Source organism: Pezoporus occidentalis, unplaced genomic scaffold (assembly GCF_034315485.1).
Source record: "Pezoporus occidentalis ecotype Australia unplaced genomic scaffold, CSIRO_AGI_Poc_V1 ctg98, whole genome shotgun sequence".
Classification (NCBI taxonomy): Eukaryota; Metazoa; Chordata; class Aves; order Psittaciformes; family Psittacidae; genus Pezoporus; species Pezoporus occidentalis.
Window position 1 is genome coordinate 829,575 of NW_026916347.1, and position 142,356 is coordinate 971,930.

At 47.1% G+C, this 142,356-nt stretch overlaps 2 protein-coding genes and 5 long non-coding RNA genes across 15 annotated transcripts in view; 5 read left to right on the forward strand and 2 right to left on the reverse strand.

The window, feature by feature from the left end:
- Window positions 1-1,964, forward strand: part of LOC134157584 (uncharacterized) — a 28,100-nt gene extending 26,136 nt beyond the window's left edge. Inside the window, exon 6 of the long non-coding RNA XR_009962378.1 lies at window positions 1,416-1,964. This is a non-coding gene — a long non-coding RNA (uncharacterized LOC134157584). The remainder of the gene's footprint in view (window positions 1-1,415) is intronic.
- Window positions 1,965-4,711: 2,747 nt separating this feature from the next.
- Window positions 4,712-9,383, forward strand: LOC134157585 (uncharacterized). The gene is made up of 3 exons (XR_009962379.1): window positions 4,712-5,303; window positions 8,244-8,582; window positions 9,291-9,383. It is a non-coding gene; the product is annotated as an uncharacterized LOC134157585 (long non-coding RNA).
- A 21,240-nt stretch (window positions 9,384-30,623) lies between these two features.
- LOC134157586 (uncharacterized) lies at window positions 30,624-33,320 on the forward strand. Its single transcript, XR_009962380.1, has 2 exons — window positions 30,624-30,714; window positions 31,408-33,320. It is a non-coding gene; the product is annotated as an uncharacterized LOC134157586 (long non-coding RNA).
- Window positions 33,321-54,820: 21,500 nt separating this feature from the next.
- Window positions 54,821-109,759, reverse strand: LOC134157570 (uncharacterized). Of its 3 annotated transcripts, XR_009962372.1 has the most exons (10): window positions 91,441-91,930; window positions 88,277-88,629; window positions 88,006-88,105; window positions 72,011-72,118; window positions 70,421-70,532; window positions 65,477-65,560; window positions 61,646-62,769; window positions 61,117-61,529; window positions 57,796-58,110; window positions 54,821-56,662 (listed from the first exon to the last, which is right to left on the reverse strand). It is a non-coding gene; the product is annotated as an uncharacterized LOC134157570 (long non-coding RNA). The 3 variants fall into 3 exon arrangements; XR_009962374.1 differs by lacking the exons at window positions 88,277-88,629; window positions 91,441-91,930 and adding an exon at window positions 107,373-109,759 and having other exon boundaries at window positions 61,117-62,769; XR_009962373.1 differs by lacking the exons at window positions 88,006-88,105; window positions 88,277-88,629; window positions 91,441-91,930 and adding an exon at window positions 107,373-109,759 and having other exon boundaries at window positions 61,117-62,769.
- LOC134157600 (uncharacterized) lies at window positions 81,155-83,013 on the forward strand. The gene is made up of 2 exons (XR_009962386.1): window positions 81,155-81,716; window positions 82,431-83,013. It is a non-coding gene; the product is annotated as an uncharacterized LOC134157600 (long non-coding RNA).
- Window positions 109,760-127,095: 17,336 nt separating the features above from the next.
- Window positions 127,096-136,945, reverse strand: HIF1AN (hypoxia inducible factor 1 subunit alpha inhibitor). 7 transcript variants are annotated; one of them, XR_009962401.1, is made up of 9 exons: window positions 136,723-136,944; window positions 135,453-135,703; window positions 134,115-134,263; window positions 132,020-132,165; window positions 131,439-131,545; window positions 130,991-131,054; window positions 130,642-130,752; window positions 130,463-130,551; window positions 127,096-129,489 (listed from the first exon to the last, which is right to left on the reverse strand). XR_009962401.1 is itself a non-coding variant. In XM_062606849.1 (8 exons), the coding sequence occupies exons 1-8, from the start codon at window positions 136,894-136,896 to the stop codon at window positions 130,134-130,136; spliced, it is 1,056 nt and encodes a 351-aa protein (XP_062462833.1). In that variant the 5' UTR covers window positions 136,897-136,945; the 3' UTR covers window positions 127,096-130,133. The 7 variants fall into 7 exon arrangements, 4 of the variants coding, with proteins under 4 accessions (XP_062462833.1, XP_062462834.1, XP_062462835.1 ...); XR_009962400.1 differs by having other exon boundaries at window positions 130,463-130,752; window positions 136,723-136,945; XR_009962399.1 differs by having other exon boundaries at window positions 129,884-130,752; window positions 136,723-136,945.
- Window positions 136,946-138,878: 1,933 nt separating this feature from the next.
- Window positions 138,879-142,139, forward strand: NDUFB8 (NADH:ubiquinone oxidoreductase subunit B8). Its single transcript, XM_062606659.1, has 5 exons — window positions 138,879-139,031; window positions 139,198-139,324; window positions 139,873-139,972; window positions 141,080-141,235; window positions 141,915-142,139. Exons 1-5 carry the CDS (start codon window positions 138,887-138,889, stop codon window positions 142,005-142,007), a joined length of 621 nt encoding a protein of 206 aa, XP_062462643.1. The 5' UTR covers window positions 138,879-138,886; the 3' UTR covers window positions 142,008-142,139.
- The last annotated feature ends 217 nt before the right edge of the window (window positions 142,140-142,356 follow it).

The window sequence follows — 142,356 nt, forward strand, 5'->3', positions numbered from 1 at the left end:
TTTACAGAAACCCTTCTCCTAATAAAAAAGGAATGACCTCGTTACTACGGACACCAACAGTTCCCAGGGGAACACTGGGAGACTGCTGCCTGCACCTTTAATATTCACTTTACAAACAAATGGGAAACCTTGAAATAATTTCTGTGTTGTTCTTGGCAAGTTGTTACAATGTTGTGTCCTTATAAAAACCATTTCAGGATTTATGTAGTGTGAGTTTACTTTTCATCTGCTGCTTTTCCTTGCTATCAATTTCTCTCCCTCTGACTGCCTGAGTCCCCGTGGGAAAGATCAAGGTGCCCAACGAGTGAGGTGCTGGCCATGCCAGGAGGTTCAGCAGGAGGCACTGCTAGGCTTGGCTTTGACTGCTGAGAGAGGACTAATTTCTGAAGGAGATGCTCTAAAGCTGTGCCTAGACCTGGGTCACAGACAGCAAGCAGAGTGCCATCAGGAGACCGTGCCTGGGTGAAGGGTAGAGGGAGCTCTGAGCTGGCTGTGGCGCTGGGGAAGGGGTGCAGAAGGGACAGTGGGGCTGGTGGAGGCTGGCAGGATCCTGGCTGCTGCTGCCCTGCAGGCAGCCTGGTGTGAAGCTGTGTGAGGATGCAGGGTGGGCCAGTTCCGAGCTTTTCTCCTCTCAGTTTCTCCCAGTAGGAGTCACCACAGGCAACAATGCCAGGAAAGCTATTGTAGAGCAGATCTATGTCTCTTCCAAGCTCCTGTAAAAGAGTGAGGGAGACAGAGAATATGTTGCTGAAACCAAAAGAATACTTGCAAAGTGTAAGGCTGTTCAGTCAGCCAAATACCTCTGCAAATTACATGAGCAGTCTCTTTTCACAACCTAGGCTTTCTCCCCAAGTTACCACAGTCTCAGTGACCAGAAATCTTCCCAAATGTTTCCTTGGTGTTACATTTCCTGTGTGGTACCTGAGGGAGGTTTGACAGAATGGTTTCATTGACTCTTAGTGGGAGAAAATGCTCTGTACTGGAAATAAGCCCTTACAGCTGATGCCTCAAGCTATTCAGTAGCAGTCCACGAACTCTCACCCACACTTCAGCTAGTGTGCAGCCTGGGGGGTACCCCCTCCTCTGCTGGCATCTGCACACATTGATGTGCAGCATCAGGCACACCCCAACACACCCATGAAAATACAAATGTGCGTATACATATGTGCCCATCCACATACATATGCAAAAGAGCTTGCTTCTGTGCGTATCAGTATGCTCCTCCTGAGTCATCTCCACTTGCTCATATACGGCCATCCACCACTGGTGGAAATTTGCTGCTGATTCTGACAGTTGTGTAGAACTCAACTTTATGCCTTGGGTTCATCCTTTGTAGAGCCAGCCTTGAAACCAAACTGTGGGAAAGGTGGCTCTTATTTGAATATCTGTAATTCATACTTTACCTGCTCTTTTAGGTGTCTCCTTAGCCTCACTTCAACCCAGATTGATTTGGTCTGAGCCCAGGACTTCTGACTGTGGCTGAAAGGCAAAAGGCAAGCCCCTGCTGTTCCTCTAGGCTTCAAGCAGGATGAAGTGCAGAAGAAGAAATATAATGATGGCAAGTAGGCTGTGGGAATGACGCCGTTTATTGATACTCCAGGTATGAAAGAACCCACTAATGAGCAATTTATAAAAGACACTTTTGAGCCATTTTGAAGGAAATCACTGACTGCTGTGAGCAGGAAAGTGCAGACAGCTTCATGCAAGGATGAGCTGCTGCCTTTGCATTTGTTAGCTATGCAAGAAACACAAGCAGCTCTTTCCACATCCACACCCTCCTCTGTGGATGTCTGGCAGCAGGTATTTACCCTCTGCAGAATCCTGCCAGTCACCCACATCATGTGGGCAGAGCTAAGGTTGCACAGAGGTCTAAGCTAGCTGGCATCCCTGTCTTCTACAGCTGGGCAGCAATGAGGTATCTTTCTTTGTACGAGCGGAACATCTCTAGTAGGCATGTGGATCTCGCATTTTTTTTCCCCTGATCTTCTTCTTTTGTCCCAGAGATTAGGGTGGTAATGAATAAAATCCATTCTGAAGGTTTGTCATTGTCCATTTGTTGTTTAAATCCTTGACTAAATGGTTCCTTGGAAGTGTAGAGAGAATGCTCCTTAAAGCACTGCAACTAGATCCAGGCAGTCTCTGACCAACCGCTACTTCTTTGCAACCTGAATTTCATGTAGAGTGGAGCCGGAAATTTTATCTATCTCCTTTGTAAAGACCTTAGTAATCTACATACCAGACACTACAAGAAAAGCCAGATTTTAATACAGAATGATGGCCAGTATTCTCTTTCCTTGAACGATGTAAATACGTTGTCCTTGGTAAACGCAAATGTGTTAAACCTCAGAGCCAATGATACAAATCACTGCAATTCTGTTTTGCAAAGGTTCTAGAGACCTCTATGAAAACGTACTTCACTGGCGTTTTCTCTTGCCTTGTTCTGGCACACTTGCTTATTTTGATTCTCTGTTATGGCAAGTTGCATCCAAACACTATTGGATGATGTTAATGAAACAAGTTAATGACAAAAGAAGATACTTCAAAGAGCAAGCGCACATTTGTGCACATGCTCACACATTTGTAAATAATCCCATATGTACTGGTGATCATTTTGAGTCTTTGGGGAGGCACATTGTCACAGCTCAACCGGTTGGCTCACATTACTGCCAGCAAGTGAAAAGGAGGAGGATGGACTTGCAAAGACCATCCTCATTGACTTCACTGAATTCCCAGGTAGACTTTTACATGCACATCTAACCTTGAGCAAAGGTACAGGTAGGCAGTGAATTAAAAAATAGCCAGGTATGTGCCCAGAATTGCAAGTGCAAGTGGGCATACAAAGGTCCATGTGCTACAGCATAAGGGAAGATGGCTTGTAACTAGTGGTTCAAAGAGACAGTAGGAAATCTGGGGTCGCTGTGTGGCTCTGCCACAAATTTCCATGATGGCCTTGCCCCATTTACTTAATTTACCTGTTCTCTGCTCTCCAGCTAAGGCAAGGAGGCAATAGTACCTCCTTAATGGTCTTGTACCTTGAGACTGTGAAAAGGGAAGACTTAACCTTCCCTGTGTTTGTATACTCCTGAATGAGTCCATATTAGAACTGACCAGGTCTTCTGGTGGTCCCCAAAGGAATTGTATGAAATATCTGCACCAACAATAAAACTTTACAATGTCTGTTCATTTAGGGTTGAAGGATATATTTCATTTAACAACCTGGAATGTAAAGTTTGCCTATAGTTTCAAGTCCTAATTTCTTGCTTTTTTGTTTTTTTTAGGTCATTGAAGTAATATTAAAAAGGCACATCCCCTCCCTGTTTTACATCAAGAGAGCATCTAACCTAAAAATCAACTATCTCATTCAGATTTTCTTCTGGAGCACTTTTGGGTCTTTCTTCCTTCAGCTAAAAGGTTGCAGCACAGTGGCACACCTGGCAGAAGTGCTTTAGCCCAGTCAGCTTCAATTTTCCAGAGAAACCTTTTTGCTGGATAATTCCTCATGAGGCTGTAGGAGAAGACTGGTTTGTGTAGCTGTCTGCATTAACAGGGAAGATTGCCCTCCTTCTGTGCCTGACTGCTGACTTTGAGAGTGCGGGGCACTGAATGACCCAGCAGAGAGATATCACCTGTGAGCAAGGAAGTAAGAACAAGTCCTGTTAGTGAGATGCTCTTACTCTGTACACGTCCTCTGCCTTTCTAGGTGGGACAGTGTGGCCTCTTTAACCCCATCACTGGATCAGTGCTCCCAAATTAGTGTAATCATCCCACCCAAATTAAGCAAGTTGCTCCTGGCTCCACAATCCAGCCTTGGGCATCCCCTCTCAGCCTGACACTCGCATCCCTTTCTTCATGCCTCTCCCCTGAAGCCCCCTGCTTGTGGGCTCCTTGATATTTTCCAGTCCTTCCCTAATGAGCACTGCAGAATTACAGCTAATTAAGGATGTAAATGATGCTGGAGAGAGAGAGAGAGGGAGAGGATGGGAAGGGGCGGGGGGAGGGCAGCTACTTGCTGTGTGCAACTCTGCAGTAAAGTGTCTCCTACCTCAGCAGAAAAGTTATCACTGGAGACAATGTCAACTTTATGGAGGGGGGAGGGCTCTTCTCATGGCTCCATCCCCGCCTGCAATAGCTGCCACCTCTCTTTTATGTGTCAGCGCTGCAGATGCTGATGTCCTCCCTCCCAAATGCTGCTTTGTCAGCCGGGGCTGTTACTGAGCCCTGGTCTCCTCTCTCGTGCTTGCTGCGACTCTTGCCCATGTGCTACCTGTGGGGCAGAGGGCTCAGAAGACCCCAAAACTTGCAGTCACTCTGGGTGGGCAAGCTGTTGTGCCCCACTTGCTTGCAAAGGGATATTGCCCCTGTGGTGTGGGCCAGGTCCACCTCCAGTTCTAGGGGGTTGGAGAGGACTCCAGTGCTCCAGGGGATGGTGGGTTTTGGCCACTTCTCCTGGGCATCAGGGCACCTGCCTCTCTGGGCTGCTGCTTGCCAGATCTAGCTCTTGGCCACCATTCCCTGAGGGGGGGTTAGAGCTAAGCCCCTTATCTCTGCAGCAGTGGCTGGTGGACTGGCGTGATGTGCCTTGCAGGGCGACTTGTGCCATCAGCTGGAGCTGGCAGCTTGGGCCACGTGTCCCTGAGATACATGGCTGCTCACACAAGTGAGCTGGTCTGGTTTGCTTTAGGGAATGTTCCTGCAGGGGCACTGGAGGAAAGTGAGGTTCATCAGTGAGGGGGTGCAAACTCCTCATCCCACCACCAGCCCCAGCTGGCAGCTCCTGCCCATGCTGGGGAGGCAGGAGCCGACTGGCTGGCAGCCCCATGTTGGGGGAGATGGCTTTGCTGGCACTGAGCATCTGTTTGAACCTATTCCAGTCTTGCTGGGTCCTCCCAAGCACATTTCCAAGCACTCTGGGTCCCCGCTGGCATATTTCTCTGTACATTGCCCAGCTCAATAAATTGTGAAGGCACGTTTGCCCCAGCTCCACAGCTGGTCCGTCTGTCTGTCCGCCTGCCCGACTGAAGCTGGGGTGTGTGTCCCTGGTCAAGGGGAGACAGCATCGGGTGGCGGCAATGGTTGCAGTAGGTTTTGTTGTTGTTTCCCCAGATCGCTGTGCAATATATTCCGATTTTTTTTCTTGTCATTAAGCCAGTGCCTCAGAGATGATGATGTAGTCCCTATGTGGGCCGCAGAAAGCACTTCGAGCCGTGCTGGAGTCGTGCTGGGTGGCTCTGATAGCAGAGCTAATGGGAGCGAATGGGATGCAACGAACTGTTCTAATGACACCAGCCAGGGAAGAGACAACAGTAAGAATAAATAAATGTTAACTATTTTCCTCTTCCAGACATTTGCATCTATTGCCATTAAGTTCATTTAAATAAGAGAGAGAGCGAGAGAAAAGGGGAAACTTACTACTACTCTTAATAACAAGTGTCTAAAAATAAATTAGGATGCTGGGATGCACTTAAGGCATTTTAAAAATAAGTCTGATTTTTCCCCCCTTTCCTCTTTTTTTTTAAGTGTTGGAGGGTTTTAATTTGGGCCGAGTAATTTTGGTGCAAACGCTTGGGCGCCTTTCGTTGGGAAATTGGGAGGAATGCAAACAAGATTTCACTTCATTAAACAGGGGCAAACAGTAGAGAAATTGCACTTACTTATGGAAATGACTTTTAAACATGAACAGCATTTACTTGCATTGCCTTGTGCTGAAATTTTTTTCTTTAAAAAAGATTATACATGTGAATAATTCACTGCAGGCCAATTAGATGATGACTTCATTTTTAACCTCTCTTCCTTGCCATCTTGCTGGCTGTCCCTTTTCTTGCAATTTCCACCCTCTTCCTTCCCTTCAATAAATTAATAAAGATCAAATAATCCCTCTCCCTGCAGTGCCAAGAACTAGCTTCTTGGAGAGGGTGTAAGGGAAGAAATCAGAGGATCACCATCTCTGCTGAACTGCCCTGGGATGAAGCAGGAATAACTCTGTGGGATTTCTGCAAGCAGAGCTACACCCATGTGTTCAGAAAAAAAGGAATGGAAGAAATGAAAAATAGCAGGAGTGAAAAAAAAAAATCTCCATGCTCTTTGCATACATGCATGCAGGATCAGGTGGTAGAGAGAGGCTGAACAAGCAGGATTCACCTTCTGTAAGGCTCCATTGATGCTGGCAGGGCAACACTGCTGTGAGTTTGCACTACTGGGCTAAAAGTAGCACTCTGATGGGTGATTCCCATGACACTGCTGGGAATAGACCCTCAGAGCGATGCCCTGAAACCATCCAGCATCCCTGGGTCTGAATGCAGGCAGCAAAGATGTGGGACCATTGCTTGAACCAGAGGAGGCTGGCCTGGGATGTGAAAGGGTGATACTGACTTTTGCCAGGGACCTGTGGTAAGTGCACCTTACAGAAAGCAGATAGAGAGTTCTCCATGGGGCCTCACTGTTTTCTTCCACCTAACAGATGTTAGATATTGTTGTCATTAATGCATGTGTCAGGACTTTTCCCAGCACATCACGGGGTTTCATGCCAGCAGGATCTGCCAAAACTTTCAAGGTGCTGTGAGGAAATGAGCTTCAAAAAGTATGGGGTGTCTGTTCTGTTGTGGGGAAACTGAGGCACAGAGCAGGTAGAACACCCTATGCCCTGGCCAAGCAGAGGCAGCAGTGTGAGAGCTGGGACCCTGGGCAGAAATAGGGCTGTCCATAATGTCATTTGCTCTTCAGCTCTTATTTAAGAGTTTATTTCAATGAAAGAGACCATGTTGGTTGCTCCAGTCAGCAAATAAATGTTTGCTCTGAGCACTGAGTAAAGTATCAAGGATGCTAGAGAATAAGCAAGTCCCTTCCAGGAATGTGGTGGCAAGGCCTTGGCAGATGTCATGAATTCTTCCTGGGAAACTCCTCTCCACACAGCTGCTAGATGTTCCTTTCTTCACTCCTGCTGCCTCTGAAGCCTCCACCATGTTCCTCCAGCTCTTCTCTTGCACCGTCCCAGCCTACTCCCTCCAGACTGTTTCCCAGGATGTTTCATAGTCATCTTGTCAGTGTGTCCTTTCTCATCAGATCAGATTCCCAGCCTTTCTGTGCCTCAGTGTTTTTATGGCTCTTTGCTGGTTACAGTTTTAGTGGGGAGGAGGCAGCAGCAAGTGATGACCTGTGATTTCCAGGGAAGGGAAGAGCAAGGAAACTTCAAGCAGTGTGGCCTCCCACTGGGAGCAGTCCCTTTTAGAGCCCTTGTGTCAATTATGGCATTCAGGGGCACTTCCCCAATTTATTTGTTTACCTTGGGGAAGCCCAGCATGCCCCCTCCAGGGCTTAAGCTCAAGCAAATTCCCTCTCCCTGCAATGGGACAAAGATCTTTCAGCCTAGACTTGGGGACTTTGCATTGCTCATTTCTGAGTCAATCTACAGCATTAGGACCTCAGCTTCAGGAAACAGGTTGCCTGATGAAAAGGTTTTCACTTTCAGGCTCCTCTGGCTACTCTGTTGTACCTGGTGTCCTCCAGCTGGGGCTGGAGCTGAGAGACACATGGACAGCAGTGAGCCCACATTACAGCAGTCACTGTTGTACCATGCTTTAGCTCTGTGTCTGGTGCTGCTGGCAGCTGTAGCATCCAGGATGTTTTCTAGCCTCACAAGGCTTTTTTGGACAGCTATTCCAAACAAACTCCAACATAGACACTTTTATCCTGGAATATTCACACTTGGAATTGTTCAGAGACATCCTCTTGAAAAGTTCCTTGGAGAGATGAGCCCAGAAACACCAGCTATGAAACAGCATGTTGTGTGCTGAGCTCTCTCTGCAGGAGAGGCGCTTCCATCTGCTACACACCTCCTGAATTCTGGAATAGGACCCTACGGGCTGTTTGGTACCTCCATTGACCTCAGCAGGCTTAACACCAGGGGCAAGTTTAGCTCCATGCACTCATTAACCTGCTTCCTCAGTAGTGCCTTTGGGGCTGAAGGCTGTGTGAGGTGGGCACCCACAGCAGTGGTATTGCAGCACTTTACGATGGGCACCCTCTTGTTGATCTGCTTGTGAAGTGCCTGGCACCAGGGGACAGTGATGGGTCCTGACCATCCCCATGTCCAGGGGAGCCATGGGGTCATCTGCTGGCAAGGCAAGGCAAGGAAAAAGCAAGGCAAATTCTTTGTCCTTCGTGCAGTCCAAAAGCCTTGTGCTGAGGAAGACTTCAGAGGTTATTGATGTATCTGACTCTGAAATGAGCTTCATTCTTTTGTTCAGCTTCCTAATGACAGACACAGTCTCTGGGCAGTGAATCAACAACCTCAGGTAGAGGTGAGCAAGTGCCAGATGCTGTTATTGATGTTCCTGCTGACACCCTCCCTCCAGGCATTGCAGCCCTGGGGGCTGGAAAACACAGGGCCAGGTTCCCTGGACAGGGGCCAGAGAAGATGCTGGATTGAGGCCTCCCAGCAGGATTTCTACCTGCAACCACAGCTCTTGAGAAGATCCACCCTTGTTTTCCATATGGGCTCTACAAAGAAGTGGTGGCAGTGATGGAACACTGACGGCATTGGAGAGCTGCTGATTGTGCTGCCAACTACCATCAGGGCTTGAAAGGTAATGTCAGCACCATCCCCTGAGTGAGTTACATGTTTCTTTTCCAAGCCCAGCAGATATTAGCCCTGATGTGGGGTAAGCACATGCGTTTCACCCCATCATTGGTGGAAGCCATATTATCAAGAACTGAATGAAATATGGCATTTTCCACAATGAACTTCAAATGAGTTTCACTTTGGGCAAAGAAGGGACAGCTTCCTCTCACCAAAATTTCTATGAGAGTATATTTTTGATAACAGATAAAACAATCCTTACATTACAACAAAAATTTTTCTTCAGCTTTAGAAAGTTTGAACTATTGACAAGTAGGAAAAAGTTAATCTGAACGTTTTCAGGTTTATTATGTTTAAAAATCTAAATGCAGAGTATGTTTCCAGAAATCATCTACCATTAGAGAAGAAGTCTGCAGTTTTGTGGGACTATGTAATAAAGCAGAAATACTCAGGGCAAAGAGGAAAAAGTATCAGTGTTTCTGAAAGAGTTTTGGAAGGAAACATGGCAAATGTGAATTGGTAAGTGTAGAAATCCTCCTCTGCCTTTCACTTCTCAAATCTAGAGTGGGGAGACTTCAGATATTATCTTTCCTTTATAGAAGTGATGGAGCCATGTTGTACTGTGTCCTCACAATGTGTATCTCTTCACATTAGAGGAGCAAGCCGACTTTTAAAAGTGCATTGTGTCTTCTCTTTCTTCTATTCCTTCCAAAAGACAGATCAATTTCTTTATCTGCTTTGCACAAGTGTGAGGACACCAAGGCAAGAGCCACTCACAAATTGTTGTGAGTGGTCCAGCACAGGAAAATGTTCATCATCGTGTGTTCTACTACCATTAGTGCACTGTCTTTCACGTGCGTTCTGTGATCATCAAATTCTCTTGCCATCTTTGACAATCAAAAACTATGGATAAAGAGGCTGGTACAAACTGACTTCTGGTGCTGCAGGACTGAAGTCCTTGCAAAGGGTGGAACTCAGAATCATAGAATAGTTAGGGTTGGAAAGGACCTTAAAATCATCAAGTTCCAACCCCCCTGCCACTGGCAGGGACATCTCACACTAAACCATGTCACCCAAGGCTCTGTCCAACCTGGTCTTGAACACTGCCAGGGATGGAGCATTCACAACCTCCCTGGGCAACCCATTCCAGTGCCTCACCACCCTAACAGGAAAGAATTTCCTTCTTATATCCAATTTGAACTTCCCCTGTTTAAGTTTTAACCCGTTACCCCTTGTCCTGCCACTGCAGTCCCTAATGATGAGTCCCTCCCCAGCATCCTTATAGGCCCCTTCAGATACTGGAAGGCTGCTATGAGGTCTCCACGTAGCCTTCTCTTCTCCAGGCTGAACAGCCCCAACTTTCTCAGCTTATCTTCATACAGGAGGTGCTCCAGTCCCCTGATCATCCTCGTGGCCCTCCTCTGCACTTGTTCCAACAGTTCCATGTCCTTTTTATGTTGAGGACGCCAGAACTGCACACAATACTCCAGGTGAGGTCTCATGAGAGCAGAGCAGAGGGGCAGGATCACCTCCTTGGACCTGCTGGTCACGCTCCTTTTGATGCAGCCCAGGATACAGTTGGCTTTCTGGGCTGTGAGCTCACACTGCTGGCTCATGTTAAGTTTCTCACTGACCAACACCCTGAAGTCCTTCTCCACAGGGCTGCTCTGAATCTCTTCTCTGCCCAACCTGTAGCTGTGCCTGGGATTGCTGCGACCCAGGTGTAGGACCTTGCACTTGGCATGGTTAAACTTCATAACTTGTACAGCCCAGCACAGGCAATCCCGGAGGTTCCTCAGTTGTGTGGAAGACAACTTCCTTCTGCAAGTAATAGAGGAGCTGACAAGGAGAGGTGCCATCCTTGACCTCGTGCTCACCAACAGGGAAGGGCTCATTGGAAATGTGACATTCCAGGGCAGCTTTGGTTGCAGCGATCACAAGATGGTCGAGTTCAAGATCCTCAGGACAGTGAGAAGAGCGTGCAGCAAGCTCACTGCTCTGGACTTCAAGAGAGCAGACTCTGGCCTCTTCAGGAACCTTCTTAGTAAGTTTCCATGTGATATAGCCCTAGAGGGGAGGCCCAAGATTGTTGGTTGATATTCAAGGATCACCTGCTGCAAGCTCAGGAGTGTTGCATCCCAACTAGAAGGAAGTGCAGCAGGAGGGCCAGGAGACCTCCTTGGATGGATAAGGAGCTACTGAGGAAATGAAAAAAGAGGCTTATAAAAAGTGGAAGCAAGTACAGGCAGCCTGGGAAGAGTACAGGGATGTTGTCCGGTAAGCTAGGGACCAGGTCAGGAAAGATAAGGCCCAGTTAGAATTAAACTTGGCTAGGGATGTTAAGGATAACAGGAAGGGATTCTACACGTACATAGCAAATAAAAAACACTCTAGGGAGAATGTAGGCCCCCTCAGGAAGCTCTCAGGAGAGGAAGCTACACAGGATTTAGAGAAGGCTGAGGTTCAGAATGAGTTCTCTGCCTCGGTCTTCACTGGCAAAGGCTCTGACCGCATCATCCAAGGCTTGGAATGCAGATGCAGGGACTGTGAGAATGAAGACCCCAGGCCCACTGTAGGAGAGGATCTGGTTCAAGACCATCTTAAAAATCTGAACGTGCACAAGTCCATGGGTCCTGATGAAATCCATCCGCAGGTCCTGAAGGAGCTGGTGAATGAAGTTGCAAAGCCACTGGCCATCATATTTGAGAAATCATGGCAGTCGGGTGAAGTTCCTGATGACTGGAAAAAGGGAAATATAACCCCCATTTTCAAGAAGAGGAAAATGAATGACCCGGGGAATTACAGACCAGTCAGTCTCACCTCTGTGCCTGGAAAAATCTTGGAGCAGATTCTCCTGGAAGGCATGCTAAGGCACATGAAATCAACAAGGTGCTTGGTGACAGCCAGCATGGCTTCACTAAGGGGAAATCCTGCCTGACCAGTTTGGTGGCCTTCTACGATGGGGCTACAGAACTGACAGACAGGGGTAGAGCAGTTGATGTCATCTACCTGGACTTGTGCAAAGCATTTGACACTGTCCCCCATGACATCCTTGTCTCTAAATTGGAGAGACATCAATTTGATGGATGGACCACTCGGTGGATAAAGAACTGCCTGGATGGCTGCATGCAAAGACTTGTGGTCAGTGGCTCAATGTCTGGCTGGAGACCAGTAACGAGTGGTGCCCCTCAGGGATCGGTGTTGGGACCGCTCTTGTTTAACATCTTTGTCGCTGACATGGACAGTGGGATTGAGTGCGCCCTCAGCAAGTTTGCCAATGACACCAAGGTGTGTGGTTCGGTTGGTACGCTGGAGGGAAGGAATGCCATCCAGAGGGACCTTGACACGCTTGTGAGGTGGGCCTCACAAATATCTCTCAGTTGATGTCCATGTCTCCATGAAAGAGGTGAAGATCATCAAACTGATGTTGCTCCAATTTAGAGACAAGGATGTCATGAGGGACAGTGTCAAATGTTTAACTTGGGGTGCTACTGGCTGTAGATGCCTCAGGTTTCTGAGATGATACTGCAAACTGGCATAACTGTGGCTGTTTTTCCCTGATATTGGAGTCACATGCTACGATACAAGTAAATTGAGGGAAAGCCAAGGGGAAAAGACAGCAACTCCCCTGGGGCCCTGGTGGGAGGAATAAGGATGTTTGGGTTCCTGGGGTAGCCATGGAGAAAAAACCCCAAAGGCATTATCACCCATTCATTCTGCATTTTCCACTCTGTGGGTCCTACTCCACTCTTCCCTCACCCTCCCCCAGCTCTCCTAGTAATTCAGGAAGAAGAGGCCAAGGAGAGTAATATCATGCTGGAGATAGGACTGGAAGGGCAGTAATTTAGAATCAGAGGCTTATAGTATTATTGCCTGCAAAGCCATTCATGGGAAATGATTCCCCCCATCCCCATTCCCCCCCCCCCCCATCCCGCTCTCCTTGCTCTGCAATAACAATAACAGAAATGCCTTCAGGAGGCTTTTCTACTCAAAATGCAGGCAAAGGGGCGCTTTTCTCCACCAGCCCTCTTCTTTCCCTGTTCTGCACTCACTTGTCCCCCCTGCCTCCAAGCCTAACCGCTGCTCCCTCCCTTCTCCCTCCCCCCCAACACAGGATAAAAAAATAAAAATAATAATAGGGGTAATAAGAGAGGAGGTAATGGAACGTTCTCCAACTGGGCACATGTCAGAAGCCATTATATGTGGTGCAGATTTGCATAATTCAAGAAGCATCAAATTAAATTTGCATAATTCCTTTGATTACACTTGTTATTAAATGTAAGTGACATTGATTTACAAAATGGCCCAATATAAGGTTAATAGCAAATGTCACCTTCCAGCAGGGTGAATAGGGTGTGTGTGTGGTGGTGGTGGTGATGGAGGAGGGGGAGAGGGGGGCCTGGGGAGGAAGACGAGCAGACAATTGATTTCTGCTCCTCTCTCTTCCTTAAAGGGCTCAGGTCTCCTTTGCAGAGGAGCCCTCGGCTCTCCAAGGGCTGCATTTGGCTTTCATGTGGATGCAGTGTCATTAGGAGCGCCTGCCAAGTGGCGTCAGTGCCGTGACTCTGCTACCTCCTGCTCCATGCCAAGGCACAGCGTGGCTGCCGAGCCAGCTCCCAGGGGGAGCCAGGCAGGGTGGAAGGAGTAGGGAAAGCCAAAAAACTGCTCTTCCAGGCCCAGGCATGCTCGGTGGGCAGGAAAAGAGCTTGGGAGGCAAGAAAGCTCTCACTGAGGCAAGTTGTTTGAAACAGTGTGTGAGCTGGACCCACTGTCAGGATACCCCATAGATCTTCCAGGGAAGCACTGTGAAGGAGTGAGAGTGATGCTAGGAGCAGTGCCTGAAATGCCAGGCTCTGATGGCTGAGGTTACATGGTAAAAACACATCCGTGTTTATGGCAAGACCTATTAGGTACCTATAGAAGAGTTGAAAGATTCTGTGAAGGACATACAGAGCCAGTGGTGATACAAGCCCATCACCATTGTCGCTTTCCTCAGCCTGGTATGACAGGACCTGGTATCAAACACTGCCGGGTACCCTGGGGGCTGTGACAGGAGTAATAAGTCCATTTTGATGACATGGACCTCAGACCATACTGAGCACTCGCCTTGTGAGTAGATCCCGTGTCTGAATATCTTTTTGCCTCTCTTCACTTTGCATTTTTCTCCCAACAGGGAAAGTGCTTTCATGCAGGGAAACTGATTGGTAAATTATGGAGGCACCCCAAGACTGTAGTGATAAAATCACTAGTCAAAGTTATACATGTACCAGAGGTGGGTGAATAGCAGACTTTCTAGTTGGAGGCAGTTTCAAAGACGGTTATACATGTCCATAATCTGGTTTTGGTTCTGCTGAAACTGTTTTTGCAAATCAAGAGTCTGGCTGGAGACTGGGGGGAAACCCACAACATCCCTTTTGATTAAATGTCTTTTTCAAGGTGAAAAAGAATGCTTCGTTTGGTGACTGAGCTCTGTAGGCAGTGTTTATCAGCATCCAAATAGAATTAAAATTAAATGTCACTCTGAACCAATCAGAAGAAGGGTTTTCCAGAATGTCTCAAAAGAAAAGGCACACAGTTTTCTGGAATATTTTTTCTAGGATTTTTTTTTTTCTCACTTTGAGCAATACCAGCTGCTGTAAATGTTTCAGTCAGTTCAGATGTGAAGTTTCCTCAGAAAAAAGTGTCCCAAGGAGAAACATCTCTCAGTTGATGTCCATGTCTCCATGAAAGAGGTGAAGATCAGCAGCAGGTAGGGAAAACGCCCAATCCCAAACCCAGTAACACAAGTGGGCTTGGCCATCTGCAAGGGGAGCTGTGATGATAAGGCTAACATAGAGGCTTCAGAGCACCTACTGAATCTGCTGGTATTAGAGCTTTAGCAACCACAGAGAAGCACTGTTTTTGTACAGTAAAAAGGGTAACAATGGCAAGATGTTAGAACACATGGCTTGTAAAGGAATCCCACACTTATAATAGCAGGTGTTGAGGATTTTATTAATGTTCTGGGATATATACTGATGATAGGCATTATTTGCAGCAGGAAGTGTACAGTGATTGATTTGTAATTCCAGGTAGTGGCTTTTCAGCCATTTGCAGCTGATTGTCATATTCTGCTAATCAGCCCTCTGAAGTTCTAGAAGTCCATGCCCAAGATGAAATCAGTGCACCCATCTATCAGATCCCAATATAATAACATGAAACCAGGGCTACTAATCTAGATGATCATTTAGTGAATGAGAGGTGAAATCTATTTTAGAGGCCTTTGGGCAGTCTAAAAGGAACTTGCTGTATGAACACTTCTAATGCTCTACTCATTGCCCTACACCCACCAAAGAATGTTGCCTTGCTATGTCCCAGGCATCTAATGCTTACTTTGCAGCAAAATTTACTATGACCCCAGATTCTCAAAGGTGCCCAGCAATTTGTGGTGCCCAACTTCAGATAGTTGAAGATAATATCTTTTTGAGGTTAAGCACATTGTTAGTGGCTAATGGCTGAGGTCTGGGTCCCATTCCTGCTGTGAGAAAGAGTAAAGATGAAGTGTCTGTATTTGGTGGAGAGACATGGAAAAGTGGATGGAATATGCATGTCCTCTTCGCATACCCTGGATTCCCTGGGAGCACACAGGAGGTGTCTTTGTGCAATGCCAAGGAATTGCTCTTTACTTTGAATATTTGTGTCTTTTGAGCAGGTGTTGTGCTTCCCTCTGCAAAGCAGCATTCCCCTGCGGTCTGATGACAGGCCCCTTAATGCAGAAAATGCAGGTTGTATTCCCAGCCCTGTCAATCCAGTGCTCTCCACTGCATCCCTCCCACACCCGGGTGCATCTTGGATGGTTAGCCTGCAAACTCTTTGGAGCACAGCCGATCCCTCCATGTGCTCTCACAGAGCGCTCAACACAGTCGTTACCAAGTGCATGCCTCTTGCCTCCCTGCCGGGGCCAGCAGTGGTGTTTTGAGGAGGAGAGAAAATATACCCAGACCCCATCAGGCTACATTGACCCTTAATGCATTACCTGGAAACCAGCTGCTGGCAGACAGGTTTTGCACAGAAGGGTGTTCCCTTGCAACAGCTCTGGCTTGAACCTCAGGGTCAGTCACATTCCCTGGCCATCACGCCCCCTCCGACATGGTGCTGCTGAGCTGAATGTAGAGTGCGAGAGGTTTGTTTTAAACATGGATTAAGGGGCTGTGATATTTGCCACTAGTTTTGGAGGTGCAAAAGAGCAAAGGATCCCAGCCAGGGTATGGCTGGTGCTCAGTCACATCCTGAGGTATTTTTGTGCCAGCATGAGCCGTAACTCTCCCAGGTCAAAGTTGGCATGGGCAGAGGCAGTTAGCACTGGCAGCTGCTCCTGCTGCTTTGCTAGTGGAGAGGGTCATTTCGTTCCCCTTCCTCTTGCTACTTTGGCAGCTGCTGGGCTGGTCCAGGGCTCCACTTGCTGTTGGGAAGATGGGGAGCTGAGCTGGAGCCCCTGAAAGCTGGCAATGGGCAGTCAGGCAGAGGAGAGAGAGAGACTCTTATTAAGGGTAACCCTGGCTCTGGCTGACAATTGCTGACATCGTCATATTTAGCACCCGCACGCAGTGAGCCTGAGCGAAGCTCGCGCACTGGGTGAGCCAACTGCAAATTAATCGTCAGTTCATTACTGCTCTGTGCCTTTCATCCTGACAGCAGCCTTTCAAACGTGGATATAATTGGAAGGGTCCATGTGGCAGGAATTTGGTGAGGGCCGGGAGGCGGAGCTGAGGTCTCTGCCTCTTGCTCCCCCTTTTTTTTCCTCTCTCCCCCTTTCTCAGGCTGAGTTCTGGGAACAAACAGCAAGCTTAGGACAAGCTGATGAAGGAAATTAATCTCTCCTGCCCCTGTATCTCACTGCTGCCACCTACACATCTTGACATACATCGAGGTCTTCATACTGGGAGATCTGTTTGTATCCAGGAGGTTCCCTCGAGCTATAATTACCCTCAGCTTGCAAGCAAAGTGTGCAGAGTAGCAGGGTCGCCTGTGAGAACTTGAATATGTGCATCATTGTTATTGCTGGTGGTGGGTATTACTGTTATCACTGTGCTGCTGGGAGGCCTTGTTGCTGTGCTACACAGAGTGGAAAGTGAATCTGCATCTAGGAAGGGTTTTACAGGCAAGAGCCCAGGCTGAGGAGCAGAGTTTGCTCTATGTGTGTGGGACAGAAATGACTCCCAGCGCCCTTGGGAACTCACTCTCTGAAAAAAGAAACAAACCCTTGGATTTTATTCATCATGGCACGGGGCACTGTTCTGCACCTCGGTCTCTCAGTCAGTCAGGGTGGTGTCAATGCGGTCATTCTTGTCATGGGACCAGCCACACCCAGCACACTGTGAAGCAGAGTTAGTGTTTGCTCCTCCAGAGTGTATGGCAGGAGGGGGATCCTCTGACATGGCTGTGGGAAACGAAGTCCCACCCAGGGTGGACATCCAGGGCCCTAGAAATGTGGGGCAGGATTTATCTTTTGTCTTTTGATTGATATTAGAAAATGGTATTAAAAGAAATTGTTGATGCAATCCCAACATCCTGTTTGCCACTCTTTAAAATGAATGGAAGGTGTTTTTCAAAACTCTGGTTTTGTAATAAGCCACGCTCGTGGGCAAGTGATGGATGTGGCTAGAGGTGATCAGGGAAAAGGGCTCTTTTCAGAAACCCCTTTGGAGGGAAACAGCCCTGGAGCACTTCAAAGAAATTGTTTCCCTTCTTTTTTTCAACTTCTGCTATTAATGCGCAGGCACCTTCCTGGTAAACTTCTCTGATGCACCCATCCTCTCCCAGCTCCTGTGCCATGGTCTGGCTGGGAGATGTGGCAGCTGAGGGACCACACAGGGGACCTGGTCACAGGCTGGTGGGGAAGGCTGAGGGTCTGTGCTCATCTGGTGCCTGCTGAAAGGACCTGAGACAGGTTAAGCACTTCCAAGAACCTGTTTTGTGGCTTCCTGTGTTGTGTTAATTTGCTTCCCTCAATGGTCTAAAGGATGAGGCTGTGGTGCTTCCCCATAAGACAGAGGGAGTTATGCCATGGGGACTCTAGCCCCCCTTCACCATATCCCCCTCCCCGCTCCTCCCGTGCTAAAGTTATTGTCGTATTTGGTGGAGTCTCAGGTAGGCAGATGAATGGGAAATGTTCCTCTCCATTACTAGCTGCACTTGACTGGAGTCTCATTACATTACGATGGCGCTTTAGCAGGCGAATGGGCCTTGCGTCTGGGTTCCCAGCACCCCTCATACCTCCCTGATAACGTAAATTACCCTCCGCCTCATTGCCTCAAATGATCAAACATCAAATTGCTAGTAAAAAAAAAAAAAAAAAAGAGGAAAAAAGGGAAGAGGAAAAGAGAGAGAGAGGAGGGAAAGGAGAAAAGCTGAACAGAACCATGGGTTGAATCTAGATGGCTTGTCAGCAACAAGAGACGAGTCAATGGCTCTTAAACACTTGCTAAAGATGAATCCATTGAAGGCTTCCAGCATGGTAATTTTGCTGACATTAAAGTACACCTGCAAAACCCAAACAATGCTTTATAACTCCAAATTACACCAGTCAAGACCTGCTACTTCAGAGCACCACTTATTTCTTTTGGTCCAGGGAGGGGGGACCCATAAGTAACCTGTGTTTCTCCATCAACAGACTTCAGCAATGAGGAGAGCACACTGTATAGATTTGTGTTGATTTTGTGGATGAACAATGTGCCAAATTCTCTGCTCTCCCTTTATCCCCCCGTTCCTGCCCCCTGACAAATTTTCCAAGCCAGAAGGATGGCTCCAGGATGAACAAAACAAGAAGGAGAAAAAGAGAGGAAGAGGCATCGGGAGGGGAGGGAACAGAGCAGGTACACACAGGGCTAGTCGACTCTGTGCAGAAAAATATGGATCTCGGCAGGGTAACGAGGCGCAGTGGAAAGAGGAGGCTATACGTCTTTTCTCAGTATTTAAACGTGTGCTTAATATGGCGCTCAGTGGAATGGTTAATCTGCTAATGCTGGTAGTGTTTGCTGTAGTACTCAGAGAAATGTTTACTGCAGTATTTCATGGGGATTGTGTTCTGGATGGCACAAAAGGAGGAATCACTCTAGCGTACCAGGAAAATGTTCATTGCAAAATATACTGGAATATTAAGAGGTTTATTTAGTGGCATACTTAGTATAATATGAAAAGAGTTAAGTACAGAGTGTTTTATTAATATTTTTGGGGTGTGGATGAATTTCAGTGCTCAGGAAGGTTATGGAGAAGCAATTCCAGCAAAGGCTGGTTTTATTCACAGATTTATAGATCTTAAGACCATAAAAGACTCTTGGATCAGCTAATCTGACCTTCTGTATAACACAGGTATATACAGCGTGGACATACCTCCTGATTCAGCAAAGCACTTTAAGCACTTGCTTAAATTTAAGTATTTGAGTTGCCCCATGGAAGGCAGAGAAAATAACCCTATTGAATCAACGGGACTATTCAGACCCTTAATGGGAAGTGGGTATTTAGGCATTTGCTGAATTGGGACCACAAGAAGATAATGCAGCTAAATGAGTAATTCATAGCCACCCATTTATTCAACTGCTTTTGCCTTCTTTTCTGCTTGTGGATTGCTCTGGAGCCAATCGCCATTTCCTGCAATGTATTCATTGTTTGAAGTCATTCACTGAATAATTTCAGTGAAAACTCTTTCTTGATAGCTTGCTCATAAGCAGTTCATTGTGAATATGGGAATACAGGGACATGCATTTTAAGAATGTGTGAGTGCATGCACGCTTGTGTGTGTCTGCATTAAATATGTGACCACACATGCACATACACATACAAATGCGGGGTTAGGATTTTAAGCTACAATAAAAGACACAGTTCCCTGATGCTGGTGAGGTTATGCTGATTCTGACCAGCTCACTTACTGCCCTGCTTCCCAGTTTCAAGTTGCCTTTGTTTTGAGTGGACCTGGAATGTTTCTGACCCCTGACTGCATGCAGTGAAACTTGAGGTCCAGTTTCCAATGCAAATATTTACCCAGGGAATTTTTTAAATGTGCTCTTCCAATTTTTCTCTTCTGCCCATTCATTGCACACTGGTTTGCAACACATCCTGCGCTGTAAAATGATCTGTTGGGAATTTTGCAGAAAGTGAAATGGAAGAAGGTACAAAATTAGTTGGAGTGAACTCGGCAAATCATCATTGGTGTTGGTGTACCTGTGCTAGGCCCTCCATTCCCTCTATTTATTCAATTGGTCATGAATCAGTTCTGATTTATTTTGAAAGCATTGCTTAGGGATTTTTCAAATCAGCCAGGGCGTATCTTCTTCAAACAAGTGTGTTTGCAAACCGCTTGGAATGGAATCGGTCAATTAAGTGACGTGGCATTTTTTTTAAACAGGAACAAAACTGAAGAACAGGTACTATGAATGAGTCTGGAAGCTTCACTGGTGGAATTGTGTTTGTGCAGTGGCCAGCTCCAGTTCTCATGCAGGCCTCACTGCGCATTATGCGTTACAACATGGGAATAACTTGTTTCTGGTTCAGACTGCCAGAAATACGTTCTTTCTAAAAGTCACACTGCCTTTTAGGATTCACTTACATTTTCAGGAAATCAAAGGAATTACTGTGATATTTAGGGTAGAATATGAATGGTTACAAATTGAGAACTGAATGTGATGTTTCCTGCATTTCAATTTTCCTTCTTTACGTTCCCTTCAGCACCAGAGACGGATGTGATGGAAACTAGATGTGAGCTGGGCAGTGGCAGCAGTGGGGCAGTTCATCTACGTGCAGTTCATGTGTGTGAGATAAGCAACAGTTTGAGATGATGTGCAGAGAGCAGGGGCACCAGGGCCACTGTAGGACATGTGCGCTAGTGATGCTGCAGAACTGATCAGATGCTCCATGTTTTCCTCTTGGGCTCCCACCAGCCGTGGCATCTGAAATTGCTTCTGAATGTCCCTTTCATTCATTTTGTTTCATTTGTCCAACTGAAAATTAAGAGAGGTTTGGTTTTTCCTGGTGAACCTAAGGTAGGATTTTTTTCTAGCTGTTTCAGTGAAACAGAAGGCCACTGATATTTTTCCAGCCTGAATGAGATGTGTTGTTTACAGATTGCCACTGTCCTTTTTTAGAAAAGCAGTTATGCTGTACAAAGAGAAGACATTTAAGCATGAAAAATCAATTATAATGATTCTTTTTCCAAAACAGAAATATTTTGGCTTTTCAAAATTACTTTTTTCTTTTCTGTTTTTCCCTTGTGGGGAATGATTGGCCAAATTCAACAGGAGCTAGTGAACAGCCAGAGTCAGCTAAAAGCACGATTTATTCTGCAGATGAACTTTATTAAACTGAAGCAAAAAGAGAAACTGCAAGTCCTGATGCTGCTTTCCAAAAAGTCTGGTTGGTGTTGCCGTATCTGAGATATCTTAAAAAAGAGCATACATCCTTCTGCCAATATTTGCATAGCATTCAAAACAACAGGGAGCATTTGGAGCTATTTAATAATGAGGGGATAGGTTGCAAGCATGGGAGACATGATGTTTGACAGGGCTGTGTATGGGCCCTAGCAGAGGTTTATTTGCACTGTGGCTCAGTTGTAGTTCAGCCTGCCTCTGTCAATGTAGCTTTCTTTTCAATGGAGAGTTTACCACTTGTACATGCAAAGACTCATTCAGGTGTTAGCTTTGTTTGCCAGTGTAGACTGTCCATTAGCTGTCTTAATCCTGTCTGTCCTAACAGGCTGAATAATAATATAAAAAGTAAAAAAAACCAAAACAACAAAACCCATCTAAAATGCTGTTATAGAGGGAAGAAATGCCTCCCCCTTTTTTGTTTTCAAATAGAAATATCTTGCTGTACTCAGTTTTCTCTTTCTGAAAGTTAATGTATTTTTCAGTGAAAAAAATGGAACTGCTTGCAGACAATTGGCAAAGGGAATAAACCCACTGCCTTCTTTCAGTGTTTTCACAGAAAATGAAAACAATTTTTAGGAGCTGTTCTAGGCTGAACTTTCAGCAGGTATGAGGGTAAGTGGGACTTATTTACGCTTATCCTACTCACTGATTTCCCAACATTGTTTTGGATGAAATGCAAAATCAGATCCTGCAAGATGTGATCATTTAGGGTACTGTGGCATATTTTGAAACAGTAGGGCTGTTAGCCCCAGCATCTTGGCCAGATTCCAGCCTGGATAATTACATTCTGCTGGCCTATATTCCAGCCTGCACTTCAAATAGCAAAAAAAAAAAAAGGAGTTATCATTTCTCCTCTGAGAAGTCCTGCTGCGTGATGACTGATGCTTTTCCACCCCAGAAGAAGCTGCATTTTGGGAAGCATTGCCTCCATGCTCCTTGTCTTGCGCATTGGATAAAAACTGCTGTGAAGTTGCCCAGGCAAGCTCTTTTGTGGGAATAAAGCAGCAGAGCTGACCAGGACAGAGCTGTGGTTCTTTGTGCCAGCCCCTTCATTACTACACAGCCTTCTTTCTACAACACCCAGAGTCCTGTGTCAGGTCTAGATCCCTGGCAACCGACAGACCAAGGGCTTTGTCCTTCCAGCAGCCATGGGCTGGGGGTACTGAGAGGATGCACGATGAAAGGAGAAGGCAGGCTGGCAACAAATGGGGAGAGGGAGGACTCACTGGTGGGCTTGACCTGTGCCTGTAATTTGTAAAGAGCATTTTTACACCAGATCAATGCTTTCCTCAGCATTTTAATGCACCCCATTGGTGTCCTTAAACTCTAATGATGCAGTCTGTGAGAAGCTGCCATTTATTACCCACAGATGGGGTGATAATTATTGACAAGATTGTAACTAATAATTAAACCCATTTGCTCCTTTAAACAAGTTGGTGTGAATTATTTGCAGGGAGTTCTTTAGCAGGCCTGTGGTCACTGCTGCCGTGTGGTGAGGCTGCCCAGGAGCAGGCCCACTGCCAGGACTCATGGTGGGAGCCTTTCCTCTCCACATCAGTGTGGGACCAGTGCTTCTGGCTGTGTTGTAAGAGGTGTGTGAGCACCACAGTGCTCCCACCCAGTCCCCAGGGCTGTGTCTTCTGTCTCCTTCCAGAGCTAGGGCTGGGCCTGCTCAAGGATCTTGGGCCAGACGTGGAGCCATGGATGGAAAAATCTATCCATGAGAACTTTCCTGATGGTTTGTCCTTCTCTTTCTGAGCAACTTGAGCCTGCCTCTTCTGCAAGTGGAAGATCAATAGTTGCACATTCCCGTTGTTAGGTTCGTTGTTGCTCAGGTCGAAATTCCATTTCCCATCCCAAAGCAAAGATGATGGGGGGGAAAGCGGGAAGGATAATTTCTCGTTATTTTGTTTCTTTGGGAGCAGATACTTCATAAAAGAACTGCTTAACCCTTTGTATCATGGTGTGGTGCTCTCATGGTGAAACACCATCCGCTGCCCAGCACTGATGGTAGGTGAGGCAAAGGAGTGAGCCTCTAACACTGGGGAGTGGGATGTGAGCATGCAGGAGCACGAGCGCTGCTCTGCTCACCATTGCCATGGGGCACTGGGCAGAGGAAAATGTGAGTACTCCTTGTCTGGTGAAGCTGAGCATGGTAGAGGTGGGGAGCAGGACAGCCTGCACTGGCTGGTGTGGAGGCCAGCGGGGATGAGGCAGGGTGAGCAGAGAGCAGCTTCTGCAGCACCACACTGTTCGGAAGGCAGGATGGGGGAGCTGCCTTCCCCTGGTGTACATTTAGAGGGAGGGTGTAAATCTAATCTCAGTGCTAGGGTCCATTAGCATTAGAGGGGAGTACTGTATATGCATTCATTCCCTGCTCTCACCTCTGGATGACAGAGTACCCCCCTCTGTTGTCTGCTTTAACGCAGGAAAAAGGCTGCCCATTAATTCTCCAGCAGCAGTGGATAATACCATCGTAAGTCTTAGGTGCCTATGAATTTTGTGAGCATTTTACAGTAATAAATACCCCACACTTGCGCATATAATTAGTTGTGTATCCCTCAGTTGTTCTATCTGCACTATGATCTGTCTGTCCTTTTACGAAGGTGGGTCTGGTTCCTCCCCTTGCACTCCTGCTATAGTACTGGTGTGGCTTGGCCCAGTGGCAGGAGCTCAGGGCCTAGCAAAGAGATTTGTGTTAGGGGAAGGACAGATGTGATCATAGACTTATTGATTTATTGTACTTCAAGGGGAAACCTGAGCTGAGAAGCTGAATGCAAAGCAACCAGGTTGTCTCAAATAAGTCTCAGGATATCTGTACCATCACTGTACCATCAGTGCCATCACACCCCACTCTCCATGCATACCAGGTTGTACAGGCTATGAAAAGACAGTAAATCCATATATCCACAAAAATTTGTCTGCTTATTTGACTTAATCTTGAGTTTCTTGCACCTTCCTCTTCTTCAGTGAAAAAGACCATGGGAAGACTAATAGCCTCACGTCTACACACTGTAGAATTTTATCCCCCTTTTGTAAGAACTCCACTAAAGCCTCACATTAGCAGAACCTACTGTGCAAAGGTAAACAATCACCCTGCTGTCTTAAACCTACTGAAGCCTGGATTCAACAGGTGAAAGGCAAGCTTTAAGACTCCAAGTACTGGGTCAGAAAGACTGTGGCCACATGACACAAATGCTGATCTGATGTGAAGCTGATCTGCTAATGCAGATTCTTTCAGGGAGCACTGACAGGTTAACTTCTCCTGGCAGACTCAATGTGCATTTGGTATTATTTGTCTGTGGCTCTGACTTTATACCTTAAAATATCACCTGTCATCCTCCCGTAGCTTGCAGAAAGATGGAATAAAATTGAAGGTGGCACAAAAGCTGTGCAGCATGTGCTCTGGCTAACTCGGTAAGATGTGATGCTGCAAGGATGCCTGACCCAGGTCAGGTCAGTGCAGCTGGATGATCCCAAACCAGGCCATCTGTCAGCAGCATCCACGGCCAGCCTCAGCCCTATCAGGGGATGCTTACACTGTTAATTGTAACCATCCTCTTGAACTCAGAGGGACTATTTACGTGCTTAAAGCTAATAACAAGCATGTATCTCTGCAGGATCAAGGCTGCAGTGAAAACTAAGAGAAGACACAGAAGAGGTGTATGTCAAACAGGACTGTGGTCAAGAGCTCTCTGAGACTAAAACATAACATTTGAGAAAATGAGTCCATGTGTTTCAGAGGCACCTGAACATTGACGTGTGGTAGTAATTCTGTAGTGGATCCATTTAACCAGTCCTATTGCTGAAATATCCTTAACAAATATTTCCTTTAATAGTACTTAAAGAGGGAGTGCAGAGAGAGAAATTTTAAAGCACAGATGCATTATTGCTGAGTTCCCGTTTTGAGGGCTTTCAAAGTACCAAGGTAATTTTTCTCCAAATTTGGCTCAATATGTAACAAATCCAGTGAGATCAGGAAGCAACCCGAGTTCAACATTTTTAACTTGAGTTCTCTGTTAAAGTGCCCCAGCTCTGTAATAACTACCAAAACAAGCTCATGTTGTATTCAAATTCTTGGAAACTTTATAGTAAAATCACTGATCTGGAGAGCAAGGCTGGACCAGTGTGAACAAGGAAGAAGCTTTTCTGTGGGAGATGGGAAAAGCTTGTAGATCTGAAATCAGAAGAAAAGCCAGATTTCAACCTTAGCTGTAGTGGTTAACTACCTTAACCCTAGTAACTGTTAATGAGTGTTCAGCATGAGCCAAATGAAATTGGCATCTATACAGAAGCAACATGGTCAGGTTATGTCCAACCCAAAGCAGCCAAGAAAAGGTGGATGAAAGCCACACAGCATGGAAGCAGCGCTCTTTCTTCAAAGCATTTCTCAGCCACACAGCAACCTGCATGGTGGCTGTTGGACCAGAGGGACTTCAACCCTTTGGATCACCAGTGTTTTAGAGAGGTCTTCAGGCACAGTTGGGTGCCCGCTTTCATAGAAAGCAGCTCTTTGCAGCCCCTCTTGTCAGAGCTGCCTGTGCTTCCTGCACTCCAGGATCTGAGAGTGAACTCTGTCCCTCAGGTCACTCCAACAAACTGCTCATCAGGGTTTGTCAGCTAGAAGTTAACTGGACTGTCCATATCACACAGCCCTTTGCAGATCACCAACAAGGGCTCTCTAGGCCACCAGTGGCACATGGCCCTGTTTCAGAAACAACGTGCTATAATAATGTATCCCTAACCATGCTTTATACCAATAAGTAGGCTATAACCCTGTCAAGGTGTGCTGGTGACTCTATAAACCATGAGACCTGAATGGTCAATGGTCGAGTGGTTTAAAGCTGTCACCAGAATACTGAGATAGCCTTATAAGCCTTGTGCTGCATGGCTGAGGATACATTATTCACTATAATATATGGTAAGAAATACCTGCACAGGGTCTGAAATGAAGTGCCTTAGCCACTAGCCAGCATGGCTAGTGATTGGGGAAATCCGTCAGCATTTTCATGTGCTACAGGAGGCAAAAAGAGATGGACACCGGGGCACGGGAGCTCACCTTCTCTGTGTAAAGAAACTGCTTTGTGCAGGAGACAGAGGGTGAGCATGGCTGAGCCCCTCGCCTGTGCTTCCTGCAATAGGGCAGCACTTGGCACTGCTGACCTTCAGAGCTCTCCAGCTCCATGTTCCTTCCCCAGCCCATTCTTCTGTTTTGTGGAGGAACCGTGAAGTGCTTGGTCTGTCAGTTCAGAGCTGCTCAGGGAAGGCATGTGAGGACCATGTGTGAGGCTCAGGCGGGAGGTAGGGGTGTGTGGGCCATGGGATGGGATGTTGTGCAGAGGTCCATGGTCTAGAAAGGACATCCATCAATTCTGCATCTTCTTACCTCCAGCCATGGGCAGCCTTGGTGTGTATGTACATGGCTAGAGGGGTGAGGGAGGAGAAGGCAGGGGCAATAGGGTGAAGGAGTGCTCTGAATCAAACAGACAGAACATGGAGGGGGTAATGAGTGCTTTGATGAGGCACTGGAGGGGTTTATGGCAAAGCCTCTGTCCCTGACAACCTTGGCAAATAAAAGATTTCCCCATCTTGATAGCCTATGTTGCTCCAACCACAGGAGACAGTCCCTGACTGTATGCCCATGTGAGTACCCTTCAGTGGCAGGGAAGAAAAGAGGAAAGCCTGGGGAATTTCATTAGGAGATGGGAGGAGAGGAAGGAAAACCCTTTTCCTGAACCATAGACAGAGCTAAAATTGCCTGAAGGGCTTGGCTGGCTTGCTTTATTTACTGTATTACTGTATATGCATACATACATACATGCATATTTGTATGTGTATATATATATGTATTCTCACACACACACACACACACGGCTTTACTGGTCTTTATCAGGAGAGGACTCAGGGGCATCCCTTCCTACTGCAGAGGCTGGGAGACAACAGTGCTGCAGGGGAGGATGCGGGGAAGAGCCCTTCTCTGCCTGGGATCAGTAGCTGGGTGGCAGGAGCCAAGGCAGAGGAATCTAGGGGCTTCAAACATGGGGCTGGCTACCCCCTTGGCTCACTTGTTATGTTAAGAGCCCATCGACAGAGCAGGGGCTGTGGAGTGCAGGGAGAACAGAGGGATGGGCTCTGAATGCAGCCACCCAGCATCCTTCTGTTCTCCATATGGTACACTGTCTGGCCCCCTCCCTCCATACTGCCTCTCTCCTTACTGTTCTCACATCAAATGTTTTCCCTTTTTATTAAAACCCTTGGAGTGGTCAGCAGGGTGACAGGCACCAGGAATTTGTAAAGGATGGAGGAGGACAAGAAACAAGTTTGTGTTTGTCAAGTAGAAGCCATGTCCCTTCATTCTCCTCTCTGACCTCCCTCATGGGCTCCTGTCTGGGCTGGACCATGCCTGGTGGCAACCTGATTTGGCAGCTTGGGGTGTATGAGGCGGTGGGAAGTCTGCCACATCTCAGTCACCCCATTGCAAATGCACAGCCCTCTGTCACACACTTATCTGTGTGGGGTGAGGTGCTGCTTCCTACTGTACCACACCACAGACCAAAAAACTCATAAAATAAAGGTTTTCCCTGCAACACCCACCTGAACCACAGCATTTGCCCCGTAGTGGTGGTAGCTTGATGGGCTCTCAGACCAGGGAAGACCTCTCTGTCTCCCTCTGTCCAGTTCTCGCAAGGCCCCATATTTAACAGTTTCTTTTAAAACCTGCACCATATGAGATCTTCTCATCCCTTTCAAGACATTCTCTTCTGGGCTACCCGATTTCTTATTTAAAACTTGTTTTAAAGAGCTACTATGCCCCAGAAGATGCTTCCTGTGTAATGACCCACCCCGAAGTAGTACAAAACACATTAGAAAGTCTCTTCTTTAGTGATTTTTTATATTTGATGTCAGTGAAGACAAAACCAATGGTGTCAAGTAACGTAAGGAAGGGGAAGATTAAACAAAATCTATCCCCTGCAAAAACAAAGCAATCAATATAGCATTATCCCGCTGCAGTGGCTTTCAACTTGCTTTGTGGACCCCTGAAAAATCTCTCATGAGGGCTCAACATCCCCCCCCCACCCCGTGAAAATTCCCAAGCCCCAAACATCTTGGTGAAATTTCTTTTCCCACCCTCCTTACAATTAAACCATGTTCTCCCAGGAATCTGCAGACCACAGGTTCAAAAATACCATCCTACAGAATACCAATTCAAATGTAACTAAGACTAATTAAGTAGGGAACTTCCTATTGTTATTGCAATACTCTCAGACTCTTCTTACCTGGAGAATCCATTTTGCCTCCTCTGGGATGCTATTGCTCTGGTCCCATCTTTCAAGCCTATCTGCTGCAACGTAGAAACACCAAGTTCCTCTGTTCACCACACAGAAGAAACACAACACATTAAAGATGGCAGGAAAATTTATGGACATGTTTTGCTTTTGCAGAAAAAAAGGATTTTGTTTTTTAAGGGTACCTCCTCCTTCCCCAATAACAACATGAAGAAATTATTGATTAATGTCAAACCAAATTTGTTATTCTCATTTCCATTTTTGCTTCTGCTTTGTGTTCTCTCATTTTCTTTCTCAGACCTCAATTAAACATTTCTGCTGGAGAGGGGAGCATCACCTGTATTTAACTGGCTTAGCACAAGAAAAACACGAAAACAGGAATTAAGAGGGGTTGGTATCTAAGGTACAAAATATTTTATTTCTGTAGGCCATATGCTGACTATCTCTGTGTAACACATGAGATGCTGAAGAAATGAAGGTGAGAAGCTTCAACAGCTACAAAACTTCTCCAGAATTTCCTTTTCATGAAAATAAAAAAAGAAATACAGCAGCACCTACGCCTGAACCCAGGGCAGACAGCATTCAGAGATACTGCAAAAAATGTCGAAACAGAAAAGCTGTGTTTCTTTCAAGTTATTCTACAGATCTTTAAAGATGCTGCTCCATGAAATAACGTGTGGTTCATTCCCCAACGCATCAGCTTGGGAAATATATGCAATGAAAAATTCTTTATTTCCAGCTAATTGTACTTTCATTTCCTCCTCCTATTGTTGCAAGGCTGTGCAGGCTGGGGTTTGGAGCAGTACATTCCATACCCCATCACAGCAGTACCTAAGACAGCTAGGAGGCACAGCCACCTCCTTCACTTGTTATGTCCTTCTTGGCAAATATACTTGGGACCCATAAGTTTGGAGTGGACTGTGGACTGGCAATAGGTCCTCTTAACGTTTTATTCCTGGCTTCTGTCATTCGCATGCTGTACAGTTGCAGTCAAACAAATGAACTCCTCTGCATCTTAGCTACCCTTTCTGTAAAGTGAAGGTAATAATATTTATCCAGCTGGGATGCTGCAAGGAGTAATTAATGTGTACAAATCACTTTGAATTCCTCTAACAAAGTGCAAATTGTATTAGTCCCCACAGAAGCTGGTAATAGGTTTGTGTCTTCCTTCACTGAAGGTCTGACCTCATTTCCCTAGGGTAATCTTGAGGAAAAACTCTTCCTACTATTTGTATTACAACAGCACGTAAGGCCAGAATCCCCATTGTGCTCAGGGCTGTATGTTCATATGGTAACAGCCCACACTCTACAGACCTTATATTCAAACTGAGAAAAGATGGGAGAAAGGAAGCATTCACCCTATTTCAAAGGTAAACAACCAAGGCACAGAGAAGCAGCATCTTGCTGGTATCAAGCCTATGAAGCAATGTAATTCTTTTCAAAAGGCTGTCACCTCAGATTGACTTCCTGTCACAAGCTGAATTCTCACCTCTTTTGTCTGGACACCAACCTTTCCCATTTTGGTGAGTGACAGATCAGCCAGGTGGCAATGGATGGAGCTCACTTCTTATGGGGTACTTGGAGAGAGCAGTGTTAGGGCAAGTCAGGGTTTGCAGAGGAAGAAATGATGTGGCTTTGGGTAGAGTAGGTGACCACTGGTCCTGTTCTTCATCTCATGCTCTTTTGGAGACCTGGACACATTCTGTGCTGTGATTTCTGCTATGAGAGGAGAGAAAGCAAGAGAATCCAAGAAGAACTGGTTAAGTTGGCTTTGTAAACCTTCATGCATAAATATCTGGGGAAATGTGGAAGTATCTCCAACAGCTCTTCTAGTATTTGCCATGTTCTTTTTTTGGCTGATATAACTGTTAATTTTTTGTTACTGCATCTGTAGCTTGAATAGAGCAGTTGTTTCACCACTGGTATATTGGAATTCTTCATTTTTGGACTAATGAAATGGTCTAAAACTTGATTCCATTTTTTTCTCCCCTGATGTTAGAAATCAGTTTAAATTGTGCCTTTCCTGAAGAAAAAATAGAGTGGAAAAAAGGCATGTCACAAAATTCCCTACCAGTGCCAATGATAGTCTGGTGATCCTGTTCACATTCTGTATTTAGCTATAAAATATGGCTCCGTGGACAGCTGTATGTTTCACCAGCACTGCTGATATTTCATGGAGGAGATTGGAGTCAATGGTTAGCCTCCTGTCCAGCTGGTCCTCAGGTGCGTTGCTACTAAGCCACTTCTAATGCCAATACCCAGATGGGTCAACAGACTTTCTGGGTGAAGGTACCACCATTTCCAGTTCTCCTGCTCTCCCTAAAGACCTCAGGCACTTGTCATATTAAAGACCTCAGGCACTTGTCATATGGAAGTTCAAGCAGCAAGGGGAGCCTCTGATCCCTAGAGGCACCTCCCAGTGGTTTCAGCACCCAGGAGGCAAGCTAAGGAGGTGTGACCCACATCATCTCGCTACCAATGGGATGAGATGAAGGATGAAAGTTGGCATGATCAGACAGTTGGGGGCTAAAGCCTCTGGTGGTGTAAATCATTCCCATTCCATGGATTTTACAAGACTGTGTTAATACACACCAGTAGAAGACCTCAGCCTCTAACACCATTAAGCCATGGGCTCCTTTAGTGCTCAGGCAACCATATGTTGGAAAGGACCCACCAAGACAGAGGGCACCTTTCCTTGGGTGATCCTTCCAGAGCAGCCAGCAGAAGCTGAGCAGGACTTCCCTTCCTCCCCTTCCTTTTCCTGCCTGCTGCTAGCTGCCTGTGCTGCACACCTCTCAAAGCCAGGGTCCCTCCTCCACCGGTCGATGCTTGCCCGGAGAACTGGGAGCTGCTTATAGGCGGTATAGAGGATGGCTTTTGAACATAGCATGTGTAAGGATGGAAGGATGAGGGGAGGGGGTGGGGGAAGAGGAGAGGTACAGACACAGCACTCCTTGGCAGTGATTTATAGAGTGGGTCAGGCACAAATTGACTCGTATGCAAGAAATGTAAATGGAATCGAGACTTTTGATGGAGAAGCTCATTTTCAGACTTAAACGCTTTAGATTAAACACACTCACACACAAATGCTGGCGGGGAGGGTGTTTTATATAATTTACATTACAAATCAATTCATTATCCACAGAGGCAGGTTGTACTGATTTTCAAGGATCGGAGATTTGATGAAGAGGATTCATTTCAAGAAATAAACCTTTTAAATTAACCGCAAGATGAGGGAAATTTCTTTATTTAAAAAATGCGCCAGCCCCTTCTTTGTTTCTTTTATTATTATTAATATTATTTTCCATCCGGCTCTGGGTCATTAAGGAGGGTCCAGAAGTCACAGATTGCCTTTCTGAAGGAGGAGAGCTGAGAACTTCGAATGTCACACATTTTGTCTGGCTCCAAACCCTTCATTTATTGCAACACAATTTGTTACCTGTGGTTGGCTCTGCACACCATTGTGTGCTGTGCGCCAGGACTGATTTAGCAGGGAATGTCCTCTCCACCTTGAACTTGAAAGGGGGAAAATCTCTTGAGAGAGGCGATAGAAGAATCATGAAAGTCAGTCTTCCAGCTACTTAAGAAGAGAAATGACCTTTGAGGTCTGGGTAAAGTCCCCTCAAGCTTTGACAGGGATGGAGCTCAGGAAACCCTGGTTATAACAAAGGCAGATGGTTCTGTGAGGGCACATTTAAGATGCAGGGGTAAAGAAATGGAAAAAAAGAAATCCTGGAACCAACACGTGTCCTGATGTGCCATCCTGCCATAGAAGTGTGCAGATTGCAGTGGACAATCGCCAAGGCTGGAGGCAAAGGACGGGTCAAGATGATTAAAGGACTAGTGCCATGTTACCCTCGTCTTCCTTGGCAAGGCTGCAAAGGACCATCTTTGAGGATGGTAGTTTCTTTCTGAACCATTTGGGAATAGTTTGCTCCCCTCCAGTCCTTCCTGGCCACAGCTTCCTTGTAACTCCCTGCAAAAGCTCCTGCAACCTAATTGCAAATGTAGCCTCCCAGTTCCCCAGCATTCTGCCTGGCTGCAGCATGGAGAGAGGCAAAATAAGATTGCTGGAGCAAGCATCTGCTGTCTTCCATAAGAAAACTTTTCTTTTTTAGATAGGTTCATTTCAAACCCCAAATGGTTGAGCCTCTTTCCTATTTGAACAAGAGCCAGTCCTTCAGAAACACAACTGCTCACCTAACCATAGGTGACCACCTTAGTTGTGTAGGATGAACCTGCACCAGAGGCTTTTCACAGGTGATGTCTGGGAATGGACAGCTTTTGGGCCCTGGAGCCATCTGCATTCCTCGGTCCCAGTGAGGCTTCCTGATCCAAACCCTAGTGTGGGCCCTCCTTGAAGCCATCCTCTTTGCAGGAAGAACCTGGCTACTGGTGAGACTACAGCCAGTGCACCACTGTCCTCGGATGAGAAATGCAACGTTTGCCCTACTGGAGAGTCCCAGAACAGGGCAGGTGGGCAGCAGCAATTGCCTGAGCTAGAGGGGAGCCAAGACACCAGGGTTAACAGCCCTCATCTTGGGAAGAAAAAAAGACACAGGATCTTTAATGACCAAAATGGCTGAGACCTTTGTTTTATACCTCTTCTGAAAAGCAATCACACACATTTTAGCAGGGGAGCTTTTATTCTCATGCGGATGGGGTAGCCAGTGCAGTGTCCTCTCCCAAGCGCATCCAGACCTGGTCAGTCCAAGTGCACAGAAGAGCAACATGAAACATGTTTGACCTTCACAACTTTCCTTTACAGACCAGCAGGATAAAACCCTGAAGGAATTCTCCTGAGTGAGTTTGTCCAAAGCAACATTCACCACCTCATTCAATATTTGCCTGCAAAAAAAATGCCAATTATTGAAAGACAGTCCTGGCTGGGCATCAATAGGCAGCCAGGTGTGAGAAGTTGAAGAGAAATGCATCTCATTAATGTGGAATTGTTTTTAGGTTAATAATCTTGCGTTAATTTTCCTTTAAAATATTGTCTTTGACCGTTAAACGCTTGCACTGTTATAAAAAGAACGTAATAAATGATCTTGAAGCAAATTCTCCTGCCAAATGTCATAATTTATTTGCATAATTAGCTCTTAATTTTAATTCAATATGCAAATCCACGCTTCCTTTAAATTGCAGCAGCCTGTTTCCCGGCCTTGGCTGCCATGAATTTATTGTGAGGCGGCTGTTTGAAAAGGCAGCTTCACTGCCTTCTGGGGATGGCTGCCTGGGGGAGGGGGTGCCCACCGCCAACTCCAGGCACTTTTTGTTTGGGTTTTGTTTTGGTTCGCTTCTTATTAAGTTGGACCCCAACCTGCTTCAATCCCTGAGCATCCTCCTCTTCCCCTCAACATGTCCTGTTTCCCTTTCTCTTCCTTCTGCTTTCTCTCTCTCTTTTCTCTTCCTCTTTGGAGAAGACAATGTTGATTCTCCATGTTCCCTGCCCCTTGGTCCATCCCCCCCCTCACTCCCTCCTGAAAGGCTCTGGCTCAAGTCAACCTGGCAACTGCTCTGCTCTCCTCCCTGTTTTGGCTCCCTTTCCTCAGCCCTTGCTTGCTGTACAACAGCCCCTGTTCAATGCCTTTCTGAGGTGCCTGGAGGAAGATGAGCAGGAAAGGGTTGGCTTCCCCATGGGGTTTCATCTCCCAGTCCCTATCCATGGCCAGAGGCCCTGCAAATGGCCAGAATCCCCTCTCACTTCCCTGCCTGTGCCCCCATGGCACACCAGACTGTGCTCCATGCTAAGCCCACCCCAAGCCACTGGGCTCATGGCAGGGGAGCCTGCAGTGAGCAGAACCCCGGGCAAGTCCCTGCTGCTGGGAAGCAGATGAGGCTGTTGCCCTGCATAGTTATCAGCTACCTGCGGAGCTGGAGCGGGGGTACTTCCTTCCCTTGCTACCTCCCCATCACCAGTAGCCCTCCATGTTTGTGCCGCAGCTCTGCATCTGACAGGAGAGTGGTAGACCAGACAGCTCAACATCAGCCCACACCTGGGCTCGGGCGCAGCCCTTGCCCAGTGCCCTGGGCTGTGCAGCCAGCTGGCAACAGGCACTGCTCCTCTGCTATGAGGAAAACATCCAAATGAAACAGCTCACAGGCTTCTCTCCTTCCCCTCTTCCAATCCAAAATGGAAACAGGATTTCAGCAACCAGAGTTCCCCTAGGTAGAGAAGGTGGCTTGGAGAATATGGCGTGGGTGCCTTCAAGGGATGACTCCTTCTATCCTCTGTCCTCATCCCCAGCGGTGTAACTGCACTTGGGGTGATGAGGAGCCTGGGCATTGCTCCTGGAAGCTCACTCCGGTTGATGCAGGGCCATGGGAGCCAGATCTCTGGAGGTTTTTCATCACCTTGTCTCTTTGACAATGGCTGATCAGTGAGGGCTGTGAGTGCTGTGTTCTTCAATTCCCTCTAGCTTCACATCCCAGGATTTGTCCCTGGAGCACAGAGAGCAAGGAGGACACCCAGAGACTCCTGCCCTTGAAATTCACAGCACGGGGAGAGGAGTGGGAGAGATGGGTGATGGAGTAATGTGAGTCCAGGGTTTCACACACGGGTTAGGGAATGGAGCAAAAGGGACAAATTAGCCTAGACAATAGGAGATCTTTTTCACTGGGGGAGGACTTGGGGGAGAGGAAGATAATTAAATGATGCTCCATCAAAGCGGAGGCAGTTTGCAAGCTGCTCTCCCTTGTAACTCTATCGCCTTCACCTTCCAGGGAGGACCATGAGGGTCGACAGCCATCCCCTGTGCTGGTATCGGGTGCACTCCCTCCCCTGGGAGCACCGGGAAGCAATGGGGGTGCCTTGGCAGAGGGAGGGCCTGGGCTGGGGGCTGTAGGAAGGAGAGGGTGTTGGTATCTCATTACAGGCCTTAGATCTCTGGAGAGGAAAAGAAAAGAGAAAAAAACCAAAACCAAACCCCCAAACCCAACCACAGGCTTTTGTTAGAAATGCTGTCCGGGAAGGAAGGAAGAGGCAGGAACAGCTCAAATTCAGTCCTTCGATAATTAAAGCTTGCAAGAGAATAAAAGGGGAGGGCAAAAAAAAAAAAGGGCTTTCCCTCCTCCCACCTGCTCCCAAAACAGGGCTGCTGTGGCTTCCCTGGGAACAAAGGGATATGGTAAGAATGGGCTTTTGCTTGATCCCGCAGCGGCTGGGAGAGAGCAGCGGGACAAACGTGTGGCCCTATAGATGGGAGCCCCTCATCAAAGCCAGGGAAAAATAGCAGGGAAATGTGTCTTTCTGTTCTACTGCTCATCAGAGCAGGGCTCCGACTTCCCGATTCAAGAAAATTTGGCAACTGAAAGCAAAAATATTTCAATTCCAAAACTGGCCAGAAATACTTCAAACCCCTGCGCTTTCTGCTCAGCGAAATAAAGGAGAGGGAAATCCAGCCACTGGGCAACCCACAGACCCTTCCTGACATGGTCTGACTGATCAGAGCCTCTTAAAAAACCACAAGTAAACCCAGGACTATTTGGGACTTGAGACAGCAGGGGTCTGAGGGGCTCTGTGGGGCAGGCAAAGGGAGTGGAAAAGACTTAGCATTACCTTCAGCCAAGGCTACTCTCCTGCATCCACCTGCTGCATGTCTTAGGACCTCATGTATGTCTCTGGGTTTAGTGATGCTCATGAAAAGCAACCAACATGCACCTGTAACAGGACTCTCAGGCAAACATCCCCTTTCTCAGCTCTTAATATGTTCAAGGTTTTTTCCTTTTTCCCCCCCCTCCATCTACTGCCTCTATTACTTCTTACAGCTCCAGACCTCAAATGCTGTTTTCCCCCAAGTGTCCTCTGCTTTTCCAGCTGAGGATGATGCTGCTGAAGCTGGTGGTGAGCCTGTGGAAGCCTGGGCAGGAAAGTTTTACTTCCAGATTTCTCTACGGCAATGAGCAGTGACTGTCAGTCACTTTCCTGTGCCTCAGTTTCTTCACCTAATAACTGGGGATAATATGCTCTCTGGGTCTGGGATGTCTCATATGGGAACCTGATGGAAACTACCAGCTCCTTACTAACACAATGTGCACAGCATTCTTCTATGTTATGTTTACGAGATGTCAGGGCAGAATGGATGCTATTCTCTGCTGTATGCCACCACATCTCTGTGGCTTGATTCCATGTCCACTCCTGACCACAGACCTGTGATGACAGCTTTTGTACCTCAAACCCCAAAGGACCAGGGCCTTTGCACTGCGTGGCACATGTCACAGAGATAGGATACGCAGCCAAATACCAGTGGTGGGTTAGCCACCACGACCCAAGTGTGGGGCTGCAGATGGACTGTGCTCCTGGCTGCTGGAATGGAGCTCTGTTAAGATAAAGATAAATAAAGTCCCTGTAGGAACTCAAGAAACTGAAAATAAAAGTGATACAAGGAGACTATTTTAAAACAGCTGATGCTGTGGTTCCTGGAAGCTGGTTTTGCAAGGCCAGCATCAGTTTTGCACTGCTTCTGTGGGGTGACACCAGCCTGCTGTCGCACTGGATTAGAGATAGATAATAGCATGCTTTCTGCCCCTCCCACAGCCCTGCTGCATGATCTCGGCTCATCACTTAGGTGTCCAAGGGCTTTCTTTTGCCGGCTTGGCCCATCTAAATCAGAGCTGTTTGGGTGGAGATGATCTCTCACCTGCTTGGGATGGGCTGCAGTGGGTTCTGCGACTCATCGGGGACCTCGAGGCTCCCTGGGAGAGCAGCAAGAAGCAGGTTTCCAAAAGCTGATGAGGTTGTGTTGGTTGCACTGCCTGAATGAGCAGCCTTGTTATGCTCTCAAACTGTGTATCCACTCCTAGGGACCAAGGATATTGGCATCCTTTACAGATAAAGGAGAAAAAATGCCCCAGATTTCTCTCCCCACCCTGCCTGGTCCTCATAGGCCAGCTTGGTGCAGTTCAGTGGTTCCCTGGTGCTTGGTGCCCTCTGAGTCTTCACACTAAGAGGGCTGAGGACATGAAGCTAATCAAGCAATTGGATTGCCTTAACATGCCTTAGTGCTTTATAATACCTGCCATTCTCCATGGTTGAGTCTGTTTCTGATGCTTGCCATATTTGAGGGTTATATTGCTGTGCATTCCATGGTCCATGCTGCCCTTCTGCTAAATGCTGCCTTCTGTCTTGCTCAGTTAATGGTTAAAGTGGTCGCCACACCAAGCCAAGGCTGGCCCTTTGGCTACCTCCCTGGCTGGCCCAGCAGGAGGGGGCTGCTGAGACCCCCCAGCCACCCCAGCTCCCCAGGAGCGTTCCACACAACGCCTGTGGAAGTGTACAAAGTGTCAACCTCAGCGTAGTTTTTAACCTGGAGTGATAGCTTTACTGATTTGCCACTTTACTACTCTTGTTAATGAATTTTTAATCTTCTTAATGACATTAAACACGGAAAGTAATTAAGGAAAACAAGTTTGAAACTGCTGACTTAAACCCTTTATTCAGAACTATTTAATGTAGAATTAATTTGATTTTGCCCATTATTCAAATGAACACATTACCTTCCTGTGCATTGGCCTCTTTTCCTTTTTTTTTTTCTTTTTTTGTGTGTGTTTTCTTTTATTAAATATATCATATAATGCTTTGTCCTCTTTGATCGGAGGTAACTATGGGGTTTCTCTCTCCCAATGACAGAAATGGTCAGCCTTTGGCATCTCCCACGGGTCTTGTAAAGTCTCCCTGCATCAAGAGTTCAGCTGTGCTTGGGAACAGAGGTAGCATGCCTGAGATACCAGGTTGTTTCCACTTGCTCGATTAGGAGAGAAAGGAGCTTTGCTTCTCAGTGAGAGCTGCCGGACTGCATCCTTAGCACAGGACGTCACATCTACCATCTACGGCAGGGAGCAAAGCCATGCTGATTTACATCAGACTGTCAGGCCTCTGCAAAGCAGAGAGCAGAGGCTCATGTGAGCACTTAGGGAAAAGCAGATGCTCAGCTTTGTCTTACAGTGGAAGAAAGGGGTCCTTGAAACTTGTATTACCACTTCATTGACACCACAGGCTAGACCCATTCTTTCCACCCTTCTTAGGTATTATTGGCTCTCACCCACACATACGAAGACAACAGACATTCATTTGATACTGACCTCTCCAGCTGATCTTTTCTTTCTCCAACCTGTCTTTTATATAGCTATAAACCCTGCTACCACTTTGTGCCTGAGCAAACCAGCCTTGCAGCCCTGTTTCCATTGGAGTGAGGATTCAGTGTTATGAATCAGCTACACTCCTGCTGTGATTTTGCTGATTTACTGCATGGTGTCTGTGAAATCCTGCTCCCCAAATGCAGGGAAACAATCAGCAGTCAATGAGTTCTCATGTGTCAGTGGTCTCCAGGTCTCCTCCACCAGCAGCTTCTGTGCTTGAGAAGCTTTGCATGCACTCTGTATCGTTATCACAACTTCTTCTCCTTCATCTGAATTTGCTACCTGATCTTCTGTATTTGGAAGCAGCAGAATCCCTACAGGTCCCCTGGATTCATCCCCAGTCAGCTCAAAATTCAGCTCTGCCCCAGGCAAATGCAGTTTTGATATGACAGCAGGAGCAGACTAGATTCCACTACCAATCAGGGCTGAAAAGAGCAACTGGTCCTCATATCCAGAGGTGTCTCATCATCTTTGCTATCAAGAATCCCCTTTTGGCATTCGAATGCATTGTATAAAGAAGCCTTTTTCTCTGCAGCCACCTGCCTGGCAGAGTAGGTAATGTCAGTGGAGTCGCATAGGGTAGCCTGCTGCTAAAACAATGAGAGTTGTCCAAATAATTGTGTGCACACGAAGGATTGCTGGATGACGGAGCCAATTTGGGGCCATAAATCTGGCAGATGTGGTGACAGCCTCACCTACAAAGAAGTGCAGCAAAAGCACTGAATCCCTCTCTCAGACCTGAATTTGTACAGAGGAATGTCAAAGTTCTGCACAAAAAACTTCTTCTACCTTTCCCTGAGCAGAAGAGGAACTTACTGAGCATTGCAGGGGGGAAAAATACACATTAAAACTGCTTAGAGCTCCCAGGGGCTCCCTTCACCATAGACTTGTATGACACAGTGACTACAGGAGAGCAAGCCTTGCATCTATAGCTCAGTATCAGCTGTTGGAGCAATGGCCTTCTTTGTGGGTCAGCGGTGAGCAGCCAGCCCCATCCACTGTGAGGTTTGCTTCTCTTTTTAAAGACACAGATTCAGTGTCCACTGGAAGTAATGAGACCCTTTCCCTTGGTTCCAGTACATAACTGGATCATTCCTCAAGCTGGAATATTAAACGTGCCAGCAGATTGTCATTAAAACCCTCTTTACTTTATTATGTGGTTTTGCTTCAACAGCCAAAACTGAAGGAAAGAAAGAGAACAAATGACTTTCCTGCATGCTGGATGTAAGACACTCCATAGGCACTGAGCTGACTATGGCAGGACCTTTTCCCATCAGAAGAAGCAGTGCTGTCGAGTACCACATGGGATGAGACCAGTGTTTCAGACTGCAAAAGCTCCCACCATGGTACCTGACCTCCTCATAGTCAAGACCGCGTTTTAATGTGACAACAGATGTCATAATCCCCTTGGGCTTTTGCAGTCAGCAAACTGAGGCATTGGATAAATGAAATGACATGGAAAAAGTCAGCTGGAGAGCAGGAGTGAGCTCAGGTCCCCGGAGTAGCTGGTGACTGATCTCTCACCTTCAGCCTCTAGTGCTCTTTTACTGACATACCTGGGTGTCACAGAATGGACTCAGCATGCCTGAACTTGGATCCTGAAGCATCACAGCAGTCTCCAGTCTCAGCATGGGCTTGGGGAGCTTGCCAGAAATGAACACCCAATTCTCCTCACCCTATGCTTTTATGACTTTAAGCTTTGCATAAATGTGCAAATTATTTTCATGGCATATCTGGCACTCAGCTGCTAACCAGCACCTGCCATGCTAGATTATGTGCCAGGTCCTTGGGCAATGAGTCCCCTCTCTATGCCATCACCTTCGTGTTTGGGTCCCCTCTCTATGCCACCACCTTCACATCTGTTCTTTGCTTTGTTTCTTCCATGTCTCCCATATTTCACCCTTTCTCTCCCAACAGCAAGATGACACAAACCTGAGGACAGACCCAAAGCACATTATCACTGTAATGCAAATTACTCTCCTTTGCTTAGAAGAAAAGCAATGGAAAGAAAAGGCCACAGATATACCTTCTCCGACCCTTATTCACCCTTAGGCCACCCAGACTGGCTGCCCTTGGGCAAGCTGGGCCATTCCCACCACCAAAAGGGGTTCTCAGTATTAGATGATGGCAGGAGCTGTTGGGGAAGTCAGCACTAGTGGATAAGCCCAGCCATGGGGAGGGGAATTCATTGAGAGATGAAGAGGGGCAGTGAAGAAGGGATGGAAAGAAGGAATGATGGAGGAGAAAAAGGTGAGAGAAAAAAATGAATTCCAGGGTGGCTGCACACCCTTCCTGGCACCAGGGGCAGCAGGCTGCTTGCAGGGCTACGGCCCGCACTCCATTTCCAGTTTGGCTTGTTTGAGAACATAAACCTCCCTCCAGTCTGGGCGCCAATAAAAGAGGAAGCTCTGCAGAGTCTGCACTCCGCTGTGGCAAGCTGCCGACTTTCATTTCTTTTTACTACTGACTTTGTGTGTCTCTCGCCCCTTCCTCCCATTCTGGGGACTTTATGGACTGAGACGCAGTATCCTCCTTCCCCAGAGCAGGGGCTGGGTCTAGACCTGGAATTCCAGGAAATTTCCAGGGTTGTCTCCAGACAGCAGCAGGAGGCATTGCTGCCTGCTGCACCCAGACCTAAGTAAACAGGACCATGCCCCACCAATGCTGCCATCCTGTGAGGGTGATATCCCCATCCTGTGAGGGTGACATCCCCATCACAGACTGGAACTGGGCTTCTCCATCAGAGCCCTTCTTTCTCCTTCCAGAAGGTCATCTATAGATCCATGTTGCCTATCCCAGCTATAAGGAGGCACCAAGATGCCAGGGCATCTTATTCAGCTCTGTTCAGATGAAGCCTGATTCCCCTCCCAGGGTGTGCTGCTCCCCACAGCCAAGGACAGCTGTGCCCCACTGTTTGATGCCCAATGACCTTCACTCAAATCAGCTCCACACTCCAGCTGTGAGACAACTCGTAACTTGCCTGCCCACTGTATGCCAAACTAGCAGACAGAAATCCACCCATCCCTCAGAACAGAAGTTTTGGGTTTTCCAAAGAAAGGTGTCTGGTTTTCCAGCACTTTCCACCATTTGTTGTCTTTTCATTGAAGGTCCAGTCCCTCCCCACCCCCAAACAAGCACTTGTTTTCTCAGAGATGTCCATGGAAGAACTTAAACAGGGGAAGTTTAGATTGGATATATGGAGGAAGTTCTTTAGTGTAAGGGTGGTGAGGCACTGGAATGGGTTGCCCAGGGAGGTTGTGAATGCTCCATCCTTGTCCAGGCTAGACAGAGCCTTGGGTAACATGGTTTAGTGTGAGCTGTCCTTGCCCATGGCAGGGGTGGCTGGAACTAGATGATCTTAAGGTCCTTTTCAACCCTAACTATTCTATGATTCTATTTCCTAGACACATGCTCAAAGCTCGACTCTCCACTGGTGTCCCTTTCCCACCTCAAAGTCCGTGCTGTGCTTTACTTCATCCAGCCTGATACATGGAAGCAAACTCCAGAAAAACAGACCATGATATTGAGAACAGTGTGATTTGGGTTTACCTTGTATGCAACAACTGACCTACTGACACCACCCCACCTCCACCTGTTTTTACTGCTCTGACTGTACCAAATGCAGCTGAGCTCTCACAGGCAGCTCTAGAGCAGAACAGAAGCAACAAGTTGTTGTGGTTTGGGTTTTTTTTCTGATAAAAGTTGCAAATTCTGAACTTAGCATTAACTCATTTGCAAATCTTGGCCTCCAGCATCCCTGCAGGCTGCTCCCTCCTCTGCTCAGCAGATCAGACGTGCACATATGATTTTTGGCACACATGTGTCCTGTATAGCATGACTATCACACATTTCATTATGCCCCTGTGCACATTTAAGGCACACTCCAACACGTATACTTCCAAATCCCTCAGCTTTTGGGGTTACTTCAGTCTGGTTTTGCCACGCTTGCGGCTGCAGTTCAGGATACACCAGTGGTGATGCCCTGTAGCAGTTCTGTGTATGAACACACATGGCGTTGCATTTTGTCTATGAGATGCTGTATTCAGGACCCAATCTGCATGTCTCTTATGGCAGATCATGGACAAATTTTGTTTAAAATACAGATATTTTATTTTGTCCCATCCCTCACCGTATATCTTATGTGGAAGTATTTTATGAAACCATAAGCTGTACTCTGTAGTATGCACTTCAAATAGATTTGCTTTGTGAGTGGAGTGGTTCTTTCTTTCATTTTATTTTTGCATGGGTACCGGTAAATACATGAATGGCAGAAGAGGAGGAAAGATCACGTAGGGAAACCAAATATCTTGGTATTTGTGTTTGAGTTTCTTCTTCACGAGCCTTTTTTTGCCTCAAGGAGCCACTTATGGGGCTGAAATACTGCAAGATCTGGTCTTCCTGTAGCATTCCTATGATCCAGGGAGTGAAACACCCTGAGCAGAACAGATCTTACATTATTTCAGCTCCACAAAGTGCTCCCTGAGGCATCAGTGAGAAACGTAAGCACAGCTATAGAGGCACAGAAAATGCTTGCAACACAGATGCAAGTGCTGAACTCTTGAGTTCCTTCCTCAGAGGGAAGAGGCCAGATGCTGTGTCCACCCTGGCTGAGAGACGCTGCGAAGTTTGGAGTGGATGTCCTTGCAAAAGGTCTGCTTCCAGTCTGGGTGACAGAAAGCCAAGCCCCATCCAAACTGCAGGAACAGGGCTATGAGAGTGTTTGCAAGTTCATGGTCCACGACTGGAAGCACTCACACTCCCAGGGCGCACAGGACACAGCAGAGCCAAGCCTGCAGTCATTTGCATGCTGCTCTTCCAGTGACACCTCCAGGAGGGAGCTGCAGTTTGGAATGGAGCCATTGCACACGCAGCAGAAACCAGCTCACACACTGTGTGCCTCTCATGGGGTCGGTGCACACTTTAGCTGAAGGTGCCCATCTCTGATACCATATCCCAGCATCCCAAGCTGAATCAAGACCTCAGTAAAACAAATGGTAGTTCTGGACTTGCTGTGATGTTCCTTAGAGCAAGGTTGCTCATGGCTGGGTGATGGAGTTCACGCATTTTGCAAGCCAAGGATGAATTAATTTTTTCTTTGTTACAGTATGTCCAAACCACTCCCATGTACTCCAATACAAACCTTTCAAACACTTTATATAGAAATTATCAAAACAACACTAGCAGACACAGCTCCCAGAAATGTGTGTACTTTGGTCAGCAAAGCCTATTCTGGGGGAGAATGAGGGGTGCAGCCTCTCCCCTCCTTCCATCACCACCAGTGGTTGCAGTTTGCCAAATGATGTGACCGGAGCCACGCACTTACATCACAGTTACCTTCACTACATGGGTGGCTCTAGACATCAGTGTAGGCAAAACCCCCAATGTCCAACTCTGTTGGACATTGAAGGTGGCTGAGAACTTTGTTTTTTCTATGATAATACAAAACCTTTTTTATATAAATAAATATTTTCCAAGTAACACCCTCTGTCTTTTCATAAAGTTGGGGAAAATGTTCCATTGCCTCCTAGCACTGCTGATCTCTAGAAATGGCTAGAAAATAGAAATTCCAGCCTACAGGAAATTCTGTTATTTCTACATTTATTTTCATCATGAAGTGTAATGAAAAATGAAGTGGACAGGATGGACTAGAGCAGAATGTTAATTCTGAAACAAATTCAATGCAGACACATGAAAATTGTGTTAAACTTTGTGTTTTGATAACATTGAACACATAAAATGTCTTATAAATATAATGAGAAAGGCAAAAAATAAATAACCCATTGCATTTTGTGTCAGTTCAAATCTCCGCCAAAAATTCCAGTCAACATTTAACATTTCCAGAAAATGGTTCAATTTGGAGGATTCTGCATTTTCCATTGGAAAACTGGTACATCAATTCTCTTTTTTATCAGCGCTCTTGATTATAGTATGCTACTAAAGAGGGATGTTTTCCGCTGTAACCATTTTTTTCTAGCTGCAGGCATGTAATTTACACTTATATTTCAACTGACTAATACCGCATTAAGCATCCTCTCAGAACTGGACTTTCATTATCAGAGATTACATAACAACAAAAGAAAGCAGCTACAATAGCCAAAAAATCCTGGAGCCCATGGCAGGAGAGCCCATGATACCATGCCCTGTGGCAGCGCTGCACCATGCAGCAGAGCAGCCTGGTGGTCCCATCCCGCAGCCCCTCACAATGCTGCAGCACCCCATGGGGGAGCAGCCTGTGCCCCAGTAGCTACAAACGGGGCTAAACCCAGAGCAGAAACTACTCTTTCATGTGTTTGAATCAGCTAGAGTAGAACGGAAAAGGCATTAAGCTTTGGGCACTCTGGTCTTTCTCTTTTTCCCAAATTATTTTCTTTTTTCATGCTTTTTTCGCTCCTCCTTCAAACTCTCTTCTTTCTTTCCCATGGTTTTCTCCCTTTTTTCCTTTTCAAGTTTAATGGTAGGCACTGCCCTGTCTTCACAGCCGCATGTTTGCAGTTCATTGTGCTGGCTGCTTTTGCATCCCCCCCCAGGCCACCAGTCACCCCTGTATCACGAGTGGGCTCTTTGTTTCCAAAGCTGGGCTTTGGGAACACGAAGTTTCCCTTTCCAGTGGGTCTTGGGCTTCAGCAGTTCAGCAGGGATGTCATCCTAAACCCGCCCTTTGAGTGACACAGCGGGCAGCCCCAGACAGGAGCTCTCCTCTCCCAGCCACCCAATTCACACTGCATTTCATCAGAAATAAAAAGGACAAGTTAATCTGTTTGGGCTGAAAATGAATGAAACAATGGGTGTAAAAAAATGGTGAGAGAAATGATATTTCTCTCCTCCGGCAAAGGGGCACGATGGGGGTGGGAAGGAGGGTGGGGGTGGGTAGAGGGAAGGAAGGTTGCTTTATTTTATTGATTTAAAAAAACCCCACCACACACATATCCCACAGGCGCCAAAAAAGCACAGGGCAATGATTAATGTCCCCTCAGAAAAAGAAATTATATAGAATAAATTAAACTACTGTGGCAGCAAATTGAAAAATAAGGATGTAAATGAGGTTTGAATACTTAATATCTGAGAAGGGGAAGCGAGTCCTGGGCATGGAGAGAATGGTGAGAAATTGTCAGCGACCCAAGGGGAGACTGTCCCTTCTGCCAGGCTAGGAGCTACTCTGCTTCAGGCAGGAGGCCAGCAGCAAGGGCCAGCATTGGGAGTGGAGCAGGGTTGGCTCACACCTGGAGATGGAGCTGGCCACACTCAAGCCTGTGATTGCTCCTCCAGCAGAGCCATGCATGGGCATTCTTACTCCATGGGAAGACCAAAACTGGGCCCAGCTACTTCAGGTAGCCTCACAAACAGCATTTCACTGTGCGGGCCATTAGAGGGGAAGCCAGGGAGCTGCAGGGGTTTTCCCACATTTGTCACTTGGCATGCAGCCTTTTCCCCAAGGGAGTGTGGACTGTTCGGCATTAGTGTCACCTCCACATCATGCCAATGGGGCTGTATGCACCACTGTGTAATAAGGGCAGAGGTTTTTGCTACCCAAATGTATGTGTTTGGTCTGTAATGGATGCTCACATTAACAGCAGCCTGGTTAAAAGTTAGGGCATGCAGACCTCTTGCTGTAATAAGCTAGCCCAGCCCCATCAGGCAAGGTCAGTGTGTGCCAGGAGTAAAGGAAAGGAAAACCACACAAGACAGCAGTGAAGGGAAAGCCATGCCAAAGACATCCTATCTCCACATTGGACTTGTTTGTATGAAGAAAACAGTCCTTATTCCCAAGACTTTTCCAGCTCAGCTCAGCCAGGCTGCAAGGTGACCATGTTCAGATTTGGATGCAGGCTCCCATTAGCCACACAGAACTGCAACAGCTCTATTAAACCCGCTAGCTGTCAGCTTGTGTTTCATATGCTATGTGGTGTGGTGTGGTGTGGTGTGGATGACAGATTAGCAGGTCTACAGAAATCAAACTTTAGCTCCCACCTCTGGCGCCGATTTGTTGCCACTGTCAAGTCACTTCCTTCTTTCCTTGCCTCATCCCTAGAAGTGGGACAGTATGGTGTGGCAAGATCTGGCACTGGAAAGCACAGAGGAGATTTACCCTCATGGGACAGAGCTGTGGAGCTGGTGGTAAGTTCTGGGAGTGGGGAAGGAATCTATGGGAAACCTGCCCTTCTGCTGTGTGCTGCCATGTGCAGATGGCCCTTGGACATGTTTTCCATACTACAGGTGCAGGTGAAGCATCCTGACTGAGAATTACACATTTTGTCAACATCAAAGCAAAACACAAAGCACAGAAATCTTTCCTTGCAGCTCCAAGAGCTTGCTGAGCAGCAAGACTCCAAGGAGAAGGCTGCTGATACCAGAGACAGCAAAGATACATAGTGGGAGTCTGGAGATACCAGATACTGGGCTTCAGGCCACAGGCTGTATTTCTGTCTTCCTGTGACCATGAGAGAAGTGGTGGAGTCGGAGAGAAAAAAACCTGTTTATTCACCAAAATGGGAGGAATGAAAACTGCCACTCTGACTCCTGGGTGCAGAACAGTGGCTCAGCCTGGGAGCTGCTGGCGCCAGAGCCCTGCAGAGCCAGGGGCAGCTCCTTCTCCTGGAAGCTCGATGCTTTGGGGTTAGGCACAGACCTGGATGTGGGGAGTATCTGTCAAATGGCAGAGAGGCAGAATAAGGAGGGGGCAGAGGACCCGGGTGACATCCCATAGGGTGTCTGAATTCAGGCTGAGGGGACAGTAACGGAGCAGAGCACCTTCCCTTGCCATTTCAGCTTAACCTCAGGTACAGCCATTAACCTGACCTGATGGGAAATTAATATTCCCCAAATTGCCAGAAAGCTGCTCACTCTGGCTTATTTTCTTTCCATCTGGCTGTGGTGGAGGAGAGCCTGTCCTCAGCTTGCTGCTCAGCTGGCTCTTCCTTTTTTATCTCTTGTCTCTCCATCTCTCATTCAGCCCCCTCTATCTCTGCATCCCCTCTCTGCTTCCCTCTGCCAGTGCGGGTAAGTGTGTGTGTGTGCATGCGTGTGTGTCCCTCTCTCTTCCCTTCTGTCTTTTTTGTTCATATATATTTAGTATTTATTTACAAGCTTGATTTTTTTCCCTCTGAGTGAAGCCAGGCATGCACAGAAATCCTTAAGATGCTATAAAGCCGCTGAGGTATAAAATGGAAAGTGCTTAGCCTGCCTGTACAGAAATATCTCACTGCGCCGCACTGGAAGCCACCGAAGCTGGGCACTGTAAATCTCATAGAGTTTAGCTTGTTTGTTTACACCATGACGACGATCTAAAGAGAAAAAGAGAGAGAGCGAGAGGGAGAAGCTCTTGGTTCCCCTGCCAGACCACAGCACACATCCCCTTCCCAAAGCATTTATTGGGCCTCATGAGCAGGATGCTGGGATAGCAGCGCCTTCCCACCCCATCTGTGGGCAGCTCAGTGTTGGGGTGGGGAGAGGTGGCCTCTGATGCCGTCCCTTCCAGGACACAGGGCAAGGCAGCTTGTACATTTCCCAAGGCCATCCCAAGGGAGATGTTAATAGGATCTCCTACTGCTGGGACAGAGTGGACTTTCTTGCTTCTTACTTATTGGTCAGTCCATTTGACTGCTCAGCCTTGGCCTAAGTGGCCACCCTGAACAAACACCAAAGGTCTTCCTAAAGACTTAGAAATGGTCCTTGATAGAAGCAATGTCCAGAGAAAACCTGAACTTGGGTAAATCAGTTCAAATTTGTACTCATCTGTTACATTTCATGTCCTAGGGTCCCTCTTTGAAAGCTGTCATGTCCCTGTTCCCAAAGCACGGCTCCACCACCACCCTTCCTAACCAGCCCATCTCTACAACAGGGCCCATATAAGAACCCCATGTAGTGACTACTGGTGGGGCTCTGGTCTTGCTCCCACTGTCTCAAGGTAGATCCAGCTGTGGCTCTTGGGGACAGTGGCATCTCAGCACACACCAGGATGGGCCCTGCCATTTGGTGCTGCCCCACAAAATGACACACTCACACCTCTCCCACATGGCTGCCCTGGCAAGCAGACTGCTGGATATGAGTTGGATTTGTGTGGATTGCCCTTTTGGACAGCAAACAGTAGAGTCGTGGAAAACAAAGAGTAGGAAAACCTGTTTCACAGCTCCACGCTGGAATCATGGAGGATCAGCAGCCAAGTATCTGTGTGCCAAACACAGTGGTCTCCATTGGAGCAAAAGATGGAGCCAAAGTAACATAGGTGAGACAAGGACTGGGAAAGAAAGGAAAGGCAAAGCAGACAAAATCAGAACTTTTAAGTGCTATATATAGTATAGTGGCAGAAAGACAGTGTATAAAATGTGACAGCCTGCAGTGATGGCACTGTAAAAACAACTTGTTTTAAAAAAACACACCAGGATGCTATATTTGTTCTTACATCACATGTAGGGAATTCAGCCTGCGATGCTGATGTGAACTGTGGGAACAAGTCCAGAGAAGGGCCACGAGGATGATCAGGGGACTGGAGCACCTCCTGTATGAAGATAGGCTGAGGAAGTTGGGGCTGTTCAGCCTGGAGAAGAGAAGGCTGCGTGGAGACCTCATAGCAGCCTTCCAGTATCTGAAGGGGGCCTACAGGGATGCTGGGGAGGGACTCTTCATTAGAGACCGTAGTGACAGGACAAGGGGTAATGGGTTAAAACTTAAACAGGGGAAGTTGAGGTTGGATATAAGGAGGAAATTCTTTCCTGTTAGGGTGGTGAGGCACTGGAATAGTTTGCCCGGGGAGGTTGTGAATGCTCCATCCCTGGCAGTGTTCAAGACCAGGTTGGACGAAGCCTTGGATGTAGTGTAAGGTGTCCCTGCCCATGGCAGGGGTGCTGGAACTAGATGATCTTAAGGTACTTTCCAACCCTAACTATGCTATGATTCTATGATCTGACCCAAGTCACACATGGAGTTTGCTGTGGACATGGGAGTTGAGCTCAGGTCTCCCATGCCATAGACATCAGACCCTGTCTAACACGAAGGTATAAAAAGCCTCAGACACAGGAAAAGAAAACTAAAAATATTAGAGGTTGTCTCAAGTATCCATGGGCAGAGAACTAGGAAGGAAAGAATCCTACCCTCTCCATGAATGGCTACATACAGCTGAGGGTGCCAGGACTCCGAGGCTGCCTCCCAGCTTCCTGCCAGCTCCAGTGTCACAAGGCATATGCAGGGAAATTCTTGCTGTTCTGTCAGCCTGAATGGATGCGCACTGTCCAGATGCAGCAGTGGGAGAGAAAGTTGGAGTTCAGTGTCTACTTAGCACACTGGTGGGCTTCCACCTCTTTCCATGAGCATCCATTGGAAAGACAGCTCCATCCACCCTCTTCCCAAAAAACCCTGCAAGCATGAAATCTACAGATAAACAGTCACAGGTGGTTGTTGACTCAAGCTCTTCTGCATCCTATTATTCCTAAGAGCTGCTACGCTTCCAAGGCAAGGGGAGGAGAAACTGGAGGAAAGTGTGGAAGTCATTGCTTTGGGTGCCAGCCTGCCACTGCAGTCTGTAAAGAGGGTGCAAGAGTGCTCCCTGCAGGAAGATGACTAGTTCATGGTCTTATGTTGGGCCAGAGTTGCAAGAGGCAGAGAGAACAGGATCTTGGAAGTCCTTGCTTGCAAAGCAGATTTGCACTGAGGCTCGTTGGCAGGAAGAAAGGGAACGTTTCAATAGGACCTACACAAAGGCAATGACTTGTCTGTGCATCCCGATACAACCCTCCCCCCCTGTAGAAGCATGCATACTGGGAAGGACTTTCCATCAGTGCAAGAGAAGAAACTGGGTCCTGCCACAAAGATAAAGACTTCATGCACAGTAAGGTTGGATTAGCCTTGAAATGTCTTCTCCCTGATCTTTTGCTGAAATCCTTCTTTCTTGTTTGTTTTTCTCTTCCTTCCCAAATGGCTTCCTGGCCTCTTCTTTAAGGGGGCATGCCAGGGCCCGGAGTAGGGGTCTCCACAGCACTCAGAACAGGCCCCCAGACAGCTGCAGTGAAAGGGATGCTGCAATCCTAAATGCCCTGTGCGCTCTACATATTGTGGAAAAAGCTGTTGCATTCATCAATGTCAGACGCAGAGTTTGAATAAATTTGAATGCGCTCAAGCGTGTTCCCTGCAGTTTTCTATAATATCACTTTCCAGTTTGAATATTTCACATACTTTTTTTCAAATTTCTTTTTATCCACCAGTTTTTACTCCTTTTTATCCTCTCCGCCCTCCACCTTACCCCCCTCTCTGGGTTTTTATGCTTTCAACCCAAGCAAATGGACAAGGAAGCCATGCTGCAAGCTTCCTCTCAGCAGTGCCCTGGAAAAGGCAGTCATGTCTCACACTATACTCATGCCTTCTCAGCTGTTGGACAGTTTGAACATCTTCCCACCACATAACAATGTGGGACACTGTGGCTAGAAGAAAGGCATCAGTGCAGGATTGACTTGTAAGGGTCTCGCAAAAGATTCTTGCTTGCCTTGGCCCTCTGGCTGAGCTCTGTGGGGCTCTGGCTGTGGAAAGGGGATGATATGGTCGAACAGTGTCATGAGCCATAAACAGGATCCCACCCATCCATATGCCCTGAAGGTCAGAGCCAGTCACTGAGAAGCAGCAGGTCTGCAACTGATCTGCTGGTGTTGCATCGTGGTGTCCCAGTTACTCCAGGGCACATAAACTGAACTGAATTAATGCTTTCTTTCCTCTTCTTTGCTACCGCAGTAAACCTCTCAGTCCCTTTTGTTTCCCACACCTCAGTTTGTCATCCCTGTATTGGAAACTATACTCATGAGTGTGTTCATAGACCACCGAGTGATGTGAGCTAGGCAGACCTGATAAAGGGTTAATTACATTCTTGACCAGCCAAAGAGAACGGGTTACTATTTGCAAACCTGCTTTTGGGCTAAGTTTCCATGCCTTCTGTTCAACTAGGAGGGAACAAGGAAGAGAAATGTCTTGTACCAACCTGACCAGACCAGCACCTCCAAGATGGCCAGCCCTTGCCGAGGACAGTGTGTCCTGGGGCAGAGGGTGTGTGAGTGTTGGGGACCAGGAGGGGAGAAAGGGCTGACAGCACAAGAGAATGAATGAATTCTGCTGCTTGTATTGAGAATTCACTGCTCTCCTTTGTAGTGAAAACTCTATGATCTTGTGACTAACCACTTTCCCCTTTCACTGTTTTTGATTTATATCCCATTACTTCGCCTGTTTGTGCCTTGCAGACATGAATTTTTTCCCTGACATCTCCTATGCAGCAGCCACGTCAAAACCTTTGATAAAATAATAGTGGTAAGACATTTGCATGGCTGTTTTTATGTTTCCAGGGATATAGACATCAATTAAAACTCTTCATACAATCTGATCCGTCGTTATTAAAGGCATTAATACTGGCACGCCCCTCAGATTAGGGGCTGCTCACCGGGCGATGGAGGAAAGCAGGGAACATTGTCCGCATGCGTCCCCTTTCTGCTCAGCTCCAACAGGGATCTCGCTCGGAGGACAATAAGCATGGGCTACCGAGGGCACCAGTGGCTGTACTGAACTCTCTGGGGGTGGTACAGGGCAAATGTATCCTATGCACCAGAAAAGTACAGCACTGCCCTCCCAACACCTCTCCTACCACCACATGACCTTGAATAACAAACACAGGCTCTGTCACTGCCTCCTTCCCAGGCCAAAGATGTCTGAGTTGCTTCAATACATGCCCCAAAGGTGCCCAAAGAGGGCAGCTGAGATTGAAGCCATGGGGTGTTTGGTGCTGAGCATTCACTGAATGAAAGGCAACCTTCAACAATATACGTAAATTGGAGAAGGGGAGTTGAGGAACAGAGAGAATATATGATTTACCCATGGCAACTCGTGGCAGCTCCTCATCAAAGATGCCCGCATGTTATCAAAGACAAGAAGCATCTCTCTCAATTGGGAGGAAACTGAGACTGTTAAATATGCCAGCACTGGTACCTAATTAGAGAAAGAAATGGGCATAGCCTGTGAAATATGTCAGTGCCAACATCCAGGGTTTCACTTGGTAAGGCAAACCAGAAGGTCTGAATTACAGCTTCCTGCAATTGTGCCCGGGACCACATGTGTCCAGCTTTTCTCATCCAATACAGCCTACAACAATCCTGCTGGAGCTGGAAACAGTTGATGTCCCCCCCCCTAATCCTCCTCACAATGCCTCTTATGGGAGGAAGTCTGAATTTGCAAGGGACATTTTTGGAGGCAGCACCTTTCCCTTTTACCTCCAGCCTCACCAACACCCAGAACCCGTGTTCCCTCCTGCTGGCACTGTATGACACTGCCAAAGGCTCCCTTTGGTGGTGATGCCTTCCCCAGTGCTGTTACTCCATAACAGTAACACTGTCCACGCTAGGAAAACTTTCCTGCATGCAGTTTTCCATATCTTCATTCAGTATAGCAATGAGATGCAGGAAATCCCAGTTATTGCATGGTGGTTTATAGGCTACTACTTTCTCTGCTGTAAATATTTGAAATAATTGACATTATTTCAAATTGACATTATTTCAAACTTTTTTGTCCCTTTTTTTTTTTTTCATCTCTTCTTTTCCCTCCTTGCACAGCAGGAACTAAAAAACGCTCCTTCTGCTTGTCATCTTCCATGAGAAAAGACAGCCAGTATACCCAGGCAATGGGTACAGAACAGCCCCTGGTCTCCTCTCCAAATCACACTGGTCACCTTTCTCTCTGCCTTCTTGAGGGTAAGGCAAAATTGGTCAAGTGATGGTGGAAGAAATGTTGGGACCATATCTTGTGAGAAAACGTCCACCAGCAGTGACAACCCATCTATACAGGTGCAAATGCTTTGAGTTACATCAGGGCTTAGCAACAGTGTGGACCCTTGGAGGAGGTGGCTTTTCTTCCATCCTGTCCAGGCACAGGAGGGTACCAGCCCAGAGGGCACTTCCTTGATGCCTCACCAAGCAGGAAACCTGACTGGAGCATTGCCCCCTCCAGTTTTGCCCTAGGATGGGAAAGATGTCAGTGGGAGGAGAAACTCCCCTCTTTCATCTGAAGGAAACTTGGGAAACTGCCTACTTGCCAGGCACCTGGGCACATCCCAGCACATCCAACCCCTGTCCCACAAGTATGTGCTATGGGTATGCAGCTGAGACAGGCAGTGCCAAGGAAAATCACCCCCCAACATGAGAGCCGGGGGGTGGCAGGAGGAGCAAGATGTGTGTGCATCCCCCATTGTGGTGTCTCTTCTTAAGCACCGGCTTTCCGTTGCCCCAGGGGACCCAGGGGGAAGCGTGTGTCTCTCAGCACACAGCAGCCCTGACTGGGTAACCGTGCAGAACGTAAAGTGTTGTCTATTAGGTAGGAGACTGGTTAATACAAAGAGTTGTTGGTAATAACAATGTCCTTTCAGCAGTGACAGAGACAAAGTACCTGCATGTGGCGTGTACCACTGCGTGCAGCAAGTGATGGTCTCAGGGAAGCTTTGGAGATGATTTGAATTTCACATCCAGGGAGAGTCAGCCTATCATTAAAAACCCCTAATTTCAGTGTCAGGTGGAGTTCCAGGTAATCGATCATGGTGTCAGCTGGCACAGGCTCTCCTTGCCTTGCCTCCAAGTCAGCCTTGTTTTTTTCCTATTAAACTTGTTGCTGGGATCCAGAGGGAAGTGTGGGAGCACAAGAAAGGCAGACCACACAGCCCCCCTCATTACTGGCAAGGTGCAGACTGATGAGACCAGGAAGGTGGGGCTGAAGGCTAGTGTGGGACGGCTATGGTTAGGGGGTAAGGAAAGGGGACACTGGGAAAAGGATCTTTACTGCAGCAAGGTGCAGAAGGGACTTGCAGGGAGGGCGTCTCAAAACATCACTTCCTGGTAAGTGATGCTTCTTGAGGAAGGCATTGCAGGAGACCCTGCAATGTGTTACTGATGCTGCTAAGCCCCACGAAGCAGTTTTGCTGCTTCCCGCATCCTTTCTGCCCCTATGAGTCTTTCAAACCCCCTGTGCCCCTGCGGGTCTCATCCTGCAGTCACTACCCTTGGCCTCCTCATCTCAAATTTTTCCTCCCCCATCCCTACACAAGCATCTCCAACATCCCAAGCCTCTCTCAGCCCTCACCAGCCAGCTCTCCAGGGTCCATCTCTTTCTCTCTAGAGTCAGATTCCCTTTAATGGGTAGCATAAGGCTGCTCTCGATAGCTTCAGTTACCAGGGAAACATTTTTTGCAAGAGAATTTTTTGGTTACAAAACAACCTTCCTCTTCCCCCAAAGGTCAAATCTGCATGAAGAATTGCCACCAATAGAAACATACTCTGTTTTCCATCATATTTCACCCCAGTTTTAAAACTCATATCTGTAACCAAAGTTGACTGAAGAGGCTTCATACACAGGGAGAAAAATACTTCCAAAATAATGCCAATAAAAATGTGCTTTAGAAAACTGAGGGAATATGTTAGAAACAGAGCTTTTAATTCCTACACACATCTGCTGGAAATCCCATTGCAATCCTACTACACAGAAATGATATTGAAACACTTCTACAACATTTGCTCAATGCTTTGACTAGTTCTGCTTGGCCCTGTGACTATTTTGTAGCTAAGGTTTAGGAGCAGTAATAGAGACACCATTTACTGCTGCTTTTACCTACAAATCAGAAATATTAGCCCTAAGCAAGTCCGGAACTCCATGTCCCATGTGCCTGGTGAAAGACATCCACTGAGCCAAAAATGCTGAAAAAAGCCAGGACCAGGCCTATCATCCTACCTGAGAGGGAGGGCATGGACACACAAAATTAGATGCCCTGTTTTTTTGTAGGACTGAGGTGCATAGCCCCAACAGGATGGTTCAGCAGAAAGGGGCTGCAGTAAGGGTAAGAAATGAGGAATGTGGGATTTTGGGGCAGGATTTCCCTGGCGGACTTCCTGTGCTCAGGGCTTTCATGCTCAAGTGATTTCTAAAGCCACAGCAAAGCAGAGGGAGGTGGCTCTGAAGGTCAGTGTGGAGTGAGCCAGGTCTCAGCCAGAGATCACTGGGGCTGGCTGAATGGGTCATTCAGGGTTGAGGAGTGGGGTTTGCAGTGTGGATGGTCAGTGTGAGCATGAGTTGGAGGGAAAACATAAAATTGCCCTTGACTGTGGGTGCAGGTACAGCTGGAGAGCAAGCCTTGAGGAGGTAGTTGAAAGAGTGCAGGCAAGCAGCTAGATTGGCTGTCTCTGAGGTGCGAGGACACTGCTTGTCTCCACTGAGCCCACTTGGACTTGTCTGGGCATCCACATGACAGGGAAAGGTTAAACTGGTCTAACTGCAGCACTGCAGAATTGCAATCTTTGTTTCCAAGAGAGAAACTGGGCAGCGGGAAAGGTGTTGCTGTAATGCTTAACCATAAAACTGGGCAGGGAGCCCAGACACAGAAAGTTGAGGTTACCACCATTCACTGTTGGATCAAAGGTCACTGTGGATCAGGAACATCTAGCCACGACTGGAAATCTCTCATGCATAGTAAATCGGCCATCCCATTTATGTCAGTGCTGCAGAAGGACAGGGCACCCAGGGCCGGTGGTGACGTTGGAGTTTGCTAAGCTGTGGTTGCATGCTGTACAAGAACCTGGTGAAGAGCCTTGCCTTCCATCTTCCTGACTCGGATCTGCACTGGGCACAGGGCCAGGTGTGAGCAGCAAAGACCTTTATAGTGCTCTTCACGGCTGGGTACATGGACAGGGCACTCCTCCAAGCCACCCAGTCCTCCCAGAACCTGGGACCACTCTTGATCTTGACGGGCATGGGTTAGGAACAGGTCTCCTGCAGCTGACAGTTTTACCTAGATGGTGGCAGTTGCTGTAGTGACCATGTCAAAACACCTTTAATTTCTTGGCCTGGTTAGCCAGACTCTATTTATAACCCAGCTGACTGCAGACCTTCCGTGCTGAGTCTGGGCTCACTGAATCCCTAGTAAGTGGCCTGGACTTACCTGCCACCATGGTCTGTGAGCACAATGACTACTACTCATTTTTGCAGGACTCCAAGACAAAGAAGTGTGAGGCAGAGCATGGCTCGGTTCCTACCTGCAAGGTATATTAAGCACTTCACTTCGGAGCTTGCCAATGTGCACTTGGAGAAGTTCATTTCTCATCTGGCTGTGGGGTAAAAGGACCCCTGGCCAGGTGAGAGTGACAGTCCCAGGTCTGCTCCTCTCTTCTGGCCTGCCAGAACAATTGGTAGCTGCTGCAGCTCCACAGGGGGCTGGAGGCACTTGGATCCCACATGATGCCCAGAGGAGAGGAGAAACCAATTGCCTTTGTGTCAAGGACACTAAGCAAAGCATAAAGAAACTATGTGCAAATTGAATGGAAGGCATTAGGATATATCTTTGGACAGAGCACAGGTTTCATCAGCAGTTGCATGGACTAAGATTGATACATCTGACTTCTCCCTTTCCTCTCTCTCTGCTCCTCAGGTGGCTCTTCTGGCTGTCAGCTGAAGGGAAGGTACCATCCCCAGTCCCTCACAGAAGAGCTAGCAATTGCTGTGGCTTGTTGAGGTTCCCCAGACAGGTACATACTGGGGTGTAAAACCAATGGTGCATGGATACCTGAGATCACAGACAGATAAAAACTGTTTCAAGGACTGGGGAGTGGAAGGGGGACACCTGTGATCTGAGGCTGGTTTGCAGCTCAGATGGTGATTCTCTGTGTGACCTGGGGTGAAGCACCTCATCTCCGGGCTTTGGTTCCCTCTCCTCTTCTCCAGGGGTATGGCCCACCAATTTAGTTCATCTTTATGGTGCTGAGAATGGCTCTCCCTAGGGCCCTGCACTACATCCCGGTTCAGCCCATTTGCACTGATAGGAGCTGCTGCAGTGGAAACAGCAATGCTGGAATGTGTGATAATGCATAATGGAAGAAGGTGAGGCTGGAGCTGACAGGTTCACCTCCTCAGCTTACGGTAACAGTGACAAATCTCTCATCGTTTGTTCCTTCCTTGCCTGGCACTTTGGCTTCTCTTTAAATGGAGTTTATCATGGCACAATGGGCTTTTTTCCAAGTTAATGTCTGTCAGCTACAATTTGCTCAAATGACCTTCGTAGGCTCAGGGGAATTTTAAAAAATAAATAAAGAAAGGCCTGCTGCAGTGCTTAGGGAGGGCTTCACCTGACAGTCAATGATAGAGACACCTCAGAGTGTGGAGCACTGTGTCCTCCCAGGACCAAGCCAGGGGAAATGGGCTGATTAGGGAAAAGATTCTGGGGCCCCAGGGATGTGTGCTTGATAAAAGACAGGACAGGGCTGAGAGACAGACACAGGCTGTGCTGGCAGGGAAGGGGAGCACACAGCACTCAGTTCCCTGATCCTTTCTCTGAGTCCTACTGCAGGCACCGCACTGGAGTGTGGGTTCATGCAATAGCCCTCAAAGAAGCCACAAAGGATACAGTCCAGATGCTCTTGTCTTTGCTTCTCTCTCAAAACACACATCTCTGATAATGTTTTCTGAGAAGCTGCCCTGCTGTTGACTGAACCCACAAATCAGGGCCCCTTGGCTGGGTTGCTCAGGCTGAGGCTGGTCCTGGGGAACAGCAGACTTCATGTTCTGTCTTTGCAGACAGCTGGGTGCGGTCCTCTGCCTCAGCTTTGCCTTGTGGAAAGGCTAAGGTCATTTGTCCAGAATTTACCCCAGCCACAGCTGGCAAACTAGGTGGGAAGGTGCATGGACTTGAGTGTTCAGGAACAGTGATGTGGGAAAATACCTGTGGAAAAAATCAGGGCAGGAGAAAATTGGCTTGGAGGCTGTGACTGAGGAACGACAAAAGTCAACACATGAACAAAGCTAAGGACATGAGAGAACAGGGAAGGAAAGAGCATCCTTCTGGTCAGAGAAATACAGTCTAAAGCCACCCTCCTGGCTCTAGCTAGTTGTGGGCAGACTTTGCAGGATTATCCAACCTTCATGTGCCAGCAAGAATCACACCAAAATCTATATGTCCAAGACCCACAAGAAACCTCAAAGGATGAGAGCTCTGGGGCATCCCTTATTTCACAGGGATGCCCCAAGTGGAGCTGAGCTGAAGTTGCAGCAGGGGCCCAACTTTGAGGAAGTCAGAAATCAGTTTCTCTTCCCGACCCTGACACTGTCACAGTATGGAAACTTGGGAAAGTCATCACACATTTGTTTTCTCCCAGTGCATTTGTACAGTGCTCAGCGCAACAAGGGCCTTTGTTCTGAGTTGTGTTGGGAGGCAAGTGGTAATAATAATCATAACAATAACAGCAGCGATGCTATGGACTGAGCTGTTTGGGATCCTTCTTCTAAATGCTTCTAAACCCAGTGCCTGGGAAGAAAAAGAAAGTGGTCATTCAGAGTATCACAATGAAAGAACAAGTAGGGTCAAAAGAGATTTAAATTAATGAGACCTGCTTATTGGATCTTGTTCTTATTCTTCTGCACACCTGAGCCCTTTCCCAGCCTGCGCTGGCAGTGTTTACAGCTGCCCTCCTCACCCAGCCTTCATTTGTTTCAGTTCCTGGCCTTTCCCTGTTGCTGTGTAGGATGTAAAGCAGGCTACAGAAACCACAGCACCATCAAGGATTATTCAACATCCATCACCTGACATTTGGGCATGAACAAGGCATATGATGCATAAAGACCCTTCCAGCACAGTAAACAATACTCCATGAGGCCAGAGCTCAATGACAATCAAGACTTAGAATTAGCTCCATCTTCTGGCATGGCAGAAAGACCCCTGTCCTTGCCAGCTGTACCCCATTCAGCCTTCCCTGCAGACCTCTCCTGAGTCAGCAGAGCTTTGTTGATCTTGGATCAGCAAAGGATCTTGGCTCTAGCCCAGGTATGGGTGATCCAGCCCAGATCTGGGCCCCAGTGGTCACAAGGATTTGGGGGATTCTTTTTGCTTTAGGGCTATCAGAATACAGGACATTTTTTTTTTCTTCTTGATTTCCTAAAGCTTAAACTAGGCAAGAACACACATCACCGATTACTTTACACACACACACACACACACACACACACACACACACACACACACACAAATGTGTACAACCCTAGGAGGGAGGCAAATAGTGGTATTAGTAGAGCCAGGAACATGGCAGTGCAAATGCACATCAGCACCAGATGGACCTCCTGGTCCCAGATACGAGCCATAAAGTGGACCAAAATGAGGGAGTCATTGCAATAGTGTTTTGCTGAGCAGTGTCAGAGGAGAAGTCAAGGTGGGAGTCTGCTACATCACCAGCCCCATTGCAAGTCACAGCCCAGTGCAGTCTGAAACAGTGGCACTGCTCCTGCTGTGTGATGCCCTCTATGACCCAGGACCTGGGACTGGACATACTCAGAACAAAGAGACTGGGAGGCTCAGTAATTCTCTCCCTAACATGAATGTTGGTTTAATGTTTTTGCTATACAAAAAGATGTGGACAGGCTAAACGGGGTCCAGAGAAGGGAGGTAAAGATTATCAAAGGCCTGGGAAGCCTGCCTTATGAAAAAAGGCAGAGGGAACATGATTTGTTCAGCCTTGAGAAAACACGGCTCAGGGGAGACCTGATCACCATGTTCCAGTATTTAAAGGATGCTACAAAGAACATGGGAGTCATACGGAAAAGTCAAGAGGTGATGGGCACAAGTTACTTGTTGGGAAGATTCCAGCTGGACACAGGAGGAAACTTTTTCACACTGAGAACAATCACCCATTGGGATAATTTCCCCAGGGAGGTGGTGTTTTTCTCAATATTGGACACTTTTAAGATTCGACTGGACAGGGTGCTGGGACATCTAGTCTAGACTGTGCTTTTGCCAAGAAAGTTTGGACCAGATGATCCTTGAGGTCCCTTCCAACCTGGTATTCTATGATTCTATGAATGCCTGGGCCATACAGCTTGCACAGTAGCACAAGGTTTTTAGTTAATGCATTCCTGCTATCCCAGAAGTGCAGTTTTAGGGCCAAAATATGAATATACTTGCAATGACAGCACATCTTAGAATCACAGAATCACTTAGGTTGGAAAAGACCTTAAAGGTCATTGAGTTCAACCACAAACCTAAACTTCCAAACCATGTCCCTAATTACAAATATGCCAGCATATTTAATGTCTGCTGTTCTGTTTTCAACCTTAGGTGCATTTTTGGAGTTGAAATGAAAGGTTGATTTTTGCTTCAGACCTTCCATGGTTGTCAACATGACTATCAAGGGATTTGTAGATGAGTATTTAGTACTGAGCTTTGACATTATTGACTTTCCCAACATTAACAAAAAAAAAAAATCAAAACAAAAGAAAAAAGAAAGAAGAATAAAAAAAAAAAAAAAAGGGAAAGAAATCAAAAAAAGGAAATAAAAAGGAAGGGAAAGAAATATTGCTGTGATGAGTTGCTAAAGAGGTGAACTGAACATGAACACATACAGTGATGTCTTCCTGAGTCTGCAGACAGCCTGGACTGTAGCTGAGAAAGGCACAAGCTGCCTACACACATCTCAGTATGTCAGCTCTGAAACCTAATGCTGACACTTTAGAAAGAACTACTCAAATGGCTTTCCTAGCCACAAATTTTGCAGATGCCTGCAACTCTTTTAATTAGCCCCCAGTCCCAGGTCATTTTCTTCTCTCAAGAAGGCAAAACACTCAGCTGTCTTTCTTCAACAGCCAAACCAAGCCTGTATTTTTCATGTTACAGACATTTATGTTGCATTCAGAATGAGGCACCATCTCAAAGCATAGGAACAGCACAGAATAAAGACTTTACCATCAATTTCAATAAGTTTAGGAATCTTGGAATGATTCTATTGTTCATGATTCTCCTCAGTTCATCTCTCCTGGTATATAGATCATGCTGCAGTCCTCCTGGTGCGCCTTCTTATCCTTAGCAGCAGGGATCACACCAGTGCACAGCTCATTATAAACTCAGTATTGAAGCAGTTGGAGCAGGACTGAAGGCTGCTGTCTCACCAGAGGGAGGCACTGCGGACTGGAGACAGGAAGATGTTACTGGAGGTGTCCTGGTGAGTTCTGGAGTGGCTTTTAGGTTTGAAACACTAGAACTTATCGTGGGTTTGTGGGGTTTTTAACTATTAAGAACAGAGTTTAAAGCTGAAAGAATTGTGAAAGTTGCTGAGTGCCTTATTGTCATGTTCCCAAGTTCCCACTTTCCCTTGCATTCTGGTAACATAAATGAAATAAGATTAACCTGAGTCGGCAGATAGCCTGAAAAAATACCCTTCATGACTGTGCTTACTGCATTCAGCCTGATGAGGCACGTCCACCTCAACTCTCACCTTTCTTAAGTGCCCCATCCATCCCTGTGTCTCACTGGGTTCAGCAATCTCTACCTCTGTCCCATACAAATCCATCTGGAGGGCCATTCCCATTCACATCTGTCTGTACATCCATCCATCCATGCATCCATCCATCCATTCCTAGCTGTTTGTCTGCTTGTGAGAACTTACCCTCCAGAGCACTTAATTGGTACAGCAAGGATAAGCAGCAAAATTCTCTTGAGCCGTGTGGACTATCTCTGAGAGGATGCTCCTCTCCCACTGGGGGGACATTTATGTTGACCCACAGTCCTCCTCTTCCTCACCCCCCATTTGAATGGGACAGCCCTGCAATGATGAGAAAGGGGCCAGCAGGCAGTACCCCGCAGCAGGGCTATGAGTACGCAGCAAGGGAAACCTCTGTGCCAAGGTTTTTCTCCCTTTGTGCTTGCTCCTATCTGGGGAGCCTATCTGGCAGAGCAAAGTCCGCTGCCCTCCCTTCCATCACCCTCCCTTTCCCCACCAGCAGCCCCCAGCCTGACGGAGAGACCAGCCTGGATGGAGAGCCTTTCTCTCCAGCGTGCCGCACTATGACAGATGATTGACTCGAAACAATATCTAAGGCGATCAGGATAAAGTACCGACCATTTCAAGGCTCAGCAGAATTCAAATTCTAATTAGACTTCTCACCACATTCCAAATAAAAATTGTTCCCCTGATATCCTTTTTGCCTATCAGGTGTCTCTCCCTGATCGCTGGAACAAAACGCATAAAGAAAGTGATTAAAGCCATAACAAAGGCATAAAATTGAAATTATCGCTGGTATCACATCTGGGAGCAGAGTGTGTCACCACACTGCCCCCCTCTCCTCGGTGCGCTCCCTCCCCAAATAGACACACACACGTGTCCCCCCATGGTTCTTGCCTTGAACATAAGCGACAGGCTGGGGGAGAGGGGGTGGAGGGGATGGGAGGTCTTGTTCCAGGTTGGAAGTTACCCATTCCTGTGGTCTGGGATGGGATCTGAGCCCACATCCCCTGGTCCCAGCGCCTCCAGCCCACGGCTGGGCTGGAGTTGTTGTGGGTGTAAACTGCCCCATGGACATGGTGCTGCTTTACAACAGCTGAGGATCTGGCCCCTTGCATCTGCAAATGCAACACATGCAGATGCCTGAAGCATACACACCCAGGGAGAGGAAAACACATAAACACAGAGGCCTGCTTACTGCCAGGCGCTCTCTAATGAGCACACAGACAAGCCCTTCTCTAGGGCATACACCCCACCGCACACACACATGCATACATGCACATACACACAGAGTCGAGCCTCCGGTGTGCCACACACATCCCAGAAGCTTCCTCCTGCCCACTGACGCCTGTGGTGCAGCCAGATAAACCACCACACACACACATAAATGCACAGTCCACACAAAACGCGTAAGCCTGTTGTCTGTTCACTACATACACAGACACAGAGGGTTATAAGTCAGCATCCAAGAAAAGAGCCACCCATGTGTTCCACCAAACATGTATAAAACATACATATACACCATAAATCTGAGCACAGCAATACATGGAAACCAAATATTGCACACACTATTTCTACTCCATATGACCTGCAGTCCCAGCACTCACATAGACAGGCTGCATATAATCCTTACACATCTTCTTGCTATTTTATTTTTTATGTCATCCATTTGTAACATATCTATATATAAACACCAATTCACACAAGTATATACATGTACACACACCAAATATATATATATTTATCTCAATATTTCATATCCCCCCTGTAATGGTCTCATGGTCACCCACACATGGACCTTATACACACACACACATATGCACATGCACACACACACTTTCACACTCAGTGCAGTGGTCATTCTGCAAGCACAACCCTTCGTGATCCAGGCGTGAGCTCGTTCAGACAGGCTGAAAATATATACGCCCTGTTAGGCAGGGAGGTGACAGCCTGGTCCCTCTCCTTCCTTTTGCATGGATGCAATGCTGTAGGCTCACACAACCCCACTCCTGATTTACACCAGCATATGGGCACAGGCTGCCCCTCAGCCCGGCTGGCACCCAGGGCTGCTGGAGGGACACTTATGGCAGCGGCTGCCTGGCTGCGGCAGTGGACACCCAGTGCCAGGGCTGCCTTTTTCCATACTGGATCCTTGCCCTGCCTCGGCTCAGCTCAGGATGCCCTTACGAATGGCCCATTTCATTTTTCAGCTGCACGAGGGGCCACTCCAGAAGAGAGTTAAAAAGAGAGAGGGAGAAAAAGAAAGGGACTAAAGCGATATAAAATTAAAAGGTAAAAAGCAGGAACGCAAATGGGAGAGAGCTCTTTCAGCTTTCACATTATTAATGACTCTTCAAAAAATCGGCGAGTTTTCCAATCTTCTCCGAGAAGCGCTTGAAGGAGCTCACAGATGAAACTGACCTTCAAAATGTTCTTTGGTCTTTAGTTAAGAAATTCGCTCGCCATTATGGCATCATTAGGGAAACAAGGATAAAATTACTCCATGGTTAATGACCTATAGTATCTCCCCACCAAAATTTGTTTCAGATCTAATAAAACTGTGCTTAACACACTCGGATGAGTTATGAGGACTGTTCTGCAGGGTATTAAAATGTGGAAAATAGATTTTCCGAAGCTGGGGGGACTGGACTTTTCGAATCAGATAGCAGAATGGAATTTTCTGGGCAATAAATTCTTCCATGTCTCAATTTCATCTCGCTCTCGCTCTCTTTCTCCCTCTCTCTCTCTCTCATTCTCTCTCCCTGAAATGCTAAAGCAACATGGAAATCTTTAAAGTGCAGAAGCTTATATAAACTTTACCCCCCAACCCCAAAACAGGGCCCCCACCCTTTAATGCTTTTTTTTGTCTTCTATCTGAGAAGAAGGCATAATCCCTCTGTCAGGAGAGATTTGCCTTCATTCACAGAGCCAATTCAGCTGTGAGGCCTTTTTGTGCTGCAGCGTTGCAGTTTGGACTTTGCATGAGCCCAGCAGGCTGCCAACATCCCTGCACGGGTGCTGGCGTGCCAGCTGGGAATGGAAGCAGGAGAGAGACGACATGGGGCTGCCAGGGTGTGCATGGCAGATCCCTTCTCCCAACCCCACCAGTGCCAACCAGCGGCCTTGGTGGGAGCACGCAGAGGACCGCTGCTGGCCACTTTGTCCTTGGCTCTGCTGTGACAGGGCATCCACAGCTCATGTCTTGCTGAAAAGACACTCTGGTGCCTATAGAGCGGTACATATAGGGACACGCTTGCACATGCATGTTGTTCCCAAGCGTGAAGATGTGTGCACTCATACGGCGGCAGGCAAACGCATCTTTGCTGGAGCCACAAGCCCCATTGCCATCGCTGCCTGCAGGTGGGTCACTGGAGCCCACGGACGGGCAGCATGGGGCAGAGCAGGGGCCCATCTCATCTGTCGTTGCCTGAAGCAGGAGCCAGGGACTCCAATGGTGCTTTTAGGTTAGTGAGGGCTAGTTACTGCCGCTGAGAGAGGTGGCTTGCGAGGTAATGGCATTTTGCTCTCTTTAAACTTTAATCTTTCCTATTAATTCCCTGCAACTGGAGAATGTATGAGAGTTAATGTTCCATGAACGTGTTTCTCAGCCGACAGTCTCTTCGAGCTAATTACCTTCAGGTGCTAAATGGAGGGAAATTGCAATCCATTTGGATGTGAAAAAATTTCGCCTTTGCAATCCCCTGTGAAACATTCTTTTTCCTGAGTGTTGCAGAAAGAATGCACTTGGCTTCTTTTTTTTTTTAATGTTTTCCTCCCCTCCCCACCTCACCCTTTCTCCCCTCTTCCCCAAGCCCCCATCCTCACCAGGTACTTGTCTTCCCTCAAAGACTATGAGTTCTTCAGGAGACTCTGTGTCACACTCAGCGGATGGGAGAATCATCCTCAGCTCTGGTATGGGACAGCACACCAGCCAGGGAGAGAGAAAAAGTATGTATATCTAGGAAATCCAACCACATGGCACAAACATGGAGGGGATACAGCGAGGAAGACAGCAAGAGACTTCATTTGGAGGTCTGAAGTTAAAGTGTATTTACACGCTTAATAACACGCTTATTACAGCCATTTCCCAGTTGTTGAGTTTTGAATACAGAGATAATAGAATTTTACAAGCTACATAAAACCATTATGCTTTTGGATCCAGGACTGGGAAGGGAGTTCGGTAGGACCCATGGAGGTAAGAAAAGGGGAAGGCAAATGGATCCAAATGGGGGCACACAGACTGGGCCTGGAAGTCAGTGTCTTCATGTAGACTGACAGAGCCAGAAAGAATCAGTCAGGGTACATGTGACCTAGGGCATAACATGAACATCTCTCCTATGTGGAAGTCCCTGTCTCTCAAGCCCCACAGATGACCACTGGACAAGCTGGACATCAAAACTGGAAGTCCCTAGCAATAAAAGGTCCCCAGTTCCCATTCAGCCACCAAAGATTCAAGACATGTGGTGCCAGGCAGATTCACAAGGCATAAAAACCTCAGTGAGAACAGTTATACCAAATTCAGAGCGTTGTGAGCCATAACTACCACTAGTAGGTTTTGATCTACTTTGTCACTGGTGTTCATTATACACTTACTTCGGCATTATCTAAAAAGTTCAGTGCAACCTTGTCTCAGGATCAACCATGGCAATTATCGGGAGCAGAAGTCTCTTCCACAGTAATGTAAATATACTCCAACTGGGAGTGGTGTCGCTTGAGAAAATTCCTTGGAGCTTTGCTGAACCAACAGGATGTTCTTGCAAGATCATTCAAATGCCCCATTTTTATGGCTCTGCTCATAGTCCAGATGCCACTGAGAGATACAGCTAAACCTGCACTTTGTCAGTAGACTGAAATTTCAGTAGACTGAAATTGAAAACGTTTATCAATCTCTGTAGACTAAAAGACTTGCTGAATTCTCTTAGCATCATTTCAACCATTAGTGAGTGAAGGTGCAGATGGTTTGCTATTTGTCCCACTGGTTCTCTGCAGAGACACGTTCACTCTGACATGGGTGTGGGAAGCTTGTCTAGAGACTCCATCCAGATAAAGCAGTTCAGAGATGCTCTATCTTTGGACTCCCCTTGCTCAATCTGAATTGCCAGCATTTGACCAACTGCCCTAGATAGCATTTTTAAACTGTCTTTCCTAAAGCAATAAGGGCAATAGCAGGTCCAAAGCCTGTAAAGCATGACAACATTCCAGCATACAGGGAGAGCTGCTTTGGTCCTTGGTTCTGTTACAGATGACCAGGATGAGGCTAGAGGTAGCAAACTAGGAGGGGAACTTGTGTTACTGCAAAGATTTTCAACAGAATGTCCTGGCCACAATGTCCGTATCCACCCTGAATTGATTGTCTAAGCCCTTTTACTGCAGAATATGAACACCCCTTAGTCTCTGAAGGATTAACACCCCATGGTTTACAGTGAGCCTATCTGCTGTGTATGAAAGTGAGTGATTTACCCAGGGCCACTTGAAAGATGACAGCAGAACAAAGAGCTGTACCAGAGGTTTTCTGAGCTTCTAAAGCATCCCTCCTGCCTGTCAGGCCAGTCACACAACTGCCTATTTCTGTCACCTCCATGTTTAGCCACTTCTCCACACATGTATGACACACCTATCCATCTATCTGCCCCATGCATCTATGCTCTACCAAAGTCTGCTCATCTGCTTCCCACAGCCCTTTGAACATCCAGCTCTCTGCCTTTCCACATGGCTCCATCCACTCTGCACTTAATGAGCTTTGCAGAGGAAAGGCATTAGGTTTCTGTAAATTGTTGGGGCCTTTCATATAAGTAGGGGGCTCTCCTGTGAATGACTAATTCCTCAAAATCTCATTGTTTTTCTTTTGTATTGCTCTTTTTTTTTCTGTGAGGAAGAAGGTGAGTGGGGGTGGCAGTGTGATTTTAACAGGGAGACAGTAATTTCAACAGCACTATCACAAGAAAGCATGGTTTCTATCATATTTCTCATGGCTACACCTACTGTTTGCTAGTCAATATGGCTGAAAGGACTTTACTGACTACAACCAATAGCGTCTACGCGATGCTTCAGCCTCCGCCAGAATTAAGCCATTGGCTGAAGAAGAGGGTTTAAGCATAGTCCATGCTATTGCCTTCTGCATGCACTGAATCTTTTTTAGAACACTGTGCTTGGAGTGCAAATGAAAATGGCCTGCACAGGCTTCTTCCTTCCACCTTGGCTGTGTTTTCATACAAAACTTCACTTTCCCACTCCTGACTCCCTTGTTCCACATTTACTTTGTTCTTGTCCTTTTTCCTTCTTGGTCTCCAGCTGCACTTTTCTTTACTCATCTTTCCTTCATTGCTCTCCTCCTCAAATTTCCCTTCTCTCTCTCTCTCTCTATATATATATATATATATATATTTAAAAATCTGAAATAAGAAATATTGAAAGAATATTTAATTCCCAAAGTGGGGCTGATTAAAAGTCATTTTCCCTGACTCACTCTCAGTGCTGACTGTGTTGCAGCTTCAATTGGCTGCTTACTTTTCAACTTTTCTTATTTCTTTTACTTACCCTGCAAATAGTCTGAACTTGAGTGAATTTCAAAAAGCAGAGCAATAGGAACTCTTTATTTTCCTTCCTGCTGTCATTCCAATAGTTCTCTGAAGCTAGAAAAGCTCTTCAAATTATAAAGAAGGGGAGAGCAAAATTAAACTCTAGACTGCACATTTCACTTGGTGGTTAAAAGAGAAAAATGGGGAAAAGAAATAGGAAAATTGGCATTCTTTGGATGCAAAAGCTTGTGTGCATGTATGTACATGAGTACAAAAAGTGTGTACATGGATAAAAGAAAGATTGCAGCTAGGAATCGATGTACATTACCAGTGATGGTTTAAATACCATCTTTTAACTTCTTTAATCTGCTTAAAAACCTCTGTGGCTAAATCAGTATAACCCCCCTCAGACTGTGAGCACAGTTATACTGGTATATGTATACCTAATACCTGTGTAGCTTAATTTCATGCCTACAAGAGAATAAAGTTAAACTGGTAAAAAGCCTATTTATATCCATGTAAATGCTGGAGGGAAATGTACTGTGTTTACCCTGCTGCTACAGTTAAAATTTCTTGTACAGATGAAATCGAAACGGGAATCCTGCCCAGCCACTGTTTCTCTCCCATCCCTTCTGTATCCCTTCTGCCCCCATGCTTGTGTTAGCCTTTCCTCCTCTCTAGACATCTCCCACACTCACACCTGTGGAATGACCTCATCTTGGAGTCCACGTCCACATCCACATCTCTCACCAAGGGAAAGTCCCATCCCCCTGGAGAGCCCAGTGAAGATGAACAAGTCCTGAGCCTGACCTCCAGCTCTGCAGTGCCAAGCAAGGGCGAGGGAAGAATGGTGCACACCTGGGAGGAGGGATAGAGTTTGTTTTCCTCCCAGCTCAAAAATTCAGCTTTTCCTGCTTGCCTGCTTTAAAATCAGTAATAAGCCTGGATTTTGTGGGGGAGGAAGAAAAGGTATTACATTTTAGCAAAGAGAAGAATGGGTGTTTGTGAGATATTTACCGCGTGGGTCAGAAGAACCACAGGGGCTGAAACTGCAGGTGATTCCCCACTCTGGGGAATGTGTAATCCTCCATATAAAGCAGGACCCCTGGCTCATTCCCTTCCTCCACTTGTTCCTCCTGGCTATTCAACTTACAAGCTTTTGAAGGCAGAGACTATCTGTACAGGTCTAACACAAATTCTGGGAGGTTTTCATTTGACTCTTTACAGCTATCTGGGGGAAAAAAGGAAACTCTGCTTTAAGAACACACAACATAGGTCAGAGACGTAGCAGCTCGACTAAAGGAAAAAGAGATTAAAAGGCTTTGCCAAAGTCATTCCATTAGGGACTGACATAATTGAAGCATCCCCCCTGCCATATCCTCATGTGACAGTCATGGAGAGATAAAAAATAACCTGCTACAATGACAGAAGCAAACGAACCTCTTTCCATAGAGAAGACTCTACAGCCTTTAATGACTTACGTTGGATGTGAACGGCATCTAACTCTCTGACTGTCTCCTCACAAATATAAATCCATTCATGCCTCAGATCTGGGCTTGTGAGCTGCTGACTAAAACCGGACCAGAACCTTTCAGGCCAAAACAATCACTGCAGCAACTCCACTGACTTCAGAGCTGTTAAACTGCAGAAGGATTGGACCGGCTGCTTTTAATTGTAGTCACAAACCCAACTGCAGCCTGATGAGCAGAAAATAAGATGCTATCAGAACCATGCACTCCTCTACCTTGCAGAAGAGAAAACATGCAGGAGCCAAGAGCCTTAGCTGGACTGATCCCAAGGCCATACTGTTTGGAGGACTGGGAATCTGGAACAGCCCAGATGTCTGTGCTCTGTTTGCACCAGCATCAGGTCTAAAGAACTGTGACATCCAGGATCAGTTCAGCATCAGGTGATTTGCTCATTAATTTCATCTATAAATCATGTTCCTGCTTTTAAAATGGCAAGGACAATAAAACACAAAGTAAAAGGTATGAAAGACACACAGACACATACAGTGAGGGAAAATGTTTGCAAAGACAATGTTCTAAGTATAAAATAAATTTACAAAACTATACAGAGGGCATGTAACAGTCTTCTCATGAGAGTCATCAAAGTAAGAGATCACCTGTACTCCCATACAAACTTCAGGAGCTTAGGAACTTTAGTAGAGGCTGGCAAAATGTAGTAAAGGAGCACCTAAATCATCACCAAAATACAGTCACTTTGTGGAGGAATTCAGCATCTTACTCACCAGTAGCACTCAGCAGTTAAGGTTCCTCTTTAAATCCCCAGCACTTAAGCATGTGCTGAAATCCTAGCACATGCTTAAATCCTTCAATATTTATGAATGGTTGAGTCCCTGACTAATGAAACAAAAAAGATAATTCATGAATGTTTGGTCCTTCTTAGGAAGATTGGAGTTAAATGTGCAGATCTCCCACTAGTGTCTTTCAATGTTTAAATGCAAAAGAAACCAAGTGATAAGAATTGGTATACCTGTTGTCTCCATGTTAGGATTTGCAAAAGCTTTATAGGTATGAAAAATGAAGCTGAATCTGATGAACAAAATAACAAAATTCTCATTATAATTGACAGGAACACACACATAAATGCTTATCTATCTGTGTATCTGGAATACACAGTACCTGGTATATAAAAATTTTATTGCCAAATTGAATACTAAATAGTAAGTTAAGCTGACAGAAACATAAAGATCAGCGTTAGATGGCAACCAAAGGAAGGGAGAATTTCAGCAGGAAATTGCTCACTACCCCATTGTAGTTTTGGGGGAATTTGAGGGATACATGGGAATCACTGGGGCATTTTGACAGTGTGGCTATATAAATCCTGGGGGAATTTGGGTCCTGATGAAGGACGTGGCCCTTTTATTTTCAAGGCAACATCCAAGCTGATCTCAGTTGTGAGTACTGAGCCCTTGGACATTTCTTTTGCTAAGAACTCAGCAGAGGAGAAAATGGGTTTCTAGGTGGTTTGAGGAGAACAGGAGAGAGGTTGACAGGCTGTTCTAGGTGCTGTGCTGTGGTACTGCATTGTAGTGTAAGACTGGGACCAGAGGAAAGGAGCATAAGGCAGGAATCAACCACGAGGAGCAGAAAGGCTGCAGAAGGCCTCCTCCGTGAAGGTTCAGTGTGGCTTTGTTGGGAAGAGCATCTTTCTGCCTCGGGGCCAGGGCTGCCCAACAAGGGCTGTATCAGGCCATGTGGACATGGTGCAGTGGCTGCCCTCAGACGGCAGGGACTTAACCAAGACCCAGATGTCTGGGGACACAAGAGGGAAGAAGCTACATTAGAAGGCAGTTTGGAGAACATCTCCACAGCATTTGAACAGTTTGGCCGACACACAAGAGCCATCAGAGGACTACTGGCCTCACAGAGCATTCGAAGTGCCAGCTGACTGGGGGCTCACTTCCCCAGGCTTTTCACTCCCCTTTAGGTTTCTTGGAGTGTGTCTCTCTCCGGAGGCCCCCCTCCTACCCCAGCAGACACACAGCCCGGGGCAGCCCTCACAGTCCCTGCCAGTGGCGCTTCTCTTGCCAGCTGGCCAGGGCAGCCGATGGGCAGAGGCAGCTGACTTGCTCCTGAGATGCAACGGTCGACAGGCATCACCATCACAGACACCAAGGGATGCCCTACCTGGTGTCCCCCATGGCCAGGACGGGTGGGAAGCCACTGCCTTGTTGGTTGGAGCTACCCAGCAGCAGGAAGAAACTCTGCAGATGGCAGAGGGCAACAGATTGCAAGCAAACACAAGCTCCATTTGATAGTTCTAAGAGCCAGATTATTCTAAATCAGATTATGGATAAAGTACTGATTGCACTCACCTGAAAAGTTGGTCCTACTTGTGAAGATAATGAAGTGTTTTAGTCTGCCTCCAGATCCTGGTCAATCTGGTTCTTCCATGGACAGAAATGCTTCTTCATAAACTTTGCCTGAAAATGAAGCCATCAGCTGTGTTGCTCTGCATGGGTCCCACAAGTTTGGAGTGTAACATGATGGTTTCGCTCAGGAGCCTTGACTGGTACTGCCCATCCCCGCTGGGTTTCCTGTGGATCCCTGCCCTTAGGTGCCTGTAGTGCAGTGCTCCTGCATCTCCAAAGGGAAATACACACCTCTGTTTAAGAAGGAGCCTAGATACAAAACCTTTCCTGTCCCATGAGCCTGATGTCAGGTCTGTCCCAATCAAAATACTGAAATCAGCCAGGGAACTTGTATTGTCTCTTGATACAAGTTTTGGATCGTCTTAGATTGGGTGAAATCACTCATGGGAAAGAACAGTACCTTATTCAAAGGCATGGGGAGAGCTGCTGTAGGAGCCCCCACATGAGGGGTACAGAGATCTGCAACATGAGCAATGCAAGGCCCAGGCCTTCTATGCTTTCAACATAAGCTGCTAAAAATGGGCCCTTCTTTCAGCCCAGAGGCCAGGAATTGAAAAAGGAAAAATCCCATCTCCCTGTGCCTGTGCTGCCACCTCCCTCTTTCTCCTCTGCTTGTGACAGACAGCTCAGGCTGGGAAGACACGGTGCCGAGGTGAGAGAGTGTGTGTGTGTGTGTGTGTGTGTGTGTGTGTACGCGCACGCCTCTTGGTGCGATTCCTCCTTCCTTGCCAAAACATCTCCTGCTGTTTATTTATTTATTTCTCCCTGATAACGGAGGGGATCGCGTTTCCGGAAGAGTGCCAGCAGATGATACGAGCCCAGGACTGATACTGCCAGCAAACCCATGCCAGCCCTTTCTGCCGGAAAAATTTCATTTTTTCCAGAAGGAAGCCATGAGTGTGAAGCAGAATCCAAATCCGATTTCTCGGCATTTTTTGTTATCACTCAGCAGCCCACCAGGTGGGGCAATGGAGGGAGCTCACTCAGCTGCAACTCAGTGCCTTAATCCAATTTACAGCTTCTCTTGGAGAGATAATTACAGTCCTGAAACCAGTTAGCACTGTACAAAGAGGCTCTCGAATCAAAGCCCCGATCCTGTCTTTCAAATATTTACTCAGAGTGTCAGGGATGCTTTGGAGAGGGAGGGGGGCACTTGAGCTAAGCTATTGTGAATGCAGAAGTGTGTACAAAATGCCCCACCCTGCACACATGTGCCTCACTCGCACACTCACACAGGTTTCCTGAAGCCCCATAGAGATTGACAGTGTGGGACTGTCACCCCCTTGTTCTCCAGCTCTGGACAGTCAGGCAGTGAGAATGTGGTTAACTATTTCCCTGGTCATCACCACACCCCTCTCCCATTAAAGCCACTCCTGCAGCCACCCCAAGGTAGCCAAACCTGTTCAGATTCCCCCAGTGATCAGTGATAGCACTTGATTTAATACTAAGGTGCAACCTCTCTTTGCAAAGACACCATAGGTTATAACATCTCACACACCAAGTGTGCCACACCTGCAGTTGCTTGCTTGCTTGCATTTCACAGCAGCTGGGCCTGCTGCACACCCCCTTTTCCCTCCACTTGGCCCTCACACAACTGGCCAGACAGGTCTAAGCTTCAAAAGAGGAGGAGTCTGAGGCACTGTGTAGCAGGGCAAAAGTCATGCAGGAGCAGCTATGCTCTATGCAGACATCCAAACCCCATCCTTTTCAGCATCCCAGCTTTCCCGCATTGCAAGACCCATGCCTCTCCTGTCACCATCACAGCACTGCCTTGTGCACCTAGAAAGAAAACATTTGAGGAACTCACTAGTGGTAAAGTCTGTGTGGCAGACACCTTTGCGATTTCCTGTTGTATTTCCACAGTGATGTGTGGGAAAGGCGACAAGCAGCCAGGTGATACTTAGTGACTTACTTACTGGACTCAATATGAAAATTATCAAGGATGAAGCTTGAGGATTCTGTGGGTTTCCTTAAGCCACATTAAGTAACTTGTAAACTGTAAATTAACCTCGTATGACTTAAAGATCTTGATCTTCATCACTCTGATGTCATTTGGGAAGATCTTCTTTGCAGGTGATTTTCAGTCTGCCTGGCATATCCCAGAGATATCCTTAGGATTTAAGCATAAAAAAGGAAGAAAATAGACAAAATACAAATTTTTGGTGTAGGAATGGCAGCTGGTGTAGGAGCAATTGCAGATCAAAACATACAGAATGTAAGTAATCCACAGGGAAGTATGTAACTCCTCTCCCAAAGCCTGGCTAATAGCAGAGGCCAAGTTGTTACCACCAGCTAAACAGATGGAAGTCCTGTTCTGGGAACTCCTCCTCTAGATGTGGGTCTGAAAAGTCTCTGAGGAAAGAATCAGCCAGTATCACTGCAACTGCATCTGCCATAGAACACCAACTCAGACCGAGAGGGACTTTTCTTCCCTTCCACATGCTGAACTGAAGGAGTCAGGCTAGCTCCCTGGCAAAACATCTCCTTCCAACAGGAAGGCCAGGGCAGGTCTGCAGTGACAGAGCTTTCCCTGCGAAAAAATAACCTTTTGTTGCTCTTGTTCAAACATTCAGTCACAAGCAGAGAGTGTACTTGGTTGGGATCCAGGTTCAAGCCCTCACTCTTCTTTCCTCTGTGTCCTTGGCCAAGTCCCTCCACTCAGCATCAACAATTGACAGCAGGCACTGTCTCTCACTGGGTGTGCCTGTGCTGGCAGGTACAGTCAGAGCTGAGCTCTGAAGCATGGCAGTACACAGGAGAGGTCAGAGTTGGCTGGATGCAAAAGGCATGGCTTATTCGTTCATACATAGCCCTGGAGGAATGTGCCTAGACATAGAAAGCTGGCACTGAGTGAATTTTTCTCCTTTTGGACCTCTGGCTCAGCTCTTCTGCAGGGCAGACATGCCCCATATGAGTTTCTCTCTGAAAGGGCTAAATGATGGATGTTACTTTGACTGGAGCCTTACAGCTATTTCCTGGAGTCTGGGGTCGATCACATGGAAGTTTGTCTTCACTCTAGCAGGAAAGGGAGTGGCAGAAACCAGATTTCAAAAGTAGAGATACTCCATTTGGAAAGTCTTTGGTCTCTGAAGCATTTGTAGAAACACCTCTTTCTTGTAATTCAACCCCATTGTAAGCCTTAAAGTGCGTATCTGCTGTGTACTGGATACTCACACACAGGACAAATTTAAACTCCCCAGCTATCCTGGCAGGTCCTCACTCTGGCAGTAGTTGCAATGTGAGGGCCATAAATATATTCCATGAGAGCAGCTGCTTGTATTTCCTACCAGTGTATTAGCATCTAATCCTCTTAGCTTCTTCATTCCTTTTGCATAATATTATTGTCCAGTAATATGAAACATAGAAGGTTTATTTTGAACCATGCTGTCCCTCCTTTGATTCAGGTTGTCTGAATCAATGCTCTAGCTCTGGCACTTGGCTTTTCCATTGACTGCTCCTGTGGCATTTTTGACCCACCAGGAATGTGGCTAAAGGGCAGCTGGAGCTTTCCTTCCTAGTGAACCTAGGGCAAAGTGTGGTTCATCTGAATCACTGCCTACCACTCACGGGGATGCCACCCCTTGTGCATGTGACATTCACTTGGTTTTCATACCACATCTCCATCAGAACCTGTCATCCTCCAAGAGTATAACAGGGATATCTTTCACACTGCCTGTGTAAACACCTGTATTTTCACCTGCCTTTCTAATGTAGCCAATCTCTAATGTGGGATACAAGCACCCCATTAGCAGGTTACTGTATGGTTCCCTGGGAGGTCTATGAGAAATTAAGTATATTGGTTTCAGCAGTCAACAGCTGAAATCCATGGATTTCTTCCCATGCATCCATCTGGCACCTGGGGCATAACCTCTAACTGTGAGCAGTGGAGAGACCTAGACACACAAAATCACCATGCTGATTGTGCCAAGGTTAGAGAAGCACTTGCAGCAAATAAAAGCACTGGACCAATGCTGACCCAAAGGGGAAAGCAAGGCATTAGCACTCTGCTTCTCAGCAATTCACAGGCTCCAGAATGCATGGCCGTACCCACTTTCCCTATCACAACACAAACTGCACCACAAACTAGATTGCATTAGGAAAGCCCAGGAGACCTTCCAGTCCTACAGTATATCATGTCTTCAGAACAAATCTGACCAATGACACCTTCTCCTCTGGAAGACAGACTATGGGCTCTTCACCTCTGAGACATTTTCCAATAGATAGACAAAATCCATAGCCATTAAAGGAGTGCTGGTAAAGTCATTAGTATTAAATTGAATTACTATGCTTGGGCTTGAGGGTGTTTTATTGTTGAGTTTGATTTTTATATTGTTGGCTGTTTCACTGAAGAAGCTAGGATATAAGAGGGGCAGGAAACCTTTTAGGTGAAGGAGCGTGTATCCAGTGGCAGCAGATCAGGAGGCTGGCTTTAATGATGACATTTTACAAATAACTGCATCTTTTAAAGAGTTTCCTACACTAAGCCAAATCCTGGAGGCCTTGCTTACCTCAGAATGTCATGATTAGGCCTGAAGTCTTTTATCAATGTTGTATGCCTGGATCCAGGGAGGAGTTCCACCTTTGCTGGAACTGCACGACCCTTAAAAAGCACAGGAAATACAGAACTAGGGATTATTTAAAAAGAACAGATAAAAATGAAAACAGACACCTCTGGTCAACCTGATGACTTCAAAGGGCACTGAATGGCTCCAATCTGTAACATCTCAAAAGCTGTGGTTTATGCAGCCTCAAACCAGGTACCTACTGTTGGTTTGTTTGTTTTTTCTTTTTCTGAAACCTCACCTTGTGTTTCTGTTCTCGCTTTGTCTAGACTCACAAAGCAGCAGCATATATAGATGGGAGAAAAGCAAGATGCCTATGTGGAGTACAGTGCTGAGGATCCCCTGTGCCCAGCAACCAAATAAGAGTTGGGAGGAAAGGACATGACTCTCTCTCAAACCTCCTTTGGTTGGTGTAAACAGCAGCCTAAAGGCTGATGGGAATTTCCCCCCTTCTCTCATTGTGGTCTGAATTGGCAATATTTCATTGAGGATGATGGAGCTGAGTAAAACAGCACTGCAGCCAGAGCAGCTGCCAAGAGGCCATCAGGCAAGACTTTGTCAAGACACATGGAGCTGGGCTGGGACCCAGCAGGTCCCTGTGGGGTCCTGACCCCTTCCACCAGGTCCAAGGCTCTTCTCCTCTCTCTGGCAGCAACACAGCCCCCTCCCCCAAGGCGTGCTGCTGCCGCTGAGCTGTGCGGCTGGAGGGGATGGCACATTGAAGCAATTTGCCAGGCTGCATGACAATTACTAACACAGATGCTCCTGTGTCAATATGGGCTCTTCTCTCTGTTCTGGTTACAGCAATGGGTGTGCCTGGCGGGGACTTCTCTCAGCGCAGGCCAGTAGGATTATGGGGTTGGGAAGGGGCCATGTCTGCCTGGGCTTGCAGGGCAGGGGCAGCCTCAGAGGCTGTCCCTGCCCCCTGTACTCCTTCTAGCCTGTTTGTCAGGGTCTCCAGCTGCCTGTCACCACAACACATTTCCCTCTGTGTCCTCCCTACACAAATACTGTGGCTTTGTCTCTGCAGCATCCCTGCCTTACTGCCAGTTTGGTGGCTAGGGATAAGGGAAATGGGCAGTGTCCAACTCCTCCCGCCAAAGGCTCTGAATCTCTTACGTCCCCTCTTCCTTTCAGTTTCTTCTACTCTCACCCTGCCACAATTGTGTCGCTTTTAAAAGGGATATCAGTTATTGCACAAGTGCCAACACATTACATTCTCTACAGACACAAGAGAGGTGAGATGCAGCAGTTTTCACAAGGGTCAGGACAGGCATAAGGAATTACAGACAAATCCCTTTGCCCTCTGAGCAGTTCTAGGATCCATCTTCCCCTGTTGCTTTTTGACCAGCATCAAGGTCTAGATGGTTTTGCCTGCCAAAGCCTGAAATGTAGGGAAAATGTTCACATCCAGTAATTCAAATGTCAGCAGACCCCATCCAAATAGAGAAACGTCATCAAGTTGATATAAGGACCTCAGCTAGATGCTGTTAATGGTACACACTGCCATCGCCCTGCACATGATGGTGCTGTCCTTCTGAGTGTCTTGGGAGACTCCAAAATCCCAGGAGATACAGTACAGTGATTGATCAGGTCTGCACGAACATAAGAGTCTTCCCTCTGGCTGCAGCTTTAGCACAAGGTGGAAAGATGAGCAGTCTTGGGCTATTTGTTGCCGAGAGCTGCCTGACCTTGCCCCTGCAGAGATGGCCTAGAGGGGCTGTGTCCAGTCATGCCAAGCCTATGCCTCATGGCTGCGCACTCACCAGTGCCTGTCCCAAACTGAGACATGGCACTCACTGCTGAAGGCTTAGTTAGAAAGCACTCTGCCGTACTTCTGCCAGACAGTACATCTTGAGATGATTTGAGATACTACCGCTTTCAGCTGCTCTTCTTTGTTAGCTACTCCTCGTCCCCTGTTTCCATCACAGGAGCACATCCTGCTTCCCACAGGCTGGAGCAGCTGAGGCACAGCCACGTGTTGCCCTCTGCCAACTCAGCAACAGCAGATGGGTCTCCTGGAGGGGGCCAGCAGGGCCAGTAAGCTGGGAGGAGATCATGTCTCTGACAGACTTCATTGCTCACCAGAGCAGTTTGGTAGCACACTACGTAACACCAGGCTTTTCTGTTGCCCTGTAGGGATGGCTACTGTTGGCTTAACTCCAGGACAAAACCATCTCAGGATGTATCCTTGGTGCCTTCTGTCCTCTGAGGAGGCCAGCAAATGGGTCTGCAGCTCCTGCCAGACCTGCACCAAACCAGCTTTCTTCTGCTCCTCCTCTGCCTAAAAAAGCTGCACTGTTCCTTTAAATGTGGTGCATGTTAAAAAAAAAATAATAAATTGACAAGCTCTCTCACTCTCAAAAGAGTGAGAAATTTTCATTGATTGATTTCTTCATGGCTTCTTAAACAGATAATTAATTCACCGTGAACCTGCGGACACACCGTCGTGAGTCGTTAATATTGTAAATTCACATATACTTCAATAATCGCCTGACCCCCCCGTCACCCCGAAAAACAGATAGCTGTGCAGCAAGGAGGAGGGGAATGGGAGGGAATCGATTTTCGAAGACATGAAGGGATCACCCAGCAAAGGGAAGCTATTGATTCTCTTTTATAAGACACCGCTATAATATTTATTCTTTTGTAAACAGAATTAACCTAGCATCATGGGTCATTCCTATCGAACAACTTTCCTCACATGTGCACAGCAATGTTGATTGTACCAGATGAGGTAGAAACATCCAAACTGCACCACCCACCCTGGCCCACACCTCAACATCTGCCCAGCTCATGCCAGCCATGTCTCACTGCCATGGCACAAATCCAGCTGGTGCCAGGCTGGCCGCAGCAGGGATGGAGATGGGATGCGCAGGTATGAACAGCCCAGGAAGTGGCCACGCTCTTCTAACCAAGTGTTGATGGTACCATGGTGGTCCTGGGCTGTTTTGTGTTGGGGAGGAGGTGACTGGGGGGCTGCTGCAGCACAGACAGGTGTGAGAACCCCATCACATTCAATTTCTTCTCTGACCACCCATGGCAGGGGATGCAACCAAAGGGTGTATGCAGGGCATCACACACTAGAGCCCTGAGGCTTGGTGGTCCCTTGCACAGGGACAGCACAGAGACAAGAAGCAACAGGGCTGCCTGTTGCTGAGGCACAAAGCTGTTGCTTCTGGGAGGGACAACTGCATTTCACCCAAATTAAAGTTCAACCCAAAAGGAAATAAGAACCTAAACGTGAAAAGTGACAAGCAAAAGCCAAGGGGAGGATTCCAGATCAAGCATCCCAATGAAAAGCCAACAAGATGTGACCTAGTCCAGGAAGGATCTGTAAATCCTGGCTGGAGCTGTCTTCCTTGTGTGTAGCTGCATCACCCTTCTCCGTAACAGACCAGTCACACATTCAAGTCTCTCAAAGATGCATCTGTGTGGGACATCACAATGTGTCTTGCATAGAAAAATATGCAAATCCTTGCCTTAGATACAGACACATGTGAGGTCTGAAAAGCCTGGGGGATGTAACCCTGAAACCCCTGGCTGCCCATCAACTCCTGAATCGCCCACCAAGTACCACCACGCAGTCCAAAGCAAAACCAGAAATCGTAACAACACATGGTCTTCTTTTCATCTGCCTCACAGATGTGAAACCTTGTTTTCCAGCAAGGTCTTCCCAAGGACTTCTGTCAAGAGCCACCAACATGCCACAAGAGCTGTGACTCGGATTTTCAGAAAACTTAAAAAGAAAGATCACGCCTTCGTCACATTTCATGGGCTAAACCCGGAGCCCCTGGTGTGGAGAGGTGGTACAGGGATTTTAAGCTGAGGGATGGACCCTTAGCAAGGCAGCGGAGCCCAGTTCGGTGGCTGCCAGGAAGGGTCCGCTCGCTTTGCCTGGGCTGGCAGCGACAGGACGGCTCCGAAACGGCCCCTCCACCTGAGGTCCGGCCGTGCCAGGCAGCCGGCACTCCGGTTGCCTTCACCTCGCCTTTCTCCCGTCCCGGCCGGCAGCCAGGGCAAGCAGGAGCGAGCGATAAACTATGTCAAAGCATTCGAAAGCAGAGGGGGAAGAGGCAGACGGGGGCCGGGCGGCAGCGGAGGGCCAGGCGCAGGCAGCGGAAGCCCTAATTAAAAGGGAGGCCGCGGGCAGGCAGGGCTCCATTCAGAGGGCTGACAAAGGGAGGGTCTGTGGAGCAGAACCGGGAGGCAGTGAAAGGAGGGGGCCCCGTGGCGCCCCTCGCCCGCCGGCACGGCACGGCACGGCAAAGCGGCCCGTTCGGCAGCGCCCGTCTGACCCGGCCGCTCAGGCTGCCATTCCCTGCACGTTAGCAGAGCCACGGCCTGCGAAGGGAGGGAGCGCCAGCCCCCCCAGGTCACCTCCCAGCTGCCCGCCGGTAGACAAGCGTCTTTCCACTCCAGCAGTGCCCCTGAATGCACTAATTAGCCCCAAATCTTGGTGCTGGGGGAGGCCGTGCCGGTCCTGTGACAGCCACGAGTGGCCTGGCCCTGAAGGGAGAGTCAACGAGGTCCTGTCTTCCCTGTGGCCGTGGGTGGGACGTGGTGGACGGAAGCCCTGTGCTGGGTATGGGGCCAGCCCTGTGGCACCCCTGTCTGTGAGGGCACCCCGTGGTGTGGGGGCTCAAAAAGGGGACTGCCTGGCCTTGTGTTTTCTGGGGGTCAGTGCTATGAAGGGATGGGGGGAGAAACGAACAAGAGGCCCAGAGCTTGTTGAAGGGCAGCCTGTACATCACAGTTAATGCGAGGCTCTTTCCAAAACAAAGGCTCTCTATGGCTTTCAACATATTTACACAACAGTGCACAGAAAGAGCAGCGAAGTGCCATCTAAAGGATTCCCTCCCCACCTCCAACCTCTTTGCCTTCCCTCACACAGTACATCTTCAGCACCCTCTCCTTCTCCTCAGACCTTTTTTTTGCTACAAATTCGTATTTTTCTCTCCTGACACATGCTTTACCTTTGAGGGACTTCCCAAGGCTTTGCTGTGAGGCATTCACAGGTGTGGTGCCCCATACGCTCCCAGTTGAGGACACTCAATGGAGAAGCTCATGAATACGGGAGTTCTAACACAGTGGGCATGTTAGGAAGATACTGCTGGTGAAGGGTCTAGCTAGGTCCACCCTAGTTCTAGCCAGTCTTCCCTGGACCTGAGCAACATTAGAATCAAGTCTTAGCAGAGGTCACCCTGTTACATGTCCCTAAGTGAGTTCTGTATAAAGACAGGAGAAGAAAACCATATGATTCAAGTAGGAATCCTCAGGTTAAGTCAGTGGCTGCCACAGGACCATATGGTCTTTTCCATCTAAAGACCAAGGCAGCCCCAGAGATGCACCATCCTTTGCTTGCCTAGCAAAGGGACAAAGAGAGGTGTAGGGAGCTATGTGAGAGCTCAGGGACAGCAGTGGGATCAGTGAAAGAGATGAAGAGAAAGGTGAGCACGCAGTGGTCTCACTAAGCTAACACCAGTTAAACTAGGTTGACACAGAGCCTTTTGTCCTGGTGCCAACGCGGAACAAACCACATCACCTGATTTAGCTGGCTGTGTTATCAAGCTCAAGGATTCATCAGCTCCCAGACCCCCTGTTATGGTGCTCACAGTCCTCATAGCAGAGTGGTGCCCCCTCACTCCAAAAACCTGCAGAAGTCAAAGCCCCTCACAGGCTCTGACATGGTGGGGGGGAAAAGCGGCATGGTATAGAGGAGTAAAGAGCAGGCAGCAAACCAGGGCCATGGATTAACCAACTCATCTTTGATGTTCGTTCCCTTCCATGTCTTCTCCATCCAGCTTCCAAGGTCTTCCAGCTAGGGCTCCTTTTTCACCTGTACACCCCATAGCCCCAGAGGCTCCCATTACACTCCAGGACCCTGATAATGACTGCAAACAGCCAGGAGAAAACTGAACAACTCCAGTGAGAGTGTAACTGCCTTCAAAGCTAGCAGTGCCAGCATGAAAGACTGTTTTCAGTATGAACAGCCTTTCCACCATCACATGCCTCACGCAGGTGCACATCTTTTGCAAAGGCCCAGGGGACTGAAACAGCTCTGCAAGGCCTTAAGAGAAGGGAAATTGTTATCAGAGTCTCCTGTTGACTCCACAGCCCACCAAGGAGGCTGCTGGCTTCTGCAGGCCATCCCCCATCTGTTGGAATAGCAGGAAGTTTTGCGTTAGCAATAAAAAATACAAAAAGCTGGAGTCCAACTGGTGACTGAAGTCTGGTGTCAGGCTCCGCTGCAGAGATATCACAGCTGTGTACAGTGCCTGCTCTCAAAGAGGTGCTTATTAAACATTTGCCTTGGGTTTATTTTCCCCGTTTGCTAAAACCAAACATTCACAACAAGATTCTATAAGGGAGGGCTGCAAATCAGAAGTTTGATTTCAAAAACCAAATCCTACCAGCCATCTGACTCGTTTCTTCTTTCTTTGCTCTCTGCTTTTAGCCTTTAGAGAGGTTACTTTGAAAAGCTTACAGCCACATGGGCTACAAGTGGTGTTTATTTTCTAATGAAGACCCCAAGCAGCCAATGCATTCTTTAGAGCTGGCAAAAGGGGTTCACATCACAGAACTACCTCAAGATACAGAAAGGACTGTTTTCTAAGCTGGATATTTTTGTGGAGTTCTTGCCTTTTTGCGCAGCTATCAAGATGCTTTCAGTAGCTGTAGATACCTTCCATGCATGAGCCAGATCAAGGCTTACGAGCTGGTCAACAAACTGGACTCCCAAAATACAGAACACACATGAATGCCAGGCTGTTTCGAGGAAAGCTGTCATTAGCAAGACTAAATCATCAGAGCTGTGGACATGATTCAGAAGTACCAACATCCAGATGTCAACAACACATCAGGTCTCCAATGGGAGTGGGACAGTTAGTAAGCTAGGTAGTACCCACAGCTTTGCATCATATAGGCCAAGAGCACATGAACTTCTTCCCAACTAAATACTATTCAGCTGCACCTGAAATAATTTGAAGCAGATTCCCCACTGAGTCTGGGAAGTTCTGGCTGATTGCAAGCTCTCCACTGAGCCTTCACATTTCCCACTGCCACATTTCCCATCTTGGGAAGCCGTGGTCCCTAGGCATCGCTGCTTTGCTTGCACCCTATACACAAACACTGCAGTGCAGCATCCACAGGAGCATGGCATCTCCTCCCTGCAGCTCTCCTTGTGACTGGGCCAGTCCTTGGCATGGTCAGCATCAAGCTGGTCTCCACCAGCAATCTGGGCACCCAGGGGAAAACTGGCCTCCCTGTGGAGCCATACTGTGAGGCACTGACACAGATCGATCCACAAGCTGCCCCTGATGTTCTCCACTTCTGATTGCTACATTTTTTGTGACAAATTGATAAACTGCATCTCCACTCAGTTAAAGATTTGATCTCGCTCTCTTAATCCGCTATCAATAAGATATTAATCGTGCACCCAACCCGTTCTGTTCTCCCTCTGCCTGCAAATCCAATAATCATTTCAGAATTCACAGCCGAGTGGGGCACTCCCTTCAAACAATTAATTTCAGGGGAGTCTCATTTATTTTCCCTGTAACCCTCTTCCACCCCACCCCTCCCCTGCTTGCCTGTCTGTCCCCTTCTCCCACCCCCATCTACACACTTGCCAGCTGAAACTCTTGCTCAGCAGAGACGGGAGGTGGGAGTGTGATTTACACTGGGAGCTGGGGAGGTCCTGGTGAGCTCCCTTCCATTTGCTGCTCCACACAGCCGATTAAACCCCCCTTGCCCAGACCCCAGGGTTCTCTAAAGGTGGAGGCCAAATTCACCCCAAAAATAACACCTTGTCATGCAGCCAACCACCCTACAAGGAAGTGGGGCACATCCTGGTCTCCATGGAAAGGTGGTGAGGTGACACACAACTCCCTGGCTGGGGCTGAGGCTCTGGGTGCCAACTGCGTGTTCACCCACCAGCAGGACATGTGTGAACCTCTAAACCTGGTGGGCTCAGCCTCTGAGTGTCCTTGTAGGGAAGTCACAGGGGAACTGCTTCCCAGGTCATGCCAATGTACCTGCCCCACAGACACTGCCCTTTCACCGTGGGTGTTGCTACCCGTGTGAGAAACCCTGCTTGCTCACTGATCGATCCCACAGTGATGGGATTTAGGATACCCCTAAAATGAGGTAAGTACTACATAGCTCCTCTACCCTCTCCCCTGGCCTTTGCTCTGCTAGTGGCTCCAGATTTCCACCCCTGGACAGCCAGGGCAGGGTTTGTGCATGCCCAGAGCAGGGCAGGTAAAGTCTTGTTGGGTGAGAAGTGTGGGCCATGACGATGGATGAACTGCTGACAATAGAGCTTTATCCACATATGTCATTGACATCTTCTAGTAGCCCAGACTGCACTTTTTGCTTTGGAGTTCAGGGCTTTTAGCTTCTCCCAACAGTCCAAAGGAGAACTAAGCTTCTTGGACAGCTGTGCTCTCAGGCAAGGTCTCACTGCATTGTTCTTTCCCCATCCAGCGTTTTCTGGCACTGCATCTCAAGTGCATCTCAACAGCCAGCCCATTTTAGATGAGGCTGGTAAGCAAATTTGTCTATGTAGTAATTTCTAGCCACAACATTCATATGAAGGCCACATACACAGAGTAGTTTGTGCCTCAAACTTTGCTACCAGAAGTGCTGAAGACCAAGCACAGAGCCCATGGGGGAGGTAAAAGATTGCAGAGAGCACCACGGAACATGCAAAGTCCTTCATTATCCATGCAACAAATACTAAGGAAAAAGCCCAAATTAAAGTGTCCCTCACTGTTAAAGGACTCCCTACTGATGTGCTTTTTTTTGCTTTGTCCTCTGTTATCCTCCCTTTTTACCTCAAAACCCACAGGAGACAGAAGCATTATGACCAGAGACAGGAAGGACTGGGAGAGCAGAGCTGTAGCTAGCAATAGCTGCTGTTGGCATCGGCAGGAATGCCAGAGGAAAGAGCGTCTCTGTTCCTGTGTGGGGACCAAGAGCAGGGCTCTGACAAGCTCTTTAAGCTCCCCAGGCTCCAGAAAATGCTGCGCAAAGTGTTTTAGCAACAAAAGTCTTGAGAAGAACAAACACTCTAATCCCTTAATGAGCCGGCTGATCCCCCATCTTGGCTCTGGCTTCTGTAAAGAGCCACACGCTGCCCTCCTCCCCGGCCCCCCCGGCCCCCTCTGGAGCAACCCGCCGCGGTCGCCTCAGAACCGATTCAAGGTGCTCTTCGGGATCCAATCCAATTACCCTGCGTCCTGCTGAGCGGCCCCACAGACCGACGGCTCTTTCAGGGCTGAGTCTTATGGCCTGTTAATCCTCCCCTCATTAAAAGACCTTGTTCCTCCTCCTCAGAGATGTAAAAAAAACCCAACCCACAAAAAAAACCCCAACCCCACACTGGGAAAAGTTTATGCAAGAGAGCCCCAGAGTGGAGCACGAAAGCTGGACTGCAAGCCGTGGGCTCTCCCCACTCTCAGAGGTCACCTCTGTACGACTCGGGGGTGTCCCTGCCTCCTCCTGCCCCCAGACCTGGCTTGTGCATGAAGACAGGCAACTGGCCCTCGTGCTGTTCTTGCACTGTGGCTTTATTGGCTTCTCTTTAATGGGCCTGTCATTAAGCCAGAAGGAAGCTGGGTGGGAGGGTTCCCATAAAAGTAAGGCCTCACAGCTAATGAACGCAGCACCCGGGGGGAAAGGACACAGGAGCGGCAGTTGTAGTTGGTCATGCAGGACTGAGCTGGCCTTCGCAAGGACAGGGTCCCTCCTCGCTGGGAGAGGAAATGTCAGCGCAGCCCCCTCTGCCATCCACCCCTCTGATCCCACACATGCGGGAGGGACTGAGATCTCCAGCCCAGAGGGTGGCCATTCCCACACTCGGGAAGCTCTCCTCAACACTGAGCTGGAGGGATGAGCCAGAGATCAGTCAGCTGCAACCAGCTCCTAACAAAGTGCAGTATTGCCTCCCTTGGGGTGATTTTGCTCCTTTCTCTTCTGCTTCCTTCTGTCCCAAAGATGCAGTCACAAACCCCAGAATTTTCCCTCCAGTTGCACATGTTATCGGAAGTCTGACCAGTAGCTGCTGCTGCTGATGCCAGCCCACTGATAAGAGTATAATGAAGAGCAGGACCACCTCTCTTCTGAGGAAGATCCGCATATGTACAAGCCAGGCCCTCCCTGCAGTCTTCAACTCACCCTATTACAAAGGGCAATAAGGAAATACGGTAATGCCGAGAAAGTACTTCATAGTCAGCATTTTCTAAAATAAATCATAGTTCTGATTGTCACTGTCTGGTAAGCTGGATTTACATCCCTGCGAGCACATCACAGAGCACAGTTTCAGTCCTAGGTCCCAGGAGTATTAAAAACATTCCTAAAGATGGAGACAAACCTGGGAAGTTTAGGTGGAAGAAAACAACAAAAACAGGGTTAGGTAGGATGGTAGGATAACAGCAGGGACTTCTTTTTAAAGATAAGGAGATGAAAATGAAGCATAATAAAATTAAGGGAGAAACCTCCTGACAGTGAAACTCATGAGAAATCTTCACTGTTTAAAGGTTTTGAAGATTGCACTGAGGAGAAAGGCAACAGGGAATATTTCAGTGCCAGATGCTCCTGATGTTGTGGTACAATAGGTAGTATGGGGCTGGGGGAATCAGTTTTGTTCTTGGCCCTGATACCAGCTCACAGTACAGCCTCACCACAGACTAAATTCAGCACACACTCGGGTGCTGCCACCATCTCTCCTACTGACTACATACAGAAGTCTCTTGCCAAATTTAAGCCCAACCAGTCAGGCTCTCAGTTAGAGGTAGCATAAGCATCATGGCTTCTGGGTCCAGGAGAATAATAATAATTCCCCCAAAGTCCTCTCAGAATTGAGGCAGTCCCAGCATTCACTTGAAAGCAACTACAGAAATGGTCAGCCTGCCTCTGAAGCTGCAAGTGATCCTGCCAGTTGGAGCATGTACAAAAAGGAGCCACGAGAATGAAGCAGCTCATTTTTGTGGGGCGAGTGGCTGGTCTCAGTGAGTCAGGCTCTGGTCTGGCCATGGAACATCTCTAACAACACACCTGTGACACTCTGATGCAACAGGTCTCAGGATTACATGTGACTGAGAAGGACTTCAGCGGTAACAAGAGGCACAATTAGGTCTTCCCAAAATTTTGTCATAGCAGGAAATTGGAGCATGGACTTACTGAGCATTCTCACAGTCAGTATCTGAATTTTCCTGTTCTAAGATAGTCAGCAGGGAAACACAGTAAGCTGGAAATGACATTTTTCAGTGCGGTTTCATTTTGAGTTTATTTTTCTGGGGGGAAGGACAGAAAAAAGAAAAGTTTTTTTTTAATTTCTTATGACTTCTTTTTTCCTTCCCCAGCAGAAAAATTCCTCACCAGTCTGTCATGGGCCCCAGGGAGGTGAACTGCATGATCTAATTGAGCATTATCTCAGTCTTCTCCAATTTCTCTCTTGTCACACAGTCTGCTTTTTGACCTATGCCAAGAGAAACAACGTTGGCATGAATCCTTTTTGGCTTTGACAGAGCCTGTTTCTGCTCAGCTCTCTTCCACAAATTCCTTCTAGTTATGCCATCTCATCCGTTCACTTTGCACTTGCACATTTAACACCGTAATTACAACATGCAAGATTAGAAATCAGACTCACCTTTTCCCACCTAGTGCTGGTTGTTTCTTTGTACTGCCTTCAGCGGGACCAGTAAAACTCAGCTAGTCAGCTTCACTTTCTGTTAATGGTCAGGTTCATTTTTTATCCTCTTACTGAGCCCAGCCATCTGCAGAGAACTGCTTTGCTCAAGAGCTTGGTCTCTTTCTCTGTTGACTAGTCATCTGCCATTAGGTGATAAGTCCTCCCATGTTGTTTGGAATTACTTTCTAAATAATTTCTGTGAATGATTGAAAATATCTTGGTCAGCTCTGACTGGATGGAGTGGTCACACACTCCAGCGTTTTCCTTGTGGGCCTTCATATGCTTTTAAAGTCATGTCTTGGGTGACAGTCCTGGAATCTTTAGAACAAAATAATTTTCCATTAGCTCCCACTAGATTTTACTTGCAAGTGCCTTGTTTTGCAAGTACTCTGGCTAGTAAAGCTGCCTGCTAGAATACCATAAGGAAACACACACTGAAGAGAGAAATCCCAAGGAAATTTATTTAAGATTTTTGTTGGATAGCACATTAACAGAAAATGCTTTCTGTGTGATGATTGAAGTCATTACAGGCCAAGTTCAGCAGTGCTGCTGCAAATGCAGACCTAGTCCTTTGACACCACACAGAATGCTGTGAGCTCTGGACTTGAACCAGCAAAATATTTAAGCACATGAGCAGCTTAAGAAATGAAGTGCATGGTTAAATACCTAGCTACATTGGGGCCAAAACATTTGGCATCTTATAGGATTGCTCCATAAAAATGCTTTTCATTTTAAAAAAGGTCATGTTTTCATCACAAATATATTCAGAATTACCAACTTCCTTTTCAGATGGAATTTACCATGGTTATCTAACTTAATATCATGCCTTTAACTGTTCTCTCTGCAGGCAGTTATGTAGAGAAGGGCTCTTCTTCTATGTTGTCATGCAGTTAGTTACACCACAAAGCTCATTTCTTGCTGAGGTGTCAGCCTGGGAAGGCCTGCCTCAGCAGGTTCCAGCAAAGAAGGGAGGGTGGTCTGAAGCACACAAATATGCAAAGACTCATAATCTACAAGGGGTATGTTCCAAAGCAGTGTTTGCAGCAGAACATCAAGGTGCTGGCCCAGATATCAGATACACATGTATAAGCCAGACTTTCTCTCTTTGTCAAGCAATTACCTGCAGTGTGGTTAGCACAGGAGACTGTGAGATAGAGATCAGAGCCCTCTGTGCTAACTATCAGCATGAACACAGAGTTACTGTCCCACAGACATTCTGTTGAAATAACAACAGCAAAGGTTGGAGGGGAAACAGCCTTAAGAACAGGCAGAGTGAAGAGCTTGCCCATCTCTCTCTGTCCAGAAGCAGTCACTGGGGTTCGTAATGGAGAAGGCTACAAGACAGCGGTACTTCCCACTTAAAATACCACCTCACAGGTTTAATGGAGCTGGCACATGGCCCACCACATTTTCATCTTCCCAATGGCACCTTCACCAGTCCATTCCTGCACCCAGACACTCAGGACACTGGAAGCCCATGGGAGCAGGGAGGTACACCAGTATTCCCCAGAAGTGATAAGTCAAGAGAAAGTCAAGTCAAGCTAGATGGCCTTTTACTGAATCCTCCTCTGGGGGCCATAAATAGCTCTTTCCTCGGTGACCCTCAGCCTCCCACAGCCCTTCCCCACCTCCTCCCCACCCCAGCACAGGCTGCTCCTTGCCCTCTACAGATCATTGTCTCCCTGCTAATTGCCCTGTCTCGGAGGAACAGCTCAGCAGCTTCAGGTGAGAGCCAGAGCTGTTAATAAGTAAATGATAAAAAAAAAGTTACAGAATGAACTTATATCTTGCCAGGACTTGCCCTGCAATTTGGCAGCCACAACTGTCCTGTTGCAAAAGGGCTCAAGCTCTTTTTTCTCTCTTGAACCAAAACTCTCACAGTAACGTTAAGCAAAAATATGGGGCTCCAATACCTAAAAGTGTGCCTGTGTGTGTGCATGTGTGCAGGTGTTGCCAACTCAGAGGCTGCCCTGATAAGCCACACTGTATGTCCATGTCTGTGTTACTAAATAAAACAAAGCCTGAAAACAATGTGCCCCCAGATCATCTGTACTGTTTAACTGCAGGCACCCTGGCTGGGAAATGGTTCCGTCTTTTCAGTGCCTGGACACAACATGTGCCACCAACCAGCTCTACTGGACAGCATGGAGAAAACCTCCAGCACCATGCCAGCTGTCTGGCACCCTTGCACACCATTGCAGGCTGCACCTCAGGGCCCCATCATGCTCTGGAGAGGATGTTTCCTGAGATGGAGTGGGGATGTGTGGCAGTTTACCATGATGGCTTCTCTCATCATGAGCCCAGTGCCATGTGGGAGCCTTGGTGCTGCAGAACCTGCAGTCACAGCCATCCACTACTGTCTTTAAGTGCTAAAACCACACTGAGCTCACAGGAAATCACCTCTCAAAATCAAACACAACACAAAGGACAGACAAAGCATTTGGACTGCTCCCTAGCCAGGAGCCCCATCCCAGAGGAAGAAACCTCTGATGTTAGACCTCAGAGCAGACTTGTTTCCATTTCCAGAGGGCCCGAATTTCCCCCGGAAACAGCACCCTGGACTCTCTGTGCCATCTGGCCTATAGGAGATGCTGTGGCTCCTGCCTCTCTCCTGTTGCTGTCCTTTCCCAGGAGGAGGTGCTGCAGGGTGGTGGCCACACTCCTCCGCTCCCCGCCTTTGTGAGCCTAACCCCATGGGGTCTCGTAATCCTTTGAAACCGAAGTTGTGTTGATGGATATATTTGCTGGGTGCCTCCCGTCTCTCCTGGGATCGGGCTGTCCTGTCTGGAGGTTCTGTGAGGGAGAGGGGTCTGGAGTTTAAGAGCGTTATTGTTACCGGAGGAAGGAATTTTTGGTCCTATAAATCAGAGGCAGGCAGCAGTAGGGCCAGCATACTTGGGCTGTGTGAACAAACTTCATTTCCTGGGAGACTGGCCTTCAATCACCCTCTGTCATACTCCACTGATCAGAGGTGGACATGAGAGGAGTTCATTAAGGTGGAAGAAAAATAATATAATAGGTCCTCCCCATGCATGCACTATTCCCGACCCCTGGGGGTGGCAAGACACCCCTTCCTTGTGCTGAGATCCAAAACACACATGCACACACACAGAGTCACTCACCCTGAATATGCTGGTATTCCTCTGCCTAAGCAAATTTCCTTCTAAAAATGGACACCTTGAACATAGCCCGAGGTTTTTTCTAGCTACTTTTCAGATGAACTCGGTCTGTTGACTCGCTTTGTAATTCTTGGCTGCACTCTGCTGGAGAAGAATCAGGCCCAGCACTTGGTGCAAAAGGAATCAACAGTTTTCTGACCAAAACAGAAAAGCTCAAAGCTCTCCTTGTTGATTTTGTTTCCTGGCTTTCTGAATGGACTTTTTCTTTCTTTTTTATTAGGGGGATAATCTCTTCTGTTTCTCTTTACTGTCCTTCAGCACTACCAATTGTGAAAATTATTTGAATTAAGGAAAAGGGCAAGAATGACAAATAAGCAAAAATAAAAAAAAAACCCACAGTGAATGAGAAAAGAAACCAGTTTGAATAATGGATATGGAAAAAAATTCCAAAGGGGACAGTTGTTTACTTGTATTTTTGAGAACAAATCGTGAGCCAACTGTCTACTGGAAACATGGGAAAGAATTCTAGTAAGTCCCAAGAAACTGAGATGGTGTCTGCTGTGGACTGCTCCAGTGGTGATACCAAGTGGAGTAAGAGCTCTTCAGACTTCTGAGCTCAGTTGTGCTGGTGACATCCATTTGCACGCGTCACAAAAAGTGTAAATGAAAGAAAGACATAATTGGTTGTTTCAACCACTTTGAAAACACTTTACTTAGCAGTTATTATGCTTAGAAGATACAAATACAAAGCAGAGAGTTTGGGTCCATATGGCTCAGGCAACTGATGGAAGATAAATTATGTTATTTTTGAGGTGCTGCCTGAGTCCAGCTTGAGGCTGATGGACAATGGGTGCTCTCTTCCTCCTGCATGGGAAATAGAGGCACCCATGGTTTAGTGAGCTCCTTACAGGTAGTTTGACTTGATGCCTCGTTATGCTGCTGGCCTGAGCTCCTGGAGATATTTGTGGTTCTGACTGGGCAGACAAAGGAGCATAGGCACTGCCACCGCTGAGTCCAGCGTCTTCACTCTGCAATGTGGTTTAGAAGCACCAAATGCACCCAGAGGGAATCAAGAGAAGGATTTTGTCTGAACTAATTGTGACAACAGGTAACCCTGGAGCCTAGAGAGTGCACTGTGGAGAAGGAGCCTTTGCTCACAACCTTGACTTCACATGGCAGCACCTCACTTTGCTCACCTTTGCACAGTTCTGCTGTTGGCATTTGTGCACATTCCAGTGGTGGTGGCCATCTGCAGCATTAGCATTTCTTCAGCCTCTGCTGGAAAGGGAAAGCCCAGAGATCCACATCTTCTGTCAAGAAAGCAGGTTGTATTATAGGGGCTGAGTGATACACCGATTCAGTGCATCCTCTGTGGAGATCATAGCATCATAGAGTCATAGAATAGTTAGGGTTGGAAATTCCTTTCCTTATGATCTCCTTTGAGAGACATTGTCTCCAAGGAAGGCAGAAAGGTCCATCCACAGTAGATGAGCTATACTAACCAGCATGTGGCTGCTACTGGTTTGAAAAGCAGATCTTATATTGGGGGGTATAAAATGAGTTGTATCTGCTTAATGTCAAAAGGCTGAAGCTCGATGGTGAGGCAGAGCAGAATAGTATTTAATCATCCTAGAAAATGTTGGAGGATATTCTCAGAAGGTTTCTTGTAGGAACACTTACTGCATAGAAAACATAGAACTGTCTGGTACCATCATCTTCTCTAGAGAACTAGATCACACATTTCAGTGGCACTTGATGAATAGTCGGTGAAGGATTTCACAGGCCTTCCAGATGAAAGAGGTTGTTGGAAAACAGGACTATGGGGTAACTTTTCCACCCTGGTTGTTCATCACCAGACAGGCTGTTTGCAAATTCACCGTTTTATTTACTGTGTGAAATCTTTCTGGATGGATATTTTACATTAGTATCTAAAAGGACAGCTGTGCTGTTGTTAATGGATATACATCTCTGTTGGTTTTCATGCTGTTTAGCATATTTGCATTAAGGAAAAGTTCACTGGGTTTGTTGAGAAGTGCCAGAGAACAAGGATGAATTAACTCCAAGCTCTGCTGGACCGGAAAGCAAAGGGAAACAAAAACTGAGCTAAAAAGCTAAGGCCATCGCTGCAGCAGGGAGAGGACAGCAGCATATAATACTGGTAATGTACTGAGGCACACTGGCTGGGGTGAAGGGACTATGGCTGGAGGAGATAGCCAAGGGTGCTGTCAGAAGGAAGAAGGTATAAGACTAAGGCATACCCTATACCCAAACACAGCTATATCCCCCAGCCCACTCCCACTACATCAGAGCTCTGTTTGGGTCATTAGTGCTTGTTTTAATTTATTTAGCCAATTTTATTGCTGGAAACACATGGTGATTTACAACCTTTCCTGAGTGCACAGATTAATAAGCCTTCTCCTCACTTCCCCCAGAGACAATTAACACATAGCCATGATGGGAAACGACTATGAGGAACATGCAGGCAATATGCTGAGAGTGCTAGCCATCAGTCTGAATCCCGCCTACAGACAAGGTCACTTGAAAGCCACCACAATGCTCCACCTGGAGAGAAGTGCCACCCCCATCACTGGGCAGAGCACGCAACAAAATGGACTGAGCAGCTCTAGGAGCACATCTGGCTGCGGGGTGCAGTCTGAATGCAGAGTCCTCAGGGAACTGGCATCCATGGGACACAAAGAGAGACCCCAGCCTCCCTCCTGCCTCCTATGCCATTGATTTTGTGTGTACCCATGAAGACCCTTCTGCCTACTTAGACTGGCTTCTTACTTCCAATCTGAACTGTTCTGTGACTCTGAGATAAAAGAGGACATGAAGTTGTAACTTAGTGTGAGGAAGAGTTGCAGCAACTGTCCTGAAGACTACAGACTTGGCTGCCAGCTTCAGAAGGCTTTAGAATTAAAGATGAAACACAACCAATGAGAGATTGGGGAAATAAGATAATAATCTGGTTATCTTCCTCTTTTGGGTTTATCTGTTTTCTTTTCCCAAGCTGTCTCTGTTTTCCCCTTCCCTTCTTTTGTTTTTGGGCAGTAGCTTCTGCAATACCAGTCAATGCAAGGTGTGAACTGGGCCCTCGGGTCTGGCCAGGGAAGGGCTGGCTGTGTGCTGTGGGTTTGTACAGTGCTGGGGGTACCACACTGCCACTGGGGATTGTAGGTCCTGTCAGTGTACAAGCACTGGAGATGGACAAACCAGGTGTACATTATGAGGAGGTAAATACCTGTGTGTGCAGGGAAGGGACGTGGCCATCAAATCAAAACCTAGGCTTCAGCACACATTCCAGGAATGGCAGAAATTATTCTGTGTGCCTGTGACACATAGTCCACCATCCCTCTCACACTTCCAGGCAGCTCCCTCCCTGAAAGCACCCTTAAAGCCTTGGGTTTTGAACCAAGCACCAAGTATTCCAACTCACTCTTCCAAAATCTAAGGGAAGAGATTTGGCAAAAATGTACTAATGATTTTCTCACATTTCAACCTGTTTGGGTTTTTTTTTTTTTTTTTTTAGCTTACTGAAACTTTTTTCCTCTGGTTCTGAGAATTAGAAAATAATTTTGCTCTTCAAAACAGAAAAAGAGTCAGATTTTGAGAGAGAAAATTGGAGAAAATTTTATAGCAAATTTTAGCGAACTCATGGTCATTTTTATCTCCGCAAGTATTTTTAAAATAATTCATGCCAGGTGTGTTCTGATGAAGGTGAACATGGTAAACCCCCCTTTACAAGCAGGAAAACTGAGTCACTGTCATTCAGCAAAGCCTTTGGCTGCATATGCCTGCTATCATTCTTCCCTCCTGAGCAGCTCAGTCTTGTTTCTCTCCTGAAACCCCATTTGTGAGCATCTCAGACTAAACCAGAAGCCTTAAGGAAAGTCTGGGTGTGATTCCTGTGGCAGCCCAGCAACTCGTTGGAGTTTGCTGGCCTTGCGTGCTTTCCTGTGCCCCAGGGCCCTGGTCATTGCCCACCGGCTCTATGTGTGCTCACTGCCTTGCGGGCTGTGGCAGCTCACAGGTCTTGTGGGGCATATGCCCACAGCATTCGCATAGGCTCTTGAATAACACTGCTGTGATTCTGCTCTCCCATTCAGGTTGCAGTGACTGCATTGTCCTGGCAGGTTGTCCATGGCTCTCCATGGAGCTCATTGCTGTGGTTGGGCCCATATGGATGTCTGTAAGGACTGTTTCTAGTGCTCACTTCAAGACATCATTGAGGAATCCCATTTCTCTTTAGTCAGGAAGAGTGTGTGCTCTTCTGGGCGTGTCTTGTTCCAGCCAAGAGCTCTTCTTTCTCATTGCTCAAGCTGCACAGGCTGCTTTTTACCCTTGTCTCCACAGATCCACCTCTCCCTTCCCAGAGCAGCAACAAGGTCTGAGGCAGCAGCAGGACCTCAGTGTGTCTCCCCAGCAGACAATGGGTTGGAGAGGCTGAGGGGAGCAGCTTTTCGGATGTAACGGTGCTGTGTTGCCTTTCCCTCCTCTCTGGACCCAGCCCTGCTGATAGATACTAGTGGGTGGGAGGCTGGCTCAAGCCAAAGCGCCTTTGACAGAAAGGGAGTTTTCACCCCACCTCTCCATCAATCAAAACTTAAACTTACTTGTGCCTATATGCTACTTCTTAAGTAGGGAAAATAAAAACTGGGTTTAGGAGAGTGCAAATATTTAACAATAAAAAAACCACATTAATTTACCCTTTTTCATTTCTACAGAAGGAACCTTAATGGAGTCACATGACTCTTATTCTAAGTGATAAACCACAGGTCATAAAGCACCACTTTATCACTCTGCACAAGCAGTATAAATAACAGCTATTACCCAACCTCACTCCATCTGATAAGCTCAGAGATTTTCTAATATACATTTCTGATTTTTTTAAATAATATTCATGATCATTTCCTCTTGAGCATTATGAGTCTCTGGCTATGTGGCCCTTGAAACCAGGGCCTGCAAGCCCTTGTACCATCTCCCTGATTTATGGCCATGTTGGTTGGGACTGACGCCCTAATGAAATCTGTGACACTGCATTAATGGGGCTGTTTGTTACCACTGGAGTTCAGCGGCTGGCTGTAGACTCAGAGCTGTGCTCAGGAAGGCACATGAAGAGTCCATAAAACCCACCCAGTGGGCAGCAAACCTGCCCTATCTGCACATACTGTGGCATCACCCCATGCAGAAGCTACCTGATGAGGTCTGTGAAACCCATGAGGGTAGAGATAGTGGGTCATGGCTCTGCACCACACACTGCAGCTACACAAGCACAAGTAGTAAGCAACAAACTCAGGGTCTTCCCCAGGACCACAACTGCATATACACACATCTCTCAAGCGTGTAATTAATACCCAGCCCCCTGTGTGCAGTCATTCAGTTGCACAAGCCACAGCAAATGTGCACCATCAGATTACCCACTAACAAGCACGTGTGTATGGAGTGTAACCGACACACATTCCTTCTACATGCAGGAGCATCAGTGTGATGTATGGACTAACAAAGATCACCCCACACCTCTCCGCTGACCTGCCCAGGGCTGATTTCCCTGTGGCTCCAGACCAAAGACACAGGGCAGTGTGCAAAGCCTGCTTGTGGTGTGTGTGCTTCATGTTTTTGAGGGTGATCTGCTCCTTTCAGCTGAGACACCTAAGTCAAATAGCCACCCAGTTCTCATCAAAACTAATGGCAGTTTGGAGGACGATTCATATCCTCAGCTCAGAAAAACTGAGCCAGCATGTATGCAACAAAGATCTCGTGTATCCTCCATGCAATAAAATACATCTGCAGGACAGTTATTTTAATACCAATATGCCCTATAGAGAGACACATTATCATGAACTCAATCTTGAAGCTACTATGGTAAGTAGAGAGAACTTCAGCTTTCTGTAAGCAGGGTGAGTTGATGCCTCTCCTTGAGCTACATAATCACCCAGAATATTTTAATATATGTACATGTTTGAGTATCTGGTCTTATTATAGGCTGGTTGAAGCTGTTGGCCCCTTTTTTTTGCAATCAGCCACTATCAGCACATACTTTCTCTTGAGTTTTATTTGTTCCTCTTTGTTTCATTTTTCATTTTTATAAACAGTTTAAGGAAACAAATGCAAAAAATCTTGTTTGTGCAATGCAGGCTCCTATGCAACAGGAAACTAAAATGCCAGAAGTGAATATTTAGCCTTAATTCTGCCCTGGGGTAAAACTCATCAGCTGCTATAACTGTGTATTACCTATCGAATAATGCAACACAGTAGACACTTTCTTCCACTTTAGTACGTACAGGGAAGAATCTTCATTCCTGTGTGTTTAATTTTACAACTTTTAATGCAGTCCTATTTGATGAACTGAAAGCCTTCCTTCAGAAACATTTTGGTGTGAAAAGAGGCAATACTGTGGAATATTTTCTGCCTATAAAATTTAGTGCCTTTTTCAGGATCGCTTTCACAGAATTTTCAATAGTCAAGATGGCCTACCAAAAAATCAGGGATTTGACCAATTCACATCTGCTGGAATTATTAAATAATTACAAATAATAAAGCATTGAGCTTAAAAATGACAATTTAAAATCGATAATATTGATATGGCTGAGTTTCATTTATCCTGGAAAGGAAACAGCTTTGACAAGATCATATTTTTTAATAAAATGAGTGCGGTATTTTTCTATCAGGTCTCTTTAATTTCAGCATCATAAAAATGTGGTATATCTTTATTGATAGACTTTAGATGGTGAATTCTCTTCTCTACAGGATATATATGTTAATGATTTTCTCAGCACTGACATACAATATGTTTAACCAGACGATTTTTCCTTTCACTCAGAGTTACTTCTCTGAGCAGTAATTTAGTGGGCAGTTCTCAATTGACAACTCTGAGAAATACACACACCACGTCTTGTTAAGAGTGCATTTTAATGATGTCTTGCTTGACCATGTTTCTTTTTTGTAGAACTGTAAATAATTCCTACTCTTCCTGTGATCTGTAGCTGGAGGGACACAAAGACCAAGGGAGACCAACTTGTGCAATCAAGTCCAGTGCATTTGCAATCGCTTTGCGGCAGGTGTTTAGTCCAAAGCAAACCACAATATCCCTCCCTATGCCACAAACCACAGAAGATTTCCTAAAATCCTCAACCAAACCCACTTGTGCTCAAAAGACACACAAAAAATAAAACAACCCTTGAAAAAAGTAATAGCACATCACAGGAAATGAGCAGAAGATACCTGGAGCCAGAGCATCACCCACTGCTGGGATCTGCATGGGCAGGGGAGCGTGGTAAGTGAATAGTCACAGCTGATCTCAGCGCATTGCAAATGTAACTCTAGTCAGGCAGTAGATGTGCTCTCTTTAATGATATTACTGAACAGATTACATAAATGAGTGAGAATTTATGTACAGAATTTGCATGTGTTTGCAACTGATCTGAAACTTATAAATACATTTCTGTATTTACACGCACAAGTAAATTAATATTGATTTCCAACCAGCAAGCACCACCAAAATGGCATTCAAGTGCATGTTTCCAGGTGCAGGGTACTTAGCTGGAGAGCAAAGCAAGTGAATTTGCAATGAGAACAGTGAAACTGTGGATGCAGTTCTGGAATGATTCGCATTGTTTGTGTTGCAGCAGTGCTAGGAGGCTGCAGACACTGGGGCTCTCCTGTGCAAGGTGCTCTACAACAGTATTGCAAAAGCGCTTGTCCCCAGCATGTCCTGGTGAGACAAGTGCCTCAGCACAGCAGCATGGGTCTAGTTCCCAAGTGGGTACTCATTTTTGCCCAGAAAGCTTTGATATACTGGGTGCACAGCTCAGCTAAATGGGTAGGCCATTAAAGATTTACACTAGCTAGCTTAGGGACATTGTGGCTACTGCAAGTACCAAGCTTGCTCCAGCATTGCTTCATTTTCAACCCCTGCGCTTCATTACCTCCCTGGATAGCTGCTGTCTGCACACACTCAGCACCCCTGCTTCCCAGCTACTCACTCCCCAAGCCCTAACATATCCATTCATTCCCCAGAGAGGACCCTCTCCCTGACTACCCACATTCCTGAGCCTGTGTCCATTCCTTCACTCACCTTCCTACATACCCTCTTACCTTTCACAGAGCTGGGCTGATGCTCTGAGCACAGACACCAGGGTGGCAAGGCACCATCCCTTGCACCATCCCTTACTGTCCTCCTGCTGTGTCCCCATTCCAGGAGTGAGCATTTTGGGACAGCTGTTGGGGCTGTGTAGGTCAAATCTAGACCCCTCTCCCCTTCACCAGATAAGGCAATTACTTTACCCAGGCTTTGGTTTTTAACCAAGGTTTTACAATTGCATCTCTCTGGATTTGCCTGTTTTTCCCCTCCACTCCCTGAAACTCTTCCTGATATTTGGAGCATTTTTCTAGGATATGCTTTGTTGTTTTGGGGTTGTTTTGTTGTTATTGTTGTTTGCAACCACTGGAGATTTCCCCTTCCTCTGGGTAATGGCCCATTAACTAGCTTTCCCCATGCAGGGGTAGGGCCTGGGAATTGCTGGGTTCTGGGAAATCCTCACCAGCAAAGAACCTTTTGCCAGCAACAAAATCCTCTTTTCAGAGGGGGCTCTGTGAAATGGGGTGTCGAGGGGGGACAGTCCCTGTGCGGGAGGGATGGGGACAGAGCCCACAGGAGAGTGGGGCACAGGCATTGTTGCTGTTTCTTGGAAAAGGCGCTGGCTGTGGGGAAGAGCGGGGAGAGGAGACAGGAGCCGGATTGTTAGAGGATTCAATGAGCTGTGGCCAATGTATTCGAAAGGTGCTTAAGACAGCCAAAGCTCCTCACCAAACACACACTGCTGTGAACAGCACAGCGCGCCCACCGGCTGCAGAGCCCCCCCTGCCATGCACATCATACCCCAGGAAACAACCCCTCAGCCTTTGCCCAGCCCAGCTCCGCATGGCCACGGCAGCAATGCTTCCATCCAGGCACACCTCTGACCACCTGGAATCATCCCTCAGATGTGCAGGCACAAAGGGACAAAGAGGTGCCCATCTCAGACCCATCTCCTCCCTCCCACCTGCACCTTTCCAGGTAGAAAGTAATTTGCATCTTTATATTGTCTCATTCAAGCAAACCTGGCCAGGCCAGAGAGGAGAGCCAGGGTTGTTCATAGACCTAAAAAAGGGAATGCAAAGCAAGTCTTGGGACCAGCAGGGCTGGTGAAACCTGGTTTCTAATGGCTTTGTGGCCTGATTCCTTTGCCCAACCTTTGTCACCACTGCCATAACACCCTTTCTTCCCACTAATGCCTCTCATTGCCCCAGAAGGACCCGCAGCTTAAATGCTCACTGACTCCAAGGCATGTGCTGTTTGGCCACAGGGCACAGAGGTGTCAGCTGGCCAGGAGAGAAGGCAAGCAGAGTAGAATGTTACTGGCATCAATGTGAACCTCTCTTCTTTACCCCACCATTAATTTTGACACAGTTTGCAGGCACACAATAGTTTGATGGGTTCTGTCCTTGTGTCAAGTACAGTTGACATTGACAGGTACGTTAAACATTGTAGTGAGGAAGGGGACAAATGGCAGAGAGTGCAATTGCCTAGGCTGGGTTGCCTGAGCTTAAACTTACGAAAGGTGACAGTTTCAGTTTCATCAGTGTCAGAACGTATCCTCACCTGCATCTGCAGAACCCTAGCACAGCTCAGGCTCATGACCATAAGCTTGCCACAGTTTAATCAGGTAGCTCCCATCAGTAACACTGCAGAAATCACTTTCCCGGGGGGGTCCTGTTGCCCAGGTCCAAAGATGAACTGTCTTCACCAGGGAAGGCTGAGCTCCTCTGGGCCTTCTGAAATACCGTGAGGCATTCAAAAATGAACCCACACCCAGAGATGCTCGCTGTGGCTCAGCACACACATCTGCCAGGTGATGCCACATGGGCTACGTGGAAAACAGCAGTGTCAGCATACTTCCTGTGAATTTCCACACTCAGCCAGTCCATCCCAAACACTGCAGATGCATAGAGCCACTGTCAACAGGGCTGGTACCATACAGATGCCTACCTGTAGCATCTCCCAGTGTAGGAAATGTTTACTCTCTCAGCATTGCTGTGGTAGTCTGGACCAAGATTAGAAAGGCAGAACTAGGTCCAAAGACCATATAAGAAGTCTGTCAAAAAGAGTGAAGCCTAAAACCCAGTTTCCTCATCTTCTGAAGCAATCCTTAGACTGCCTGCATACACCAGAGTACGCGCGTGTGGCACACTGTGGTGGTGCTGGCTGTGGCACTGAGCAGTATGTGGTTGTACCCATCTGAAGCATAGAAAAGCCAGATGCCTTTTACAGAGTGTGGAGATAGCAAAAGTGCAGCCCTCCTTCAGCTGAGGGTGGCTGCAACTTACAGCCACAGACATGCACACCCAGCACCCTCCTAAGGTAGTTCACATACAGCATGAGGGGCACGTGATGCTGCACAGAGACACCCTGCAGCATTACCTGGTGCTACTTGCGTGTGCAAGTTAGATCCATACAGGTCATGTTGCAACCATGCATGGCTGGTATAGCATGCCCTTGCCAAGCGACGACCGCAGCCACAGCAGAGACACGCAGAAGCTGATGTCACATGTATGTACAGTGACCATGTGGCAACACTTAGATCATTTGCTGCTCCAGGGCCACCTACCGTGTGGCCATAGTCCCAGCATGGCCACCTATCTTGCTAGGGGACGCTTTTGGGCTGTATGATACTAGTTCACCTACAGATTACCACAGCTCATAAAAGTGATATTTTCGTACCTTGCATTTTTGTGCATCTCAAAGGTAATCATGATTACCCCCACTTTAAAGGCAGGGAAACTGAGGCACTGTGTGATAGATGACCCAGTCTAACAGACTGGTGGCAGGGACCACAGGGACATCCAGGTTCCCTAAATTTCAATCCAGTGTGTGCAGGAACTTGATTAATATGTGGACAGTATTCATGTTGTGATGCCCACACTGGTCTTGATGGTGGGTTGTGCTAAGACCGGCTTTAGACCCAGGGTGGCCTAGGACGCGGGGGTAGCAGGGCAGGAAAGGAGACATCCCCTGATAAGATTTTGCCTCAGAGAAGGGCTTGAACAAAAGTTCGCCTGAAGGTGCTGGTGAAAGGAGCCTGCCGGGCCACCCGCATCACTCTCCTGTTGCTCCCGAGCAGTGAATCCATCTGGCTGAAGTTATGGGGAAAGTGAAAAAAAAACCCATATGTGGAGACAGAAACTAGCCCCACCGACCACTCACACTGGTTGACATTAAGAAGTGCTGACAGCGGGGAGGGAGGAAAGAAATGGACGAAGGGCCACTTTCATCTCATGACAGTCTCCTGCCAGCCCCAGCCACTGTGTCTCCCTCTCACCCGCCTCCTGGCCCCTTGCTTTCCTAGGTATTTTATTAAATAGGGTCGCAGCCCACATTAGAGTCCCTCCCACAGCCCTGGCAAAAGGAAAGCACCGGCCAGCCCCATGACCCCCACCCTTTCAGGTCCCCACTCTTTTGCTGCTTCCCCCCGCTCCAGAACTGAGGTGCCCACCTCACTGCAACCTTGAAGTTTCATAGACAAACATCAAGGCAAAGGGCTCCAGGGAGGGGGGAGACAACCCCATTTTTTTCCCCTTGCATTAATTATCTCATTTAGTTGAAAGAAAAGTAAAAAAATGGAGCTTTGCCTTGGCAATTTATGATGCTGGAGCAGTAATTTATGGCTTGATACAACTTTATTTTGCTCCTTCTTTACACACACACAGACACACATACATACACTTAAGGAGACACTAACCTGAATTTATCACACTAAATACCTGCCTGCTACAAGTAAAGAACTGAACATAATTTACAAGGCAGGATGGGGAGGGGTTCACATGTGGGGGGAAACATTTAGAAGAGTTAATGTTTGAAAGTTGGTCTTTGAAGGCAGGAGGCTCCTCTAGATAGAATTGTAAACCTAACTAATTAAAACTGATGTATCAGTTTCAAAAGAAGAATGTGCTGGTAATGAAAACTATGCATGGGCAAAAATAACAGGCAGTGGGGTTAGCCACGACAGCTTAGACACCCTCCAGGGGGAAGATCCTGATTTCAGCATCAGACCAACAGGGTCTGAGATCTAATTTGCTAAGCCAAAACCTGTTATCAAAGTGGCTGGTCTGATGCCGGACACACAACTTGGGTGAAGAAGCAAATGTGGGTCATCAGGAGGGTCTGAATCATGGTCATGGCATGCCAGCAATGTGACCCACTGCACTGAGCCATTGTGTGCAATGTGAGCACGTTGGAGGAGGAGGGAAGGGAACCTTGCAGATATGCTGCAAGTTGTTCCAGTAGCAACCAAGCACAGTGGATGGCCAAAGTAGAGGACTTGCCTTCTCCAAAATGCTGACCAACAGGGCAAGCAACAAAAGGGGAAGAGTAGAGGGCACAGGGAAGTGTAAGTGACCGGTCCAAGGCCACCCTGCAGGCCAGCTGCAGAGCCACAGTTACTGCCAGCATGCACACCTTCCTCTGCCAGTGCTGGGAGCCTCCTTGTGTGGTGCTTGGGGATGGTTGTGAGAGAAACCCAAACTTGACTTGGAAGGGAATCCCAAACGTTATCCCACTCCACCAGGGAGACCATCAGCAGAAGCAGTTCATCCCAGTTCTGCCGTGAGACAAGTGGCTGTACAAGGCATGAGCAAGCCAATGGCTCTGCATGACATGGCTGGGTGCTGGCATTAGGGCTTTTGTTGGGCATCTCAGCTCACATGAAAGAGGATGTGGGGCACAGTGGTCTTGGCAATGCTTGCATATGGGAATTGGTGGGTCCCCACCTATGAATGAAGGCTCACCTTTCCCATATCTTACTCTGGCTGAGACCTCCCATGTTGCCACATTCACATTTTTCCAGGCTTTACCACCTCCAGAGAAAATGGGGAGATTGAATAGGAACATCCTGGCTTCATCCCTGGGTTTTCCAGTGTATCTTCCTGAAGTGTCCTTCTCCCACCTAGGGATACCTGTGGTGGCTCCCCTAGTGCCTTTCCCAGCCAGCCCTCTTCTGCAAACCTCTGTGACTGGTACCCAGGGTGAGGTCCCTCCACACACAGTGTCTGGTGCACCGGATAATAGCCCCTGCTTGTCAATCCATCCAGCAAGTTTCTAGAGCCAACTAACAAAAGCCCCCACAGGGTGATTTGTATGAGTGCACAGAATACCTGCTCCCCTTGGTAAGGAAGGTGTTCTTTGTCTTACTACTCTCTCTGTAGACATCAGCTTGTTTACAAATCTTACAGCAACCCACCGCCGTGGCATTAAACAGATATGGAGAATCAGTTTTTTTTCTTATTGATTTAGGGACGGTTTCATTTGTAAGCAAAAGGGCATCTGTCAATAGACTGCATGATCTAAGGAACCAATCCAGAGAAATCTAAAGCATGTGAGCACTTGGGAGCAAGCATGGGATTCAGGGCTGTTGAATTGGGGCCAGCAGCCTAACCCATGCTTTATTTCATGTTGCATCATAACTCTATTGCACAAATGAGAGGGAAGTATTATTAAGAGGGAGGATGGAAGGGGAAGAAGAGGAAAATATGTCTATTTCTTGTCCAGTAATGTTAGCAATATATTTATAAAACTGAAACAGGACTAATCTTCACTCCTCTGTGCTTCTCAGGGAGCCCTGTCTGTTGTCTGTTTTGTTTAGATTATGTACTCTTCATAACAGATTATCTGTATTTTGTGTCTTGTAAAGCACTGGGCACTTTCATATAATAGTAATAATCTACAAAATACACAAATAAAAGGATCAGAGCAAGCAAGTGATGTTGCAGAATTGCTTCTGCCTGAAAAGAGCAGCAAAAACCCAGATAGAAATAGCTATGTTTACTTTGATAAAAAAATGTGTGTGTGTGATTGTGCATGCACATGCAGAGAGAGCAAGATAGGTGCATACAGTGGGGAGAAGAGTCAAGGAGGAAATAAGTTCATCAAATCTATAAGTATTTGGCACCGAGGCATCATGCAAACTACCCTGGGTGCAATCAAAGCCTTCCGACGCTCTGAGGGGCTCAGTGGAAGTGTGCAGGATATTAAGAGTGACAAGCCATCAGGACTGCAATATCAGATGAATAGGGAAAGAAAACTGAAGCATGGTGTCAGCTCAGATTGTTGTTATCCCTCTTCAGGAAATGGTGTAGGGTGATGCAAAGTAGTGACAGGAAGAAAGGAGGTTGGGACATCTGGGGACTAATCCCCCATCCCCCAGGGATGCTGCACCGGTTCAGGACCTGGAACCAAATGACCTCTGCATCATTCCTGGTCCTGCTTTTGTCATCTTGAACACGGGGTGGTTGTTTGCCCCTGCTCCCGAGGTGCTCTGAGGAGGAAGAGGCTTCCCTGCACCCGGGAAGGGTGTCATGGCAGCAGGAGGAAGTGTGCGGTGTGGTGGGAGTTCACAGCACTGGGCAACATTGGGGTGGAAGGGAGGAAGGGAGGGTGGGGAGGGGAAGGTCTATAATCCCCTTGGTAAATCCATGCCTGAACTATAAAAGGATAATCCATGTGCAACCCTGGCCCCACTTATAGGATTTAGCTCTTAGTGTGGAATACTAATATTTGGCTGTTTGTTTACCCCTGTGAACTAATTTGGCAGATTCTTACGATTCTCACAGGGAGAATTTATTTCGATTTTGATATTACTCAAAGCCTTGGGTCCTGGAGCCATAGGATTATATGCAAAGCTCTGAGCAGACTTTTTTAATCCTTTTTCTTAAGAAATAACTATTTGTTGTGGATACAGCAAAAAGCTTGAAAGCTGGCCTGCTGTTCCACAACACAATGGCATCAGAAAAGAAGCCACTTGCTAATTCCTTTTCCTTTTTACTTTTTTAACATGGTGATTTTTAAGCCAGTTTTGCAACTGTGAAACGTGAATGGGGATCAGGCCCATGATTTTTGAAGAGTCGGCATGGGCAAGCTAGGCTCTGCTTGTAGATTCCCACTGGCTTGGGTGCTTGCTCCTAACCCAGGCATTGCCCTGGGAGAGCAGTATCACAGGCAGAAACGAGATCCTTCCAGCTAAAATAATATGCAGAGTCTGGAGAAGAAGGAGGCACAGGATGAAAAAGGGCACATGTTAGGATCAGGAATTCAGACTTCAATTAAAAAGTAACTTTCTAACCTTGGACAATGCAGAGAATGGCTTGAAAATGTGACACATGCACCCCCTTAAAAGAGAGAGACAGTACAAGAATCCCAACTATGTTATTTTCATAGTCTTGCTGGTCTGAGGGCTTGCTCTTTGATTTTTGAACAGCTGAAGTTGTTAAGACAAGGGAAGAAGTGTCCTTTTCCTAAATGCAAAAGGTCTCTTCCGTTGCAAAGTGTAAAGAAATGGCAAGGAAACAATAGTTCTCTAAATGGATTTGTGTTTGCTCCTTTCCCAATGTCCTGAAAGAAATCAAAAGCTGCAAATGTAATCACCACTAGGAGTGGGGCAAGTTGGGATATTTGCTGAAGATTTGTCTCTCGATTTCAGAAAATGCTTAATTTTAATGTTGTGCCCAAAAGCATTTCTTCTGAGAAGATTTAAGCACATGTGAAATGGAATAACTGCAGAAGGGTTCACCAAAAGCTGCCAGTAAAATAACAAAATTTACCATAACAAAAGTATTATCTTCCTTAGTAAAAACAGAGGCAAGGCCTAAACAAAACAAACCTTCATAAATCAGGCAAACAAGTCAGGCAGATGAGAATTGTATCAGACAGTGGAAATAAGACAAAAATAATATAAACTATTCACATGTTTTGAAACTTCGCAAAGAAGAGAGGGTGAAATCTTGGTGTGCAAATCAGGGACACGAGCAAAATCTGTGCCCAGCAGTTCAAGCTGGAAACACCAGGTACAGATCCTGGGAGCCCAATAGCAGAAAGTTTTTATAGGACACATGTGTATCATTGGTACCTGCTTTATTTTCCTCCTCTTCAGACCCTGCTGTGCCTGGCTGTCTCACACGACTTCAATTCCTCGGCTGCCTCATTCCCAGAGCTGACCGGAGCACAGACTCCCATAGGGGCCCGTTCACTTGCCACCTCAGCCAGGCTCTGCCACAAGCGAGCCCAGAGAGGGGATGCTCGGGCACTCCGCACGCCATCCTGCAATTCCCACCCTGAAATTCTGCATGTGCTTAAATACACAGATCTGTTGTCATTTTTACCTCTCACTCTAATGCTGACAGCCGGTTCCATCTCTGCTCATAGCTGTTAATAATTAAACTGAAATGATACAGAGATTGAGAAAACGTATTTTAGACAAGTCATCTTTTCCCAAATTTATTCCAAAGACAATAGGAAGGGAATCAATATATTCATACAGACAAAGGGAGGGTTTGGCTGTCTGATTTTCCAAGGGTTTGGACTTGTTTCTGTTTCCTCCTCTTTCCATCTCAGCTTGTTTGTTGGTGACAGGATTGAAGAGCCCAGAACATTACCCAAAACTGGGGGGAAAACATACTATAACAAGGATATGAAGGGAGCAATTTATTTAGTTTATTAAAAGGATCAAGAGGTGACTTGCTTCTCGCATATAAATATCATCCTAGGGAAGAAATAGCAGGCACTAAACAACTCTTTAATCACTGGAGGAAGCCGTAACGAGAGCCAATGGATAAATGCTGAAGCCAGACAAGTCCCAATTAAAAATACTGGACCTTCTTTATTTTGTTTTACTTTGTCTGAGGAAGTCAGGGTGATTAACCACTAGAGCAGGCTCTTACGGGAAGCACTGGAGTCTCCCTTTCTCGACATCTTCAGCTCAAGACTCATATTCTTTTGGGAAGGAAGTTATTGTGTTAAATAAAGAGGTGGCAGGGGGACAATCTCTGGCCCGTGTTACGCAAGCAATCCAACAAAATAAGCAGAAAACGTTTTGTGAGCTTAAACTGGATAAACAACTTTACCTCCCTCAGCTGATTTTAAGCAGGAGGATGATTTAGAAAACAAAACAAAACAGGAAATTGAGAATAAAAATCCTGAAGAACTGAGCAATTATTGTTACTGCAGAAAGAGAAAGTGAGTATTTTGTAGCAGCAAGGAGGGATCCGAAGCAAAACCGATGCTGGGATCTGGGACAGAGGAAGCCAGCAGGATCGCTGCTGGTTGGGGCTGACAGGGCTCTCCCCCAGCACCGCCAGCCTTTGGGGAAGGAGCTGCTCAGGCTCCATGGAGAATCCTGCCTTGCTGATTTCCAGCTGAGCAGCTTTCTGCACTCAATGGCCGTCCCTGCTGCTTTCATGCAGGGATGTACTCTAGCTTGGAAGAGAGCAGTTCTGTTTAGATAGCCCCCAATCCTAGCTTCACCTCATCCCTTCCAGCAGAGTCACTGTAATTAAGATTTGTTAAGGTTTGGAAGAAATCTCATTAATCAGATAAGATCTGAACTTTATTTTCTTTTTAAAGACCCAATTTGATCTCTCTTGCTTGTGGTAATTGCTCTCCTCTTCTGACATGGAAATTCATTTTCCAGGCACATAAAACACAATAGATTTCCATTGTCAACAGCAGCAACCCCAGGAGAGTTAAAAATATTCCTCCAAAGGCTGAAAAGCGTGTTGGGAGCAAATCCAGACACAGGCAGGGAGAGGGAGCACCAGGCAGGGTGCTGTCAGACAGAGGTGGGGTGGGAGAAAGGGGTTAGCACAGTCCACAAAAGGAACAGGGGTGCCCCAGGAGAAGGAAGGGTAGCAGAACCCCTGCTGTGACCCTCAGTACATAGGGTTGAGCTGGCAGGTTCTACTGAAGGACCTGTGCAGAGAGGAGAAGTTGTTGCCACACCTCGTCCCTGACCTGGGGGAGAAAAAGCATCCTTCTCCTGAGTTTATCAGAAACCAGTACTTCAAAGAGCGATCAGAAAAGCTCCTGGATGGCTGACATTTCACATGAGGCAGCACCAGGATAAATGACACAGTGTGAAATATACTCTACCACATCAAATCCTATCCATCAGCAGGATTCCTGGTTTCTAAATGTCAGGTGTGGAATGGGAACTCCTCAGCAACATCTGAATCAGAAGATGCCTCCCTTCCCCACTACCTGCTCCCCAGCACTGCTCAACCCACAGTGTGCCTTGACGGACTCTGCCCCCCATCCAACCCATGGCACCACGGTGAGGCCAGGCAGCCAAGTGCGGGTGCCAGGCCCGGAGATGTGCACAGATAAGAAATGCAGCCCTGGGGCAGGGCAGGGTGTAGATGTACCACCTCTTACTCCAGGAGGGACAGCACAGGGGCACATGGAATCCCGCTGCCCATCCTTCAGCCACATCCCACCACACCAGATGCTGGACTCACCATCTTCCCCTTTCAAGGACCCTATGCCCTGTCACTCCACTGGCATGCTGGTCTCCCCAGCACATGCCCTGCTCCTTACACCACCCCACCCCTGATTTCAACCTGAGCCCCAGCTGCACCAAGAGACCAGTGGCTACAAGCAGCCTCCCCTGCCCTGAGCTGTCACAGGAAGAACAGAGCTGAGCTGTGGTTTTCCAGCACTTCCAGGGGCCCACACAGTGTTGGAGCGGCAGCAGCCTCTGCCACAGCTCAGCCCGGCCACCTTCCGGAGATGCTGAAATGTTGGGGGAGCAGATGGAGATGGAAACCGGTACCGGGTGCACTGTGGCCTCCCAGAAACGGGCTCTTTCTGGCGTGTGTTCAGTAAGGCTGGCTGTGGGTGACCAGGGTGGCCAAAGCAGAGAGTCCCCCACACTGCTGGCCACAGGGAGGCAGAGACCAGGCATGGCTAGGGCACACAAAAGTGCTAATAGAGACCTAGGGCGAATGTCCAGGCCCTGCCTGCCTCTCTCTCTCTTTGCAGAGAGAATCTGCAAACATATTAATCTCATCTCACACACAAACCCTCCGTCCTGATCCCAGAATCCATATATTAGGAGATTTACATAAATTACCAGCTATCAATAGGGCACATGAGGCGCGGGGGCTGAAAGCCAGTGCCCTTGCCAAGAAAACAGTACAAGAGGATTGGAAAGGAGGGGAGGGGAGGGGGCTGCAGAGACGGGCTGGGAGCACTGTGAGCAGAGGTCTGGGATGGCGGTGGCTGGCTGTGCTGTCTGGGTCTCTGAGCCTCTTGCTGCAGCCGCCATACCCTGCTTTGTGGAAGCAAAGTCCTCCTCCTATGCATGCTATGGCACCTTCCCTCCACCTCTCCCTCATGAAGGAAGGGCAAGCAGCTTGCCCTGTGCCCCGCTGCTTGCCCCAGTGGGTGCTGGCAAGCAACCCCTGGACCTAGGCCTATATGCCCTGGTTGCAGTGATAGGTACAGGGAAACAGGGATGACTCTTCACATTACTGCCTTGCTTTAGTTGGGGCTTTAGATTTGCAGTCCAGGTCAGAGCTCACCTTAGCCTCTGGCATCCCCAAGCCTTAGGAGCCCTGGGGAGCCATAGCTGTATGGCTTCACTGGGGACTTCAACAGATCCTTGACTCCCTCATGTTTCTTCCTGAGGGGCTTTGCCTTTGCTGGGAAAGGGGGAAAGCTTGAGCTTGGCCACTGACTGTACCACCTGACCAGAGGCAGGACCACTTTCCACCTCAGGTGCACTGAAAAGGGCATTCAAGCTCCTCCGTCTGAGCCATGAGAAACAGGTGATGCTTAGTGAGGGTTGTGAAAGCCATGTACAGAGCGCTGGCATGCAGGTGCAGAGAAAATCACCAAAACAGACCCCCTTCCAATGTGTTTCGCAGGACAGACCTGTTGTGTGAGGGGGCTGATGGCCACACATAGGGCAGACATAGTGCTCCAACAGGCATAGTGCTTCTTGCCAGGGCAAGGGCACACCAGTGTCATGATAGCTTGCCAGTTCCCTCCCCTTGGCATCAGGGCCTGGGGCACAGCCCCATTCCTACCACCATAAGACTCAGGCATACAAAATAGACCCTGGGCAAGCCTGGGGTCTCAAAAGTGGACAGAGGTGGGTGCTTCCCGAGGCAGGCAGTGCGCTTGACCTCTCCCGCAGCATCCTCTGAGCCTGCCAGGCAGCAGCCCTGGACCCTGCCCTGCCCCAGCCTGTGCAGACCCCCGACTCGGGGTCCCTTTTGTCACCAGCCCACAGCCACCTCAGCGGAGAGCCCGCTTCTCTCGCAGTGTTTTGCTGCCCTCGTGGGTCCGGCGCGCACATTGCAGTCTCCAGCACCCCGCGCCGGCCCCGCAGCACCCTCGCCAGCTCCCGGCCTTCGGGGGGCCGAGGCACCGCTTCTTCCTTCTCCTGCCGGGAGGAAGGGCAGGGAGGAAAAGGCAAGCAGCTCTGGGTTGGGTCTGGACCAGGGGAAGAGGGGCAGGGGGCACTCAGGGAAGACATCGGGCAGGTCCCAGTCCCAACTCTGCTGGTGGTGGAAAAGAAAGTAAAGAACAAGAACCCCTCTGGACCAGAGTGCTCACAGGAGCTAGAGCATCACCTCCGCTTTGGAAGGGGCATCATAGGTCATCTGTTCTCCTTCCTTTCCTCTGAACAAGCACACATCACAGCTGAACCTAACATGTCCACGAGCTGCTGGGGCTGTCCAGTGGGCAGCTGTGAGTACAGTGAGGTCCTGAAAGATTCTTCCAAGCCTGAAGTGCAACCCAGTGTTATCTCTAGTGCTGGAAAAGACAGCAGCAAAAGAAAAGCAGCAAGTGGTGCAAAGAAACAAGGCAATGCGAGCAAGAAAACAGGCCTGGACTTGAGTTACCTGCTAGAAAAGCAGATAAATGAAAGAACTTTTATTTTGTTTCATAGTAGTAGGAAAAAAAACCACAAAGCACAGCAAAACACTATGGGAAATGTGAGTAGCCAACATCAGCTCTTGCACACACAAGACATCCTCCCAGCAGTGTAACTAGAGTATACACAGACCTCAGCAGGATTGTGTTGGTATAGAACCAACATATGTGGCACAATGAAAATGACTTGCATCATCTACCTGTAACCGTACAGCAATCAGCATCCACCCTGCCACATCAACGTTCAGGTGTTGGTACCTGTTCTCATGCGCATCCCCAGCAACTGTATGTATGGTTTAGAAGAGGCAAGCCAAATCCACCTCTAGCATGTGGGTTCCAAAGCTGAAGCTGAAACTGGGTTCAGGTTTGTGCCTGGTGCCTCTGACACCTCAGGACTGTGCCAGGGAAGAGGATTTTCATGGGAAAGCTGCTCCTGTTCAGAATGAGGTTTCTGACCCTTCTGATAGCTCAGCTTGAAACCCCTGCAGCTGCTCGGGCACCTCTGCGGGCCAAGAGCATCCCCCAAGAGGGGCGCGGGCAGCCCCAGCCCCACGGGGAGCCTCGCCGAGCTCCTCACGGAGCGCGGGCTCCACCCCGCGGCCAGGCGGTGGCAGCACACGGGCGCCGCGGGACGGGACCGCCAGCCCCCGACCCGTCCGCACAGGCACCGCTGCTGGGCCCCTGCCCACTCCCCTACCGCGGCAGGTCCAGAGCCCTTCTCTTGCCGTCTTCCTTAGGAGACAGGGAGGTGGTTTTGTCTGCCTGAGCCTTCCGCTGCGGAGAGTTTGTTCATTGCTCTCCTGCTCTGCTTACTGAGACACCTCCGTCATCATCAACACTGGTGTCCACAAACCTGATCACAGCCCAGACACTTCAGGCCTCAGACCCCCAAAAGGGCTGAGCCCTCCTCTCCTGGACCCACAGGATGGCTCTCCATTTCCTCATTTACTCCCCAGTTATTCATCTGCCTTTAAGCACTTGAAAAGCAATGCCATGCTTTGATCTGCCAGATGCTGTGTCTTTCATATCCCACCACAACCACCTCCTTTCATTGTACCCTCATGCAGGGCCATATAGCAGGAATTTGCCCATCCACCCCTGCTTTCTTGCTGTCCCAGTGTGTGTGAGCACTTGCAGATACATCCAGCATCAGGTGGGTATGTTTGTCCCAGTGCCTGGAAGCTGCTTGGCAGTGACAGTCTATTTGTGCCCAGTATGTGATGGTGCCTTCCCAGGGCAGTATCTACTAAACCAGCAACAACAGCCCAGCCTCTTGGATGTGGGAGGCAATACTGGCATCAGCAGGCGCTAGCAGCAGCTCTGCCCTGCTCAGGAAGGAACGAGAGGGTCTGACAACTGTACAGCAGGCAGCTGCCAGAGGTGACAGCCATTTCTTGGCCAGGGGAGACAGCGCATCACAGCTGCTCCTGAGGAGTGGAGCGACCCTCATGGAGTTGGAGAGCCACTTTAGGAAAGGCAGGTCATCATCACAGCACCAGAGACTGCAGGCAAAGGCAGCATCTGGCCTCATGGCAGATCCTCCCACACGCTGGGCCAGGCTGACCAGAAAGGTCTGGCTTAGGTTCAGCAAGGGCAGCTGCAGGCCAGATAAACCAGAAATCAGCACAGCGGGAGCAGTGGCACCCAGGGATCAAAGGCAGCCTGAGAACTGGGACCAGGGGAGCGTGGCCATTTTCACATAGGTTCCTGATGCTGACAGAGAAAGAGAAGAATCTACATAAACCCAGACAAATTCCATTCAAAACAGATCTGGTGATGGCTTCTATATGAAGTGATAGGGGCCTTTCACCTCTGGAGAAAACTCCATGGAACAGCAGTAGATTTTCTGTCCCAGTGCCTTCAAACCCTGACAGGAGGCCCTTTGGGAAGCAGGGGGTAAGACAAAAGAAACCAGGAGAATTCCCTCAGTTACCTACAAGCTCACACCGAGTGACGAACAGCTGCTTCTTGACTTAAAATCTCTCCCTGGCTGTGCTTGAGCTGTACAGCTCTTTCAGGTGTGACAGGCAGACCTGCCTCCAGTACCATGGACTATGTGGGTAGGGACAATGGGACAGTGACTCAGGTGGCTTCATAATCTGACACAGGAACAGCCAGCACATGCACTCTATCAACACTACCATTTCTAGTTTGCCTGTCTGAGCATCAAACCACCTGCTACAGCGAGCAAAAGGAGCATTTTTCTGTTCTTGACGTGCATAAAGAGCACCACCAGTTGTCCATCTCAGAAGAGCATTTGAACTGTACCTACTGTACAGTTGTGACTGTACAGTACTTTGAGTAGGTACTTGTGACTGTACCTACTCAAAGAGAGCTGTCTACAAGGTCTCTCACACAATTGCTCATGGACTTTCTCTCCCCCTCTGGTCATAAGCCAGAAGGAAGACCCACATGTCCATCTTCCAGAAGGTGACCTTACCAGGGTGACAGCAACCATACCGTAACCCCTGGTCACAGAAGCAGCTGCCAATGCAAGTAGGACTGATTTGGCCCAGGGGCAGATGCCTGGGCTTAATACCAAGTTGTCCACAGGGAACCATAAAGTCCCCCCTCCAAAATACCTAACCCTTTTGAGCGGCTCAGCAAAGGCTCTCCCACCTAAGTCCACATTTTTCCAGCAACTCCCTGAGGAAACTGGCAAACGTAAACTCAGGAGTGCAGGGCCCCGCTTCAGCCTGTTGTTTGCTCCCTCATGCTGAAGGGCAATGCCATGACTGAGAGCTCATGTAGAAGTCCCCTATGGTGCCAGACACACCACACCTCTAGCAAGGCCAATGCATGCCTCAGGCAAACACACCACAATAAACAGCTCCAAGAAAATCCAACCATCACATATTTATTTCCATCTGCACTTGAGCACCTGAACCCTGGACCACAGCTCTGCTCTCTTCACCTGGAATCTTCCTGCTTACCAGTGATCTGACTCTAGCTCTAGGGCGGGATGGATGAAGTTACCTCTGACATATTTGAAATACAGGGAACTTGAAATAAACATAGATCACAGTAGAGAGCCTTGAGCAATACATAGGTCCTGAGGATGAATTTTCATGTAGCACCATGCATGTAAGGCTTACAAGAAGACTTAAATGATGGACAGAGGAGAGGCAGATATTAGCTGGGACTGATCATGTCAATGTACACAGAAATGGAAAGCCTTACTGTTTGACAGTCCTGCACTTCCCTGTAGAAACTGGGCATTACATTTCCACCCAAATGCCAGCAGACATGATCCTCTCTCTCAGCTGGCAGAAGGTAAGAGCTGGTGTTCTCAGCAGAGAGCTGAGGTAACTAGGTAAAGACTCTGTTACTCTGGCCATCATACATACGTGGCCTAGGAGACCTCCGCCTCCAGATTTGTATACAGACCGATGAGATCAAGCAGGCAAAAGGGCAGGGATTATTAATCCCTTTTTTTCCACATGGAGAAGGGAGGCTCAAACCCTGTGTGTTTAGTGCTGCAGCAGCATGGGAATACCCAGAGAAAAGATGAAGCTGTCAAAAACTACAGTCCACAGGCAGCAAAGCAGAGTGGAATAGGCAGGGAGCTAGTTCAAGCAAATGCAGAGCCCTGTAACAGTGGCAAGTCTTGAGAAGAGCTTCACATTTGAATTTGACCACCGGAGAACATTTTGTGGATTTTCTGGGCAGCCCTTTGAGAACTGGCTTCATCTGAAGGTTATAACAACAGCAGACTATACTCAGTAGAGGTGGGCATGCCTCATCAGCTTGATTTGCTGGTAGGACAATGACTTCCCTATGGTATTTAAGTGCCAGCAAAAGCAAAAATGCTTATAGATGTAAACACCATGGAGTACCAGCAGGGGACACAAGGCAAGGAATATAGTATTTCTTTCTAATATACCACATTTAAGGAGATAAGAGTGAAAGAAGGAATTTTTTAAATTGATAAAATCTTATAATTAACATTCTTTAATAGCAATTCATTAAAAGCTTCTCCCACCATTATTCTCACCAGTTCTATCCAGAGTTGAATACACAAGGGTTGCAGGTATGTTGCCTTACTGAATTCCATATTTAGGCAGTTTGCCTGGTGAAGCCAAAGACCCAATGCAGGCCTGCCTGTGATTTCACTGATGTTATGCTTTGCTAATGATCCAGGCACTTGGGTCTCAGTTTCCGGGATCAGATCCAAGAAAAGGCATCTTCTCATTGCTGTGGATGAGCTAGCATCAAATGAAAGGTCCTATGCAGATTGATGAAGAGAACCTACTGCTCTATTCACATCATCTTAGAGCCTCACTCTGTTCCTTACATTCTTGGAAAGCAGTCGCTTCCAGCCCAGAAACACTGATTCTGGTTATTTTTTATTTCATTTGTTAGTTTGGGAAGATTCATCCCCAGGCAGGATTCGAATCATTCAGGCTTTGCTGGACCAAGCTGCCAGTACCCTTGCAGTTTCCCTTTTGGTGCCCTCTTCATTCCCCTTTCAAAACCTATTCCCTCATCAATTGCTGAGCAAGTTTGGCCATCAAATCCAGGCCCTCAGGTCAGTCAGTTGAGCCACCAGAGCTATATTCCTCCTAGTATTAAAGCTGTTTTCCTGTGTCCCTTGGGAAAGATACAGCCAGGTGACACTGGCAAGGTACATTTATCCTCCCACTGACAGGTAACCTTCTCCATGTCAGAAGAAGGTTAGCATACAGCAAGAGGAGAAAAACACCTTCCTGGTACTTCTGTCAGCAACAGTGATTTTCATACACTGGCCTGACATGCTTTTGACCTGTTAGAGTGGGATCGAAGCAAAAGGTTTGGAGACAGACAGTTAGCTTAGGCAGTGAAGCCCCATGGTGTAAGATGTGAAAGATCCAAGTGCAGCTCCAACAGATGACAGAGCTCCTTGGAAGGTTGCAAAACAGTTGCCCCAGGAAGCATTTGGACTGCTGCAGGCTCTGCAGTAGCTTGGAAGGTTTTATCCCAGGCAGCATAAACAGATGCCTGGAGGCACAGGAGGTGAACACGACCCAGCTCTCCCTTTTTGGGAGGCCAGGCCAGCCATTAACAGGCAGTGCCTCCACAGCTCCCAACCTAAGCCAGGCCTGATCCACCTAGCCCATCAGTTCTGCCTCATTGCCTACACGCAACCTCTTCCAAATGCTGCTGAAAACAGCAGGCTCCTGCAGGAGGCTGGAAGGTAGCACTGGTAAGGTTCACGGGCCACCTCCTGGCTCTCTGCTCTCCAAGCACAGCCACCTTGCCATGTGAAGGAAACTTTTGGCAGCTGTCTGGTGCTGGGAGACAGGGCTTGTTGAGCTTGGCTGAGTAATCCCAGCCTCTCCCGTCACTGCAGCTGCATGCATCCTCTTTCTCCCAACCCAAGGATCACTGCCTCGCTGAATCACTCCATTAAATTGCTAATATCTTATTGTTCTTTAAGATTTTGAAACTTGCTGCGAAACGTTTACAGATAATTTTTTTTTGCCTGCAGTCACTGTGCCTAATGCCCAGTCATTGAGTGCCATATGTGTTTATATGCACTGCAATTTTCCACTTGATTACATTTTACCACAAACACTTTCATCCACTCCACAAAGACAGCAGCAACACATCCATAACATTCAGAGCAGCCCAGACAGACAGAGCCCAGACACAAATGTCTCCACTGGCCAGGGCACTTCAGAATGAGAGATTCCTAAATCCAGCCAACCCAACCTCCAATTCTGAAATCTCCAAGGGCACAAGCACCTCTGTCACCTAAAGGAACATGCAAAGTTAACTTCATGCTCCAGCTTCCCCATTAAGCACTAGGTACTGCTCATAAGTCTGGAACAGCTGTGCAACACGAAGGTGCTTGCCAATAACCAAGGATATATCAGATTTTCCCGTACACAGGGGATGACCCAGGCCACTACAAGGATGCTTAGTGCCTGAAGCTGCAGAAATACAGTAATAGTGCAGCATGCAGCACAGACCAGTTCTGAATTTAGATCCTATACCCCTGAAAGCAGGAGCAAGTTCTTGTTCAGCCTCCAGCTAACCAGGCATAGTCCATCTTGTCTGTAGTGGGGACCACAGCTCCTGATCACAACACCTTCCTGTTTGCAACTAGGCAAGTCACCTCATCACAGCACATAGCACCTTGCCTGAGAACATCTGGCTTAGGGCCACAGTGGTGCTCTTGCAACCAGGCTACAGCCTTCCAGGAGAGGATGGGCAAGAGATGCATCTACACAGCAATACTGACATCCCCATGCAAGCTCACCTATGTCACTGGTTCAGCACAGCACCAAGAAGAGGACACTGGCCCAGCTGCAGTGGTAAGGCCTCTGCAGTAGTGAGCTAAGCCTCAACAACATATGCTGATGTGGCAACACTGCTTTGGTTATACAGTCAAACAGCTCTGCCCCAGTCCTTCAATTTCCCACCCTCTTCACTGCATGGAATGTCACTTCCCTCATTGCAGGGAAGTGACAAGCATCAGCCATGTGATGATCGGGAGCTCTCAATCCATTACCATGTACCTGAGCCTGCCTTACTGACCAACTGCTGACAGACACAGTACAATTTCAGTGAGGAAGCTCTTCATAACCCTGGAGACCAGCGAAAGTAGCCAACAGCATCCTGCCCCAAAGACTTTTGAATAGAAGAGTAATGTGATACTTCCCTTACATTCTGGGTTATTTGGGCTCTATAATCATTCCAACATAAGAGGGATGTGTACCTGTTGGGGTAAATCCAGAGGAGGACCATGAAGATAATGAGAGGGCTGAAGCACCTCTCCTATGAAGACAGGATAGTTGGGCTTGTTCAGCCTGGAGAGGAGAAGACTCCAGGGAGACCTTAGAACAGCCTTTCAGTACCTAAAAGGGGCCTACAAGAAATCTGGAGAGGGACTTTTTACAAGGGCATGTAGTGATAGGGCAAGTGGGAATGGCTTTAAAATGAAAGAGGGTAGATTTAGATTAGGCATTAGGAAGAAATTCTTTACTGTGAGGGTGGTGAAGCCAGGGCACAGGTTGTCCAGAGAAGCTGTGGCTGCCCCATCTCCGGCAGTATTCAAGGCCAGGTTGGATGGGGCTTTGAGCAACCGGGTCTAGGGGAAGGTGTCCCTGCCTGTGGCAGGGAGTTGGAACCAGATGAGCTTTAAGGTCATTTCCAACCCAAACTGTTCTGCGATTCTATGATTTTGTGAGGTGAGGTGAAATACAGCACACCAGGTGATGAGTTCTCTTGGGCATACCCATAGGATTGTGTAATAATCTGGGTCGGAAGAGGCCTCAGGAGATATCTAATTCAACTTCCCTCTTAAAGCAGGTACAATTAGATCAGATTGCTCAGGGCCTTGGTCAGTCAAGTTAATATTTATAAGGTTGGAAACACCACAGCGTCTCTGGGCAAGCAAAATTAAGTTAACAATGAAAGCAACAGTGAGAACCCACTGCTGCATGCTCCCAGGCTCCTCTTTCCATGGTCTGATCTCATAAGGAAAGAAGGGAAGGCAGACAGCATTGTGTTCTGCTTGCTGCTCATGGGTTGGGAGGGGAAAGACACCAATTTTGTCACTGCAGCAGTACGTGATACAAAGCCCTGAGTGCACACAGCAGGTAGGGGCCTTACAGACCTAGATCTCGCTAGGACTGTTGATGATTTAAAACAGGCTTTCGGCACTAACTGTATTGGTTGGACTTGATTTCTGAAGATCTTATACGTTCTCTTCAAAAACTCCAAGGCCTGAGATAAACTCTTTAAGACTTCTGCCATGTTCCCATCAATGTTACCACCTATCACTGGATGTAAAATGCCCACAGACAGACAGTTTGCTGCTGCTAAAGAAATGTCCCATCCCTGTCCAAACAAAAGGAAGCAGCCATAACTACTCCACACTGGAGAAGAGGCATTGAAGCCATTAGTGGTCACTAGCCTGGAAGCCCAAAGGCAATGCTCCTCACCCTGAACACATGAGCACAGGCCTGCAGAAAACAAGCCAGATCAGCGAGCCCAGCTAGCAAGAATAGCCACCACAGTTCTGCTAAGCGCTTGCTGCCTCTTGTTCAACAACACTGCTTAGCACCATCAGCACAAAATCAATATTCCCTTGAAAGAAATGCTAGTTTGGAGGAACTCAGCAGTGACCTTGGCAGAGGTCACTCCCAAGACATGGGGCAGCATGACATGACAGCTCCCTCTGTCAGAAGGAGCACACACTAGCTTTTTCTTCATCTGCTAGGAAGTCCCTGTTAGCTCGTTTTTTCTTTGAGTCTTCCTACCTTCCAGAGGTCTGATGCAGTTGCACACAAGGGGCAAAGATGTTTATTCCAGATGAATTCATTGCCTTCCCTTCTGACTTAGGAGCTGCATCAGCCTTTAGGTCTGCACCTGAAGGGCAACCTTTTCACAAGGAGAAAACAAACAAATGGGAGGTGTAGGAGAGAGGTGGTTTTTCCCTAGCATCTTCACTGAACCCATCCAAGCCTGCTGCTAAAGCCAACTCTTGCGCCTTTCATGCAGGGCAAGAACTTGAGCTCATGTGATGAATAGTGAGCAGTGATGTTTCATAAGAAGGTGTGAGCTTCTCAGAGTCAATTAGGGGTTATCACCTGCCTGGCTGCTACTCCGAGAGCCATAGCTGCATTGAGCTAGGGGGTTTGGCCTTGGGTTGCTGCTTTGTCCCATCTCAAGGGGTGGTGAATTCAAAGCACAAACACCTCATTCCATCTGCCCTGCTTTTTGGCCTACTTGAAGAGCTGTGGAAGTCTCTAGGGCCTTTTTCCAGGATGAGTCTATTCACTGTCTTCCAGGCTCAACTCAGGGGTTATTTACTTGTTTAATACCAACACAAGACTAGAGAGGATCCCTTGGGTCACTAAATCCAGTCTCCTGCCTTAGGATACCTGACCACCTTATGCAAGATCTTTATATCACATTCCATCTGAATCCTAGTGCACCTTCAACAACTTCTTTTCCTTCACTACCTCCTCCACTCCTGTAAATGTTAGTTACAATCCACTGGTCTGCACAAAGGGTTTCTAGACAACCCCAGAGGCCCTATGGTTATCCCTGGGCCTCTCCTTCCCACTGTGAAGGATGTCTGCTTTCACAATACAGTGAAAAAGAGTAACTCTAAAAGTAAGGCATTCTTTGGTTCCATGCTGAGGGGAGAGAGGATGCTGTAAAGCCTGATTAGAGTAGTTAAAAAAGTCCTTTTGGGAACATCATGCACCCTGGTCTACCTAATTGTCATTCTAGTTAGGTGGCAAAGAATTTGCAATAGCATGTACCATGGCCCAAGAGCTTCCCTGAAGGAGGTGAATGGAAGGCATCCTCAAGACAACATGATGAGGCCATGTTGAATCATGGCAGAGACTCAAAGGCAACTTCCTTCCTGTACAAGACAAAGGGGATTTTCCCAAGAAGACTTCCACATCCATCTGAAAAGTCATCCCCATTCTTTTTCCCCTGATGATCCTAGCCTGCTCTTCCTTCTCCTGCAACAGCTTTCCCCTCCAGCCACTCTGTTGGAGGCTGATATTTTTCTGAGCAGCCTGATTTCTTCCCAACTGCCTTGCACTGAAACCAAGATTTGAAGGAGAGCCTGGGGAGAGGGAAGGAGCAAAGTATGACACATGCAAGCTATAGTGAAATGACATATTCATCACAGCTAATGGGGTCCCACATGGCACCCCAACTGGATGCTGCCCCACTGCCCATTTCCCAGCTGGCTCTGCTGGAGTTTCCCCCCTGCTCCCCTCCCCACATTTCTGGTGGTGTCACTCCAAGCGAAGTGGCTGATCTGATTGGTGAGAGAACACGAGTGGTGTCAGAGAAGGTGCTCACAGACATTTCTTGGCCGCCTCAAGGAAATAAAGGCCATCGCTGAGCCTGTCAAAATGATTAATCGCTTACAGGGAATGAGGGGGAGGAGGGAAAGGGAGGGAAAAGGAAGGGGAGTAAGGAGAAGAGAAAGACAGATGGGATGGGGAGAGCTATAAACAAACAGCAGAAGCAGGAGACACAGGATTGCCTCTGTGCTGGGGAGAGGCCAGGGGCCAGTGAACTGGTGGCAGATGAGTGGGTCCTTCGTAGCCCCAAGCTCTACTTGGAGATTCCCACCGCTGCTCACACCCCAGGTTTGCACCACCCCCAAATACAGGTTCAGAGAGCACTAAGGTCTGCCCTGCCAGAGCCGTGTCAGACCTGACAGCACACGTAACATGACCCTGTGACTCCCCAGCTCTACAAATCTTTGCAGTTCATGTGAGCTGACAGACCAGAACCTTATTACCTCAAATGCCAAGCAAGGCCTTACTGCCCCTTACCTTCCAGCTCCAGTGGCTGGCATGTGACCTAAATACCCACTAGCACCAGTAATTCTTTACTGCCAGAAGCATTTTACCCCAGTGAAACACAGATGGATAGGAGAAGCTTCTGAGAGACTGGCAGAGGTCCTGGCAGAGGAACTTGGAGCAGAATCAGTCCATCGCCTGCAGTACTAAGCTGTCCCACAGAAAATGCCCCCTTGGCTGCTATTATAACCCAATGTGCCCTCTTCATGGGCACGGGGACTGCCCTTTTATAGAAGCAAATGGTTTGACCTCACCCCTTTAGCTGCTTTCAGCTCAGCCAGAGCCCTCACACAGCTCACTGCATGAGGCCAGCAGTCCTTAAGCAGCTCAGGGAGCGCAAAGCGTGCAGCAGATCTCATAACACAGATAACCTACATACACTCTCCCTCCTTCCTGGCTTCCCAAGCGGTTTCAAGTCACATCCAAAGATCCTCCCTGTCAAGGCGTCCAGTGGTGAATCCTGACTATTCAAGAAAAGAAGCACAACTGAAAACTGGAGATGGGAGTCACACCTGTGGCTCCTGCCATCCAGCATAGTGACATTCCCTACAGCGACAGCAACACCCTGCTGTGTCCAAGTCTGGGCTTTCTCAGTGTTTACTGTGAGGTGAATTCTGACAGCAACTCCACAATACCACAAGTTGAGTTTCACAAAATGCATGAGCTACACTCCTCCAAATGTAAATGTGTTTAAAATGTTGCTGTGAAAGAGCATCCCTCTCCTCACATGTTTAAGAGGGAAAAAAGTCACTACCTGACACATCTCCCCACCCTGAGCAATGTGATCAGTGATGCTCCTAACTTCTCTCATGATGAGCACTGGATGAAAAGCTCTGTTAGATCCTGTCCTGAGATCCACTGTTTTCTCTTTCATTTTGATTTCCTGTGGTGAACTACGCTAGCCATGGGAAGAGGCTGAAAATCCAAGCTGCTATCATTTGTCTGAGGTCAGAGCCATCTGGGAACAAGACAACATGGCTTCAGCTCTCCCCTTTGGAGGTACCCGCTTTGATTTCCAGTCACAGAAAGAATAATCACCCAGATGGAGACCTCTGCCTCAAGTGAATGACCCAGCCTTACAAAGACAGGAATTGGCACTGATATCAATGAATCCAGTAAGCTTAAGTTTTGAGATGAACCAGCCAGCATTACATGCCCCACAAATAGTCTGCCATCCTCCCTCCCAAGCTATAGCTGCTGATCTAATCAGAGGCAGTGCCTCTTCATGTAAGCAATACCAAAATGTTTAATCTGTCGAGACTTTGAATGACAGTTGTAGGAAGAACAGGTAACAAATTTCCTGTGCACCAATAATTTGACCAAAACTCACAAAAAACAAATAAATGCATATACTGGATTGTACACGGCTGGATGAGGAGCTAAGAGAGCAAATGACAGACGCAGAAAAGTCACAACTACCTTCTTTTCTTTACCTGTTGTGCAGCCCATCAGGTGCCTCCTTGCTCTTGTAGGAAATGACATTATCAGGGAAAGAGCCTGGAACTGGTTTCGCGTTGCTCATCCTAATCTTTCTGCATGCCAGTCAAGGCCCACAGCTGCTCTCCTCTGCACCAGAAACTGCAGGGCTGCATGCAAGGTGTGAGAAAAGGAGACCACACCAACTTAAGTTGTTTCTGTGCTTTTTGCTGACAGTTTGTGGCCAGGCACTGATAAGGTGTTGATGGGACAGACAGATGTGATCACTGGACAGCATGGGATAGATTTTACCTAGCTGCCTTCCTCCACAAGCTTTCCAACCCAACCAAGACCCTTGTTGCTGCTCCATACCTAGGCAGTGGGTGCTCTGTAGAGCAACAGTAGCACTCAGTTACACATCTCATGGACCTCACTGCGGCTCTAGTGGCTGCCTCCATTGTTTGCGGGATATTCCCCCCCCCCCCCGCTTCCCTGCTTCTAACAAAGATTCTGATTAATGATCGCTCATTCCTAATTGTCAAATTTGTCAAATTTCTTTTCCTTCATCCTGTGTCTAATCACCAGTGACAGAAGCCATTACGCAAATGAGAGCAGACGACTTCCCACAACTGTTCTCGTTGGTAAAAGCCTTGTAATTTAAAGCTCTGATTTGTAGAGGAAAGCTGCGTTTCCCCAAGGCGTACGGGCATCTGTTCCACTTACACTCCAAGAGCCTCCACTTCCGCTCCCTCCCCCTGCAATTAGTTCTCTGCTTGCAACAAATATTTGACTTTGTGAGGCAGTAATTAGAACTTACTTTGCATGTGTTTGTCACAGTAACAGCATCTTTTTCCCTTCTCTTCTAGGCAGCATCAATGCAGAAAAGCACTCATGGTGACTTCAGGACTTCCCAGGACAATGGTGACAAAGGTGCCATCTCCAAAACAGGAATAGAAGAAGAAGACTGCAAACCAGAGTGCAAGGAGCTCCTCACACACAGAGGGGAGTCTTAGGGAAAAGCACTTTGAAAAAACCACACATATAAAGGCAGTATCCCCTGCGGCAGTTGCTGCTCTGCTTCCAGAGCTGGGGTCACAACATGGGTTGCACATGTATCAGCCTAAGGGCCTGCCAAGAAACTGTCATGACCACGAGTGCACCATCCCCATCCTAGGATTTTAAAGAGCAGTTGGCTGTGTTCAAGGTTGGCTAATTCATTGATAAGAGCTACTGCAAAGAAAGCAGCAGCAGTCTTGGCCCAGGCCTGTCCCTGTATCCCTCAAGAGCTGCTTTGATGCTGAGGGTCTCCCCCCTCATCTGCACCTGTTGGATTGCCTCTGCAGTGCAGCTATGTCTCATACCTCCTCAACCCTGGCCTGCTGGCTTCACCCTGAATCTGTTTTATCACTCCAAATTTCCTGGGTGATCACTGCACTGAGCCTGGTCACCAAGGGGTAAAATAGTGCATCAGTCTAAACACTGAGTCTCTTCTCTTTCCAAGGGATCATGGCTCTTCAACAGCTATAATCTATAAGGATTATTTATCCTCAGAAAAAAAATCCCACTTCTCAAGGAATAGAGAAATGGGGGGGGAACAAGAGAAGAAAGGTATTCAAGGACCTAAGGTAATAAAACCAAACAAGAGTGAAAGAGAAAAATCTTGGAGTCCAATCTGGTTTTCAAATGACAGTTCTCATGTTTCTTCTGTTTCTCAGCACAACCTGAGACACTTCTGGGCTAGCCATGCATGTTACCCAAGAGCCATGTGCACAACAGAAAGACTACAGACTCTAGCCCTTGTGGCTAAGAAGGCCAACGGCATCCTGGGATGTATTAGAAGGGCGGTGGTTAGTAGGTCGAGAGAGGTCCTCCTTCCCCTCTACTCTGCCCTGGTGAGACCCCATCTGGAATATTGTGTCCAGTTCTGGGCCCCTCAGTTCAAGAAGGACAGGGACCTGCTGGAGAGAGTCCAGCGCAGGGCAACCAAGATGATTAAGGGAGTGGAGCATCTCCCTTATGAAGACTGAGGGAGCTGGGTCTCTATAGTTTGGAGAAGAGGAGACAGGGGTGACAGTGTCTATAAATATAAAGGGGGATGTACAGGATGGAGCCAGGCTCTCAGTGGCAAACAGGACCACTGGAACACAAGAGGTTCCACTTAAACTTGGAAGGAACTTCTTCTCAGTGAGACTGGAACAGGCTGCCCAAGTGTGCCTGGACACATTCCTGTGTAAGTTATCTAGGTGTTCCTGCTCTGATCTTTTGAGGTCCCTTCCAATCTCCAGCATACAGGATCAGTCTAACAGACCACTAAGGTCAGTGGAACAGAAGCAAGTGTGCATTCAGAGCATGATGCCAGCAGGCACAGCAGGGAAGGGCGAACACCCATGGTAACAGAAGACTCGTGTCTTTCCTACTACTTCCACATTCACCCTGTCCCCCAAGAGTGTGAGAGGACAATGCCAGTTGTGGTAGCCCAGGTTCAGACAGTTGTCTCTCTTTCCCCCACACTACACCAACATCCCTAATCTCTAATCAGGTCTTCCCCATTTTACTATATGTTAGAAATTTGTTCAGATTTAGCCAACATTTCACTGATGGCAAGATGTCAAGACTGCTGTAGAGTTAATATTACCATAAGATAACACGTGCTTTTATTAGGTAGAGAGGACTCCACCACCCAAGGCTGCTAACATACAGCAGAGGTACACAAACAAAGCCTCCTGCCCAAAATCTCTTTGACCAATGTCTGAATTGGATAAAGGACAACATTGAGAACAAGGTAACCCAACAGATAAGCAGCTGATAGGATACATTAGACAGGATTGTGTAGTTTGCTCCATCATTCTGTCAGTGACCAGAGCATGGTGACTCTATTAAGGTCAGCAGGGAGGGAAATGTGTTCCCTCCTCACACACACTTGTTAGCGACAGGGTTCAAGGATACCATCTTACTCCCAGCTTTCATTTCAGGCTTAGAGAAGTAGTATGGGGAAAGTTGTGAAGACCTATGATAACTCAACTGGTATCGCTGTTTTGAAGGCATAGCTGGAGACCAGCAGCTTTCACCAGCGAAGAACATCAGTGGAGTTACTAGAAACTACTGAAAGGTAGCTTTATACATGCATCTCTCATATAGCTCTCATATACAGCCACTCACAAAATAAAAGCCACACAGTTTGTTGTTCAACATTGGTTGTATTTAAGAACTACACTTCAGAAGGTACCGTGTGTTTGTCACGCCCCACCCCCTGCACACATACCCCTAGCAGAGAACACACAGCTTCCGAATACCATGGCAAGGGGCATTGAAAGCACAAGGTGAAAAGGGAAGGGGCAGGGAGTCAGTCCATCAGTGCATTGTAAATGAGCTTTCACGAAATCAAGTGCAGCAAAACCTGCTCAGACACTTTAAGAGTTAGACCTTTGGCAAATAAAGAAAAAAAAAGCATCCTAAAGTACCATTCTCTCTCCACATGGGATATGAACTCCCACCCTGAGCTTCAAGAGCTGATGGTGTCTAACAAGTAGTACTGGTGACTACTGTGTGTTAACAGCACAGAGATGAGATTTCATTTGAGCATCTTTCAGCCAAGGGCATGTGCCCAGGATTCCTGGGAAGGCCTGGCTTTTGGCAAGAGTCAGCAGCTTAGCCTTTTTTCTCACCTGCCCAAAGGCTGAACACTGATAAGTATCCAGCTGAGTGACCTTCATCTGGGTCTAACCACAGCTCTGGAGAGTCTGCAACAAATAACATGGCAGTCATGACTGGGTGACATAGATACATTTCTTAAACAAGAACCCTGCACATGCCAATTACAATTCATCTGTTCTGACCTGCAAAGCAGAGAGAAAACTAGCCCTTGGGACCTCCTGTTTGAGAAGCCTTTCACCTTTGCGCAAGACAAGCTCACTGCAAGTGGTGCATGAGCTGTCCCACCAAAGGATGGAACATGAGGCCAAAGACACTTCTTGAGTGCCATGTTCTCAATGCTTTTATCAGAATAATGTCAGAACAAGCCCCAAAGAACAACAGGAAAAATGCTGGGAAGTCTCAACAGGATGACTTCCCCACTATTCCCTGGGATGAGATATATGGGCTATGAAACAGCTTCTTTCACCTCTGGTTCTTGGGACCCATTACAACCGCATCAAACATACCAGACCTTTGCACCACCCCCTAAACCAGGGACAGCAGTGCAGCACACCCCAGGGAATAAAAAGCCAGTCTCCATATGAGTCTAAGGCTTTTGTCTGCAAGAGGAGGAAGAAAGCAAAATCATTTTTGAGGGTCATTGCTAAAAATTCTTAAACAGAGGCTTGTCTGGTTCTCTGGTCACTTCCCAGCCTGCCATGTCAAGTCCCAGAACACAAAAAGGATCAAGATAAACTTAACCACATTTAAACAGAAAGCCCTGACCTCTTTCACATGACTGTACAAGGAAGGGAACCACACACTGGCATGGAATAACTGATGGACAGGAGCCACACATCATCACACAAACACGCGCATCTGTGCGCAGCCACACACACTTGAGTTCTTGCAGTTTCAGTAAAAAGGGCACTTTCCCATGTTACTCCAAGGAGCCAGCACCCCTGGTGAGGAGAGAAGAGAGGCTCTGTACCTGTCTGATGCTGCGTTTTGACGGTCTAGCTCGGCACCCCTGGGGAATTTAATCTGAAAATGTGGCTTAACCATTCAAGACTTGGAGAGTGCCCCAGCATTAATGCATCCCTCTTCATAATGTATATCCCCCTTCAACCACACTGCAGCTTCAGAAGAGTGGGAAAGAAGCCTTCACTTTCCAGAAAAAGCTGTTGGAAAGGAGGTTTATCTAGACTCCTACAACACAGATGTTATTTGGAGAGCATTGGATTTGGTGCTCACACACTAGATGAATTCACTCTGATCTCTACCCTGTACTAAGTCCAAAGCATGGATATCCTAAGTTGAAGAAATCAAAGCATTTGTGCAGTTGATCATCACACACAGGCTATGTTTGTTTCCATTTTACAAAAAGGTGCCAAGAGCTGAGCATGGACAGGTCCTCTAACAACAGAGGACTTTTAAACCTATAATACCCATATTACATTCACTGCAGGCACCAATCCACAAACCCAGCCAGGAGGTCCAAACCCCCTGAGGCTGAGGAAACAAGATCACACCTGGTTCCCCTCCAAGGTCTTCTTCAAATGCCTGAAAATCCTGAAGCAACACATCCAAATGCCAGAAATCATGCTCCTTGTTGTGGCAAACAGGGCAGAGGGAGAAAAAACAAGTTAGCGAGCATGAATCCAGCTTCCAGCAAGTGCAGACTCTTTCTTGGGAGGTTCGGTTAAATGAGAATGGAGGATGAATGGGGTACTAACAGTTTTGCAGTTCCAGCAGCCCCCTTTACTGTACTGGGGCAGGGATAGGTCAGGAAACCCATCAGTCTGTTAAGTGCTGCGTGCAATACTAGCGCTCAGTATCTTCCATTGCTTGTGAACAAAGCAGCTCCAACATCAGTCACCCGGCAGCCAGGCATTAGTCATATCGTCCCTTAATCATCATATTCAACAAGGGACCCACCTGTTCAAAGCAAAAACAAATCATTAGCTGGGACAGATATACTGCCATGGCAGCTGCAGAGCCTGCTCCCTCTGCAACCTTATGAGCTGAGCAGCCCAGGACAGAGGATATCAATGCACAAACTGAACCTAAGGTACACCAAATCAATTTTGAAATATCTTCTGCATAAAACACTGGGGCACCCCTGAGCACATCCACAAATACCCTACCAAAACTGCAGGGTTCCCTGCCAACACCCAACTTTTTCCACCAAAATACTGCATCACCAGTATTTGTTTGAAACTTTTTAACTTTCCACCCTAGATTTGCAATTTCTCAGTAGATGCTATTTAAAGGAGCCAGTAGACATCAGGGGTTGCTTTTTGCAGGGCAGAGAAGGAACATTCTTACTTACTGAATCCTCTCTGGTCCTTGGGGTCACTTGGAAGGAACGCTAGGACTGACGATTTTGCTAAGGTTTTGTTTTCAGTCAAGATCACTCCCATTTCTCAGTACTGTCTGATCACTGAGGGAAGTTCAGCATGCTATGGCAATAAAATAATCTCAGGGGAGAGGCACGATAAGTGCGCCAAAGAGGAGTTCCTGAACAGTGGTAAGGTTACAGACCGTAAAAACATTTCTATTCACATCCAGATTTTCCACTTTCAGATGAGCAGGACATCTTCACAAGCATACTTATACAACTTCAATCTGTTTTTCTGAAATACCAGTTGGTTAAAATTGCAAAGAATTCAGAGATGACTGAAGCACATGGCTTAACAGAAGAGATTTATCTTAGTCAAAGAGACTTGGATTCAGCAGGTAAAACAGTTTTGATAAACACTGGGCATTGTTGCTGCACATAAGGCTAAGCAGCGTTTGGGAGCAACACCTTCCTGGCAGTACCCAAAGCCAAAGTACACCTTTCCCCACATACAAGAACAATTACACCATTGTAGAGGTCCTCTCCAGAATTATAATTTAAAGAGCTTGCCTTTTTGCAGCCAAAGGACCTTCTGAAGACAGCAGGAAGAACCATTCACAGCAACAGAGCAACCCTTTCTCCTACCCTCACTGTGACACCTGCAGAGCCAAATAGTTGGCATCTCGAGTTCTGCAATAAGCCATAATGATTTCAACAGCAGTGACTGTATGTTGGCTTTTTTTTTGTACCTCTTGTGGATTTCCTAAGGCTTCTCCCAACATCTTCTCAATGTTCCTCATTATCGCCACTTTCTGATGAGCCTTTAATGGATACTCAATTCTCTTTGGGGTTGGGGCACCCTGAAATATCAAAAATAGCTCATTGCAGCTTCCTGAATTAGCAGATTACTCCACCTTCTCCCAGCCACCTAGTTCTTCACATAACACTCAAAAGGGAGAAAGTAGCTTTCAGCTTTAAAGCAAAGGATTCGGTGCAATTAAGTTCTCATACTGACAACACGTGCCAATACATCTCTACCTGAAAAAAATCCCCTGGGACAGAGCTATCCAGGCTGCGCAGGAAGGTGCTTGTACTCACCTTGTACCAGAAGTTCACAGTGATGGTAATCCCCCCATTCAGGAGAGACTCAATGTGGTGCCACCTGCATGGAAACCACACAGAAAGGAAAAGAAACTATTGCTATAACTTATAGTGAAATACCTTGGATGGATGAGTTCAGACAGCACTAGGCAAGCCTTGCCCTATCAAGACCTTGGAACTTCTGGAAAGCTCTCATTATTTAAATACAGATCCTTTTCTTGTACATGTTAGTGGAGTATTTGCACAATAATGTGGTGTCAAGAAGAATTACCACTCCCATCTGACAGATAAGAAGCAGAAAGAAGATTGGCCCAAGATATCATAGAAAATATCATACTTACTGAAGAAGTCAAAACAAAATTGTCTAAGAGCCAACCCAACACTTTAAGCAGAAGGCATTTTAAATCTCTGTTTGCTGGTCACTGCATCCCACCAGCCTTCTTACCAGTACATAGGTATGTATAGCACATCCCCTGGACCCACCACCGTCTCATAGCCAACCACGCTCCGGAAGTTCGGAAACTTCTCATAGTCAGGATTGTCAAAGTCCACCTAATAGAAGAAAACATTAAGAAACTCAGAACTTACTGCAGTGACAGTCCTCATTATTGGCTCTCAGCATCAAACCATCCTTATCTTCCCTATATAGCTTTTACATTCCCATTCATGTCTGAACTCCACTCCTCAAAGTACCACCAACTTAGACAGGGGTCCTGCAATTTGAGCAAATCTGTGTTTGACCAAGTGATTGCTAAAACAGAAGAAAGTAGTAACTGCAGTCCAGTTGGACTATCAGTAAGGAGATGTTTACAGCCCTAGCACTTGCAAGTCAGGACCAGACATATACTGAAACACCACTAGTTCTTCCAACTATCCTCAGTGTATTCACCAGTTAACAGATCTAAACACAGGTTTTGCAAAAGCTCAGCCAGTGGTGTGTGGATTTAATTTCAGTGTGGTTTCCTCCCATCCAGCATCTTCACAAATGCCCTTTTTTGGCATGGAGAACAGATCTGCTACTCTCACCTGGCTCTGTCTGTCGCAGGGATGGTGCACAGGATAAGGGTAGAGGCATTCAAACTGATCAGGAGGGAACAGGATACACCTCTTATAACCCTTAATCTGAGCAAAGAAGTTCTGCTGCTCATCATAGTGAGCTGGTGTCACATTCCCTATAGAGAGAAGATGATAAACAAGACACTCAGTGTACAGGTATGAAAGATAGAAGCAAGTTATGTTCTTTGCTAAAGACAGCAAATACACTCCCACATATTCTGAAAACTAAACAAGGAAAATGACCACAGGAACATAACAAACTGATCACTGTATCAGTCAGCCTTCATTGAGCAGTTGCTACTCCACTTAATTTCCATTCTAAATCCATATTCAGCAACTTATGCTCTACCATATTACGATTTCCAGCTTGTTACCATGAACAGCAGATGCTGAACACTGACTGGAAACTTTTTCATAAAACACTGTTTAGATGACAAGTTGTGGAACAGACTTTCAAAAATTATTAGTTTAGAGAAAAGGAGTCCAACAGCCTGATTTTAGAAAAAGTCACAGTAGTTTTGCAAGAAAACAAGTAAACAAATTTCTTTGTCACTGAGCTCCCAATAGCAGCACCTTCTCAGTATGATTAACGGTTCTGAAGCTTGGCTGTCACTACTAGATCTTGAATTTAATCAAACCTTTAAATACAGTGCTGCATTTTGTCCCCATCACATTTTGCAGGATGTCTGCTAATTCAGATATTATTCTTTGAGCTTGCTCTGCATATGTGCTTTCACTACAGAGAATTAAGATAACATTTAACCCATAACTTCCCTAAAGAGATCACACAATTGCATGCTCATGTAAAGACACCCCATTCTTTAGCACACACGGGTTCAAGATTCATTTGTTCTTATGCATAAGCTGTTGATAACAGGACTTTAGTGATCATGTTATAACCTTTAAGGAAGTGCTAGTGCAGCACTTTTATAGAATCATAGAATAGTTAGGGTTGGAAAGGATCTTAATATCATCTAGTTCCAACACCCCTGCCATGGGCAGACACACCATGTCCGTAAACCATGTCACCCAAGGCTCTGTCCAACCTGGCCTTGAACACAGCCAGGGATGGAGCATTCACAGCTTCCCTGGGCAACACATTCCAGTGCCTCACCATCCTTACAGTAAAGAACTCCTTTCTTATATCCAATCTAAACTTCCCCTGTTTAAATTTTAACCCATTACCCCTTGTCCTATCATTACAGTCCCTAATGAAGGGTCCCTCCCCAGCATCCTTATAAGCCCCCTTCAGATACTGGAAGGCTGCTGTGTTCTTTTCTCTCAGCTAGTAAAAGAAGTGGCAAAGAAACTCCCAAAAATTAAAAATGACTTGTTGCAAAGGGGAAAAAACATCTGCTGTGAGAACTGAACAGTCAAGAATGGCTAAGTAATTACAACTGGACAACTGTAACTGGATGTGACAGCCATGTGATTACAGGCCATCCCACTTCACAAAACTGTGTACACTCCTTACCCAGGTACTGCGATTACTTTCTACTGGAATGCTCTCCTTGTCAACAGTGTAGTGGTACCTCTGAATTCTAACATGCCTATAAATCAGTCTTCACATGGATTTAGAACTCCACTCTATGCAACCATTTTTAGGATTTATCCATCTTCAAGCTCCCCAGTGCCCTCTAACCTTCTTAGAAGAAACTCAGCTCTTAACTGAAAGAATTCCTTCCCACAGTGTACCAGCTCAAAGAAGAACAAATGCTTCACAGAATAATCGACACTTCCTCCTGTGTACACATTCAACATGCTAAGAAGAAGCTCAGAATAAATTACCAAAAACACAGCTTTACCAGCATCACACAGAACTTTTCCATAAGCAGACAATCCATGCATTCACAGTACACGCCTAGGGAAGCACAGGCTATTTCTTTGGTTATTTCCACTCTGTAATCCAAGTTAAGTTGTGACAGCCCAAAGCTTTAAACCATCTGCTCTGACGGAACGCTTCTAAACTAATGGAAATTCCATCTGAAAGACCTTCTGGAACTGAAATATAGAACTGCTGACCAAATCTTTGCCCTTTCTCCTCAGCGCAGAGGAAAATGCTTACCTTCCATGCCAATAAGAAGCAAGTTAGAAGTCAGTTGACCCCAACCACGTTTCCCTTGCTGCTTGTTAATCCAGTTCCAGTTGAAACCAAGGAAATCCACCACAATCTTCCTTCCAACTGTGTCATTGAGGGTTTGCTGCAGATATAGCCTGTATTTTCCCAGATAAGCAAAAATCAAGTATTAAGTTTTGTAATGAACATAAAGACCTATCTCTGCATCTCTTTAGACAGATCTCCAAGCAAAGGGACATAATTCTCAAGATTCTGTTCTATCACCACATACCATAAACAGCTCTGGAAGGAAAGAGCTTCAAAGAGTCCGCAAACTTTGCTGAAAGACTTTTTGGTGCAGAAGGGAACAGAACTCAGTTCTGCTTGAACAATCACAAGGGGAAAAGGTCATTTTAGAGCAAGAGCAACTCGTTTGCAGTGCAAGAGCAGGATACTGTAAACAGACTGGCCACTCTCAAATATCAAACACACTCACGAATAACCCCCACATAAATACTACCACTTTAACTCATCTGTGATAACAGTTACTTCTTCTGCTACAAGTGTGTGAGAGCAAAAAAGGGCTCAGGAAACTCAGCACATTTCAGTATTGAGTTACTTTAAAACCATGTTTATGTTTAGACATAGAGAATCAGCAGAATCAAACATCTGTATTAGCAATTGCACTATTACAGACTGTCTGCAATGCTGGCAGAGAAATGCATTTTTAAGCTCAAGGACTGCTTTTTCTCTTCGAAAAAGCACACCCAAAAGTAAGAAAGAAGAGAAAGTCACACATGAGAAGTGGACACAGGCATTGAGTTGCTTCCAATTAAGTATCACTAAGTCCTTTTAAAGGGCTGATAAAGTTAACTGAGGGTTTAAGTACAGTTGTCAGTAGTTATATTCTGTGTAAATGTGAAGCTCCTCTCATTATCTTACAGCTCTGTTAGTAGCGCAGGCCATTACCACCACCAAACACAGAGCACATATGCAACCTTTCTCATGTTTCTGAAAGAGGGTTGGCACCAGCTGCCTTGGTATTCTGTAAAACAGGCTGAGCACTAGGGCCTGTAACTTTTATCAGATACCAAACTCTGTCAAAAACAAGTGAAGCTCAAGGCCTTCTCTATGCAAACCCTGCCTTGGACAAAAAGGAAAGAGAAGGGAAAAGAATAAAAATCTCTGCAGGTAATGTGAAGAGTTTGATTAATTAGTGGGATGACTTTTTTAATCAGGTAACAAGGCTGCTGTCAACTAGCAGCCCTGCAGGATCAACACTCACTAAAGAGAAACTTAACCCCTACTCAGGCTGCAGAAACAAAGAAACCTCCACACATCACTTACCTCTCAGCACTCCCTTTCTGTTGAATTTCTTTGAGTCTGTCCACAAACTCAGCAAACTTCATCTCTTCCCTGCTTGATTTGGGCTTGAAGTTCTTAAAATTGGCCATCTTCTTCTCATCGTAGTACAAGAACTTGTGTGTGCTGGCACTATACACTGAGAAGTCCCCATTGCCAATGTTTTCCTGGAGGTAGTCCAGGTCCCATTTCAGAGCAGGATAAACCAGATTCGTATCTGTCAGCACCACTGGCTCCTGGAGAGAAACAGGAAGCCTATTGATTCAAGTACCTCTTGAACTTGAGAACGATCACATTCATTACTACAACCACACAAATGCTCTTTGAAAACAAAGAATTGGAAAAGGTGTTTACAGTAATTGGATACCTTGGTCTGGGGAGTAAAATCAAGCAAAACATGACTGGAAGCTTTAAGGAAGTGGTGGCCTGCTCCCACAGAAAACTCCTGGTAGCAATGGGACAGATTCCACTACCTACTTAGTTAATCTCTAACACATGAGGTTAGACAAACACTAGCTGGGAACAGTTTCTGCTCCTGCCACGTAGCAAGGAAATGCAGTATATTCTATCTGTTTGTTTCCAGCCTCAGCTATGAAGGGATAAATACTGACAAAAAGGTATCTCTGAATCCAAAACCAGCACAAATTTCTTTTTTCACAGGGGATCACAGCCAACCCAAAACCCTGACATTACCCCATCTCTTCTACACAAAAAGAAAAACAAAACAGAAACAAACCAAACCCCACAACACTACAAAAGAAAGAGAAAGGACATCACCTATCTCCTCACCTATACACAGTTAACAACCTAATGCAGAAGGACAGCTGTTGTGTTTCCAAGGTGTGCATGCACAGCTTGCTTTCTTGCAGGCTTTCTTTAAAAACAAAGTCATACACCAATGTTACCAGAATGAGACTGAGCTTATCCAGAACCAATGCAAAACCTGGTATTGCAAGGCAACCCTCACACCTGTGGCCACTCTCGCTTATAACATAACAAACATGTGCCCATACACAGTATTCCCACAGTTTCCATCCCGACAACTAAGCACTTAAAGCAAACGTTTCCTGTAAATTTCAGGACTCAACTCTGCAGCACCACGAAGAAACGTTCACTAAGAGAAACGTGCCAGAGGCGAATACCTCCGGGACGGCATCCGGAGCCAGGAGGGCTGACGGGCAGGGCTAGCAGCCCCCACGCCGCCAAGCACAAGCCGCCGGCCCAAAGCCGGGCTGGGCACCGCTGCTCACCTCACCTCGTTCTCGATGAGCTCCTCTGCGCGGGGATCGCTGTGGCTGAGCCGCGGGATGGGCCGCGTCTCGAAGGAGTAACGACGGAACTGGGAGTCGCTCCAGCCAGGCCCTGCCGCTACCGCCGGGCCCTCCCGGCAGCCCGGGGTCGCCGCCGAGGAGGAGGAGGCCGCAGCCATCGCAGCCTCCACCGGAGAACCCGGAACTAGAAAGCCGGAAACGGAAGTTGGCCGACAACGGCAACTCCGGAAACGAGGGGAGAGGGCGGGAGGCTGTGGGGCACCATGGAGAGGGGAGGAGGGAGCGGCGGCGGCGACGACGTCGGCGAGCAGCGCCCCCGCGCGGGGGGAGATTGGTGTCCGTATCTGCTCCCCTCCGCCTGTTGGCCCGTCCCGGGGTTTTGGGGCATCTTTGGATCTGGGAGCACACGCGGGAAAAACCCACTGCAGGAATCAGGCGGGATCGCTGTGCTCCTCGTGTCTCGTCGCTTTGCCGCCCTGCACGCCTTCAGCTGGCAGCCCGGGCCTCGCGACGGGCTCCTTGAAGCTGCTCCACCACCACTTCCCTAGGGAAAAAGGCAAGTGTTGTGTGACTACATCAGTTTAGTAAGATTTCATGAGCTGTGTGCTCAACGTCAGAGCTATTGAATTTGTGTGAGTTTATTATGTGAGGCAAAGTCTACATTTTGCTTGTAAGCTGCAAGCACCCAGAACAATGATAGCTCTTTCCCAAGAATGAGTGCCGTGTTGGCCATCAGGTCTTGAGAACATTTCGGTCATTCAGTGATTTTCATTTTACAGTAGATGGATTTGGTATTCTGGCTGTGTAGAACTTTACTTTCATGAGAATAACATGATCTATTTTCCTCTGCCCTTCCAAAATGTATTAGTATGCTTAGTTTACATGAAAATGCATGCCCATCGCTCTTTAAATCTACACGACTTCTCCTGTACAGATTAAGAAAAATCTTTACAACACATTTGCAAATATATTTGGGTGCTTAAGAAGCTTGAGCCACAGCTGTGAAAGCTTGAGCCAAGCTGTGAAAGACTCAGACATAAGCCATAAAGTAAATACCCAGAGGTGAAGAGCAAGTGCAAAGAGCAGATGACTACGATCCAAACCTGCAGCAAGCTCTTGAGCCCAGATTGACAGTGCAGCTGTCCCCACTTCCAGCACAACACTGCTGTCCCCAGCATGCCGCACGCTGCAGAGGTGGGACAGGCATGGAAATTGCCAGCAGCTTCTGCAATGGAGGGTTGAGCTCCAGTTATTAGGTAACTAACTGACATACTTCACTGCAAATTTGGTTGCAAGAGAGTTGGCTGAATTAAGATACCATCCCTAAAACAATGTGATGAGGCCTTTCTTTGGGATAAGTGGAAGAATCCTATTCTAGCCTGTGACAATGCCCCCACCTCAGGCACACTGCATCTCAGATATATTCTTGTGATTCATCGCTCTCTTCATTCAATTAGTAGGTGTACAATTAATGTTGTTATTAGAAGGAATAGCTCTAATGACAAATTGTCGCTGATAGTTTTTGAGCTGCAAAAGTTTATAATGTAGATCCTTATAGAGACATTACCCATTATGGCTGATGTGAATAACTGAAGGAAAATGAGTTCAACTACCACAGAGTTTACATAATGAAGTAAACTGCAAAAGCCTTTAATGCTCCTATCGATTTTATCTGCAATAATGTATTGCTTGTTTGAAGAATAGCATCACTAAATTAACGCACCATTTCAGCTGTTCGAATTTCCCTGGCTGCACAGGGATAAGACGATTACATTTGGGTATTAACTTTAATAATATTGATACTGATACAAAGCAGGCAATTTGCATAACGCCGCCAGCCACAGCATTGATCCGGCTGAGCATCGACCCAGCTCTCCGCAGGAGGCTGCCCCGCATCTGCAAGGTAATACCTGACATAAATTCCCATTATCCCGCTCCAGACGATGACAGAGCGAAATATCGCACTGATGCCCTTTCCGTCCATTAGCTGTTATGTCGATATTATAACAGCAGTGACTGATTAATTAATTTATGCCCTGCACCGGAGGGAGGGTGTGCTGTACACTGCCCTAGCCCGGCCTCCCGCTCTAGCCCCGCCCCTATAACCACGCCCACCCCTGGATAGCCCCGCCCATCGCCCGTGCTCGTATGTCCCTACCGGCCGCCGTCGGCCGCGCTTGCGCGGTTTCGGGCATGGCGGTGGCTGGGCTCCGGAGTGTCCTCTGGCAGCGGGCAGCTGCCCGGCTGCAGTTGGCGCGGGCTGCCGTGGCGGAGCCCGCGGGGGTGCGGGCGGGTGAGTGAGCGGGGAAGAGGCAGCGGCACGCTTTGACAGGCGGCGGGGTGGGTGTCCTTGAGCCGGTGGCGCTGGGGCCGGGCTGTGAGGGCAGCGCGACCTCCCCGGCCCAGCCGCCGCTGCCGGCGGGGCGCGTGCCCATCCGGCCGTGTTGCTCTCCCGGCAGCCTCGCAGATGACCCAGGACATGTTGCCCGGGCCGTATCCTCGCACGCCGGAGGAGCGGGCAGCTGCCGCGAAGAAGTACAACATGCGGGTGGAGGATTATGAGCCCTACCCTGACGACGGCTTCGGGTGAGCTGGGGTGGTCCGGTGACCAGCAGCATCTGTGGCTCTGTGCTTCTGGCTTCTGATGAGCTCCCGCAGGTGCTGTGAGCTTAGAGCTTGAAGGCACTTTTAATATAGGAACAGGTGGAATGAGTTGGAGATCCGCATGACTAAAATGCTGTATGAGAGGCTTTGTATGCTGATGTAATGCAGGGCTAACAGGGATGAATCGAAAGCTATCTCTAGAATAAAAATTTCAGGAAGTATTTAAGTGTTAGGGAATGCTGTGGCATGGGCAAACCAGCTACAGTTCTGTTCTTCACTCTAGCTTGCATTTTCTTCCAGCTAGCATAGCCTAAAAGGACACACTGGGGGAATGCTCTTTGCTACAGTGACATCAGTAATGGTTGTGGTAGTTGCATGTATGCATCTAAAAATTCATATTCATGGAAGCTGTAAAATCAAAGCAATGCTCCCATTTTCATAAGCCTATCCTATAGTGTCTCCTATAAAATATGTCTAAATTAATACAGATTTCTTATATGTTTGGGAATTTTTTTGTCTGTTTCTCACAGTTATGGTGATTATCCCAAGCTCCCTGATAAGTCTCAGCATGAGAGAGACCCCTGGTACAAGTGGGACCAGCCAGACATGAGGCATAACTGGGGAGAGCCGGTAGGAATGCTAGTAGCACTTTTCAAGCTGCTAATCCATACTACTGTTATTAAATGCTAACATGCACATCTTTGTTAGTGCTTTCTGTTTAATTCTTTGTGTAATTGCATTGCCAAGTTCAGGTGTGTGTTCCCTATGCAAGCATGGCATGGACAATTGGTCATTTGGATGGAGGCTATAGCCCTCAGGGTAGATATTTTGAAGGCACTGAGGACTCTTAACGTCTTATTACGTATGAGGAGGGAGACTAAAAAAGTTTATCCGTAGGAAAACGCTCATCCATTTTCTGTGCCTGATCTGACTCGGTATGAGAGTTTAGTTCAGAATCATTTAGCAAAGAAGCCATTGTTTAAGTAAAGTCCTATTAGTACAATGGTAGTAGCTATTGCTGCTTTATTACCCCAGGGTTTGTTTGGTGGGTTTTTCTTCTGGTTTTTGTGGGCTAGAATACAAATAAGGTGGTTTTCTCTGAAGAAATTTTGCAAGATATCCTTTAGACTTTGAAAGTTAACATAGGTGCTCAATTTCTCTTAAGTTCTTCAAACTCCTTGTCAGGATTAACTTTTCAGTTAGTGCTGGATCTTTCTGTGAATGACTGCCATCTAACTGTGATTATGGAACTTTGTGATTGACTTGACCTCTTCATACTAACAGTAGAGACAGTAGCAGCAGGTACCCTACTTGTTTTGAGAAACCAGCCTCCAAGTGACAGGTAGTTGCTTCTTTGTTTGAAATTACACTGCTACTTCTGTTTGGGTATGTTCTATAAATGAGGGTACCAGTTTATACCATGCCTTTTCAATGGTGTTGGGAAACAAATATAATACAGTGATTATGTATACAAATAAAAGCTGCTGCTACCCTGTAATTAAGCATATTACCTGGTGTAAGTATAGGATGGAATTTAAAGTCCTGAATTTTACTGTAACTGACAACTTGCTATGACTGTAGGTAAATCACTTGCCTCCTCTGTGGCTTTAACTCCATTTTCAAGGTGGAGGTGAAACAGCTTCTGGCAGTTTTGTGAATGCTGTAAAACACTTTTTCCCTTGATAAAAGCAGCTTTGAGCATGGTTGGTAAATGTCTGGTTTTCTTCTGTTCTTTAGATGCACTGGGACTTTGACATGTATACTCGGAACCGTGTTGATACATCCCCCACTGTAGTACCCTGGCACATCATGCGCAGACACTTCTTTTTCTTTCTGGGTACCATGCTGGTCATGTTTGTTATTGGAGGGATGTATCCATCTTATATGCCTGTGGTGAGTGATGTCCTTGGGTAAAGGGAGGAAAAGTAGGTGTGTTTCTTGTCACTGCTGGTACCCAGACGAGTAGTTTTGCTGAAGCATAATGATTGGATGCAAAATGCTCCTGCTGGCAGGAGCTGGGCCAAGGGGTGTCCTGTGGCCTCGTCCAGCCTGAGTTGTTGTTTTGACCGGCTTGGCTCAGCTCACAGGTCAGGTTCTCTTTCATAGTTAGCAGTTCCTGTTCCCAGGGAACTAATTTTAAGCTATGCTTCTTACAGTACCCCTTCTTTGATCTAGGTATTCTCATTCACTGTGCTCATCTGCTGGAGGGTGATGCTTTATTTCTTCTTTTGCCCTGTTTTTAGTTATATCTCATGACCTGTATCAATTGGAATGTACTTCTGAAAAATACATCTGAATAATACACAAATAGGTTTTGCAAAATATTATCCTCATGCTGTCGGATGAACTGTTGGTTAAGTTTAAATGCAAGACCACTTTGATGTTTCTGTTAAAGGACATGGGTTTATATGAAGAACTCTGTCACTGAATTTACTTCCCTTATACTCTAATATTCCTACTGAAGCAGTTAAGAAATAGAAATTTAAATTGGAAATAACAAGCCTTGATTTGGGTGGGGGTGTGATGGGATACCCCTTTGTTTGCTTGGTGAATTAATTTGCCTCTCTTATAGGGACCGAAGCAATATCCCTTCAATGACCTGTATCTGGAGAGAGGAGGAGACCCCAATAAAGAGCCACCAGTGGTGACACACTATGAAATCTGAAAGTTGTTGGAGTGCTATGCTTTCCTCTGACACCAATGCTGGGGATGGCATCTTCTCTAGCATTCACTGTGTTAACACTTGTCCTTCAAGGTTTAACCACTAACTGCAGTGAAATAAACCGATGACATCTACTGTCCTAGTTGTCTTCTGTTGGTTTGAGAGAGCTGAACAGTGGCCAGTGAAATTAAATGACCTTTGCCATTTTTTCTAGATGGCATTGTATTGTTGGGGAAAACTTCTGAGAGCAGTCCTAGAACTGCTGCTAGTTTATATACCTTGTGCACAAACATTCCTCAACTAAGCCTGTCTGTGAAGGAGATGCTGCCTATTACCCAGTGGCTTACAGCAG

What these genes read in the sequence shown, in the direction of transcription:
- NDUFB8 (XM_062606659.1), top strand. Translation starts at nt 138,887, where the DNA reads ATGTCCCTACCGGCCGCCGTCGGCCGCGCTTGCGCGGTTTCGGGCATG. An exon ending in GCCCGCGGGGGTGCGGGCGG is followed by an intron (nt 139,032 to 139,197) that starts GTGAGTGAGCGG and finishes CTCTCCCGGCAG; the next exon opens with CCTCGCAGATGACCCAGGAC. An exon ending in TACCCTGACGACGGCTTCGG is followed by an intron (nt 139,325 to 139,872) that starts GTGAGCTGGGGT and finishes TGTTTCTCACAG; the next exon opens with TTATGGTGATTATCCCAAGC.
- HIF1AN (XM_062606847.1), bottom strand. Translation starts at nt 136,896, where the DNA reads ATGGCTGCGGCCTCCTCCTCCTCGGCGGCGACCCCGGGCTGCCGGGAG. An exon ending in AGGAGCTCATCGAGAACGAG is followed by an intron (nt 135,704 to 136,722) that starts GTGAGGTGAGCA and finishes GTTTCTCTCCAG; the next exon opens with GAGCCAGTGGTGCTGACAGA. An exon ending in CTATACATACCTATGTACTG is followed by an intron (nt 131,055 to 131,438) that starts GTAAGAAGGCTG and finishes GTTTCCATGCAG; the next exon opens with GTGGCACCACATTGAGTCTC.